Source organism: Ranitomeya imitator, chromosome 5 (genome assembly GCF_032444005.1).
Source record: "Ranitomeya imitator isolate aRanImi1 chromosome 5, aRanImi1.pri, whole genome shotgun sequence".
NCBI classification, from domain to species: Eukaryota; Metazoa; Chordata; class Amphibia; order Anura; family Dendrobatidae; genus Ranitomeya; species Ranitomeya imitator.
Window position 1 is genome coordinate 564,016,526 of NC_091286.1, and position 144,179 is coordinate 564,160,704.

Genomic DNA, 144,179 nt, shown 5'->3' on the forward strand with positions numbered 1-144,179 from the left:
ATTCTAACTTTGTGTTTCCCAAACTCCAGTCCTCACAGGTCATGCTTTCATGATTTCCATAGTATTGCACAGATGAGAATTGCTGGTGTCTTAATGATACTTCCATCACCTGTGTAATTCTAAGGAAATCATCTGTTGGGCGCCATGAGGACTGGAGTTTGGGAAACACTTCTCTAACTAGACAAGCACGTGAATTCCAAACCTGCCACCTACCACTCAATCAGACTGTCACTCTCCTACCACTTGGAGACAGTGGTCAGGATCACGCACCTGCAGAAAATTTTTCCAAAAGACTTTAAATTCTGATGCACCTCGTCTAAAGTTCAAAGTAAAACTACATATTTGCTGACTCCATGTAGTGACAGCTGCTACCATAGTAGCCAGTGAATCCAGGAGAGAAGACCACACACATTTCAATCTTCACATAAAAGTTTTTGATAACAATCTATATGGACAAAACGCAGCACAGTAGGTGAATAAAACCCTATGTATGAAGACTTACGGTGGTAATGTCTCCATTCCTGGTTTATATATTGCTTGTGGAGCCAAAGATGAGTCTCTCTAAGACTGACTTGGTGATAAAGGTGGACACTTTTCATTCATTCTGGTGATCATCAGATTAGGAATATTTAATGTTATTGGCATAGTTCCAGATACTGAATCTCTCATTTTTTATGTACAATTACAGAATTTAGAGTCAATTCATGTATCACAGATCTGAATAGGGCAGTAATAAGTGGTTACATTACAAAATGCACTGTCACAAGTGGAATACGGTCATGTTTAGAAGAACACGTGTGATCCCAAGATCATGTTCTCTAATACTGGTGTAGTATTTCTGACAGTCTATTTTATACATCCACATGGCATGGTTCAGTCATACCACAAGAATAATGGGTTAATTTTAAAGAGTTGATCTAAAGTACATGCGGAATGTGCCAAATGCTGTCTATACCGAATTAACTCTGAGACGAGAGATTTGGACAAGGTCTGGCATCTCGTTATAAATCAGTAAGAGCCAAACTACTTCTTGTGAACGACAATTCTCCACGATGAGTTGACGGTCGAGCAGCGGTGGGGCCAGGATACAGAAAATGAATGGAAGTAACATCTGGCAGTAAATGACTTGTCACTGAAGCTGCATTAAGTTCAGAACAATGGGCTGTGACAAGAGATTACCGCTCTCGAAGGAGAAAAAATATTACTGCTTTCAAGAAGTGACCCAAGTTGTAGGCGCTGGAGACCAACCAGTGGGATCGTAGACCAGGTTCAGTGGTGACGACACATTTTGTTACATCCGTCTGTAAATTGAAGAAGGAAATAGAAAATTAGAAACCATTCAACTGTAAAAGAAAACCTCTAGAGACACGGCTTAGTCTCTGATACTGGTATGATGGCTTATGTTTCTACAAAATGTGATGGATCTCTTATGCACGGTGGCTCAGTGGTTAGCACTGCAGCCTTGAGGCGCTGGAGTCCTGTGTTCTAATCCCACCTTGGACAAAATCTGAAAGGAGTTTGTATGTTCTCCCTGTATTTGCGTAGGTTTCCTCCGGGTTCTCTGCTTTCCTCCCACATTCTAAAGACATACTGATAGGGAATTTAGATTGTGAGCCCCATCGGGGACAGCGATGATAATGTGTGCAAAACTGTAAAGCGCTGCGGAATATGTTAGCGCTATATTAAAAAAAAAAAAAATCCAATATGATCCATTTACTGGTTCAAGTCCAACCTTTCTACCTCCTATTGACTCTGGGGGAACGCCATGCTACCCTATTCTGACTCCAAATTTGTAATCCCATGGAAAAGGAGCCTTATACTTATCAGCTTGCACCGTCATTCTTAGTTGGCCTTTGTATTTTAGCGGACAAAAACAATAATGATTTCCTGTCTGTGGTAGGCAGGGTGAATCTTATCAAAATGATTCTGATGCCGAAAATATTGTATATTCTTCACAATGCGCCGGTTTGGATACCACGTGGGAAATTTAGACAGATCAACTCTCTGTTTAGGAATCTGATTTGGGGGAGGCAGCATCCGCGTATCAAACTGGAGACACTTCAGCGACCCAAGGATGATGGGGGTCTGGCATTGCCTAACCCTGAGTTGTACTTTCTTGCAGCCCAGAGTCAGCATTTAAGGGGCTGGGCGCATGAAGGGTCATCTGGGGCAGTACAGCGGTTGATGGAGGTGGTGACAAAAAGAAGGCCAGTGGTGCAATGTTTGGAGGATGGATCCTTGGAGAGTTTGGGGAAGCTATATCCGACTTTGCTGTTGATACGCAAGCTGTGGAGTAGATTGAGGCACATACGTGGGATCACGGACTTGACTAGAAACTCGTCGCTATGGCATAATAACAATCTGAATTATGGAAAAAAAAATAAAATATTGAAAGTCCCCCTTACACACTTTCCCTCCCCTTTTCCCTCTCCCTTATAAAACATTTACAAAACCAATAAAAATTATGGAAAAAAAAATAAATAAATAACAATCTGAAAGAATTTGAGGCATTGGGGGTACTGATAGAGTGGTTGGGCAAAGGGATTCAGTATGTGTATCAAATAATTGAACAAGGTGAACTGAAATCATTTTCCCAATTGCAGGCGGAATTTGGTCTTGGGTCTGCAGGGGAGTATCAGTATTTGCAGATGAGGCATGCCTTTGGAGCTCAGAGTAGGAACGGAGGTATTAGGATTCAAAGGGATATAGTACTGGAGTATGTGTGTAATGATGGGACGACTGGAGGAGTCATATCCACGCTGTATAGGGATCTGTTGCACACTTTCCTATTGGGGTTTCCAATAATGGCAAGAGCTAAATGGGAAAGGGATTTGGGCCCAATGGATAATGAGACTTGGGAGTCGGTGTTGGAATGGATCCCAAGACTGTCGCTGAGTGAACCGTATAGACTGTCACAGCTCTATGTGATACACAGAGTTTATAGGTCTCCGATGGTGCTATATAAGGCAGGATTGCGTAATGACTCTGAATGTCCGAGGTGTAAGTCTACGGATGCAGACATTTTCCATATGATGTGGACATGTCCGAGACTGGCTGCCTTCTGGGTGGTAGTTTTGAGACGTATGGAAGGTGCGTATGGGTGCACGGTGCCAAGGGATCCAGTTGTCTGTTTGTTGGGATGCGTGGATGAGATTGGAGTGGATAAACGCCTAAAGATAGCTATAGCCAGATTGTTGTATATGGCTAGGAAGGTGATAGCTAGAAACTGGATTAGGGAAGAGCCGCCGTCAAGAGGAGAGTTCCTCCAGTATGTGAAACAGGGCCTGACACTAGAAAAAGGGATTTATAAGAAGAAAGGGAAAACTGAAACGTTCAATAAAATGTGGTCTCCATGGATTGCTATGGGATAGTAATGTGAAGTGTGGCTTATACGAATGGTTGAGGGATTAGATACTCTATTGTTTTAATGATGGTAGTAATTAACAAGATGAGCTGCTTTGTGGGGTGGGGGTGGGGGGCTTTGGGATCGAAGGGGGCTGTTTGAAGGGGGAGGGGGGGGGGAAATACTCTATATTGAAAATGTAAATGTAACATGTTAATTGCCTTGTTATTCTTAATAAAAATTTATTTGAATAAAAAAATAATGATTTCCTGTTAGAAACTATTAAGAAGTGCATGTTATTGAATGTTTTGACTTTAAAATCCATTAGTTTGAAGGATTCGTTACATTCGACTGGAAGCTATGACTGGAAGGATATAATTCTGGAAGCTATTCGACTGGAAGGATATAATGGAACTAGAGAGAGTACAAAGGAGGGCAACAAAATTAATAAAGGGGATGGGAGAACTACAATACCCAGATAGATTAGCAAAATTAGGATTATTTAGTCTAGAAAAAAGACGACTGAGGGGCGATCTAATAACCATGTATAAGTATATAAGGGGACAATACAAATATCTCGCTGAGGATCTGTTTATACCAAGGAAGGTGACGGGCACAAGGGGGCATTCTTTGCGTCTGGAGGAGAGAAGGTTTTTCCACCAACATAGAAGAGGATTCTTTACTGTTAGGGCAGTGAGAATCTGGAATTGCTTGCCTGAGGAGGTGGTGATGGCGAACTCAGTCGAGGGGTTCAAGAGAGGCCTGGATGTCTTCCTGGAGCAGAACAATATTGTATCATACAATTATTAGGTTCTGTAGAAGGACGTAGATCTGGGTATTTATTTATTATGATGGAATATAGGCTGAACTGGATGGACAAATGTCTTTTTTCGGCCTTACTAACTATGTTACTATGTTACTATGTTACTATGGGAGATCTTAACTAACCATTGCCATCTGATTCAATGCTATTTTACTAGATCATTTGGACTGTTCTTTAAAGGGATTGTCCTCCTAATCAATTTTATTTATTTTTTTAATTAATATTTGCTTTCAGTGGAATAAAAAAAGCCAAACAGAAAAATCAATTCTCAATTCCACCAATTCTTTGTCTTCCCAGTGGATCTCTCAGTGGCTTTTTTTCTTGATCCCATCTTGACAGCCCTTTTAATCAAGTCAATTGAGTTTCATTATAAATTATTTATCTTCGTGTCTTTTACTACCTTTTAAGCATTGCAGCACATAGCAGACTATGAATCCATCAGATACTTCATTCTGACAGCAGAGTTTGTATTATTTTTATCCTGTACTCCTCTCAGTTGATTTATGACCAAAACAAAGTTGAGGTGAACATTGATATGGTCATAAATCAGTTTAGATTAGCTCAGAAAAATAAGACAAGAATTGCAAACCCTGCCATCATAATGAGTTCTGCGGATCTAGGACCCGGACATTGTATACATGCTAAAGAAAAGTGCTGCTAGTCAGTCCTCTAGTCAGTAGCATAGCTACCCAGGGGCAGAGAGGGCAGTTGTATATAGAGTTAGATATAGTTAGGCCCTGCAGTAGCGCAGGGAGACACGATCTACCACTCCGTGTTCTGCAGACCGCAGGTCGCTTGATGCCTTCGATCTACAGAACTGGCGGAGGTGCTGATGCAAGCCCAGGACGGCAGAGTCTTGGTGCCGTGAAGTAATTGCGTCTACCCAAGCTGTGCCAGAGAACTTGTCAAGGATCGTGGATTAGGTGAGTATACAATGTTTTTTTTTATTTTGATCAAAACTTGTGGTGTAACTGGGGGACTACATTATAGGGACTACTGTGGAGGCTCCTCATACAGTGTGGGGACCATTATACAGTGTAGGGGCTACTGTGTATAGGAGATCTGTGGGCCCATCATAGTGTGTATAGGAAATCTGTGGGCCCATCATACCGTGTATAGAGAAGCTGTGAGCCCATCATATTGTGTATAGGGGAGTTGTACATGGAGGGCTCAGGGGACATTATTAAATATTAAGTGGACAGTTAAGAAGTATTATTATCATAGGGGAACTCGGATTATTGTGACCATCAAAGGTGCGAATGGGGCATTATTAATTTAAAGGGGCCATATATGTACAGTGTTTTCTAGGGCACTTGAGCAGGGCATTAATATTTTCTAGTGGCCAATTTTACCATCTAAAGGGCAAAAAGAAGGCATTTTACTTTATAAGGGGCACAGATGTGAACATTATTATGTGGGGGCACAGTCATGGGCATTATATTGTGATTGCTGTTATTTTGCCACAGAGCAGGTGCAGTAAAACGGACCCACATGATAGCAGCAGCCCAGCGTTGGGTTGAGTAGTTTGTGAAGGTTGGATATAGATGGGAATGGTGCTGGAAATGTGAGAAGTCAAATGTGTCTTTGTTCTAATCTTTACAGACAGGTTGTGGCTAGAAGAAAGCCAACCAAGCCCTCATGTATTTCTATTGTCCATATAAGTAATAATAATTTAATTATTTTTTATAATATTTCTATAGTGCCAACATATTCCACAGCACTTTACATTTTAGAGGGGACAAATACAGATAATAAACATTAGTGCAGGGGTGGGGAACTCAGGCCCCAGGGCCATTTACGGCCTTCGATGACCTTTTATCAGGCCCCCGGGCAGATTCTCAGCATTCTTGGGCAGGGAGCTGTATTTTGATTGCCACCAGGTCTTTAATTTCTTCTTGCTCTGTTAGCACACACGCAGTGTTCACTACTGAACACTGAAGGGCATGCAATGAAAGATTACGTCCTGACACCAGTGCCAGGGTCAGGATGTACTTTGTAGGCGGAGTTTGTACGGCCCTCAAAGGGTGGTATAAAATATAACAGGAAAAATAATCCAGCTTCCAAAAAATAGTCCAATTTATTGAGAGTAAAATGCAAAGTCCAAAAACATGGTGAACAAGAGAGTGAGTAGCAGCAGGCTACACGTTTCGAACAGTGTGTTCTTTTTCAAAAATATCCAAATGGCCCTTGGTAGAAAAAAAGATTCCGCACCCCTGACTAAGGCTACGTTCACATTAGCGTTGCGTCGGGCGCAGCCGCGGCGACACATGCGTCATGCACCCCTATATTTAACATGGGAGCGCATGGACATGCGTTGTCTTGCGTTTTGTGATGCATGCGTCATTTTTGGCGCAAGCGTCAGGGCGCAGAGGACGCAGCAAGTTGCATTTTTTTTGCGTCCAAAAGCAAGCCAAAAATGGACGCATGCGTCACAAAACCATGCGTTTTTGCATGCGTTTTGCATGCGTTGTGCGTTGCATCGCCGACGCAACACACAACAACACAAATGTGAACGTAGCCTTAGAGCATAACAATAAGCACATAGATCAACGGATACCAAGAGTAATGAGGCCCACTAAGATGATAGTATATAATTGATTAGCACTAAGTATTTCACCGTAGCCCTTGAGGGTTATTATTGTATACTAGATGGCAGCCCGATTCTAAAGAATCGGGAGTCTAGAATCCATATATACTTTATTTATTCAAATGTAAGAATAATACAATTAATAAATAATAGTAAGAAAGAACAAAAATAATAGGCAGTATATGGAGAAAACACCAAACAAAAGTTCAAAATTGGTGTGAAAATGTCACTGAACCACTTCACAACTAAATATATATAGTTTTGGTAAATGGTATTATCATTTTTTTGACGAAATTCGGCAGGAGCTTGAAGAGCAACGTCACTGGGCCCGCCTCCACGCAGTAGAAACTTGCTGTGAGGTAAAAATTCAAAAATCACACCAAAATGGCAGGCGGAGTGTGTCACAGTACGGCACGTTTCTGATTGGTCGCTCGCAGCAGGCGGCAACCAATCAGACACTGGACACTGTTGACGTCACTTATCTCCGGACATTAGCTCCGGACATTAGCTCCGGACATTAGCTCCGGACAAAGCCACGGAAGTTGGCACAAATTGCAGGAAGTAGTATTCTAGGCAATTATATATTAGATACATACAGTGATTTTGTACATACTCTAACACCATTCAGTATAAATTGTTTCTTAGTAGAATTCAGTTCAGGAATAACTGCTATACAGCACCATGCGGAATAACTGCTATACAGCACCATGCGGTATAACTGCTATACAGCACCATGCGGTATAACTGCTGTACAGCACCATGCGGTATAACTGCTGTACAGCACCATGTGATATAAATGCTATACAGCACCATGTGGTATAATTGCTATACAGCACCATGCGGTATAACTGCTATACAGCACCATGCGGTATAACTGCTATACAGCACCATGTGATATAAATGCTATACAGCACCATGGGGTATAATTGCTATACAGCACCATGTGGTATAACTGCTATACAGCACCATGCGATATAAATGCTATACAGCACCATGTGGTATAATTGCTATACAGCACCATGTGATATAATTTCATGTAGATTTCCCATTTTTATGATGTTATGTATACTAATTGCCCAATAAAGTTTTGTTGTTATTAAAATTTATTGTGTTATGGGTTTTTTCTCCTTTTGATTTTCTATGGCAGGAGAAGTTGTCATGAGTGTTTGGGTCAAATGGAAAAAATGGGAAAGGTGAATGACTCCATCAGAAAGTCACCAGCTATAATTGTACTGTGATCACTTATATGTTCTACCATTATATGGTCACCATTTGATGATAATATCATTGTTGGTATTTGCATAGTGCGTTATTTTCCCCACTACCAACAGTTAGGCTATGTGCACACGTTATTATTAAACACAACCACAGATACACCACAACACTATATACTTATAACTCAGCCATAATGGCAATATATACTTGTGAAATATAAGTGACCAGTGCTCTGTGGAAGAAAAGAATGTGGACTGAAACCACTATTCAAGGACAAGAACACCCACAACCAAGATATAGACTAGTACCAGGTAAAACGCCAGGCAGAGAATAGATATAAAAATGCCTTTATTGTATATGACTGGCAAATGAATATATTTTAACAATACATAATTTGTGCGCACAAAAACAAAGGGAATTATTTATCAATAAAAAACATATAAAACCAATGTATGTATACAATAAAAGATGGAATATTATATCGGACTGACCCAAAAAATAGTCTAATATTGTTTATATAAAGGTAGGAGCAACCACTAAAAATAGCCACTAAGTGCACACGTTGCGGATTTGCCTCTGGATTTTTTTGTGCGGATTCTGCATCTCTTGGTAGAAAACGCAGGTGTGGATTTGATGCGTTTTTCATGAGGATTTTGTGCAGAATTGCTGCAGATTTTGTGCGGATTTCATGCGTTTTTACCAATGCAGATTTCTATGCTGGAATGGGTACAAAAATGATGCAGATCCGCACAAATAAATGACATGCTCCTTCTTTTAATCTGCAGCCTTTCCGTGCAGAATTTTCCGCACCATGAGCACAGCATTTTTTTAATTGATTTACATTGTACTGTAAATCACTTGCGGATCTGCATCATTTCTGCGTGGAAAAAAATGCGGATCCGCAGTAAATCCGCAACGTGTGCACATACCCTCAGGGTGCGTCACCGTAGTTGTAATCAGGCTTACCAGGTTAGCGGCCCACTCAGATGTTTTGCCCCCCACCTTGTGAGCCGTTCCCTCTAGCTACACCTTGTTTTGAATCTTTCTGGAGAGTATTTCATGTGCAGTAATGAGCATTAGTGCATGGTACAGGGAGTATTATAGGGAACCTGAAATTACTTTATCTGGAAAGCAAAAACCAAGTAATCTAAATGGCATCAGGAATGAAACACAGACTGAACTTGGTTTCCCAATGAATTCCTGGTATTTCAACTGCGTCACAGCCCTCTTAATCCAGCTTAAGAGCAATTTGAACTTCAAGTCATTATTAAAATATGGTGTGATACTAATTTCCGTATGCTTTCTTTGGGTTTATTCTTAAGAGAAACTGTACAAAGACGGATATATATGCAGAACAGATTAAAAGCCAGAAACCCCCTATGTAAAGTAACAGGATGTTTAGTTCTGAATTCTAAAATACTGGTTATTATACGTATCCTTGTGGGAAATAGAAGTAATCAGTTTCTAAAGATATGGTGGGAGATTGCATTAAAAAAAAGTCAGAATCCAACTTGTGCTGGAGATGTGGTTCTCATATAGGTAACCTATCTCACATATTTTGGTTCTGTCCTAACATCCAGCCATTCTGGTCTGTAATTATCCGAACATTGCACAATTTATGTCTAATAACATACTCTGGAATACGCAGAAGTCTTATTATCCTAATTCCTGTCCTTCCAAACACTTTAGAGAAAACATGACCTCCTAGCCCTAATGATTGGAGCTGCAAAACACTTAAAGGGAACCTGTCAGCAGGATTGTACACCGTAACTTACAGACAGTGTCAGGTCGGCCCCGTTATACGGATTAAAATGATACCTTGATTGATGAAATCCATCTTGTAGTCATTGTTTAATCCTTATTTTCAGTTTTCAGTTAATGATATGCTCGTGCTTCAGGGCGGCCTGTGGGGGGTCTTCATGTGATTCTCTGATTAGGTATACATCAGTATGGCTTCTGATAGGTCACTGATCCCTCACTGACCTGTCCCCTAGTTTACATAGTGAATATTATATAATTTCCTGAGTACGGCGATACCCCATATGTGGAGGAAAACTACTATTTGGGTGCATGGCAGGGCTCAGGTGGGAAGGAGAGCTATTTGACTTTTGGAGTGCAAAATTGGAATAGATATCGGGCACCATGTCGTGTTTGGACAGCCCCTGATGTGCCTAAACAGTGGAATCCCCCCACAAGTGACCCCATTTTGGAAACTCCACCCCTCAAGCAATATACCTAGAGGTGTGGTGAGCATCTTGAACTTACAGGTGCTTTGTGGGATTTTAAAACATTGACCTGTGAAAATTAAAAATGACTTTTTAGCCCCAAATTTTTAATATTCACAAAGTTAACAGGAGACAGTGGATGCCAAAATTTGTTACACAATCTCTCCTGAGTACGGCAGCGCCCCATATGTGGTCAAAAACTACTTTTTAGGCATAGTGGAAAGCTCAGAAGGGAAGAAGCGAAATATCAGAGTTCAGATTTGCCTGGAATGGTTTGCAAGTGGCATGTCACATTGGCAGAGCTTCTGAGTTTTCAGGACAGCAGTATCCCCAAATATGACCCCATTTTATAAACTACACCTCTTAATGAAATCATCTAGGGGTGCAGTGATCATATTGACACCGCATGTGTTTCACAAAATGTTATACCATTGAGCGATGAAGAAAAAAAATACATTTTTACCACTATAATGTTGCTTTAGCTCCAGATTTTTAATTTTCACAAGAATAAATAGGTAAAAATGACCAAAGATAATTGGGTAAACAATTTCTCATGAATATAGAAATACCCCATATGTGATTGTACAGTACTGTATAGCGAGACTCGGGAGGGAAGGAGCACTATTTGACTCTTGGAGAACAAATTTTAGCAAAATAGTTTGTGGACTCCATATACATAGCCCCTACATGCCAGAAGAGCAGAATCCTCTCCCTCAATTGACCCCAGTTTGGAAATTACACCCCTCATGGAATTTATCTGTGGTTGCAATGATGATTTTGCAAAAAAGGAAATGAAGAGCACTCGCCATCCGTAACAAATCCAGTCTTTTATTGTGACATACAAGTCAATGGCAAGGTAACACGGGAGAACGTGAACTGCAAACTGATGACGGCCGTTTCGCTCTACAGCTACCCGCTTCCACGGGTCCTTTTTTGCTTGGACATATCTTTTTTCTTGAATGAGCACCCGGATTCCGTTGGGGCTATTAGCAACAATTTATCAGCTGTTATATTGTGTGTGTCTGTGGTCCAACTTGTGCAGGAGGTGCGGATTATTTTTTTCTTTGCAGCTACTTTTGTAGTGATGATTTTGACTTAATGGGTGTTTTTCAGAAATGAGCTGAAATAATGTTACTAAGTGAAAATGCAAATATGCCATTTTAGGGCTCAGCCCGTGCTTCTGGAGACACGCACCCCATAAATTAAGTGGGCTCTCCTCGCTAATGTAAGGACAAAGATGTGGACACTAACTGTGGTTTAGGCACACTGTGGGGCTCAGAAGGGAAGGCCATTTTGATTTGGGAGCACAGGTTTCACTGGATTTTTTTGGTGTAAACCACATCACTTTTCCAGGGCCTTAGTGCTACCAGTAATGTGGGAGCTCCCTATATTTCTGTTAATAGATGACAAACTTGAGTGGAGACTTGTTTTTTTGTGGGTTGAGTATAAGCTTTTTTTTTAGTGCCATTCTGGAGTACAGAACATTTTGGACCACATTTATCCTGTCCTCTACACTGAGCATTTTCATCATGGCTTCCATCTAAATCTCCAAGTGACGCGATTCAGATGAAACCCTGAGGGATCCAGTCACTATAATGAGGTAGCAGAGTTACTCTAGACTCCGTCTGGCCTCTGTTAGGCAGTATCCAGCTTTTCAAAGGTTCACAAAACTATGGCGGACTGTGCTTTCATGCACGTCTAAAAAGATGGACACTGCCAGATCATAGACCAGACGGCATCCTCAGAGCCTCCATCTGCCTTATTATAGGGAATCTTCCATAGGGGGTTCCATCTGAATCACGTATTTCAGAGATTTACATGGAAACACCGCTGTAAGCGCTCAGCTTAGAGCGCATGATAAATGTGAACCGAGCTGGCGAAGAATTGGTTTTATTTTTACGCTGTTCCTCATGCAGTATAAGTGATTAGACAACATTATTCTTCGGGTCGGTGTGAGTACAGTGATACCATATTTATATTGTTTTCTCTTTGTTATGTTTGACTGCGGTCACACACTTTCTTTTTGAAAATAAAGATTTTGCATCACCATGTTTTGAGAGCTACAATTTTTCCATATTTCTGCCTCCTGTGTCATGTGACAGCTTGTTTTTTGGTGTAACGAGATGATGTGTTTATTGGTACCATTTTCAGGCACATGACATTTTTTGATTGCTTTCTATTCCGAATTTTTGGGAGGCAGAATGAACAAAAAATTCAGGATATTTTTTTTTATGCCGTTCCACGTGTGGTAAAACTGATAAAGCAACTTTATTCTTCAGGTCAGTATGATTACAGCGATACCCCATTTATATAATTTTTTTATGCCTTGACGCTTCTAAACAATAAAAATAATTTTATAGAAAAAAATACTGGTTTTGCATCACTTCATTCTGAGAGCTATAACTTTTTACATTTTCCACTGATGAAGCTGTATGGCAACTTGTTTTTTGCAGGCAAGATAACATTTTCAGCTATACTATTTTTATTCAAATTGATCTATTTGATCGCGTTTTATTCCACTTTTTTCCAGCGGTATGATGAAAAAACAGATTTTGCCACTTTTTTTCTATGGCGTTCACTGAAGGAAAAACTACACTGCGTGCAAAATTATTAGGCAAGTTATTTTTTGGATCTCATGATACTTTTTATACATGTTGTCCTACTCCAAGCTGTTCAGGCTTGAGAGCCAACTACCAATTAAGTAAATCATGTGATGTGCATCTCTGTAATGAGGAGGGGTGTTGTCTAATTACATCAACACCCTATATAAGGTGTGCTTAATTATTGGGCAACTTCCTTCCCTTTGGCAAAATGGGTCAGAAGAGAGATTTGACGGGCTCTGAAATGTCCAAAATTGTGAGATGTCTTGCAGAGGGATGCAGCAGTGTTGAAATTGCCAAACATTTGAAGCGTGATTACTGAACAATCAAGCGTTTTATGACAAATAGCCAACAGGGTCGCAAGAAGCGTGTTGGGCAAAAAAGGCGCTAAATAACTGCCCATGAATTGAGGAAAATCAAGCGTGAAGCTGCCAAGATGCCATTTGCCACCAGTTTTGCCATATTTCAGAGCTGCAACGTTACTGGAGTATCAAAAAGCACAAGGTGTGCGATACTCAGGGACATGGCCAAGTTAAGGAAGGCTGAAAAATGACCACCTTTGAACAAGAAACATAAGATAAAACGTCAAGACTGGGCCAAGAAATATCTTAAGACTGACTTTTCAAAGGTTTTATGGACTGATGAAATGAGAGTGACTCTTGATGGGCCAGATAGATGGGCCAGAGGCTGGATCAGTAAAGGGCAGAGAGCTCCACTCCGACTCAGATGCCAGCAAGGTGGAGGTGGGGTACTGGTACGGGCTGGGATCATCAAAGATGAACTTGTGGGACCTTTCCAGGTTTAGGATGGAGTGAAGCTCAACTCCCAGACCTACTGCCAGTTTCTGGAGGACAACTTCAAGCAGTGGTAGAGGAAGAAGTCGGTATCATTCAAGAAAAACATGATTTTCATGCAGTACAATGCTCCATCACATGCCTCCAACTACTCCACAGCGTGGCTGGGCAGTAAAGATCTCAAAGAAGAAAACATAATGACATGGCCCCCTTGTTCACCTGATCTGAACCCCATAGAGAACCTGTGGTCCCTCATAAAATGTGAGCTCTACAGGGAGGGAAAACAGTCCACCTCTCGGAGCAGTGTCTGGAGGCTGTGGTGGCTGCTGCACACAATGTTGATCATAAACAGATCAAGCAACTGACAATCTATGGATGGAAGGCTGCTGAGTGTCATCATAAAGAAAGGTGGCTATATTGGTCACTAATTTTTGGGGGTTTTGTTTTTGCATGTCAGAAATGTTTATTTCTAAATTTTGTGCAGTTATATTAGTTTACCTGGTGAAAATAAACAAGTGAGATGAGATTATGTTTGGTTTTTATTAAGTTGCCTAATAATTCTGCACAGTAATAGTTACCTGCACAAACAGATATCCTCCTAAGATAGCCAAATCTAAAAATAACCCACTCCAACTTTCAAAAATATTAGGCTTTGATATTTCTGAGTCTTTTGGGTTGATTGAGAATATACCGTATATACTCGAGTATAAGCCGAGATTTTCAGCCCAAATTTTTGGGCTGAAAGTGCCCCTCTCGGCTTATACTCGAGTCAAGGTGGGTGGCAGGGTCGGCGGGTGAGGGCGCTGAGGCATACTTACCTAGTCCCAGCGATCCTGGCGCTCCCCGCCTGTCCCACGGTCTTCGGTGCTGCAGCTCTTCCCCTCTTCAGCGGTCACGTGGGACCGCTCATTAGAGAAATGAATAAGCGGCTCCATCTCCCATAGGGGTGGAGCCGCCTATTCATTTCTCTAATCAGCGGTGCCGGTGACCGCTGATAGAGGAAGAGGCTGCGGCACCGAAGACAGCTGTGACAGGCAGAGGGAGCCGGACGCCGGGAGCAGGTAAGCATGTAATATTCACCTGTCCGCGTTCCAGCCGCCGGGCGCCGCTCCATCTTCCCGGCGTCTCTCTGTCTTCGCGTCCTCTTGCTCTGACTGTTCAGGTCAGAGGGCGCGATGACGCATATAGTGTGCGCGGCGCCCTCTGCCTGATCAGTCAGTGCGGAGAGACGCCGGGACCGGACGCTGGGAGCTGCAAGCAAGAAAGGTGAGTATGTGTTTTTTTTATTTTTTTTATTGCAGCAGCAGCAATGGCACAGATATATGTGGAGCATCTATGGGGAAATATGAACGGTGCAGAGCACTATATGGGGCACAGCTATGGGGCAATATGAACGGTGCAGAGCACTATGTGGGGCACAGCTATGGGACAATATGAACAGTGCAGAGCACTATATGGGGCACAGCTATGGGACAATATGAACGGTGCAGAGCACTATATGGCACAGATATATGTGGAGCTCTATGGGGAAATATGAACGGTGCAGAGCACTATATGGCAGAGCTATGGGGAAATATGAACGGTGCAGAGCACTATGTGGCAGAGCTATGGGGCAATAATGAACGGAGCAGAGCACTATATGGCAGAGCTATGGGGCAATAATGAACGGTGCAGAGCACTATATGGCACAGCTATGGGGCAATATGAACGTTGCACAGCACTATATGGCACAGCTATGGGGAAATCTGAACGGTGCAGAGCACTATATGGCACAGCTATGGGGCAATAATGAACGGTGCAGAGCACTATATGGCAGCTATGGGGCAATAATGAACGGTGCAGAGCACAATATGGCACAGCTATGGGGCAAAAATGATCTATTTTTATTTTTGAAATTCACCGGTAAATGCTGCATTTCCACCCTAGGCTTATACTCGAATCAATAAGTTTTCCCAGTTTTTTGTGGCAAAATTAGGGGGGTCGGCTTATACTCGGGTTGGCTTATACCCGAGTATATACGGTAGTTGTTAATCAATAATAAAAATAATCCTCTAAAATACAACTTGCCTAATAATTCTGCACGCAGTGTAGTGCGACAGTTTTATAGGTCAGGTCGTTCTGGATGCAATCATACCAAATGTGTGTACTCTCATTGTTTATTTTGCACCAGCATTGCAATGCATGAGACCTGTGTGATTACACAGGCATATCACCTGTTACACCCAGCCTGCAGCTGGATGTAACAGGCCACCGTACATGGCAAACTATGAAGCCAATGTTTGACCTCCAGGTGCCATGACAACCATCGACTCCCCATGATTTCGTCACAGGGGTGCCGAAGGAGGTTAGACAGGAGCCCTCTCACAACCTTCCAAATGTCATGATTACTCTCGATCGCGGCATCTGGAGAGTCATTGAGCCAAGGGATGCACTGGCACCTTTCCTGCCTCTCACTGCAGGGACTCGGTCATTAGCAGTGCCGAGCTCTTGTGGTGATCGTGCTGGAGGTGCTGATATTTCAGCACCTCCTTCATGATTATGATGAGATCAGTCAGTCAGATTGACTGATCGATCACAGCACACTGAATGCAGAGACCGCTGTTATGGGTCCTCAAACCTCTTCCCGTGCCGCTCTGCTGTCAGTGACCGCTGTCGGCATGGAACTGTCACTGCATGTTTACATGCAGTGACAGTTTTAAAGTATGACGGACATAGCATATCATGATCCGGGAACTGATACCCGCTCCTGACGGGCAGTGTATGTCATTGGTCGTAAAGGGGTGAAAGGTTTTTGCAATGTAATCTGAAAACAGCATGATGTAAAGACAGAGACTCTGATTCCAGCAATGTGTCTCATAATTCACTGGGTGCAGCAGTTCTGATAGAATCACAGTTTTCTCTGCTGCAGATCTAACAGTTCTTTGAATGCTGACTGCTGTATAATCCCATCCACACCACTGATTGGAAGATTTCTGCCCTTGTACAGTGTGCACAGAAATCGGCCAATAAGGGCTGGGGGCGGGGTTATACAGAGCTCATGAATATGGAGGACTACATGGCAGCAGGTTTACTAGTCCTCTTGTGATAAACTCCTGCTAATAAAACTGTGATTTTAGCAAAACTGCAACATGCAGCCCAGTAAGTGACACATCGCTGGAATCCGGGTCTTTGTCTCTACAATATGCTGCTCTCAGGTTAGGTGGCAAAAACCTGGTGACAGATTCCCTTTAAATGCAAAGTTCTGATACCAATTCAAGAAAACATGCGTAATGAGACATACCAAACTATTAAGATATTCCATATACTAGGTAGAATGAGGGTGACAACAACAACAAAAAAATGACATTTTTCTTTTCTTTTTAAACAGCTGCATGGAGTAAGCTCAATCTTCTTCTGAAAAATGTGTTTAGTCATTTTGGGCAATGGCCAACTTAATCCCCAGTAGTTTTAGGACAGAATGATTTTGTGACAAATATGTCTACGGATGAAGAAATTAATTAATGAAGTGCTGTTTGTTTGAAAATTATTGTATTAAATGATAGTTTGCAAATTATTAGGATCTATTTTGTGAGTTACACGGTTGCCCATGAACAGATGCAGTGACACATACGTGTGGGAGATGAACAGTAAAAGCGGCCAAACTGGAAATCTTTCAGACTTGTAGGTGGATCTGAATGAGATGACTAGTAAGCCAAACAATCTGGAGCCTAGGATCAGCCTGGATGTGCACTTACAGAAAGGAGCTTCGAAACTTGAAATAGATGGTGCTGATAAAAAATGAGCTTAGGTAGAGTATGCTCTGAATAAAAATATCTCGGTATCGACAAATCCGAGGGATAGAAAAAGCGGAATTAGGAGAATTGAGCTGAGTAGAGTTAAATCCCCATGGTGGTCACAAGTAATAAAATGTGTGTGCCATTGAGGCCACCATCATGGCTACTACCCACCAGTTTCTGCATGAGAGCTACTAAGTAGGACTTTAACAAGGGGCGGACATGGCTTCCCACATTGTGGGATCCACTATAATATGGGCTTGACCGACCTGGGAAAGATAGTAATTTGTCCTCTTACTTAAAAATCAGGGGGTCCGTGTTCTGGAGAAGTAGAACAGTTTGCTCCGCTGCTATGATCACCTGCGGTTATGGGATCCAGATAACATTTTGGCAATCAATGACTACAATGTCCATCACTTATTATGCTCCTTTTTGGAGAATTTCTGGGTAATATATTAGTGCTAATAATGAAAACGATTTGTGTCCACTTACAACATGAACTCTACAGAGAAGAAGTACAAAGACACTGCGGTAAATTCATCAATAATTCTTAGACAGTGCAACTTAGACCAGACAGTCTTATAATGTGCCAGATTTACCATAGTAGTTAGCGCTGTTAGGTAAATCTGGGGCATTTACAATGTAAAGTCTAATTGCCTATAATTTGGTTCACTGTGTGTCAGAAATGTGCACCAAAACATTTGTGCATTTTTTGGAGCACGGAGTTGTATGTTTGGCCACTGCCCTTTCTGCTCAACTTCACCTTTTTTAGCTAAGCTACGCCCTCTGTCAAACAAGGCCCAAAAAGTGTCTATAACACACATAAATGTGGTGCAAGTCATGAAAAGCATGTTGCTGCTGCAAATTCCCCTAAAATTTCAGAGTATTTAGCTTGATAAATGCCCCCTATCATTTGCTTATGATTTAATGCTCATAAATTAGAGTGATTTTTCATCTTGGCTGTAGTATAGAACCCAATTGACTCTGGTGAAAAAAGGTGCAACATTTTAGTGCAACATGAGGTTTTCCAAAAATGTTGCAACTTTTGGGATTTTCACACCATTTCAGTCCAACTCGAACAAAGTGGGTGGGTCGGAGGAGGAATGGTGGACCCCTGTTCGTTAAGTTCATGAGCAGGGACTGGAGTAAGATTTGTAGTGAGGCACCTGATTCGTTAAGGGGTGGGCACCTCTTAATGAATTAGGAGCCTTGCACGCCACCTGGCCCTTTCATCAAGACCTGCATGAAAAACAGTTCATCCTAATGAAGTGCCCCAATTATCTCACATATAGCGTGACCAATAATGAATGATCCCCACTATGGTACTATATAAAACCAATATTTTATTAAACAAAACAATCCATAAAACAATATATACAATTTAATAACTGCATGTAACAATCAAGTGCAAATTCAGCAGACGAGGGACTATGATGCCATAGGTGATCTCTCAAAGAATGCAGGCCAATATATGCATAGGTATAAAATAATCTGACAATATTTAACCAAACCCCAATAAGAATAAAAGTGGTCTCTCAGCAGTATAAGCAAGGGGGAACAGTGCCGATACTACAGCAGGAAAATAAACCTATCTGTATACCCTATTCCCTAGCACTGCCTGGACTAATAATGTTGGTAAGGTATATGAGGTATGCGGCTAAGATGGCAATAGTAAATTACCTGGCAATCGACCCGTGAAGACACCTCGGCGTCCCTCTGCCCCGACGCACGTTTCGCAATGCTTCTTCGGGAGGCGTGTCAGGGCAGGGGGTAAGCCGGGTTAAATAGGGCAAGCCTCTGCAGTGATTGGCTCTGTATAATGGAGGACTATATTCTCTCCCTTTTTATGGGTTTTGGAGGGTTTTTAACTTATTTGTTTTCTCTTTTTTACTGCAGAGTGCATATTGTCTATTATTGAGAGCACCATCTTTTTTTGTGATTGGATGGAAGGATTCGGCTATCGAATGGAGGAAGATTATAGTGTGAGATCAGCACCCATCGGGAACATATCAATGAACTATGGACTCCATTACCCCGTCCATGGGGGATTGTATGGATTGACTGTATTATTATTACTCATATTATATACATATATATATATGTTAGGTGAAAACACCAATGCAAGACCTTGTATAATGGAAATTGTTTTTAAGTAGTTTCAAATTGTTATCTTATATGCACATATTATTCATAAGTAGCATACAATATGGATATACACATTTTTTTACATTTTTTGCATCTCCATGGTGGAAGAGGACACCAATATTAGATTTTGTATAGTAGTGGCTGTTAGTTACCACTTTTAGACTCATTCTCACATGTACAAGAGATTAGCACATAATACGGATTAGTATTCACGGGAATAAGTTATAGTTCACATCATAAATTGAGGATTTTTTACAGATACATTTATTATATATAGTATATAGACATGTCACTAGTTGAAGACTATTTTAGAAAATTGCTGATTGTAGACAAGTTGATTCATTTTACCCATCTATTTAGCACATTGGGTTATTTTTACACACCTTTTAGGTATGCGGATCCATATGTTGGATCCTTGTTAAGAAGCGGACACATAGACACATTCGCACAAATATGCATTATTCATATATATATTATGAGTTATTTAGATACTTACAGTACGGTGTTTCTTCTCCTCCTTTGGGCGGTACGCATGCGCGGATCGCGGATCTGGGGAGAGGGCGGCGAGCGGTCGATAGGGGCGGGGGAAGCCGTGTCACACTTAGGTGGGCCCGGACTCTCCGGCCTCGTGACCGTGATCCGACTCTCCATTTGTTACGGATCTCGGCCGATCTGCGCATGCGCCATTGAGCCTGGGCTGAGATGAATTCCGTACAGCGGCGCCCAGCTTGACTCCACTTCCGGCTACTTCCGGCTTATGTACGGTCCCCGCTGGTCGCACTTTCGGGTGTCATACATCATCACATGCGGGTCTCACCAATGCGTGCGGGATAGGCGTTACGTCTACCAGCTGAATATAGTCCTCCATTATACAGAGCCAATCACTGCAGAGGCTTGCCCTATTTAACCCGGCTTACCCGGCTAAAAGTGGTAACTAACAGGCACTACTATACAAAATCTAATATTGGTGTCCTCTTCCACCATGGAGATGCAAAAAATGTACAAAAAGGTGTATATCCATATTGTATGCTACTTATGAATAATATGTGCATATAAGATAACAATTTGAAACTACTTAAAAACAATTTCCATTATACAAGGTCTTGCATTGGTGTTTTCACCTAACATATATATATACCGTATTTTCCGCTTTGTAAGACGCACTTTATTTCCCCCAAATTTGGGGGGGAAATGTGGGTGCGTCTAACAAAGCGGATATACCGCTTACCATTACAGGCTGGGAGGAGGGGGTGTCCGCCGCCGCTACCGCCTGCCGCCGCTGTCGTCCGCCGCCACTGCCGGGGTTGTCCGCTGCTGCCCCGGGTGATGCTGAAGGCTCCGGTGCTGCGGGGGGCTCTGGCGACATTTTGTGAAAGACCAGAGCCCCCCGGCAGTTCTTCCATGCGTTCCAGTATGACTAATTCCGGGAAAATGGCCGCCGGAATCTCGGGAGATGAGATTTCAGCGCTGAGATCTCATCTCTCGAGATTCCGGCGGCCATTTTCCCGGAGTTAGTTCCAGTATGACTGACTCCGGGAAAATGGCCGCCGGAATCTCGGGAGATGAGATTTCAGCGCTGAGATCTCATCTCTCGAGATTCCGGCGGCCATTTTCCCGGAATTAGTCATACTGAAACGCATGGAAGAACTGTCAGGGGGCTCTGGTCTTTCACAAAATGTCGCCAGAGCCCCCCGCAGCACCGGAGACAGCCCTACAGCACAGGAGCCCCCTGCAGACCCCTCATCCCAGCCTGCAGCAAAGGAGCCCCCTGCAGACCCCTCATCCCAGGCTGCAGCACAGGAACCCCCTGCAGCACAGGAGCCCCCTGCAGACCCCCTCATCCCAGCCTGCAGCAATGCTCCACTCCTGCCTCCGGCAACGAGCCTGGGACCCTGATCCACCACAACCACAACCCCTGGTAAGTAATAAGACGCATGGATTATAAGACGCCCCACCAATTTATTAAAAAATATTTTTTTCCTATTTTTCTCCTCAAAATTTGGGGTGCGTCTTATAATCCGGAGCGTCTTACAAAGCGAAAAATACGGTATATATATATATATATATATATATATATATATAATATGAGTAATAATAATACAGTCAATCAATACAATCCCCCATGGACGGGGTAATGGAGTCCATAGTTCATTGATATGTTCCCGATGGGTGCTAATCTCACACTATAATCTTCCGCCATTCGATAGCTGAATCCTTCCATCCAATCACAAAAAAGATGGTGCTCTCAATAATAGACAATATGCACTCTGCAGTAAAAAAGAGAAAACAAATAAGTTAAAAACCCTCCAAAACCCATAAAAAGGGAGAGAATTATCATGGCCCACCAGATAGGTCAATGACAAACCCCCTACCATTCTACTATCCTCTATGATATCTCTTACAAAAACGCACTGAATCCAAAACTCTCGTTTAATCCCTGTGGTACTAAGGTTCCCAGTCTGTAAATCCATTGGCTTTCCTTTTTCGCCAATCTTTTGCCCATGTCTCCCCCCCTAGGCCCTAAATCCAATATATCGATACCTGTGACTGACAATAGCCTGAAATTGCATTGATGGTAGCGCCTGAAATGTTTGGGGAGGGTTTTGAGCGTGGTCTCATCCATGATGTTTTTGGCCTTATCAATATCTAAACAGTGTTCCCTGACCCTGATTTTCAATTCACGACTCGTCATCCCAATATAGACTTTCCCGCATGGGCACACTGCATGGTATATGATACCCCTAGATGAACATGTAATGTGTGCCCTAATGTCAAACATCCTAGTACCATCATGATTTTGAAAGGTAGTTGTTTTCTTCATATTAGCACACCCCTTGCAGATACCACATGGGAAAAATCCCGGTCCGGCAGTGGATCTCTTATCTCTGGCTACTCTTTTGGGATCATAGGTACTGTGTACCAAAATGTCCCGAAGAGAAGCGGACACATAGACACATTCGCACAAATATGCATTATTCATATATATATTATGAGTTATTTACATACTTACAGTACGGTGTTTCTTCTCCTTTGGGCGGTACGCATGCGCGGATTGCGGATCTGGGGAGAGGGCGGCGAGCGGTCGATAGGGGCGGGGGAAGCCGTGTCACACTTAGGTGGACCCGGACTCTCCGGCCTCGTGACCGCGATCCGACTCTCCATTTGTTACGGATCTCGGCCGATCTGCGCATGCACCATTGAGCCTGGGCTGAGATGAATTCCGTACAGCGGCGCCCAGCTTGACTCCACTTCCGGCTACTTCCGGCTTACGTACGGTCCCCGCTGGTCGCACTTTCGGGTGTCATACATCATCACATGCGGGTCTCACCAATGGGTGCGGGATAGGCGTTACGTCTACCAGCTGAATATAGTCCTCCATTATACAGAGCCAATCACTGCAGAGGCTTGCCCTATTTAACCCGGCTTACCCCCTGCCCTGACACGCCTCCCGAAGAAGCATTGCGAAACGCGCGTCGGGGCAGAGGGACACCGAGGTGTCTTCACGGGCCGATTGCCAGGTAATTTACTATTGCCATCTTAGCCGCATACCTCATATACCTTACCAACATTATTAGTCCAGGCAGTGCTAGGGAATAGGGTATACAGATAGGTTTATTTTCCTGCTGTAGTATCGGCACTGTTCCCCCTTGCTTATACTGCTGAGAGACCACTTTTATTCTTATTGGGGTTTGGTTAAATATTGTCAGATTATTTTATACCTATGCATATATTGGCCTGCATTCTTTGAGAGATCACCTATGGCATCATAGTCCCTCGTATGCTGAATTTGCACTTGATTGTTATATGCAGTTATTAAATTGTATATATTGTTTTATGGATTGTTTTGTTTAATAAAATATTGGTTTTATATAGTACCATAGTGGAGATCATTCATTATTGGTCACGCTATATGTGAGATAATTGTATGGAATGGTACAATACCCAGCATATGGTAGGGGTTAGTATTTATTGAGCAATTGGTTGTGAATACATGAAGTGCCCCAATGTAGTGTGAGCTTGAGGAGGAATAGGGTGGTGGAGAACAAACCAAAACAGACTTGAATAGGACCTAGACGACACTAACCCGTGGACTCTTCCAGAGATAGAGAGCTCATAGAGGAGACATGCTGCTCATATTCTGCAGAAATCAGGTGAACCGTGGACTACTTGACACAGATGTGATCTTTCCCAAAAAAGACTGGTATCCAGAAGGGACTTGTGCGAGCTTGATTATAGATAGAATACTCAAGAGGAAACTAATCCTTTAAAGGGGTTGTCCACTACTAGGACAACCACTACACTCTGACTATTTGGCCTCGATAACATAAAAACACTTATACTCCCCTAACGTATCAGCGCCTTTCCAGTGGTGTCGGCGCTCGTGTTCCCAGGGCTCATGTGAGGTTGTTATGACACCTGAGCCCTGCACCCAATCAGTGCTGGCGTCACTGCTCACGCCTTCAGAGGTATACGTAATCAACTGGAGATGAGATCTGTGGTTGGCCTCTGGCTTTCTCTTGATTTGTTGTACATCCAAAAGCACTCATTGGGCTCAGGGTTCAGAAATCATAACATCCTCATGTCAGTAACGCAAGCTCCGACACCGATGAAATGGCGCCAGCACGGTTTTTTTATTTACCGGCGGCAAACATTCCGAGTGAGAGGAGGTTGTCCTAGTAGTGGACAACCTCTTTAATAGAATTATGGAAATAACTGCAGAAGATTTAACAAAAATTATATATTTACCCATCCTCCTCTCCGCTTCAGCCAAGTGACCAAAGTCTTGCGTACAAATTCCCCTAGACAGTCCACAATGATCAGAACCAGCGCTGGCTGAGACTGTTTCACACAGTCAACTGCAAGTCCAGCTGCCACTGCATACAATGAGACCACTTTACCCCATGTGATTCCTGTAGAAGCAAAAAAATAAATAAAATGGAAATATACATAAAAAAAAACAAACAAAAGTGCCAGCAAAGAGACCATGTGTACAGTCTGATAATGCCCAGTGGGTGATGTAAGTAGGGGAATGACAGGAATCAGACGTAATCATTTCTATGGTTTCATAAAGCTATCTAAGGCTAGTTTCACACTAGCGTTTGGCATGGCTGCGGAGGACTGCGGACTTCCTCTGTGAAGCCCCGCCCACTGCCGCACCTCTTCATTAAGCTCCACCAATGTCTGCATGTGTCCTGCGTAACCTATCTTTAACATTGGGTACGCAGGCCTGGCGTCGTTTTCACGCTGCGCCGACCGCAACAAATTGCAAAATGTTGCGTTGGGCGCAGGTCGGCGCAGCGTGAAAACGACGCTTGTAGAGGCATCCGCATACATCGGCACGGCCTGTGTACCCAATGTTAAAGATAGGGTACGCAGGACATGTGCAGACATAGGTGGAGCTTAATGAAGAGGCGCGGCAGTGGATGGGGCTTCACGGAGGAAGTCCGCAGCCCTCCGCAGCCATGCCAGCCAAACACTAGTGTGAAACTAGCCTAACTAGCCTTTTATACAAAAGAGTTTTTCACCATTTATCACATCATTGTTAATTTTAGATATTGGTAGTCAATGAAAAAGGCCATTTGTAAAATTAAACATCAATTTTTAATTAATGGGAGAGAAAAAATGACTTCTTGGTGCTACCATTTGACACACAGCACTTCGCGAACATGCTCCCCCCAGCCCCCCACTATCTACCCACTGTTGTTGAAGGTGTCAGTAGTTTATAAGGAAAAAAAATAAATTATTAACTTTGGGTGAAATATGTATTTTTTTTATAAGATAATAGACGTCTTTTGACACGATAGAAATGTGTGTCCCGTATTACATTGTGCTGAAATCAACTGTGTTATATATAATTTTTACGCCATGCTCCTCAGTCATATGTGGCTGCTGGGACTGCATTGTAATTGTGCATACATCTAGCTATGATGTTGCCCGCCTTGTTGTGTATACATTGCGATCTGTGCCCTGAGTGTGCCTGTGTGTATGCCTGTTTGCCATGCATGCATGCAGTGAATGTGTGCACGCTGTATTTGTGTGGTATGTACAGTTGAATCTAGAAGTTCTCATACACTCTATAAAAAGTCACATACGCATGTTTATCTCAATATCTGTCATGAAATCAGAATAAACCTTTCCTGTTTTAGATCAATTAGGATTACCACAATTAATATTTGCCAAATGCCAGAATAATGAAAGAGAATGTTTTAAGGTATTTTTATTACTTACTGCAGAGTCAAAAGTTTACATAAAGATTACTATGCTTTTAAATAATTCTGGACTGCCCATATGATGATTTCATGTGTTTGGAAGCATCTGATAGTTGTTTTTTTTGGAACATCTGAGTTAATTAGAGCCACACCTATGGATGTATTTTAATGCACACCTGAAAAACACTGCTGCTTTGCGTAACATCATGGGAAAGTCTAAAGAAATCAGCCAAGATATCAGGAAGAAAATTGTGGATTTGCACAAGTCTGGCTCATCCTTGGATACAACTTCAAGATACCGTTCATCTGTACAAACAATTATACGCAGCTACAAACAAGATGGTAATGTCCAGCCATCATACTGTTCTGGAAGGAGACGGGTTCTGTGTCCCAGAGATGAACGTGCTTTGGTCTGACATGTGCATATCAATCCAAGGACAGAAGCAAAAGACCTTGTGAAGATGATGGTGGAAGCTGGTAAGATTGTGTCAATATCCACAGAGAAACCAGTACTGTATCAACATGGGCTGAAAGGCCACTCTGCCAGAAAGAAGCCATTACTGCAAAAGAAACAAGACTAATGTTTGCAAATGCACACAGGAACAAAGACCTTAATTTTTTGAGACATGTCCTGTGGTCTGATGAATCTAAAATTGATCTTTTTGGGCATTCGGGAGGAAAAAGGGAGACGCCTGGAACCCTAAGAACACCATTCCAACAGTGAAACATGGGGGTGGCAGCATCATGTTGTGAGGTTGTTTTGCTGCAGGAGGGACTGGAGCACTTCACAAAATAGATGGCATCATGAGAAAAGAAGATTATGTGGAAATACTGAAGCAACATCTCAAGACATCAGCCAGGAAGTTAAAGCTTGAGCGGAAATGGGACTTCCAAATGGACAATGACCTGAAGCATACTGCGAAAATGGTAACAAAGTGGTTTCCGGATAACAAAGTCAATGTTTTGGAGTGGCCATCACAAAGCCCTGATCTCAATGCTATTGAAAATTTATGGGCAAAGTTGAAAAGGCAGGTGTGAGCAAGGCGACCTACAAACCTGGATCAGTTACACCAGTTTTGTCAGGAGGAATGGGCCCAAATTCCAACCAACTATTGTGAGAAGCTTGTGAAAGGATATCCCAGACGTTTCACCCAAGTCATTCAGTTTAAGCTGTAAGTAACAAAAATGCCTTAAAACATTCTCTCTCTCATTATTCTGGCATTTGGCAAATATTAATAACTATGGTAATCCTAATTGACCTAAAACGCGAAATGTTTATTCGGATGTCATGTCAGATATTGAGGAAAACACACTATATAAAAAGACACATATGCATATGTAAACTGGTTTAAACTGTATATGTCTGTATGCCATGCATATCTGTAAGTGTGTGCCTGTATGCTGTAAATGTTGCACCCTTTTTTTTTTGCATCAGCCACTGTGAATGTATATAGTAAGTGTACATGCTTGTGTGTGTTTGTGTTGTGAATATACAGTACTAGATGGTGGCCCGATTCTAACGCATCGGGTATTCTAGCATATGTACTGTATGTATGTATATAGCAGCCACATAGTATATAGCACAGGCCACGTAGTATATAGGAGCTATGTAGTATATAGCAATATAACAAAGAGATGCCAGTGCACTACCAATGATACTAAAAAATGTTATAAGGGGTGCAATAAAAGTGGCATATAAGTACAACAAAGAACAGAGGAAAAAGCACTACTTCATATAATTGCACACCACTAATAAATAGTGAATAGAAAGGAAAACTTTATTGATACACTAATAAAATCAATTAAAATGGTATCATACCATAGTCCCCACGCTGGCCCACCAAAATAACATAGATAGGCACAGACACATATATAGAGCAATGCACAGTAACAGTGAAATACATATTATAATGCAAAAGTATGCCACACGTATGTCATAATATGACGCAGCGGCGCAATCAATGCACAAAGTACCCCCGGGGTGCAGAAAGAATGGAAAACGCCTGATAAAAAGAAAAAATATGTACACCTACACAATTGATCAATGTAGGACATGAAGGAGGTGTGCAGAACACCAGGGCCGGCTGCCAATATAAAATGGCAATATGAAATATGGGCAGTGTGAAGACGTCCCTGTGACGGCGATACGCGTTGGGTCTTCTCCCCACGCTGTGCCCTGCCGCTGGCGCCTAGTTTCCCCTGCTGGGCTTCCTTGCCTTCATGCCTGGGGGTTATCTATTTGGCTGGACCTAGGACCTGGCTGCATACCTTCTTATGTGGTAACTATAATACCATATTGGAGCCTGTGGATTGATATTTATCACCACACTGCCCATACTTCATATTGCCATTTTATATTGGCAGCCGGCCCTGGTGTTCTGCACACCTCCTTCATGTCCTACATTGATCAATTGTGTAGGTGTACATATTTTTTCTTTTTATCAGGCGTTTTCCATTCTTTCTGCACCCCGGGGGTACTTTGTGCATTGATTGCGCCACTGCGTCATATTATGACATACGTGTGGCATACTTTTGCATTATAATATGTATTTCACTGTTACTGTGCATTGCTCTATATATGTGTCTGTGCCTATCTATGTTATTTTGGTGGGCCAGCGTGAGGACTATGGTATGATACCATTTTAATTGATTTTATTAGTGTATCAATAAAGTTTTCCTTTCTATTCACTATTTATTAGTGGTGTGCAATTATATGAAGTGGTGCTTTTTCCTCTGTTCTTTGATGTAGTATATAGCAGACACGCAGTCTATAACACAGCCACGTAGTATATAACACAGCCCATGTAATATATAGCACAGCCCGCGCAGTATATAACACAGGCCACGCAATATATAACACTGCCCACGTAGTATATAGCAGCCATGCAGTATATAACACAGCCCACGTAATATATAGCACAGCCCACGCAGTATATACACAGCCCACATAGTACTTAACACAGCCCACGCAGTATATAACACTGGCCACATAGTATATAACAAAGCCCACGTAGTATATAGCAGTGTGGGCACCATATCCCTGTTAAAAAAATAATTAAAATAAAAAATAGTTATATACTCACCCGCCGGTGTCCAGCAAAGCAGTCCCGATGTGCGCGCTGCTGCCGCCAGCTTCCGTTCCCAGCGATGCATTGCGAAATTACCCAGATGACTTAGCGGTCTCACGAGACCGCTAAGTCTTCTGGGTAATTTCGCAATGCATCTCTGGGAACGGAAGCTGGCGGCCACTGCGCGTGCATTGGCGGACGACAGAAGGTGAGAATAGCAGATTTTTTGTTTTTTATTATTTTTAACATTAGATCTTTTTACTATTGATGCTGCATAGACAGCATCAATAGTAAAGAGTTGGTCACACAAGGTTAATAGCAGCGTTAACGGAGTGCGTTACACCGCGGCATAACGCGGTCCGTTAACGCTGCCATTAACCCTGTGTCAGCGCTGACTGGAGGGGAGTATGGAGCAGGCGCCGGTCACTGACTGGACGGAAGTAGGGAGGGACTAATTCTCAGCCGGACTGTGCCCGTCGCTGATTGGTCGCGACCAATCAGCGATGCGGGATTTCCTTTACAGACAGACAGAAAGACAGACAGGCAGACAGACGGAAGTACCCCTTAGACAATTAGATATATAGATGTTGTGAATGTACCTGTATGTTGTCAGTGTGTACATGTTAATGCCTGCATTTAGTAAGGCTGCTATAAATATGTATAGAGAGTGTGTATGTATGTAAAATGTATTTGTGCATGCGTGACTCTATTTCCTTAAATTAGATTTTTCATTTATTAAAAAAAAAAGGAATACACTCGTATGATGCCTCAGTATTCGCTTGAGCTGTGAATACCGCCCTGTATATTGTATACATTCCACTAATCTATTTAAATCCAATATGTTGTACTGTTGAACTCGCTTTTGGAACGTGGCACAATGCCCAGCAATACTTTGTAAATAAAATGAACATCTAACTATAACCCGTTTGGTAGATTGACTTTACAGACTTGCAGAATGTCAAAATCAAGGACTCAGTGCGCACGATGCTGTGTGTGCTTCAGATCGCATACCTAGATAGGGATTTAAGAGGCAATTACATTTTTATGGCTAGCACCAATTACATAAAATAACATAAAACTAATGACATGCACCACGGAGACTGTAGCCACAAGGTTCACATTAATACAGTGCTCTCCGCCAAGCTCAGGGTTGGAGTTTCTGTTGGAATTACCAAAAAACTGTATTCTAATAGGAAATCCGAAAGAGCCATTCACTTGAATGACGCCGACGGATTTAATGTGGACGCTGTCTGGCCTCCATCCTGGTAGTATTCTTCTTTTTCAGATAGGCACATAAAATGTGGCAAACCATGTTTATGCATGTCTGAAAAGGACAAATGCTGCTAGGACAGAAGCCAGTCAGTGTCCACTGTGACTCCACCCGGGCTCAGTCAGTTGTCCCCTTTAGAATACAGGTCAGAATAGTACTGTATTAAATGGAATCTGTCAGCAGATTTTTGCTAAGTAATTTGAGGACAGCATGATGTAGAGACTGAGACTCAGATTTCAGTGATGCGTCACTTATTAGGCTGTTGTTTCCATACAATCCATATTTTATCACCAGAATATTATCACTGCATGGACCACAGTGCACATGAGCCCTTGTCCGACCACACCCTCTGTGATAAGCAGCTCACTGTGAATAGACAATGTACACAGAAAGCTGTGTGGGCGTGGTTAGCTTTCTGAGCTATTCTACATCTACATCTATGCTACACTGATTTTAATTAAACATCAAAACACAGCCCAGTAAGTGTTAAATCACTGGAATAAGGGTCTTTGCCTCTACATCATGCTGCTCTCATTACATAGCAAAAGCCTGCTGACATATTTCCTTTAAAACAGGCACATGCTTTTTCTAAAGAACAGCTGTTCCACCTGTAAAACCCAATTTTAATGGGTGTGTGGTCCTGTGGGTAGTAACGATGTTCTGCAAAAGCATGAGAATGTTTAACAATCAATTTTAAAACCACAGCATGTCTCGGAAGCATTGCGGCAACGTCAGTCCTCCTCCAGCTAGCATTACCTTTGGAACTAACCAATAAAACATGAAGAATTATAACATAAAGTATGGAACATGCATAATGTTTCCGCTTATAAACTTCATTTTCTGAGATCAGAATATTCCTTGAAGTAGTAATGCGGAATACTCTGAGAATAACACATGTACAATTTCCAGCTCTACTACCTGCTGAGAAAATCTCTGCAGCAACTGCCAGGAAAGCATCGGACAAGACAGACTCGGAGGCGAGGGAGATGTTCAGCTGTCGGGCAATGTTCCGGTATACAGCTGGCCTCATATATTCAAGCTCATCCCCTGCAATAATCAATAATGGGAGATTGTTATTACTAAACTTTTGTCTCAAGACAATGTAGCAGGAAAGAAATACTTTTCTCCGATCTACCAGCTATTTCCTATCCTATACAGGTAGGTAATAACTTCCAATATTTTGAATAACCCTTTAAGTATGTGATGGATGATGATGATGATGATGATTTTATTTATATAGCGCCAATATATTCCGCAGCGCTTTACAAATTATAGAGGGGATTTGTACAGACAATAGACATTACAGCATAAAGCCGGTTTCACACGTCCAGATAATTCCGGTACCGGAGAAATCGGTACCGGAGTTGTCCGTGTGCTCACGTGGCACATCAGTGTGGCACACGTGCGGCAGCCGTGTGCCGACTGAGGACCACACGGACCATGCAGGAGACAGCGCTACAGTTAAGCGCTGTCTCCTGCTTTTGGTGCTGAAACCGGCATTCATTCCTTCTCCCCAGCGGCGTTCGCTGGAGAGAAGGAATGAAAAATCAAGGTTTTTTTTGTGTTAAAAATAAAGTTTGTGGGTCCCTTCCCGCCTCCCATCCCATGTGCGTCCGCCCGCTTGCCGAGAAATACTCACCCAGCTCCTGCGATGTATGCTCTCAGCGCCGGCAGCAGGTCCTGTGTGAGCAGTCATGTGGTACCGCTCATTACAGTGATGAATATGCGCATATTGTAAAAAAATCAACTTGATTTTTCATTCCTTCTCTCCAGCGAATGCTGCTGGGGAGAAGGAATGATTGCCGGCTTCAGCACCACACACAGGGGGGGGCAGCGCTTACTGTAGTGCTGTCTCTCCTGCGGGCGGTACGTGCACACGGAGGAGAGTGCACACTGTTCTCCGTGTGCATGTGTGCAGAACGTATTGCGGTACGTGCTGCCGGAGAAAAGCGGACATGTCTCCGTGTTTTGCACACGGACACACGGTCCGTGAACACACGGAGACATGTGCATAGACCCATTCATTTGAATGGGTCTACGTGTGTCAGTGTCTCCGGTATGTGAGAAAACTGTCAGTACACGTAACAGAGACACTGACGTGTGAAAGAGGCCTAGCAATGTGCTATTCAGTACTATGTGATATGCACAAGGGTGAAGGAGACTGGAATTTGTGGTCACTTGTTGTAGTCTGATTTTATTTCCATTTGTATCACGCAGAGTCACTATCCTACTTGTTCCTACATCTCAGATTCTTGGACTTTTCATAAAATAAATGAAGCATGTACATTGGGATTACGGTATCTGTAATTCCCTAAATTGTTATATTGAGTTACAGTTACACTTGGCGATTATAGAGCGCAAACATTGCTGGGAACGCTCGTTCCCTGAAAATCGAGCAGTGAAAACAGACTACCGAATCACACAAAGAACAAGCAAAACACTTCTTCATTGGGTCAAATTTGTCTTAAGCTTTTTTACAAATCATCATTCTCAGCAACACATCGTCCTATGGACACGGGGCTGTAGGATTAGGATTGCCCTATGGCCCTATAAGACTGATGTTTTGTACCCCAGTGTTTTAGAAGAGTGCACTGGAGTAAGATGTGCCAAATTTATAAAGAGGCGTGCATGTACACTTCTTAATGAATTTGATGTAACTTTCAGTTTCACCGCAATAAATGTTTACTCCAATCAGCGAATGGCGTGCATCACTATCACAATTTATGCCACTTTTGTGTTGTAAATTTTGATAAACTTGTAAATGTTGTCCTTGATGGGATTTGAACCCAGGACTCTAGTGCTGCAAGACTGCAGTGCTAACCACTGAGCCACCGTGCTGCCCCAGGTATCACTTTAATCCATATAACAGCGGCAATGTGACAGTGTCTGTTGCTGAGCTAAATCCTGCTGACAGATTCACTTTAAATAAAATGTTCCTGTGCTGAGATAATCTTGTAAATGTGCCGCTACTGTGTAATGGCTGTGTCTGACTGTGCGGGAACATGGTCTGAATGTACACAGCTCCTGGGCAGGTGAGGGAGAAAAAAAAGTATATAGTCATTACAGCATGGAATCACAAGTTGTTCTTTATTTGAAGTAAAACATTGTTTTAAAAAAAGCAGTGAAATATTTTACCTCAGAGAGAGAATCAGCTGTGCTCCTGTGCTGTCCTGTCAGTATACTCTTTTGCTTCCTCCCCTGCCCAGGAGATGTGCTATGATCAGACCATGTTCCTGCAGGGTCAGACATGGCCATTACACAGTACACAGCAGGGGAACATTTATAAGATTATCTCAGCACAGGAACATTTTATTTAAACACATGAAATTGTGGAACTTATTATTACTCCAAGTTCTATTGATTAAAATCAACTTTTTTTTCATGGGAAAACCCCTTTAAGTTTATCACTTGGAAATTGCCCAATGATTGCTCATTGAAGCTTAATGACTTCCATCTGTTTGCCTTTATTCACTTGAGGAAAACATTACGTGATTTGATAAAACCAGAAATTTTACTGTAAGATATTTAAAACTCTCTTTTTCCCCAGTGTAATATGGACGTATTTCAGTGCCTGTACTACGGCTTCTTGTCCCGACCCAACTGTGGGTCTATTAACTGGAACTATGAGGCTGTCAATTAGCGTCTTTAGATGCATCAACGGGTCAGGATTTGTGGATGTTCTGCTCTTGTTTGAAATTGACGTTAGGGCTTGTTCAGACAAACGTATTATACGGATGTGTGCTGTCCGTGTGTCCCATGGATAGCACATGGAGAGAATACGCACCCATTATAGCCAATGTGCCTGTGTACATGGCCAATATTCCATGTGGACCTATGGTCTGAGTGAGAAAAACCACAACTTTGGTCCATGTAAATGGTAGGTAGCTGCTGCACACGGAGCTAGTCACCTCTGCAATTTGTGGATGTGACTTGCCTGAGTTTTCATATGGCCGTCTGAACCCGGCCTTAGTCTGCGTGGGTAGAAAGCTATAAAGTCCGTATATTCATAACGGGGCTGAAATGTTCTCCACATCCACAATACAGTTGTATGTCTATTATGAGAGGCTTGAGGACATGGTTGATACCAAGAAACATTGTTAAGACTAAAGGTTGAATGTATGAACATAAACTTTAATATCCTGTAGAAAATATGCACAAACATGAACTGAATCAACCTCAGACAGGTGTCTGGTTTATGTCCCATTGGATAAGCAAAACATAGTCACGTAGAGAGCCATAAGGAGAAAGAAGGCGCATAAGATGTGAGGTTGGGTGGAGATATGCTGCATTTTCCAAGACAGTCTGCTAATGTTCCTAGATGCCCGTCTTTTAGAATTAGTAGAATTTTTATGAGTGAAAAATTTAAGGAGAACAAAGATCAGGTTGCACAAGACATGGGCCATGTAGTTTTCACCTATTGTATATTCTGTCTGTATTAGGTCTGGATATTCTTTGTCAGTTCATAATAGAGCAGGGGTGTTAAACTGCATTCCTCGAGGGCCTCAAACCATGCGTGTTTTCAAGATTTCCTTAGCATTGCACAAGGTGCTGCAATCATTATGTGTGTAGGTCATTAAATTATCACCTGTGCAGTACAAGGAAATCCTGAAAACATGACCTGTTTGCAGCCCTCGAGGAATGCAGTTTGACACCCCTGTAATAGAGAGAATCAGACTATGTGCACATGGAGGAATTTTGTTTTTATATGGATTGATAGGGAATCGGTAAAAAAAATTATGGCATGTGTAATTGCATACAGAATTTTGAAGATGTAATACAGAGGTACAGGAACTCCTTTTGCCAATGTATAGGCTCATTGGCTACGGTTGTAAAAGTGTGCCTGTTTAGAAAAAAAACTATTGTTCTGGAATAGACTAAGACGATGGTAGAGATATATTAAAAATTGAGCAGAAATAAAAATTGCCTAAAGCAGCTAATCAGATGTCAGCTCAGATTTTTTCATATTTTTTTTTCCTGACTGGCTGCTGTGGGCAACTGCTACTACTTTTCCTAGGCAAGTTTTGGTGAGTCTCCCCTGATATCCAAGCCTTTGTCCATTAAACATAACAGTCATCCCAATATTAAAAAATACCTACCAAGTCTCAGGAAGGTTTCAGATACCTCCACCATACGCCCGCTTGCTGAAGAAGACATGCCATGTTCTGGTTTGCTCCATCCAAGGCCAGCACGCTGAAGTCGGGCCTGTATATAGTCTCTGCATAAAGCTTTTCCCTGTGCTACCAGCTCTTTATCTGTGGGGGACCTGTCGAAAACCTCTAAAACTTCTGCAGCAAACACAGATGAGCGGCGTAGCATCTCCATTTTTAGAGAGCACGAAGGAAGACTTTATGTTCAGCCTCCATTCATATGTTGTCCATGGCTTTGGATCAAGTATCTTATCCAAATGAAACCTATAGAAACAAACAAAAGTGTCTCCATCAGTCTTAGAGATAGAACAGTATTGGGAAATCCACGATGGGGCTGAAATCCGACTGCCACTACAGTTTTCTGATTATTTAACACGTAACCTCTTGGGGGAGCAGATATTTCACCAGCAAAACCACACAGCCAAAATAATCAGCGGCGCGGTTTTGCCAGTAAAAAACTCTTCCCTTGCAAAATCAATTGATTGTTTAATGAACAATTTCAGACACTAATATGTCCACAAGGTAAAATAAAAATTGGTGGAAAATGCAAAAAACTATCCCAAAAATTATATTGAGAAAAGCCTTGTAACTGTTCAGTCACTGTGGTCATCTGCTTTATGTCTCAACTCCTCGGGAAATGTTTGATGTGAGCCATCATGCCTCCTAATGTACGGAGATGACTGGAAACAGCTTACAAATATCTTAAAAATATCAGTATGTTTATCACCGTAACCAATGTGTTAAGTCCACCCAATACAGTATGTATGTAATTAGCATCTCTACTTTTTGTTTGCTGAGAACCAGGCCTCGCCACCACCATGACCAGATTTTACCTCCATTAGGAGCTCTTCTCTCTCAGTACTCGTGGCAGCAGCTAACAAGAGGAACGCGATTCTATCAGATATTTTTGGATTGTCCGTGTTCTGGGAAAGTTAAGTGTTTATGTCAGACTGTCGGCGCTACCTCAGTATTTTTCATCCTGGTCTATAGTTCACTTGACAACTTGCCCTACAAGATACATGAAATGCCTCAACAAGCTTTCATGGTCAGATTTAACTTCTGTCATTCTTACTGCCTACAGCAGTGGTGCACAATCACTTTTGGTCCGATGGCCACATTGTCATATTGAACCAACCCCGTGGGCGGCAATACAACATCATCAACATCACAAAATAAATATCTATTAGGTGCCGATTTCATTTTTAGGACTCTTCGCTATCAGTAGGATAGAGGACCTCTATTCTTCCATTCACAATCCATAAAGGAAGAGGCCATGGATTCACCTTTCTCCATCACAGTTTATGTAAGACAATGGCACAGTCGAGTGTTTCCCTTCTCCTATAAACTACAATTATTATGGCAGCACTCCTGCATGGTTACTTTTGTACTTTTATTCCTTACCACGATGATGACATGATCACAGATCTGCCCACACACAATGCAACATTAATAGTTAAGGGACTGTCCACTACTAGGACAACTCCCCCTAAATCGGAATATTTGGCGGCAATAAAGTAAAAACACAAAAATTCACCTCCCGAGTCGGCACTTACGTTCCCGGGACTGTCGCGCTGTTATGTCACTTGAGCTCTGAGCCCAATCAGCAATGGCGTAACTGTCCCCGCCTATGGATGTATTGAACATCAACAGGAAGCTATGGCTATGGCTACTCTCTGACTTCCTCTTGATGTTCAATTTGTCCGTAAGCGGAGACAGTGATGCCAGCACTGATTGGGTGCAGGGCTCATGTGTCATAACAACCGCACATGAGCCCTGAAAACGCAAATTCTGACATCACTGGAAGGGAGCCGGCATGGGAGATGAGTACTGGTGGGTGTTTTTTATCGTTGCCAAACATTTAGTTAGAGAAGGGGTTGTCCTAGCAGTGGTCAACCCCTTTAACAATCCGTTTGGGGCAACCTAACACTCTCCTACTCTTTAACATGGTAGATACATATGTGCAGCCAAGCAACAGGAATGTCTATGATGGAATAGATGAGCTTTGTACAGAAAGGCATTGATAGATGCTCGTGGCCCCTGGGCCACAGGTTGTGCACTGGCCTATAGTCTTGAAAATGAAACTTTCTATGTTCCTTTAACAGATTAAGCAACACTTTTAAGATTCAAAATGACCACCCATTTTATATGAGCCAAGATGGTCCACAAGCTACAAATAGCTTAAGAACCCATTTACCCTTTCTGTGGGCATCTAACTACACCACCGTTATAAAACTGTAGCAGATGTCCTTTTGTACATGTCATACCATGCAGAGGCGCTAGATAGTCTGCAACATGTGGCCCATGATGGTACTACCTATTTGCCATACTGTCATAGGCAGCAGGTTCCAACTCTGACCTAGTAAAATATAAAAGTGTTCAGGTAAATGAAACTCTGGGGACTTGTAAAGCTTCATAGCTTCGGTTTAAGGGTAAATTTGATATATTTGCCCTAAAATTAACTTTTTTTCCCACAGTTTACACAGTGTCCTTAAAGTGAATCTGTCAGCAGGTTTTTGCTATGTAACCTGAAGACAGCAGGAGATAGAGGCTGAGACACCGAATTCAGGGATGTGTCACTTGTCAAAGTGCAAAATGCTGCTGTTTACAAGCTATGAAGGATTTATCACTAAGAGATTAAAATTGCTGGACTGGTCTCCTAACTAAGCACCTCACTATCTATGAACTTTGTATATACAGAGCCTGGTGTGGGCGGGATTAGCTTTCTCAGCTCTGCTTCATTGCTAAATCTAAAAACTCTGATTGTGTCAAAACAGCTGCACCCAGTAATCTAAGTGATACATCGCTGGATTCAGCTTCTCTTCCTACATCAGGCTGCTCTCAGATGAGGTAGCAAAAACCTACTGATAGGTTCCCTTTAAGATAGTCCATCAGTACCAGATTAGTTTGATCAGCAGTTTGAATGGTCTCCAGCCCTTTTGCCAGAGCTGCTATCTCTTTATTACTTTGCTCCATCTGCCTTCACACTGTCTAACCCCTTTCCGACATTGGGCGTAATAGTACACTGATGTTGGACTCCCTGTTTGGTGCGGGCTTCGGCGCTGAGCCCGCACTTTTCCGGGCACATGTCAGCTTATATATACAGCTGACATGTGCCCGCAACAGCTGCTGGTGGAATCGCGATCCACCCACGGCTGTTAACTAGTTAAATGCCACTGTCAATTTCTGACGGCAGCAGTTAACACGTCACTAATCCCGTCCATCGGTGACCCTGTCACATGATCAGGGGTCACCGATGGGTCGGCATGACAGGTCTCCAGCACACCTCTATGGTTGTCATAGCCGGATTGCTATGAGCGCCACCCGGTGGACGGCGCTCATAAAAAGTGAGCATTTTTGCTACACACAGGCAATTTGATCATCGCGTGTGTGCAGAAGAGGCGATTGTAGTATTATAGCTTCTAGTCTCCCATGCATTGAAGCATACAAAAAGTAAAAAAAGTTTTTAAAAATATAAAAAAATAACAAAAATATAAAAGTTCAAATCACCCCTCTATCGCCTGTTGTGAATTCTGTGGCAGAGCTCCCTCCTGTGGTCACAAGTGGTACTTCGGCTGATTCTCTCTGGGAGCTTCCGTTTGTGGAGGAAACTGGTACTGCTGCTTCTGAGTTTCCTCCCTCAGGTGATCTGGTGAGGTCGTTAGGTGCTTCTCTACTTAACCCCACCTAATGCTTTGATTCATGCTTCCTGTCAATGTTCCAGTGTTGGACTTGTGTTTCTCTGGATCATTCCTGTGGCCTGCTGCTCTGCATAGCTAAGTGCTTCTTTGCTTTTTGTTGCTATTTTTTCTGTCCAGCTTGTCTATTTGTTTTGCTGGAAGCTCTGGGACGCAAAGGGTGTACCTCGGTGCCGTTAGTTCGGTACGGAGGGTCTTTTTGCCCCTTTGCGTGGTTTTCTTTAGGGTTTTGTGTAGACCGCAAAGTTATCTTTCCTATCCTCGTTCTGTCTAGAATATCGGGCCTCACTTTGCTGAATCTATTTCATCCCTACGTTTGTCTTTTCATCTTACTCACAGTCATTATATGTGGGGGGCTGCCTTTTCCTTTGGGGTATTTCTCTGAGGCAAGGTAGGCTTATTTTTTCTATCTTCAGGTTAGTTAGTTTCTCAGGCTGTGCCGAGTTGCATAGGTAGCGTTAGGCACAATCCACGGCTGCCTCTAGTTGTGTTTGGAGAGGATCAGGGATTGCGGTCTGCAGAGTTCCCACGTCTCAGAGCTCGTTCTATTATTTTGGGTTATTGTCAGATCACTGTATGTGCTCTGACCTCCAAGTCCATTGTGATACTGAATTGCCTTTCATAACAGTACAGGAAGCCAAAAGTACTAATGATTCTCAATAGAGGGGAAAAAGAAGTTCTGAGACCATTTTTTTTTCTTGGCTTTGTGTTTTGTCTTTTTTTTCCCCTAGACATTTGGGTGGTTCAGTACACAGGTGTAGCGATGGACATTAGAAGTCTGTCTTCATTTGTGGATCAGCTCTCGGCAAGAGTACAAAAGATTCAAGACACTATTGATCAGAAATCTATGTTAGAACCAAGAATTCCTATTCCTGATTTGTTTTTTGGAGATAGAACTAAGTTTCTGAGTTTCAAAAATAATATGTAAGTTATTTCTGGCCTTGAAACCTCGTTCCTCTGGTGATCCAGTTCAACAGGTTTTGATTATTATTTCTTTTTTGCGCGGCGACCCTCAGGACTGGGCATTTTCTCTTGCGCCAGGAGATCCTGCATTGAGTAATATCAATGCGTTTTTCCTGGCGCTCGGATTGCTGTACGATGAGCCTAATTCAGTGGATCAGGCAGAAAAGAATTTGCTGGCTCTTTGTCAGGGTCAGGATGAGATAGAGGTATATTGCCAGAAATTTAGAAAATGGTCAGTGCTCACTCAATGGAATGAATCTGCGCTGGCAGCTATGTTCAGAAAGGGTCTCTCTGAAGCCCTTAAGGATGTCATGGTGGGATTTCCTATGCCTGCTGGTTTGTATGAGTCTATGTCTTTGGCTATTCAGATCGGTCGACGCTTGCGTGAGCGTAAATCTGTGCACCATTTGGCGGTATTACCTGAGCTTAAACCTGAGCCTATGCAGTGCGATAGGACTTTGACCAGAGTTGAACGGCAAGAACACAGACGTCTGAATGGGCTGTGTTTCTACTGTGGTGATTCCACTCATGCTATCTCTGATTGTCCTAAGCGCACTAAGCGGTTCGCTAGGTCTGCCACCATTGGTACGGTACAGTCAAAATTTCTTCTGTCCGTTACCTTGATCTGCTCTTTGTCATCATATTCTGTCATGGCGTTTGTGGATTCAGGCGCTGCTCTGAATTTGATGGACTTGGAGTATGCTAAGCGTTGTGGGTTTTTCTTGGAGCCCTTGCAGTGTCCTATTCCATTGAGAGGTATTGATGCTACGCCTTTGGCCAAGAATAAGCCTCAATACTGGACCCAGCTGACCATGTGCATGGCTCCTGCACATCAGGAGGATATTCGCTTTCTGGTGTTGCATAATCTGCATGATGTGGTCGTGTTGGGGTTGCCATGGCTACAAGCCCATAATCCAGTATTGGATTGGAAATCCATGTCGGTGTCCAGCTGGGGTTGTCAGGGGGTACTGTCATGATCCCAATGGCAGGGGATCACAAAAGGACAAGCACACAAAAAACAGAACAAGCTCTAGGGTGATGGAAACTGAGCTGACCGCGATCCTGAACCTAATTCACAACACTAGCAGTAGCCGGGGAACGTGCCTACGATGATTCTAGACGTCTCGCGCCAGCCGAAGGACTAGCTTCCCCTATTAGAAGAAACAAAGACCTCTCTTGCCTCCAGAGAAACACCCCACAGAAATAGCAGCCCCCCACATGTAATGACGGTGAAATGAGAGGAAAGCACATACGTAGTAATGAAAACAGATTCAGCAAAATGAGGCCCGCTAAAACTAGATAGCAGAGGATACAAAAGTGAACTGCGCGGTCAGCGAAAAACCCTACAAAAAAACATCCTGAAATTACCTGAACTCATGTGCCAACTCATGGAACATGAGGAGTAATATCAGCCCACTAGAGCAACCAGCAACAAGGAATCACATAACTGCAAGCTGGACTAAAACAAAAATAAAGCAAAACGTGGAACAGGAAAATCAAAAACTTAGCTTGTCCTGATGATTACAGAAGCGGAAAGCAGAGGTAACAAGACACACTGATTACATTGATCGCCGGCGAGGAAATGACAAGAAAGCCAGGTTAAATAGGAAACTCCCATATCCTGATAGAACAGGTGGACACCAGAGACCGCAGAGAACACAAGTCACCCAGTACCATCTGTAACCACCAGAGGGAGCCCAAAAACAGAATCCACAACAGTACCCCCCCCTTGAGGAGGGGTCACCGAACCCTCACGAGAACCACCAGGGCGACCAGGATGAGCCCTATGAAATGCACGGACCAAATCAGCAGCATGAACATCAGAGGCAACCACCCAAGAATTATCCTCCTGACCATAACCCTTCCACTTGACCAAATACTGAAGTTTCCGTCTGGAAACACGAGAATCCAAGATCTTCTCAACAACATACTCCAATTCTCCCTCCACCAGCACCGGAGCAGGAGGCTCAAGCGAAGGAACAACAGGTACCTCATACTTCCGCAACAACAACCGATGGAACACATTATGAATAGCAAACGATGCCGGGAGATCCAAACGAAACGACACAGGGTTAAGAATTTCCAAGATCCTATAGGGACCGATAAACCGAGGCTTGAACTTAGGAGAAGAGACCTTCATAGGAACAAACGAGAAGACAACCACACCAAGTCCCCAACACAAAGTCGAGGACCCACGCGGCGACGGCGATTAGCAAACTGCTGAGCCCTCTCCTGGGACAACTTCAAATTGTCCACCACATGACTCCAAATCTGATGCAACCTATCCACCACCATGTCCACTCCAGGACAATCAGAAGGCTCCACCTGACCAGAGGAAAAACGAGGATGAAACCCCGAATTACAAAAGAAAGGAGAAACCAAGGTAGCAGAACTAGCCCGATTATTAAGGGCAAATTCGGCAAGCGACAAAAAGGTAACCCAGTCATCTTGATCAGCAGAAACAAAACACCTTAAATAAGTTTCCAAGGTCTGATTAGTTCGTTCCGTCTGGCCATTCGTCTGAGGATGGAATGCAGACGAAAAGGACAAATCAATGCCCATCTTAGCACAGAACGTCCGCCAAAATCTAGACACAAACTGGGATCCCCTGTCAGAAACAATGTTCTCCGGAATCCCATGCAAACGAACCACGTTCTGAAAAAACAGAGGGACCAACTCAGAGGAGGAAGGTAGCTTAGGCAAGGGGACCAGATGAACCATCTTAGAAAAGCGGTCACACACAACCCAGATGACGGACATTTTTTGAGAGACAGGGAGATCCGAAATAAAGTCCATGGAAATGTGCGTCCAAGGCCTCTTCGGGATAGGCAAAGGTGACAACAATCCACTGGCCCTAGAACAGCAAGGCTTAGCCCGAGCGCAAACTTCACAAGACTGCACAAAAGAACGCACATCCCTCGACAAGGAAGGCCACCAAAAAGACCTGGCCACCAAGTCTCTAGTACCAAATATTCCAGGATGACCTGCCAACGCAGAAGAATGGACCTCGGAGATGACTCTACTGGTCCAATTATCCGGAACAAACAGTCTTTCAGGCGGACAACGATCAGGTTTATCCGCCTGAAACTCCTGCAAAGCACGTCGCAAGTCTGGGAAGACAGCCGACAAAATCACCCCATCCCTAAGGATACCAGTGGGCTCAGAATTTCCAGGGGAATCAGGCACAAAACTCCTAGAAAGAGCATCCGCCTTCACATTCTTTGAACCTGGCAGATATGAAACCACAAAATCGAAACGGGAGAAAAACAGTGACCAACGAGCCTGTCTAGGATTCAGACGCTTGGCAGACTCAAGGTAAATCAGATTTTTGTGATCAGTCAAGACCACCACACGATGTCTAGCACCCTCAAGCCAATGACGCCACTCCTCAAATGCCCACTTCATGGCCAAAAGCTCCCGATTACCAACATCATAATTCCGCTCAGTGGGCGAAAACTTTCTAGAAAAGAACGCACATGGCTTCATCACCGAGCAATCGGAGCTTCTCTGTGACAAAACCGCCCCCGCTCCAATCTCAGAAGCATCAACCTCAACCTGAAAAGGAAGCGAAACATCTGGCTGACGCAACACAGGAGCAGAAGAAAACCGGCGCTTAAGTTCCTGAAAGGCCTCCACAGCCGCAGGAGACCAATCAGCAACATCAGCACCCTTCTTAGTCAGATCCGTCAAAGGCTTAACAACACTAGAAAAATTAGTTATGAAACGACGATAAAAATTAGCAAAGCCCAAGAACTTCTGTAGACTCTTAAGAGATGTAGGCTGCGTCCAGTCACAAATAGCTTGAACCTTGACGGGATCCATCTCAATAGTAGAAGGGGAAAAAATATACCCCAAAAAAGAAATCTTCTGGACTCCAAAGAGACACTTTGAACCTTTTACAAGCAAAGAATTGGCCCGCAGGACCTGAAACACCTTCCTGACCTGCTGAACATGGGACTCCCAGTCATCAGAAAAAACCAAAACATCATCCAAATACACAATCATAAATTTATCCAGATATTCACGGAAAATATCGTGCATAAAGGACTGGAAGACAGAAGGAGCATTAGAAAGTCCAAAAGGCATCACCAAATACTCAAAATGGCCCTCAGGCGTATTAAATGCGGTTTTTCACTCATCACCCTGCTTAATCCGCACAAGATTATACGCACCCCGAAGATCAATCTTAGTGAACCATTTAGCCCCCTTAATGCGAGCGAACAAATCAGTCAACAATGGCAAAGGATCCTGATATTTGACCGTAATCTTATTCAAAAGACGGTAATCTATACAAGGCCTCAAGGAACCATCTTTTTTGGCCACGAAAAAAAAACCTGCTCCCAAAGGAGATGAAGATGGACGGATATGTCCCTTTTCCAAGGACTCCTTAACATAATCCCGCATAGCAGTATGCTCTGGCACTGACAGATTGAACAAACGACCTTTAGGAAATTTACTGCCAGGAATCAAATCTATAGCACAATCGCAATCCCTGTGAGGAGGAAGCGAATTGAGCTTGGGCTCCTCAAAAACATCCCGATAATCAGACAAAAATACAGGAACCTCAGAAGGAGTAGATGAAGCGATAGAAATCGGAGGTGCATCATCATGAACCCCCTGACATCCCCAGCTTAACACAGACATTGTTTTCCAGTCCAAGACTGGGTTATGAGTTTGTAACCATGGCAGACCAAGCACTAAGACATCATGTAAATTATACAGTACCAGGAAGCGAATCACCTCCTGATGAACGGGAGTCATACGCATGGTCACGTGTGTCCAGTACTGAGGTTTATTCATAGCCAAAGGTGTAGAGTCAATTCCTTTCAAAGGAATAGGGACTTCCAGAGGCTCCAGACTAAACCCACAGCGGTTGGCAAATGACCAATCCATAAGACTCAGGGCAGCACCTGAATCCACATAGGCATCGACGGAAATGGCTGATAATGAACAAATCAGAGTCACAGACAGAATGAACTTGGACTGTAAAGTACTAATGGCAACAGACTTATCAACCTTTTTTGTGCGTTTAGAGCATGCTGATATAACATGAGCTGAATCACCACAATAAAAACACAACCCATTTTTCCGCCTATAGTTTTGCCGTTCACTTCTGGACTGAATTCTATCACATTGCATTGTCTCAGGTGCCTGTTCAGAAGACACCGCCAAATGGTGCACAGGTTTGCGCTCCCGTAAACGCCGATCAATCTGAATAGCCATAGTCATAGACTCATTCAGACCTGTAGGCGCCGGGAACCCCACCATTACATCTTTAATGGCCTCAGAAAGGCCATCTCTGAATCTTGCAGCCAGAGCGCACTCATTCCACTGAGTAAGCACCGACCATTTCCGAAATTTCTGACAATATATTTCTGCTTCATCTTGCCCCTGAGAGAGAGCCAATAAAGCTTTTTCAGCCTGAATCTCTAGGTTAGGTTCCTCATAGAGCAAACCCAATGCCAGAAAAAACGCATCCACATTGAGCAACGCAGGATCCCCTGGTGCCAATGCAAATGCCCAATTCTGAGGGTCACCCCGCAGGAAAGATATTACAATTTTGACTTGCTGAGCAGGGTCTCCAGAGGAGCGAGATTTCAAAGAAAGAAACAACTTGCAATTGTTCCTAAAATTCAGAAAACTAGATCTATCTCCAGAAAAAAACTCTGGGATAGGAATTCTAGGTTCAGACATAGGAGCATGTACAACAAAATCTTGTATATTTTGAACCTTAGCAGCAAGATTATTCAGGCTGGAAGCCAAACACTGGACATCCATGAAAAACAGCTGAGGTCAGAGCCATTCAAGGATTAAGAGGAGGTAAGACGCAGCCAGGCTGCAATTAAGGCTAGGCAGCAAACTCTGAGGGAAGGAAAAAAAAAAAAAAAAACTTCCTCAGACTGCTTTTCCTCCTACTTCAGCCAATACGATTACCACTTTTCGGGCCGGCGATACTGTCATGATCCCAATTGCAGGGAATCACAAAAGGACAAGCACACAAAAAACAGAACAAGCTCTAGGGTGATGGAAACTGAGCTGACCGCGATCCTGAACCTAATTCACAACACTAGCAGTAGCCGGGGAACGTGCCTACGATGATTCTAGACGTCTCGCGCCAGCCGAAAGACTAACTTCCCCTATTAGAAGAAACAAAGACCTCTCTTGCCTCCAGAGAAACACCCCACAGAAATAGCAGCCCCCCACATGTAATGACGGTGAAATGAGAGGAAAGCACATACGTAGTAATGAAAACAGATTCAGCAAAATGAGGCCCGCTAAAACTAGATAGCAGAGGATACAAAAGTGAACTGCGCGGTCAGCGAAAAACCCTACAAAAAAACATCCTGAAATTACCTGAACTCATGTGCCAACTCATGGAACATGAGGAGTAATATCAGCTCACTAGAGCAACCAGCAACAAGGAATCACATAACTGCAAGCTGGACTAAAACAAAAATAAAGCAAAACGTGGAACAGGAAAATCAAAAACTTAGCTTGTCCTGATGATTACAGAAGCGGAAACCAGAGGTAACAAGACACACTGATTACATTGATCGCCGGCGAGGAAATGACAAGAAAGCCAGGTTAAATAGGAAACTCCCATATCCTGATAGAACAGGTGGACACCAGAGACCGCAGAGAACACAAGTCACCCAGTACCATCTGTAACCACCAGAGGGAGCCCAAAAACAGAATCCACAACAGGGTACATGGTGATGTTCCATTTTTGTCAATTTCGTCATCCACCCCTTCTGAGGTTCCAGAGTTCTTGTCTGATTACCGGGATGTATTTGATGAGCCCAAGTCCGATGCCCTACCTCCGCATAGGGATTGTGATTGTGCTATTAATTTGATTCCTGGTGGTAAATTCCCAAAAGGTCGACTGTTTAATTTATCCGTGCCTGAGCACACCGCTATGCGCAGTTATGTGAAGGAATCCCTGGAGAAGGGGCATATTCGCCCGTCATCGTCGCCATTAGGAGCAGGGTTCTTTTTTGTAGCCAAAAAGGATGGTTCGCTGAGACCTTGTATAGATTATCGCCTTCTTAATAAGATCACTGTTAAATTTCAGTACCCCTTGCCTTTGTTATCTGATTTGTTTGCTCGGATTAAGGGGGCTAGTTGGTTCACCAAGATTGATCTTCGTGGTGCGTATAATCTGGTGCGAATCAGGCGAGGCGATGAATGGAAAACTGCATTTAATACGCCCGAGGGTCATTTTGAGTATCTAGTGATGCCATTCGGACTTGCCAATGCTCCATCAGTGTTTCAGTCCTTTATGCATGACATCTTCCGAGAGTACCTGGATAAATTCCTGATTGTGTACTTGGATGACATTTTGATCTTCTCGGATGATTGGGAGTCTCATGTGAAACAGGTCAGAACGGTTTTTCAGGTCCTGCGTGCTAACTCTTTGTTTGTGAAGGGATCAAAGTGTCTCTTTGGTGTGCAGAAGGTTTCATTTTTGGGGTTCATCTTTTCCCCTTCTACTATCGAGATGGATCCTGTTAAGGTCCAAGCCATCCATGATTGGACTCAGCCGACATCTCTGAAAAGTCTGCAAAAGTTCCTGGGCTTTGCTAATTTTTATCGTCGCTTCATCTTCAATTTTTCTAGTATTGCCAAACCATTGACCGATTTGACCAAGAAGGGTGCTGATTTGGTCAATTGGTCTTCTGCTGCTGTGGAAGCTTTTCAAGAGTTGAAGCGTCGTTTTTCTTCTGCCCCTGTGTTGTGTCAACCTGATGTTTCTCTTCCGTTCCAGGTCGAGGTTGATGCTTCTGAGATTGGAGCAGGGGCTGTTTTGTTGCAGAGAGGTTCTGATTGTTCAGTGATGAAACCATGCGCTTTTTTTTCCAGGAAGTTTTCGCCTGCTGAGCGGAATTATGATGTGGGCAACCGAGAGTTGCTGGCCATGAAGTGGGCATTCGAGGAGTGGCGTCATTGGCTTGAAGGAGCTAAGCATCGCGTGGTGGTATTGACTGATCATAAGAACCTGACTTATCTCGAGTCTGCTAAGCGTTTGAATCCTAGACAGGCTCGTTGGTCGCTGTTTTTCTCCTGTTTTGACTTTGTGATTTCGTACCTTCCGGGCTCTAAAAATGTGAAGGCGGATGCTCTGTCTAGGAGTTTTGTGCCCGACTCTCCGGGTTTATCTGAGCCGGCGGGTATCCTCAAGGAAGGAGTAATTGTGTCTGCCATCTCCCCTGATTTGCGGCGGGTGCTGCAAAAATTTCAGGCTAATAAACCTGATCGTTGTCCAGTGGAGAAACTGTTTGTCCCGGATAGATGGACAAATAAAGTGATCTCTGAGGTTCATTGTTCGGTGTTGGCTGGTCATCCTGGAATCTTTGGTACCAGAGAGTTAGTGGCTAGATCCTTTTGGTGGCCGTCTCTGTCGCGGGATGTGCGTTCTTTTGTGCAGTCCTGTGGGATTTGTGCTCGGGCTAAGCCCTGCTGTTCTCGTGCCAGTGGGTTGCTTTTACCCTTGCAGGTCCCTAAGAGACCTTGGACACACATCTCTATGGATTTTATTTCAGATCTTCCCGTCTCTCAAAAGATGTCAGTCATTTGGGTGGTCTGTGATCGCTTTTCTAAGATGGTCCATCTGGTACCCTTGTCCAAGTTGCCTTCCTCCTCTGATTTGGTGCCATTGTTCTTCCAGCATGTGGTTCGTTTGCATGGCATTCCAGAGAATATCGTTTCTGACAGAGGTTCCCAGTTTGTTTCGAGGTTTTGGCGAGCCTTTTGTGGTAGGATGGGCATTGACTTGTCTTTTTCCTCGGCTTTTCATCCTCAGACTAATGGCCAGACCGAACGAACCAATCAGACCTTGGAAACCTATCTGAGATGCTTTGTTTCTGCCGATCAGGATGACTGGGTGTAATAAACTTAGTGCTAAGTGCAGTGGAGATCAGTATCATGGGTCAGAAAAGAGGCCGAGAGTCAATAGGTTAAGAGTTCAAGAATATTTATAATGATATGCAGGTAAACAGCTATGACACAGCAGGTTAGTAGCAGACAGAGCTGGATAGGCAGTAAGCACGTGTACAGACCGTGGAAGTCCAAGTATGTGAGATCCAGAGACCTGGAGACCAGGCTAGGCCTCCTAGCAGGGAGCAGTCCAGCAGCAGAGACGGGTGCAGAACAGATCCAGGGAAACAAGTCTTTGCAATGAAGAGATGTAGAACCGGAGACAGATGGGGTATCCCAAAGTAACGAAGAAACCAGCAAGATAGCAGTTCTTCCAGCTTGATCACAAGTCAGGAACAAGATACTCAAGCAATGAGTATATATTCAGAGCTCCCTTAAATACACCACAGACAGGAACATGGAAAATCTGACAGGAAACAAGATGGCCCCCGTGAGGCCAATGACTCCATCTTAGGTAAGGGCAAAAGTAACTGAACTGAGGGCAAACAGCAACTAGAAACAGATATACAGTCCAAGTCCTTACACTGGGTGTCCTTTTTGCCTTTGGCTGAGTTCGCCCTTAATAATCGGGCCAGCTCGGCTACCTTGGTTTCGCCATTTTTCTGCAATTCTGGGTTCCATCCCCGTTTCTCTTCAGGACAGGTTGAGTCTTCGGACTGTCCTGGTGTGGATGCTGTGGTGGACAGGTTGCAGCAGATTTGGACTCATGTAGTGGACAATTTGACCTTGTCCCAGGAGAAGGCTCAACGTTTCGCTAATCGCAGACGCCGTGTGGGTCCCCGACTTCGTGTTGGGGATCTGGTTTGGTTATCTTCTCGTCATATTCCTATGAAGGTTTCCTCTCCGAAGTTTAAACCTCGTTTCATTGGTCCTTATAGGATTTCTGAGGTTATTAATCCTGTGTCTTTTCGTCTGACCCTCCCAGATTCTTTTTTCATACATAACGTCTTCCATAGGTCATTGTTGCGGAGATACGTGGCACCTATGGTTCCATCTGTTGACCCTCCTGCCCCGGTTTTGGTGGAGGGGGAATTGGAGTATATTGTGGAGAAGATTTTGGATTCTCGTGTTTCAAGACGGAAACTCCAGCATCTGGTTAAATGGAAGGGTTATGCTCAGGAGGATAATTCCTGGGTTTTTGCCTCTGATGTCCATGCTCCCGATCTTGTTCGTGCCTTTCATGTGGCTCATCCTGGTTGGCCTGGGGGCTCTGGTGAGGGTTCGGTGACCCCTCCTCAAGGGGGGGGGTACTGTTGTGAATTCTGTGGCAGAGCTCCCTCCTGTGGTCACAAGTGGTACTTCGGCTTATTCTCTCTGGGAGCTTCCGTTTGTGGAGGAAACTGGTACTGCTGCTTCTGAGTTTCCTCCCTCAGGTGATCTGGTGAGGTCGTTAGGTGCTTCTCTACTTAACCCCACCTAATGCTTTGATTCATGCTTCCTGTCAATGTTCCAGTGTTGGACTTGTGTTTCTCTGGATCATTCCTGTGGCCTGCTGCTCTGCATAGCTAAGTGCTTCTTTGCTTTTTGTTGCTATTTTTTCTGTCCAGCTTGTCTATTTGTTTTGCTGGAAGCTCTGGGACGCAAAGGGTGTACCTCCGTGCCGTTAGTTCGGTACGGAGGGTCTTTTTGCCCCTTTGCGTGGTTTTCTTTAGGGTTTTGTGTAGACCGCAAAGTTATCTTTCCTATCCTCGTTCTGTCTAGAATATCGGGCCTCACTTTGCTGAATCTATTTCATCCCTACGTTTGTCTTTTCATCTTACTCACAGTCATTATATGTGGGGGGCTGCCTTTTCCTTTGGGGTATTTCTCTGAGGCAAGGTAGGCTTATTTTTTCTATCTTCAGGCTAGTTAGTTTCTCAGGCTGTGCCGAGTTGCATAGGTAGCGTTAGGCGCAATCCACGGCTGCCTCTAGTTGTGTTTGGAGAGGATCAGGGATTGCGGTCTGCAGAGTTCCCACGTCTCAGAGCTCGTTCTATTATTTTGGGTTATTGTCAGATCACTGTATGTGCTCTGACCTCCATGTCCATTGTGATACTGAATTGTCTTTCATAACAATCGCCCCATTCTAAATAAAACAATAAAAAAATTCAAATTCACACATTTGGTATTGCCGAGTTCAGAATCGCACGATCTATCAATGTAAAAAAAAAAATTAACCCGATCGCTAAATGGTATAATGACAAAAAATTTCAAAACGTCAGAATTACATTTTTTGGTCACAGCTACATTCCAATAAAATTCAATAACAGGCGATCAAAAGATTGTATGTACATCAAAATTATATCAATAAAAACGTCCCTCTGTGCAAAAAACAAGCCCTCACCAAGCCCCAGATCATGAAAAATGGAGACGCTACAGGTCTTGGAAAATGGCACTATTTTTTTTTTTTTTTTAACCAAACTTTGGCCTTTTTTTAACCACTTAAATAAAAAAAAGAAACTAGACATCTTTGGGGTCTATGAACTTGTGATGACCTGGAGAATCATAATGGCAGGTCAGTTTTAGCATCTAGTGAACATAGTAAAAAAAAAAAAAAACTGTGGAATCGCACTTTTTTTTTGCAATTTCACCGCACTTGGATTTTTTCCCCATTTTTGCAGTACATGATATGTTAAAACCAATGGTGTTGTTCAAAAGTACAACTCGTACCGCAAAAAAACAAGCTCTCACATGACCACATTGACCGAAAATTAAAAAAATTATGGCTCTGGGAGGAAGGGGAGCGAAATACGATAACTCAAAAACAAAAATACCTCTGATTGTGAAGGGGTTACTACTTTTTTTTTAAGTTCAATTAGTTTTGTACAGAATTTGAATGAAAATCTTTTATATAAATTTTTTTAGATGTATCAACTACCCAAATCCAGGATACAAATGTAGGCATTTTGTGTTGTCCTCAGCATGAGACAGGTTTAACAGAGATTTTGATCAAAACAGACATTTAAGAATTCAATACTCAGGTTTTAATAAAAGATACTGCTGGAGCAAGATTTATTTAATTTATGAGGAGCCACGCACCTGCTAATAAATTGTGCCTATCGAATTAGGCGGATCTCCCATGTTACCAGAAAATCAGGTGTGAACAGGTGCAGATTTACATTATAATTTACAACTTTGTTACGGCTGAAAACTGACTTGTGGGAATTTCCCCTTAGTGTTCTATTTCCTAATCATCTTCTACATATTTATTTGCTGACAGTAAATGAGAACACTCTTGATTAAAGCGGATCTGTCATCATTTTTCACTATAAAAACTGCATACATAATTAAATAGACCTGATGAGGCTAATGTACTCACTTTGAAACTCAATGTCAGCATGGCTGTATCATTTTTGTATGAAACTTTACCTTAAACTCCACCCACCTGGCCTGATTGACAGCTCCTCAGTGTCCGTCCTCGCTGTCAGTCAGGCTGGGTGGGTTGAAGGAGAGTAAATACACTTGGATTCATGAGCTCTCTCATTCTATAGCTGGAATCATAAAATGATCATCTTAAATGGAACCTGTCACCATGTAAATGCCGTTCAGTCTGCCAGTACCATATTTTAGAGCAGGGGGAGCAGATCAGATGGATATACAGTTTCAGCAAAGATTCAGTATATATGTGTGTTTTATGCATTTAATCCTCTGCTCTTTCTGGGATTATCAGTCCAGTGGGCGGTCCTGTCAGTGATTGGCAGCTTTCTATGTATAAGTGTTTATGCTGAGATAGCTGTCAGTTACTCATAGGACCGCCCCCTGGACTGATAATCCCAGAAAGAGCAAAGGATTAAATGCATAAAACACAGATTATACTGAATCTTTTCTCCCAAAACTGTATATGATTCTGCTCCCCTGCCCTGTAGCACGGTGCCTGCAGAGTGGATGGCATTTTCATGGTACAGGTTCCCTTTAATGTCAGGAATATACAGCCATTTTCAAATGGATCTTCAAGTAAGTATACCTGCCCCATCAGGGCGAAGATATCTATTTAAAAAAATATATATGACATTTTTATTGTGATTTCTGATGACAGATCTGTTTTGGCTTCTTCATATCCAATTGTAAGATACACTGAAATATCACGATGTATCATGGACAAATGTTGATGCCTTCCCCCAAATCCAGAAACAATACAAGTTTAGTTATCCTGTAGGAGCTGTGGAATTCGCAGGTGCCTAATAAGGAAAGCGTGAAGCTGCTGACGCGTTTCCATGTTGCCGTCTTTCTATTATCTTTATTGTGCAGCATTTTCCTGTATCTCCTTTGAGGTCTTCCTCACTTGCCATTTGTCCCAGTTGATAAGGCCACAAGTGTCAGCAGGGAGGGCATCCTCACAAATGTACTGATTAGCCCAACATAGGCTTCCAATTCTATGGCCTTTATTTCCTTTGGTTTTCGATTTAATTAACCCTAATGGTCAGATTATGCAATAAGAATGTCTGTGTAACTTGGAAATTGTTTTATAATGTCCCTGTTACATTGTCATCTATGTTACAGTATGTCATCCTGAAGGTTACTAATCTTTACAGATAAATGCTCCTTGTGCCAAAAGGTAACATTCAAATTAAAAGCGCAGAAAAACATTATGTAAGTATCCGCTACATAGAATTGTTGTGCCTTACGACAATATGGTGGCTGGCCATGTATCACATGCGACTTACCATACTGTTTATGGGGACCTGCAACCACATATCCTACAGGGTTGTATTCTTTTTTGCAACAGTTGCTTTGCCATGGGTCATGGGTCTCTCATTATTCCAAAGCACGTTGATCTAATACCCAGTCTTTAACTAACACTGAACACAAAAAATTCCCTAAAAATGAAAAAAAAAAAAAATCCCAGCAACTCCTCCAACAAAAAAAGAATACAGCAGCGCTCTATGCACTAAGGTGTATGCAAACATTGATTATAGGAGATTTGGACTGTATTACTGTTTTATAAAATATATTTATAAATATGAATGTACTTAGCGCATCAATTGGCCTATTCATAATCACCACACAAGGCATAGCTTTCTTTGATGAGACCCTAATCTAATATTTATCAAACGTGCCTCTCGTAGACTAATAGCATTTTGTATACTATAGGAGGTTGTGACTGCGCACTGCTCCTGTCAGCTTACATTGTTTTTATCCGATCTGTCATTTAAATGTGTAGGCTTATATCCCTGGAGAGGCATGTTTGATAAATATTTGGTTAGGGTACCATAAAAGAAAGGTATGCCTCATGGTCAATCTGTACACTAATCCAAATAGCAGTAATGCAGTCCAAATTTCATATATCCAATGTTTGTATACATCTTAGTGCTTGCAGAGTGCTGTCTTATGTTTTTGTTTATATATCATGCAGTCATAGCAGCTTGCACCTGTTCACACTTGCATTATTCTGTTCAGAGGTGCTGGTCAGTTTTTGTTTTTTTTCTGTTTATGGTATATTATTGGAGGTTTTGACTGTCTTCTTTTCTGACTAAGCTCTTCCCATCATCCTAAGTGTACGTTCACATTTGCGTTGCGCGATGTTGCGTCGGCGACGCAACACACAACGCAAACAAAAACGCACGCTAAAACGCATAGTTTTGCGACGCATGCGTCCTTTTTTGCCGAATTTTGTACGCAAAAAAAATGCATCTTGCTGCGTCCTCTGCGTCCTAACTCTTGCGGCAAAAAAAACGCATGCATTGCAAAACGCATGCAAACGCATGTCCATGCGCCCCTATGTTAAATATAGGGGCGCATGCGTCGCCGCGGCTGCGCCCGACGCAGCCCGGCAGAACGCAAATGTGAACGTAGCCTTAGGCTGTTGGCACTGGATCCTACCTACACTCCTTAGATAGATATACTGTAGATATGTGTAGATTTATATACATATTTATCTACCTATCTATCTACAGTGGCATGTAAAAGTTTTGGCACCCCCGGTCAAAATTTCTGTTATTGTGAACAGTTAAGCAAGTTGAAGATGAAATGATCTCTAAAACAGCTAAAATTAAAGATAACACATTTCCTTTGTATTTTAGGCAAAAAAAATTGAAAATAAATAAATATATATATATAGTCATTTTTAAGTTTGGGCACTCTTAGAGATTTGTGTGTTCAGATAACTTTGACCAAGGTTTCAGATCTTAATTAGCCTGCTAGGGTTATGGCTTATTCACTATCATAGTTAGCGAAGTCCAGATGATGCAGATTGCAACCAGCTTTACAAAAACCAAGCCTCCTCTAACCTTGTGCCAAAAAAACAGCAGCCATGGGTTCTTCTAAGCAGCTGCTTACCACTCTGAAAATGAAAATAGTGAAGGCCCACAACTCATGAGAAGGCTACAAGAAGATAGCAAAGTGTTTTCAAGTTGCCCTTTCCTCAGTTTGAAATGTAAATTAAGAAATGGCAGTTACCAGGAACAGTGGAGGTCAAGATAAGGTCTGGAAAACCAAGTAAAACTTCAGTGAAAGCTGCTTTTAGCATTGCTAGAGAAGCAAATCAGAACCTCGGCATGACTGCAAAAGAGTCTTTTGAAAAGACCTTCAGAAAGATTTAGCAGACTCTGGAGTTGTGGTACATTGTTATACTGTTCAGAGACACCTGCACAAATATGGTCTTCATGGAAGAGTCATAATTAGAAAACCTCGCGGGTAGAGGGAAGAATGGATTCAGTGAAATTTCAACAAATTCTTGATGCAAACAAAACATCATCAGTAAAATAAGCTGAAGTTGAAAAGAGGATGGCTTCTACAAATGGATAATGAAACCAAACCAAATCCACAATAGACTACCTGAAAAGGTTGAACTTGAAGGTTTTACAATGGCCCTCACAGTCCCCTGATCTGAACATCATTGAAAATCTGTGACTAGACCTCAGAATAGCAGAGGATGCAAGACAACCCAGGAATCTCACAGAACTGGAAGACTTTTCCAAGGAAGAATAAATTAAAATCACTCAAACAAGAATTGAAATGACTCTTGGATGGCTACGAGATGTGTTTACAAGCTGTAATACTTGCAAAAGGACATGCTTCTAGGTACTAACCATGCAGGTTGCTCACATTTTTGCATTGGCCCAACTGTAAAAAATGACAATTTTTTTTTGCCTAAAATGCAAACCAAATATGTCATCTTTAATTTTAGCCATTTTAGAAATCATGTCATTTTCAACTTGCTTAACTGTTCACAATAAAAGCCAAACTTTTACATGTCTGTCTATCTATCTATCTATCTATCTACATATAATTTATATCTAAACATTGAAATCACCCCTTTTCCCATTACAAAAGTGATAATCACTAAGTCTGGTGTATCAATATATAATCTTATTGAACTCATATGGTAAACGCTGTGAAAAAAAACAGAAATTGAAATTAATTCCAGTACCTTTCTTCGGTGTTTCTCCCCCCAAAATGCAATAAAAAGCTATAAAACATTGTATGTATCCCAAGTGAAAACTTACATTTGCCAAACTAAAAAATAAAAACCCAGACACTTCCTTTGCCAAAAAAATGTATAGGTCTCAGAAAATGGTGATACAAACAATTTTTTTTAAAAACTACAAATATACAAATATATACAGTACTGTGCAAAATCTGTAGATCTGTATAGAGGAGTGGGCCAAAATCCCTGCTGCAATGTGTGCAAACTTGGTCAAGAACTACAGGACATGTCTGACCTCCTTTATTTTCATTAAGTTCTGTTTTTCTATTGTATCAAATATTGTATCAAATACTTATTTAATGCAATCAAATGCAAACTAATTATATAAAAAGTAGGAATCCAGCTTCAAGTGTAAAAATAATGAAGTCTTTAGTCATTTTAAGAAACCGGTTTCTCAATAATTTTTTTTCCTCCACACCTGTTATCTCCAACTGCATCGCATTTGATGTTTTACAATAATGCCATTTATTATTTAAAAATGACTAAATAAAGACTTTATTTTTTTTACTCTTAAGCTGGATTCCTACTTTTTCATATCAGTTGTTTTCATGTCTGGCAGAGACTAAATTTGGTGCTTCGCTGATGGATGACAATGTGTGCAAATTGTAAAGCGCTGCAGCATATTGAATTATTATAACCCAATTCAAGTTCCTCCTAAAGGTGAGCTGAAGCCTTTTTCTCTCTATTTTTCCTAATCTTGAGATTATGGTCCCAGCTCTCTTCAGAGAGTGGTACTCAAGGAGTGAAAAAAATCACAGCAAGCATTATTCTGATCTAGTTTACAGACTAGTGTATATAAAAATAGCAGACAGATCCTGCCATCCTTTTCCGTTATATAGATTTGCCATCATGACTGGTTCAAGTTTTACAATGGCCATCTGGTCACCTTAAGCCAAGAGTGGATTTGATCCATTTTTTTTTACCGCCTTCGGCTCGATCTTGAGCCATGTTGACTTGATGGATGAATGATCTTTAGGAAGATCCATCTTGTGCAAGCCTAGATAGGTCCATCAGGATCTTCTCCGCCATTATTGTGACCGTTTCAAGCCATTGAGTAGTTGGTCTTCCTCTTCATCTTGTTCATTCTATTCTTCCGACTAGGATGTCCTTCCTCAGTGATTGCTTCCTTCGTCAGATGTGTCCAAAGTTGACAAGTCATAGATTGATGATGCTTCCTTCAAGTGACATGTCTGGCTGGATTTGTTCCAAAATTGATTTGTTTGTTCTTCTTGTCATCCATGGTATTGATAACATCCTTCTCCAGCACAACATTTCAAAGGCGTAGAGTCTTCTTCAGTCTCCAGTTTGCTTCTGCGGACCTCTCAGTCTGTGATCAGACATAGGACGTTTAGCCATTAACGTGAAAAACACCAATAGAATTCAAACTATGTAAACGGACATCTGAAAGAAGGAAATTGGGATACTATGTCCTATGACACTGGTGGCGAACCTATGGCACGCGTGCCAGACGGGGCACACAGAGGCCTCCATGTTGGCACGTGTCGCTGTTCCGCATAAGTGGATTTGGGCCGTTGGTTGAGGTGCCCGGCGATGCCATTCCCTACTTCAGCTAAACGTGCGTCCGAGGACACACGCTCATCCAGCTGAAGTGTATTGCAGCGCATTATCTTGCTAGGTCCATGCGCCACAAAACACGCTGCTGACCGATCAGAGGCCAGCTGCCAGCTTCGGGAGACTATGTGGCGCAGGACAGGAAGGAAGGTGAGTAGCAATGCTTATTGTGTTTAGTTTTTTTTTCCGTTAAACAGCGGCGCTGGCAGGATGGTGGCATATGCAAGGATGGGGGCATTTACCCTCCATGATGGAGTGTGATGCCATTTTAACAAATGGCTTAACTGTGTGTTTCATGTTCTTTAATAATATATTTTAATACATTTTCAATAAAGATTTAGCTCTTGTACATTTCTTGATATTATGGTCATAATTGCACATTTTTTTATATGATTTCCTAGTAATCTTGGTGCATTACTATATAAACCCAAGTCCTACTGGCTAAGTACTCATAGGGGCATGTGTATCAGGTTGGGGTGCATATACTAGGATGAGGGCATGTATGCCAGGATAGGGTACATATACCAGGATGGGGAGCATATACAAGGATAGTATGAAGGGCATATACAAGGATGAGGGGCATATACCAGGATGGGGGGAGCATATACCAGGATATGAAGCATATTCATTTATATCTGCAGTCTGGTAAGCCTGCTTCTGTCTGCGGCTGCTCTCTGTTGCCTCTGCCTGCTTTTGGGTTGCAGTTAGGGCAATCGGTCACTAAAAGGTTTGCCGTCACTTTTCTATGACATTAGTCCTGCTAATTATATCAAAGACATGGGGCATACAGAGTGCAGAGATTGACTACATGTGGAAAAGTAATAATTTTTTAACAACACAAATTATAAATGCAAAGAATTAATCTAGAAATAATGAAGCTTTAAAGGGAGCCCATCAGCAGGATTTTGCTCAGTAACCTACAGACACTGTCAGGTTGGTGCCATTATACTGAATAAAATGATACCTGGGTTGATGAAATCCGTCTTGTGGTTGTTGTTTAATCTTTATTTGTAGTTTTCAGTTAATGATATCCTTGTGCTCCGGGGCGGCCTGTGGGCGAGGCTGTGGGTGAGACTCTGCCTTCATATTCATCCTTATAGGCTTATGACAGATCACTGATCTCTCAGTGACTAGCCCCCTATTTTGCATACTGCATATACTATAGTGGGGTTATAAAAAAAATTTAGCTGTAGCAAAATTGCACCAGCGGCAGCACTTGCGCATTAGAATCTATCGTAACGCGATAGCTGATACTGCACAGGTGCCACCTCGGGCACCATTTTGATGAAGTTAAAAAAAATGTCTAACCCCACAATATTCTATGCAGTATGTAAAATAGGGGGCAGGTCACTGAGGGATCAATGACCTGTCATAAGCCCATAAGGATGAATATGTAAGAAGAGCACCTCATAAAGCCCCTCCCATAGCCCCGCCCCAGAGCACAAGAATCTCATGAAAACTACAAATACAGATTAAACATCAACCACAAGACGGATTTGATCACCCCAGGCATCATTTTAATCAGTATAACAGCACCAACCTGACACTGTCTGTAGGTTACTGAGCAAAATCCTACTGACAGGTTCCCTTTAACTTTACATTACAAAATCCTGCTGACAGGTTCGCTTTAAGTCATAATGTTTTCAGTTGCCAAGGGAGGATCACCAAGGAATTGGAAAGTCAACTGAGGATTTTGCGAACAGTGATGAAACCAATGATTCTTACACTAAGGTGCAGAGGTAACTCCCAGAGGCGTAGCAGAAAGCATATAAAAAGAGAACAGAACTAGGGCAATCTCGGCTTTACTACAATGCAACGAAATATAAAAACCAGCATTAAAGGTTGTTGTCTTCAAAGCAGAGAGGGGGTGGAGACTGAAAGAAAATAAGTAGGTGTGAGGGTGTACATGAATGATGGGCCCATCATGAAGCCCCGAGTGGCAGACTTCGTGTGAACAGTCATTCTGTGCGGACAGAAACCCTTTAACAGCTGTGGCCATTAAACTACCCAGTATTACAATATTATGCAAAGCACCAATGTATACGTTTTTTTTGGAGGGGGGGGGTTGGCATTTATTTATATTATTTATTATAGTTGGCCATCATATTCCGCAGCACTTTACATACATCACCATCACAATCTAGTTTCCCCATCAGTATGTCTTGGAATGTGGGAGGAAACCGGAGTATCCGGAGGAAACCCACGCAAACACGGGGAGACCAGACAAACTCTTTGCAGATGTTGTCCTTGGTGAGATTTAAACTCAGGTCCCCAGCGCTGCGAGTCTGCAGTGCTAACCACTGAGCCACCATGCTGACAAATCAAGGTATCGTTTGTTTGTTTGCTTAAAAAGTGAAAACTAAGAAAAAAATACTTGATTAAAAAATATCACTTATTATTTAGCAGTGTATGGAAATAATTTTTTCGTGGCATTGGAGTATATGTCGTAATATCATGGGGAATCTGTAACAGAGTAATATTATTATAGATGTCGGCAGATAACAGCGGCAGCATGGCTGCGCTTTAAAGAACTCTTTAAAAATGGCAAGCGAGGGCGTGGGTGAGCTAGTTTGCTTTTTACCAGGGGCACTATTATCCTTGAAACCAGTCATGCATATGCTGCCAGTGGGCCACAGAGGACTATGGAACCGACCTCTAAATAATGAAAGATACCTCGTTCATACCGCAGATATGCATGTCCTATTTTAATTGCTGCAGTATTTAGTGTTACTATATGGTATCACTATACAAAATGCGTTAATGTGAGCGGAGTATTTGTCACTTATATTACATTCAGCTGAGATTAAGCAGAACTGACCAATGCACATTTGCATCATAAGTCACAATTATTTGTGTTTAGGTTTGTCCCTTAATAAGTTTGGTGTGTGGTTATTGCATAATAATAAGACACAGTATCGACGTTTACAACCAACTATTAATGTACCGTAGTTTTAATAGATTAAAATAGGGCAGAGTGACAAGTAGTAAGAATGACTCACGCTGGAAAGCCTTGCCCTACAAACAGTTAGGTGGAGGTATATTGTAATGATATTATTATTTTAGGACGATTGTTGTGTGTTTGGTCAGTGGGATCTTAACATATGGGTCACACAGGGTTCATTCAGACCTCAGTCATTTTTGCATCAAAAATAAATCCGTATTATTGATCCGATTTTCATCAGTTTGGTCGGTGTCAGTTTTAATCATCATCATCAGTCTTAACCATCAGGGTTTGGTTCAAGTGTTATCATTTTTTCTTTTATGTAAAAAATAAAACGATGGAAGTTTCTCATCATTCTCCTATTAAACAGTCAGTGAGAACCGGGCAGCACCAATATGACATCCAAGTGCTGTCTGATATTTTTTTTTTCTCACTCACCCATAGACTGGGGTTGCCAAGTTTGATCCATGTCTCAGCTCAAAATCGGACCTGTCGGACCACTCTGTCTGAAAAAATGCACAGACATGTGAACAGGCCCATAGACCAAAATGAGTTGGTGAAAAGCACGCACAGAACATGTGCTGTATGTGAAGACTTGACGTCTGAGTGAGCGGTAACAGTCTGGCATGGCCTTAGGATGTGTGCCATGTCTGCTCACGTAGGGTACATTACTGATGGGTGGACATCAGGGTTCATTCATTCATTTATTTATTTATTATGCTTTGCTTATATAGCGCTATCTTATTCCGCAGCGCTTTACAGACATTATCATCACTGTCCCCATTGGGGCTCCCAATCTAGATTCCCGGTCTGTATGTCTTTGGAGTGTGGGAGAACCCGGAGGAAACCCGCGCAAACACGGGGAGGACATACAAACTCCGTACAGATGTTGTCCTTGGTGGGATTTGAATCCAGGACCCCAGTGCTGCAGTGCTATAATGTTAACCATTGAGCCACCATGCTGCCTTCCTTCGTTAATGCCTCCCCAATCATCGTACGGGTGGCATACCCTGATGGGGGAGTCATTAACTCAGATGAACTGGGTGCTGAGATCTTGCACCCTCAATGCCACCTAGAACACAGCTAGGCTCCGTAGTTTATTGATTACTCCGTATTATTGGCGTACGCTATTATAAGGGGCTGCGGGGCACTAATCAGTCTCACACTGCCCGGTTTACAGCATATGGGCTCTGTTGCACTCGGTAGTGCTGTTTAGTATTCCGCTGTAGTCATTCTGCTGTTTGATGGTGATGAGCATTAGTGCAGCATTATGGACACAGCACCGCTCCTAGGACATATCATTTGCTCTCCCTAGCTGAGTATTTGTGTTTTTTTTCCTTCTTTGACTCCTTTCTTACATGTGAGATCACTAGTAATGTTGTAACAAGAATCTCTTCTGAGAATGTATTGTTACTGTATGCTTCCGTGCAGGTTTTAGCATTTGGTGCTTTTTCTGCATTGCACATAGCACCCTCGTGTCATCCAACCAATCAAATCAATTACTTGTCGGACAGGTTTTTCAACCGTGACTAAATGGATACTCGTTCCTCTTAGCATTTGATCTGATTATGAAGAAATCTGACTCTGATTTTATCTCATGCACCTATACAATAAGTATAATGATAAATAAATACCGTACTCATAGATCAGACGGAATACAGGACTTTCAGATTTAGAGGGCGTCATCATAAATTATTATTATTATTATTACTGTACATTTTTATAGCGCCATTTATTCCATGGCGCTTTACATGTGAAAAGGGGGCAAATATAGACAAATACAACTAAACATGAGCAAAAAACAAGGCACTCAGGTACGTAAGGAGGGAGAACCCTGCCCACGAGGGCTCACGGTCTGCAGAGGATAAATCAATGTATTGAGCACTTCTTACTTATACGCCATGAAGAACTCTACCTACAACCATACGAGATGGGGACAATAAACCCAAGTAGTATAAAGTCGGTACTCACCCCTTGGCTGGCGTAGAAGTCACTGATGCGTGCGCCTCTCCCCAGGTACCAGTGACTGCAGCACAGATGGCCTGAGTCTCCTGCTCTTGGGTCTCTTTGTTCTGTGGCTCTGGTGTGATGTTCCTCCTACAGTTAGTTCTTACTGAGTGTCTTCTTCTTGATTCCTGGCTCCTGCAGCAGATCTTGTTCTCCAGGACTCTCTATGCCTTAGGACTGGCAGAAGCAAGCATAACCAGAAGCTTTCGACAGAAGGAGGGGTGGGAGGAAAGAGGCAGTGCGCAGGCTTTATCCTTTTAAGGAAGATCGAAAGAATGCAATGGAGGAGGGAATAACACTGCTGCGGGTGCAATGATGCCAATTACAGCCATATGTCCCAACTGGTGTCATTTTAATACCCACTAATTGTATTTTTAATTTTGTGGCTAGGGTATAATCCGGTATAATGAGGACTCGGCGTACCCCCTTTGTTTTTAGACTAAGCTGATTGGCAAAAAAAAATATATAGATAGAATTAGTTTATTGCAATTTTTTTGTTTTCTCAATCATTTGCTAATGGAATATGTATTTGTTTCTAGAGATGTCCTCTTGTTACGGTTTTCAGAAAACAATGGTTATATCGCTGGTTTATGTTAGATGCTGATTGTGACACCTTCGGCGTCAGGACAGGTACCTGGATGTGATGACATGGTAAAAATACTTAGCAGGTAATGGTAAACTGACTGAACAGCGATCCAGTCTGAACTGGTGCATAACCAAAAAACAACTTACATAGCAAATAGATGAATGGCTGCACTCAACTGTACTTACGCAAGGTAATGTGCGATACATGAAATGTGAATAGCATAATGGCTTGTGAAATCTATGAAAAAACACAATGATATTAGCCAGAGGTAAGTGTTCACACTAGGCAGTCAGGTCAGGGCCCCATCCGATTCATGAGATTACCTTGACGTATGCTGGATGGGCTCACATTTTTTGGCCAAATTTTGTGCTAAGCGTCTTGTGTGTTTTTTTATAGATTTCACGAACCATTATACTATTCACATTTCATGTATCACACATTCCCTTGCTTTAGTACAATTGAGCGCAGCCATTCATCTATTTGCTATGGTCAAAATACTGGCGGAAATTAGGATTGAGATAGGATATACGTAATCCATAAAGGGAATCTGCAAAGAACAAGAAGAGAAAGAGCACGCTACATAAAAAGGGATCAAAATAATTTTATGAATGCAAACTACAAACAACAATTAAAAATCAAAACACGTGACTGTACACACAACCACCAAAAATAGGGTGATGGGCCGTGTCAAACAGTTTATGAATATTAAGATGACCTAAATACAATAGTTTGATTTGAGACCCTGGCAAGAAGAAACATGAAAAAAAGAAAAAATGTTCCAGTTTCTGGTAAAAATTTTCAGAGTAATCTTTATTCCATCAAAAAACAATTTAAAAAATATGGTGAACAGGGACAGGAGCAAGTGACGCGTTTCGAGCACGGTTGTTCTTTATCCAGCTTACTTGAAAATGACCAAGTCTTGAATACACAGGTGCAATTAAAGGTGCGTTTAAGACTGTTGTTTGGTCATTTTCAAATAAGCTGGATAAACAACAACCGTGCTCGAAATGCGTCGTTTGCTCCTGTCCCTGTTCACCATATTTTTTTAAATAGTTTTTTGATGGAATAAAGATTACTTTGAAAATTTCACCAGAAGCTGGAACATTTTTTCTTTTTTTTTTTTTTGCAATTGCTACACAAGTGGTCGGCTCGTGGTTCCGGGCACGCTGGACTCCTATAAACTTCAACGGTGAGCTGGCATTATCCTTTTCTGTTTTCTGCAAGAAGAAACATAATACAGGTTCTGATATGATGAACTAAAAAGGTAAGTATACAAGCCTAATCTCATCAACATGCACGAGAGGAGCCCCAATAGGGCAGTAGTCTCAATATTGGCACTGCCCTGAAGCTAGTGACCTAATGTCCCAGCAGATTATAAACCGCACACAAGAGTATGTATCGAGGCACAGGCAGTGATAACAATGGAAGCATAAAGTGCAAAATGTACAAGTGACGAGGTGCTAATAGCGCAATGAAACCGAGATTATAAATGGAGAGGCATAAATACCTACGCCTAGAGGGCAGAGATGCTAATGGTGTTGGTCATAGAACAAGCATGGTGGCCTGGGTCAGGTAAAGGCCAGAGCAAGAGACAGGGCACAATGCCCAACACGTGTCGCCAACCAAGGGTGGATTCCTCAGGGGAAGGAAATTTTTCACCATATTTTTGCTTTGTAATCTGAGAGCACCATGATGTAGGGGTAGAGACCCTGATTTCAGCAATGTGTGACTTACCTACTGTGTTTTGCTGTTTCAATATAATCAGTGTTTTATTAGAAGTAGATTATCGCTACAAGACAAGCTGCCCCTTGCCTCCTGGTACAACCCAGCCCTACCACTAATGAACAGCTTTCTGTCAATATACAGTGTACACAGAGAGCTGCCAATCAGTGGTGTGGGCTGGATTATTCAGGGCTCAGCATTCCGAGGTCTGCAGCCGAGAAAACTGTGATTCTGTCGTCATAACTACTGCACCCAGTAAACTAAGTGATACATCACTGGAATCAGGATCTCTGTCCCTACATCATGTTGCTGTCAGATTACATAGCAAAACATGCTGACAGATTCTTCTTAATGGCTCTATCTCTCAAGAGGCATAGTGGGAGTGCAATTTTAGGAGAAATTACACATTTATTGAGATTAATAGGACGAAGAAAGGACAGCTTACTTGGGACAGAAGTCTTTTGGCAAAAAAGTGGGGACACCATTTCCCTTAGTCACCCTAATTCCCGTGGAAAAATTGTTCCAGGAATTTGTCATTTATATCAGAACAATGATTGGGGCAGAGGTAGGGTGTGTGCACTTGGGTCCTTTCTGCTTCAGACCTTCCATAGTGTAAAATCCTCCTCCAAGCAGCACAACAAGCAGGGCTATCATGAGTGCCACCACTTCAGCATTTCAAGGTCCACCTGACCATTCCTTCAGGTTTTCCTTGGATTTCGTAGTGGAAATGGTTAGGATTTACCATACATTTACTTCTGCATCGCAAAGGGTGTAATCCACTGTGACCATCCGCAACATAAATTTACCCGCATGTACAAGATTTCCTAAAATCCCATTCACAGTGTTGCGTCATATCCTGGCCATTCTCCAAAGAGCAGGATGTGCAAATTTGGCCTTTGGTCAGATTGATGAGCTTGTTTTCCACCTAGTCCTACCCACTCCTTTGATCAAATGTAGAGATTTTTGATGAAGTGATGGACTATTCATTAGGCACCCTATAGCTTCCATGCCTTCCTGTCCAATCTTGGATATTTATGTAATTTTTTGCCCCATAATAGATGCTCACCACTGAATTATAGGGAGCCATAAATGGCTGTCAAACACTTGCTCAGCAGAATGCTATGTTAGCTTTTTGATCACACAATTAGGCCTCATCCAGACACCTGTGTTTGTTCACTTACGAATAAAAAGGGTACGCGACTACCACCATCATCATCATCAGTGTTTTGGATCCGAGTTTCATCAGTGTTTGGTCAGCATGTCAGTTTTTTCCCATCACTGTTTTTCACATGAGAATAAATAAGCGAATAAACAACAATTCATGTTATCCATTAGGCTAGGTTCACATTGCGTTAGTGCAGTCCGTTCAACGCATATGTTAAATGGACTGCGCTAACGCAAGTGCCGACTTTGGCACAGCGCTAGCGCAGATGGAGCATCTGCTAGCTCCATCTGCGCTAGCAGTGACGGACCCGTCATTCAATGATGGCACATCGCTAGCACCCTATTGTGGGCATGCGCTAGCGATGCATCTGACATTGCATTCAATGGCGGCGTTAACGGACTACATTACACCGCGTTATGCCGCGGTGTAATGTAGTCCATTTAACGGAGACACTGAACGCAGTGTGAACCCGGCCTTACAATGGTAATCGTGGCCGGCACACAGATTACAAGTGGATGCCTTCTGTGTATTGTCCGTGATTTTCAATGATCCATAGACTTGTTTTGGCCTTTTTCATTAGTGAAAGTGATAAAAAAATGGACATGATTTCACTGCGTGATTTTTGTATGGACACACAGTCTGTGAAAAAACACAGATATGTGAGCAGCCTTATAGATTATAATGGGTATGTGTTGTATCCATGAAAATCATAGGTAGATCATGCATGTAAAACACAGGGACTCTACACAGAGAGGAATAAGCTGCTGTTAAGCACCTGTACCTTCTATACACATAAGGATGGGTGATTTTGAGATCCAATCTGGCTGATCTTTCTTTCTTCTGATTCCCGTCGGGAGTGAGTTAGGACAGCCCCTATACACTAGATGAAACATAAGATAAACAACATAAGCAAACACCCTGCAGTAAATAAACAAATAAAAAAATAATGCATGAAAAAAACAAAGGGTACTTAGTTAACATAATTTTGAGCAGTAAAAGCCATCCCACCACGTCAAGGTGACCCTATTCAGGACGGTCCTAACGTCTAGTATTAAAACCTTACCATATGTCGAGTGATGTAAATGTGAATATGGGCCGAGTATAATTTTTTTAATCAAAATTACAGCTATGGCAAAAATTAACAAACCACTGCAAAATGTTCAGTTTGTCTGATTTTGTTCTTTATAGGTATATTTTTTTGTAAAATGTAAATTGTTTATTTAGCCTTTAAACTTCTGACATGTCTCCAAATTTCCAAGCAATAAATTTTGCATTTTTTTCTGACAAATAATGCAAAGAAAATGAGTTCATAATCATTTAGAAACAACAATACTAATGTTTTAACTCAAGAAGAGTTCAGAAATCAATATTTTATGTAACAACCATGATTTTTAATCACATCTTTCATGCGTCTTGGCATGCTTTCCACCAGTCTTTCACACTGCTTCTGATGCAAAAATGGAAGCAGTTCTTCTTTGTTTGATGGCTTGTGACTATCCATCTTCCTCTTGATTACATTCCAAAGGTTTACAATGGGGTTCAGGTCTGGACATTGGGCTGCCCATGACAGGGTTTTGATGTGGTGGTCTCTTAATTTTTGCCAGAGCTGTATGTTAACTTTTTAGCCTACGTTATTTTCATGCACTATTGCTATTTATTTATTTACAGTATAGCATTTGCTCATTTTGTTTTTATCTTAGATTTTGTCTGTTTAGTGGCCAATGTGAACATGCGCCTACACGTTGTATGCAGACCAACTTATATTCCAGTTTTTCCTTATATACTAGATAGTTGTCTGATCCTGCCAGATTCCGCCGACAGTCCTCTAATGTTATGGACACAGTGAGTCATGTGACATTGTTGTGTAAAATAACTGCTGCAGCCAATCTGCCGAGATACACTTTGATGGCATACTCAAGGGTTGCATTCAACCAGTGGCCTCTGTTTAGCTGCAGCGGTTCCGTGGCACAAGAAAGTCAAATGACAAATGGAGAATAGCAACGCTGGCTGAATACTGATTTTTATTTTCTATGGGATACTAAAGTGCTATAGCAGGGGTTATCCAGTAGTGGACAACCCTTTTAAATTTCACCAGACCAATGTTCATTATGTTTGAAATCATCCATCTCCATCAGCATTAAGGCCCCGTCACACATAACGACGCTTAAGCGATCCCGACAACGATACGACCTGTCAGGGATCGTTGCTGCGTCGCTATGTGGTCGCTGGTGAGATGTCACACAGTGCGATCTCCCCAACAACGCAGCAGCGATGCGGCGACCTGTAGCGACCTGTACAACGATGCTATTTCATGACGATTCAATGGGACGTCCTGTCAACGAGGTCGTTGGTAAGGTGTCAAACACAGCGATGTGTGCTACCCAGCGGGACCTCAACGATCAAAAAACGGTCCAGGCCATTCCGACACGACCAGCGATCTCACAGCAGGGGCCTGATCGCTGCTACGTGTCACACATAGCGAGATCGCTACTGAGGTCGCTGTTGCGTCACAAAACTTGTGACTCAGCAGCGATCTCGCTAGTGATCTCGCTATGTGTGATGGGGGCTTTAGTCTAGTGGTACAGTATTTAACAATATTTACTACAATTTTACATCAATGTGCAATTTATAACTTGTTCAGAGATTATAATCTAATCTGAGATAAAAACGAAACAAAAGAAACACAAGGATAGGCAGTATCACGACAGGATGTCTAAAAGTGTTTTGGTTGGAAAAAGAATTGCTCGCACATAAATGAGAGGAAGTTAACATGAGGCTTGGTGAGATTTTCTGAATACAGTTACAGTATATTGACCACTGTTATCATTTCACGCAAATCTCGGCTTAATGAAACCTTGTGATTTTCATTCCATTACTAATCATTTTCCAGATTCCCAACACTAAAGTAGGACAATAGTACTGCAGTAGAACAGTCCATCGGGATTCATCAATGCTTCATTAGTAGAGATGAGCAAATCAATTTGATGTGAATGGAATGTGTTGGGTTCCAACCCTTGAGCCTGTGCTTTGTGGTCAGCTTTTCTATCCTCTGAGCTACAGCAGATACACCTTTTCTCCAGGTGTTTAGATTCTGTTATCCTTGCTTCAGTCTTTTTAGAGTTGCAGGTGTTTTCATTTATCCATTTGTCTGCCCTATCACCTTTTGTGTGCAGCTTCATACACTTTCCCCTTGCTGGTATTTCCTGCTGGTGATAGTCGTTTTGATGTTCAGCCATACTGCTGTAGTTTAAGCCAGTCTGTGAAAGACCAACTAGTAGTTATCTCTTTACTATTTATGCTCTTTACTCTGCACCTGTCTTCTGGATCGTTTTAGGAAGTAGGCGGCATATTCTCTAACACTTTGTACTAAATACTTTATTTTGTTTCCATGGTTTGTTTTACTCACTCTGGGATCTGTTTCTATTTCAGCACACTTTACCTTCTGTAGGTAACTTGCACTTTGTTCTACTGTCTGGTTCTTTAGGAGAAATGTGTAGCGCATGACGGCCTTTCAGGCAGCATAGGTTGGAGTTGGCATTGCTTAGTCTGTGATTAGGGCTATCTCTGCTCACATAGGAACCCCTAGGGACTGCGAGTTCAGGATCTATAGCCTTTACAGGAACCGGCAGGGTCAGTTGCAGTTTTAATGTGTTGCCTATTTTCCCGAGTGAGTTGCTACACTTTCATGACATTTATCAACAGCCCACTCTAATTTCTTTGTGGTAAGAAGCCTTCATGGACACTGTGGACACCCTGACAGCACAATTGCGGTTCTTGTCTTTGGAGGTGATGCAGGTTCTACGCCACCCAAAACAGTCTTCTGAGTCTAAGGTAAATTTACCGGATTGTTTCACCGAAAACCGAAGTAAGTTTTACATCTTTCTTTCTTCATGCAAGTTGTATTTTTGTCTCCATCCTGCCTCATCCAAAGGAGAGAGTCAATGTGTTGTTATTTTTCTGTCTTTGCTCCATGGAGATTCTCAGGCTTGGGAATTTTCTATGCCTGTGGATACTCCATTGTTTTCCTCAGTTGATGCTTTTTTCTCTGTTCTAGGGCTCATTAATGACAATTAATTGTTCCGTCTTAGATCTCATTGGCAGTGCTTTTGCTATCGACTGTGGGTACACAGTTTCTGCTCTCGATCGTCCTTTTCAAGTATTCGCAATTGATAATTCTCCCCTTACCCAAAGTCATGTTATGGATCGCCCCCAGACACAGGGCCACAGGTTACTTGGTACCAGTCCTTTCTGTCTCAGTTCTGGGGTTGTCACGGTGGCTGGACCCGGTCCGTGACCCTGCTAAGGGACGTCCAATAAAGGGTGATGGTGCGTAGTGCGAGGAATAACGAGGACACAGGGTTCAGTTTCTTTACCTTTTACTGAAGGTTTCAGGATCCTCAATCCAGGGCACTTTCAACAGGGCTGTCTGAGACCGGCCGGTCCGAAGGCACATCCAGAGTTCCCTTTGCAGGTGGAAATCAGTGTCTACCCACTAGCGCCTGTGTGTTGTAGTGCTTCCCTGCTGAGCATTCAGGATAGTCCTCACAACTTCTGTTCTCGTTCGTTCTAGATCTTTCTCTTCTCCGTCCCCCAGGTATGTTATGGCTAGGACGCACCTTTATGACAGGTAGGCCTGGAGTTATTCTGGAACCCTAGTGTTGTCCCTCTCCCACGATTGCCTCCTATGTCCTTCTTAGGTGTTGTATGGTAGACAGCCAACCTGTAATTAACTGTCCTGCCACTGTTTGAAGTAATGCGTGGAGACTGTTACTTCTTCGGTGCTCCGGCCACCGGCTATGTGCCTCAGTAAGATGTTGCCGTTCTCGGGGCACGACTCCTACTGGATCTCCTTTGTGCTGATCTCATTTCTCACTGTTCCACAATATCCTTCCTTTCTTGTCTCTTTCTTAGGATACCGCCGCAAGGTAGTGCAGGCGCGGTTCCGTAACAATCTGTCCTTTCCCTAGGTACCTGCCAGATTTCCCAGTTCTGACAGGTCCTCCCAGGAGCTCTCCCAGGCTTCGTTCTCCTAACTTCCTGTCCAACCCCTAGTTTTACCAATGTGAGAAGTGGCCCAATAAATAAGCCTTTTGCTCCCCCTAGTGGCCGGAGTGTGAAGTGTAGTGTGTGCTTGATGATACCTGGTCAGTAGAGCTCCTTTAGTGCCATCAGACGTACCATCACTCCCCTCAGTGGCAGAGCGACGTTACTGCAACGACCAGATCTCTGGGGCGCTGCAGTTACTTCTAAGAATCAATTTTATTCATGGTGTTTCATTTCTTACCAGCTAAAGTTGTGTTGGATATGCCCTGGTTGGTGAAACACAATCCTACCATCAATTGGAAGGCTCACAAGGTTACGTCTTGGAGGAATTTTAGTTTTTTTCAGTTATCTAAATCCCTGGCATCTATTAGATCTCTTCTTCTAGATTATATTGAGGAATTTGAGAATGTCTTTACTGAGACTGAATGTGAAGGTCTTCCCCAGTGTAGGTCATATGATTGTACTATAGAATTTATCCCAGGGCAAAATTGCCTAAATCTCATCTGTTTAACTTCTCTTAAGGTACCTTCACACTGAGCAACTTTACAACGAGAACGACAACGATCCGTGACGTTGCAGCGTCCTGGATAGCGATCTCGTTGTGTTTGACACGCAGCAGCGATCAGGATCCCGCTGTGACATCGCTTGTCGTAGCTAGAAGTCCAGAACTTTATTTAGTCGTCAGGTCGGCGTGATTCGTCATGTTTGACAGCAAAAGCAACGACGCCTGCAATGTTTTTTCATGGAGCTAACAACCAGCGAGAACGATAAGTGAGTCGCCATTACGTCACGGGATCGCTCCTGCATCGTTCTGGAGTTGCTGTGTTTGACGTCTCTACAGCGACCTAAACAGCGACGCTGCAGCGATCGGCTCGTTGTCTATATCGCTGCAGTGTCGCTTAATGTGACGGTACCTTTACTGAAAGAGATGCCTTGAAAGAATACATTCAAAAGAGTCTTTCCGAGGGTCAAATAAGGCCTTCCACCTCACCAGTCACTGTGGGATTTTTCTGTAAGAAAAAAGATAGAGGTTTGTATCCTTGTTTGGATTTTAGAGATATTAATAAGATTGCTGTACATAATCCATACCCATTAACTATTATTTCTGATCTGTTTAATCAATTAGCAGTGCCAAGTGGCTTTCTAAACTGGATCTGAGAGAGGCATATAACTTTGTATGTGTTCACCAAGGTGATGAGTGGAAGACTGCCTTCAATACACCCGAGGGTCACTTTTAAAATTTGGTGATGCTATTCAGTTTGAACAATGCTCCAGCAGTGTTTCAGAACTTCAATTATATTTTTTCTTCTTTCTTGGGTAGATTTGTGGTGATGTACTTGGATGATATCTTAATTTACTCTGGTTCTCGTGAGGACCATCAGGAGCATGTTCGACAGGTGCTTCAGGTTCTTTGTGACAATCATTTATTTGCCAAACTAGAGAAATGTCAATTTGAGGTGCGGCAGATTCAGTTTTTGGGTCATTTGGTTTCAGCTAAAAGGTTTTCAGATCCTTAATTTGTTGTGAGTTTACTTGCCACCAGCTCATTAATTTCTGCTTGCTCTGTTACCACACACACGCAGCATTCACTACTGAACACTGAAGGGCATGCAATGAAAGATTACGATCTGAAACCAGTGCCAGAGTCAGGATGTACTGTGTGGGCAAAGTACGCCGATACAGTTACAATCTGCGGCAGAGCAGGGAGAAACGATCTCTCTAAGGGGCTGCGCTGCATTACACTATACAGTCTACCTAAGGGGCTGCGCTGCATTATACTATAGAGTCTACCTAAGGGGCTGCACTGCATTATACTATAGAGTCTACTTAAGGGGCTGCGCTGCATTATACTATAGAGTCTACCTAAGGGGCTGCGCTGCATTATATTACACTCTGCCTATGGGGGGCTGCATTATATTACAGTCTGCCTAAAGGGTGTGTGTAGCACTACAGGAGTTCGGGTACCACAGTAGTGCTGCCTTCCTCTCGGGAGAGGGTAGTGCTATGCCTGGAGACAAGTGACATTCCCTTTGGCAGGTTATCACACACACAACACCTTCCAAATCCAGGCCAGGAGGGGGAGCTCAAACCCCTGTTTTAGGCCAGCTTCCATGGATAAAGATCCTGGTTTGGAGGAGGAGCTAGTTTGGAGGAGGAGCTAGTTTAGTTTGTACAGACAGTCTGTGAGCGAAGACAGACAGGGACGGAGCACAGTGGAGATACAGGACTCCAGGAGGCTACAAGAAGGCCTCCACGGAGTCAGTGCGCAGAATCCGGGTACTTGGAGCAAGAGGCTTTTGTGGAACTATAAGACACTAAGCAGAATCGGAGGGCAGAGGATTACATGGACTTTGCCGATATTCACCTGTGGTACAGCAGCACATTGGAGCCTGGAGTCTCAGTGAAAAGACCCCAGTAAGCACGGCTCAAGATGCCTACCATACAGGTACCTGTCCCAGGACAGGGGAAAGAATTAGGACTTTGCTGGGAACATTTAGTGGCAGCAGGGACCTTAGTTACAGCAAGCGCAGAGTGGAAGGCTTCTACCTGACCTGCCAAAGGTCTACCTGACCTGCCTGGACTCCTAATGTACCTGTTGCTGGTGCCCTGGACTGTGGCCTACCATCTGCAATAAACCAGGTAAAGACTACAACTTGTCTCCTCCATTTATTCACCGGCACATACTATCCACGCCCTACACCATAGGACCCCAGGGGACCCCACTTCACCTGTGGGAAGTGTAACATCTGTGCTGCCGCAACATCCCTCAGGGGACCCCTTTAATGCAGCGTTGTTCCAACTACTGACCGAACTCCACAGGTGGCGTCACGACAAACTTTGAACATTTTCCCCTTTAACATTGAGGCCCAGGGCCACGGACTGGGTCGCAGCCACCGTGACATCCCCCTTGCGACTGGACCCAGTACCGAGTACCTCACTGCCCTGCGGGCGACTCACGTGCATTATATTACATTCTACCTAAGGGGGTGCATTATATTTCAGCCTGCATATGGAGGTGCTGCATTACATTAGACTCGGACTACGGGGGGCTGCATTATACTATATAGAGTCTGCCTATAGGGGGTGAGTTATACTATATAGAGTTTGCCTATGGCGAGTGCATTATACTATATAGAGTTTGCCTATGGGGATTGCATTATACTATATAGTCTGCCTATGTGGAGTGCATTACACTATATAGAGTCTGCCTATGGGGAGTGCAGTATACTATGGAGTCTGCCTAGGGGAGTGTAGTATACTATACAGTAGTGTCTACCTATAGCGGGTGTATTATACTATATAAAGTCTGCCTATGGGGACTGCATTATACTATATAGAGTTTGACTATTTGGGCTGCATCATGCTATAGAGTCTGCCTATGGGGAGTGCGTTATAAGATATGGAGGTCTATGGGTAGTGCATTATACCTTATTGAGGACTATCTGGTGCATTATACTATTCGGAAGCTATCTATGGGGCCATGATACAGTGCACCTGGTATTACTATATTCTAGTGGGTTGCTTTAGAATTTAGAGGGCACACAGAACCACACAGCAGGTGCAGTAATAGGGACACATATGACAGCAGCGGTTCAGCATTGGGATATCAGCAGGATGAGGAGTTTGTGCAGGTTGGGAATAGATGGGGACGGTGCTGAAAATATGAGACGTGAAATGTGTCTTTGCTGTAATCTCTGCAGCTGAGTCCTCCCTGGAAGAAGTTGTCATGTCGGTCTGGGCCAGATGGAAAAGATGTAAAATGTGAACGACTACATCAGAAACAACGTCAGCGGTAGGTCCATCAATTGGGCACACACTTCCTCTATCCCTTCCTTAAAACGTTTTTAGGGTGCTTATACTATTAATACATTGTATTTCATAGATTGTCTTTTACAATGAAGCCCCCTTGGCTTTTTTTGACATACAGAAAGTCTTTTTTGTTGCCCCATGGTCCCATGGTTGTATTGTTGCCCGTCTGTTTTTATAAATGCCATTTTTATATGGATATATTTACACTATAATTTGTCTTGTTTGGTTGACCTTAACCCCTTCACCACAAGAGGTAATTCCGTTTTTACACTTTCGTTTTTTGCTCCTTTTCTTCCCAGAGCCATAACTTTTTTATTTTTCTGTCAATATGTGAGGGCTTGTTTTTGTGGCACAAGTTGTATGTTTGAACAATAGCATTAGTTTTAACATATCGAATACTGTAAAATAGGAAAAAAATTGCTTTTTTTTTTTTTTGCAAAAAAAAAAAGTCCAATTCCACAGTTGTTTTTTTGCCATGTTCACTATATGCGAAAACTGACCTGCTATTATGATTCTCCAGGTTATTACGAGTTCATATAAACATAAGGATGAATGACCTCGGGGAGATCAAAACATCCAACACCGCGGAGACACCATCATGTGTTTCTCAACGCAGTGATCCAGAACACTGCCCCCATCCCTTATGGGAAATATGCAAATGCATGTAGAAAAGCCGCGGAGACACCATCATGTGTTTCTCAACGCAAGCAATAAATAGCCAGGTCTTTCAACGGGAAGGAACAACCACGGGAAGGGTAGCATCCCAAAAGGTAAAACCACCTATGCCAAAACATGGTATCAATCCACAGACAGCTGTTTCGGGGTATTTGCCCCTCATCAGTGTGGAGTAGGAAACTGGCTATTAGGAGCAGTGCCTGGTAAAAGGACTATAAACATAAGGATGAATGACCTCAGGGAGATCAAAACTCCATTACGAGTTCATAGACACCAAACATGTCTAGGTTCTATTTGATCTAAGTGGTGAAAAAAATCCAAAATTTCGTAGCGAAAAAAAAAAAATGGCGCCATTTTCCAAGACCTATAGCATCTCCATTCTTCGTGATCTGGGGTTTGGTAAGAGCTTATTTTTTGTGCACCAAGCTGATGTTTTATTGATACCACTTTGGTGCAGATATGATCTTTTGATTGCCCGTTATTACATTTTATTGCAATGTAGTGGCGACCAAAAAAAAGGAATTCTGGAGTTCTGACCTTTTTTTGTAGTCACGCCACTTAGCGATCAGGTTAAGTCTTTTTTTTTTATATAGATCGGGCTATTCTGTTCACAACAACACCAAATATGTGTTAATTGATTTTTTTTTATTGTTTAATTTTGAGTGGGGCAAGAGGGCAGTGATTTTTACTTTTATTTTTTAAATATTTTAAAAAACTTTTTTTTTGCTTTTTGCATGCTTCAATAGTCTCCATGGGAGACTAGAAGCTGCAGTACTTCAATCGCCTCTGCTGAACTCAGGCGATAATCCGATCGCCTGTGTGTATCAGAAATGCTCACTTGCTGTGACCACCGACCACGGGGTGGCACTCATAGCAATCTGGCAATAACAACCATAGAGGTCTGCCGCAAACCTCTGGTTGTCATGCCGACTCATCGGTGACCCACTTCCAGTAAGCGCGAGTTAAATGCCGCTGTCAGAAATTGACAACAGCATTTAGCTAGTTAACAGCCGTGGGTGGCTCGCGATTCGGCTGTTGCGGGCACATATCAGCTGTATAGATCAGCTGTCATGTGCCCGGAAAGGCGTACTATTATTTCCGATGTTGGAAAGGGGTTAATTAAAATGTGGACTTTTTCGTAAACAAGATTTGGGATCTATTTGAGGCTGCATCCATCTGTCTTATAATAGGGTATTTATGCTCCCAATGTTCTCTATTCATTATCTGTATTATTTGGAGAGTATCCCCTACCAAGAAATATAGTTTTCATGTTATTCCGCAACTCCGGCTATGTATATATGTTACCGTATGTAAACACGCAGTGACGGATCCATGCAGACAACTGTCACTGGCAGCTGAGCAGCACGGGCAGAGGTGTGGGGACCCATGCCATCGGTCACCTCACTCAGGACGCTGTGATTGGTCAGACAGATTAACTGACTGATCATAGCATGATCGCACAGGAGATGCTGAAATATCAGCACTCCGCATGATCACAGTTGTTGGCCGAGCTTCGGCAGTAATAGCTAGGGACAGTGCCAGCACCGCCACTGGCTGATTAACCTCCTAAATGCTGTGATCGAGAGCTATCGCAGCATTTAGAAGGCAGGGAGAGGGAGGGAACTCCCTCTCCCTTCTTATCAGTGCCCCCGTGACATCATCGCAGGGGCCCGATCGTTGCCATGTTGATCCAGGGTCGCCACCCAGCTGTGGAAAGCAGCTTAGACAGTGCTTAAGGTACCGTCACACTTAGCGACGCTGCAGCGATACCGACAACGATCCGGATCGCTGCAGCGTCGCTGTTTGGTCGCTGGAGAGCTGTCACACAGACAGCTCTCCAGCGACCAACGATGCCGGTAACCAGGGTAAACATCGGGTAACTAAGCGCAGGGCCGCGCTTAGTAACCCGATGTTTACCCTGGTTACCATCCTAAAAGTAACAAAAAACAAACACTACATACTTACCTACCGCTGTCTGTCCCCGGCGCTCAGCTTCTCTGCACTCCTCCTGTACTGGCTGTGAGCACGGCGGCCGGAAAGCAGAGCGGTGACGTCACCGCTCTGCTTTCCGGCTGACCGACGCTCACAGCCAGTACAGGAGGAGTGCAGAGAAGCTGAGCGCCGGGGACAGACAGCGGTAGGTAAGTATGTAGTGTTTGTTTTTTTTTACTTTTAGGATGGTAACCAGGGTAAACATCGGGTTACTAAGCGCGGCCCTGCGCTTAGTTACCCGATGTTTACCCTGGTTACCAGTGAAGACATCGCTGAATCGGTGTCACACACGCCGATTCAGCGATGTCTGCGGGGAGTCCAGCGACCAAATAAAGTTCTGGACTTTCTTCCCCGACCAGCGACAGCACAGCAGGGGCCTGATCGCTGCTGCCTGTCACACTGGACGATATCGCTAGCGAGGACGCTGCAACGTCACGGATCGCTAGCGATATCGTCTAGTGTGGCGGTACCTTTAGAGTTGGACTAAGATGCGTCTGTTAGTGCAGCCCTGACAGGTATAAAGCATTAAAATGCTGGTGCATTCCAATGCTTTATAACAGCGATCAAAATAAAAAAAAAAAGTCAAAGCCCGATAGAGAGACTAAATAAAAAGGAAAAAGAATAGTAAAGATAAAAAAATATATACAAAATAGCAAAATATATATCTTATACCAATAAATACACATTTTTATGTAAAAACAAATAAACATAAACAAAAAAGTACATATAATTGGTATCGCCGTATCTGATTTATAAAACTGTCACAGTAGTTAACCCTTACGGTGAACGCTGTAAAATAGTAGCAAACTGTGGTTTTTCATCATACGGCTGGGAAAAAAGTGGAATCAAATGTGATCAAAAAGGCGAATTTAAATAAAAATGCTATGACTGAAAACTTCATCTTGTCCTGCGATAAAAAAACAAGTCCCCATACAGCTCCATCAGTGGAAAAATTAAAAAGTTATGGCTGTCAGAATAAAGTGATGCAAAAATAATTTTTCTCTATAAGTTTTTATTGTGTAAAATTGCAAAAACTTAAGAAAGTTTTTAAATGTGGAATCACTGTAATCGTACTGACCTGAAGAATAAAGCTGCCTTATCAATTTTACAACATGCAGAATGGCAGTAAAAAAAAAAAAATGAAAAAAATTAATGAATTGCTTATTTTTTGCTCATTCTGTCTCCCAATAAAACTGAATAGAAAATGTCATGTGTCCAAAAATGGTACCAATAAGAACATCAACTTTTCCCGCAAAAAAACAAGACCTCACATAACTTTCTTAGCAGAAATATGTAAAAATTTTAGTTCTCAAAATATGGCTATGGAAAAACTAGTTCCATAGCCATAGCCATAGCTTTTAGTGTGTGACCGCAGTCAAACATGAAAAAAATATATAAATCTGGTTCCGCTGTTTCGCTGTAATCTCACTAACCTGAAGAATAAAATTATGTAATCACTTAAACGAGGAACGGCATTAAAAATAAATAAAATCAATTCTTCACCTGCTGTGAGCTCTGTGCTGAGCGGTTACACCAAGGTTTCTGTGTAAATCTCTGAAATACGTGATTCAGATGGAACCCCAGCAGAAGATTCCCTATAATGAGGCAGATGGAGGCACTGTGGATGCCATCTGGCCTGTGATCCGGCGGTGTCTTTTTTTTAGGCGTGAATAAAAGTGCCGTCGGCCACAGTTTTGTGCACTTCTGAAAAGCAGTAAGACTGCTAAACAAAGGCCAGAAGGAGACCAGAGTAACTCTTCTGCATCATTATAGTGAATGGATATCTCAGGATTTCATCTGAATCACGTCACTCAGAGATATAGATGGAAACCCCTATGTAAGTGCTCAGCATAGAGCACAGGATAAATGTGATCTAAAATGTTATGTAAAATTTTCCCAACAAATGCTTCAACAAAGCAGGGGAATCAACGGCTGTCGTCCATTGATTCCCCTGCACCACCTGTACTCCCCCTGCATGTCCTATATACCGCAATAAAAGCCTGTTTTTAGGAAATGGTGAGTGCTGCTTTCTGCTTTTTTTCTCTTGCTTGGCTGAATTGTTAATACTTACCGTAATCGCTTTGCAGCACTGGATTCAATTTTTCTACACCGCATTTGTTCACAGAAGGGTGATTATTTAAAAGCAATGGTTTGGTGCCGTAGACTATCTTATATTTGATTTACATAAACAATAACCACTAAATCAAGTCTCCTGTCTTGCCTGCTCCTTTTATCTTTTGCATGTCAAAAGTAATAATATGAATTTCTGAAATGCTCATGTTTAAACAATGTGTAAATCTGTATAATCCATGTAGGAAAGATTAAAACCCTGCACGACTCTAAGGAGAGTAATTCCATGACAACATAATTCTTTCTAAACAGGTGATTAATAAGTGAAATACCAAAGAACACTTCACCGCCTTTAGGCACATTATATTGCCGCCATTCAAAACTTGTCCCAGGATTTCTGTCTCACTAGACGCGACGAGTAACTCCATGTTTTTAGGTTGGTCTCATCCAGTTTTCTGCTCTAATTGCTAGCTTGAAGCATGTTCTGTCACTCAAACTGGCTTGAACAAGCATTTTCTTACTTCACTATGAGAAAGTCACCAAAGCATAGCATAATAATATTTATTAGGTGTGTTGGCAAATTTTATGGAGAAAGAACAGACATTATACAGGTATATATAGAAGATATTAACCTTCGTCAGGCTGCATAATTTTACAACGTTAACAGGCTGCAGAAGTACAATTGTACCTTCATATATATTTTATTGAAATTTGGCCAATATATTCTGGACCAAAACTGCAGAGATGTCACAAAATTTCAGCCCTCTACGGCTTTTCGAAAAAAAAAGTTATTGCAATTTTAAAATGGAATAGTTACAATTGTACCTACTCAGCCGGACGAAGGTTAAGGAGGTGATTTAAAGGGGTTATTGCTCCATTACAACTCTATTGTGAAAGTTAGATTCTCTAACCCCTAGTGATCAGCTGTGATCAATAGAGGAACCCGCAACTACCCAATCAATTCAATGTCGAAAATGTACCATTACAAAGCCGCCATTCAAATGTATACAAAGCTCATGCAAGGACCAGGTCTGCTGTGACAGGAGGCTCTCTCGTTAAGCATGGACTCAACAAACAGGAAGCAAATTATCTTTTCCATTATACTTTCCTGTTAGATCCTCTCCAAGAATTGCATCGATCCACTAGTCCTGAAAACAGCATGTTTGATTCCAACGTAGCAGAAATGGAGTTAACACCTTATAGGCCCTGGTGAAAAAGTTCTTTTTCTTCCTTCCTCCTGATCCACCATCTATTGCTTAGCCAAAATCTACAGTATGTCAAAAGCCAACATTTTTAACACTGGGGACACTGTTAAAACGTCGGTGGCATCACTACTACAACAACGTCACTACTCAAGACAAAGAGGCAACATCACCTGAAACTGCACTGTTATCCTCATTCTATGAAAGAGATGTGGCTGACATTAGCACAACACAGGCACATTCCCTACCTCCCCTGACCAACGTTCTCTTCCAATTTGGCCACTACACCCTGGAGCATCCTGTTGTTTTATTCTTATATTATAAGTTTATACTGACCTTGGTCTTTGTCTCCTCCTTTTCTCAGTTATCATACCACATTGCTGAGATTTAACCTTCCATTTGCCTGATAATTTTGCTTCTGCCTCCATCTTCCTTGTTCTGACCTCTGCTAACTGGTGACTTTGTCTCTGATGTTGCCTGATATCTGCCCTCTCTGATTTTTTTTTTTTAGAACTGAAATTTTTGTTAAATTTTATAAAATTTATCACAGTCAATATTATCACAAAGAAATACACATATTATGAAGCATAGGTAAAAAAAAAATGCAATGATGATGTAATTCAATGAAGTTTTAATTTGTACCAAAATATATAACATATAATAACTGAGGTATCAATAACTCTTTATATAATAGAATCATAGAATGTTAGAGTTGGAAGGAACCTCCTGGGTCATCTGGTCCAACCCCTGCTCAAAGCAGGATTCACTAAACCATCCCAGACAGGTGTATGTCCAGCCTCTGAAGACTTCCATGGAAGGAGAACTCACCACCTCTCAAGGCAGCCTGTTCCACTCATTGATCACCCTGTCAAAATTTTTTTTCTAATATCTAGTCTGTGCCTCCTCCCATTCAGTTTCATCTCATTTGCACAAGGAAAGACTAGAAGCAATGGGAATAAAGACGATCCTACTACAATGTGACAGCCCTTGAGATATTTGTAGACCACTATTAAGTCTCCTCTAATAGTTGTACCTGGTGTCATAATAGAGCAAATCCCAACCATTTATTTATTTCAGTTCAGATATTTTATATAACCATAGATAAACAAAAGCCAGGACACGCCAATAATAAGGGTTAGGGAAAAGGGGGTCAAAATCCAGAAGGTCCTAATTATTATTGCGAACCCAAAAATAATCCCAGGGGTCCAGATAACATTGAATCTGTCCACTCTCTCAATCATTAAAGCTGTCATATATTTGTGCACTTGCGGACACAGTCTGAAAAGGGCCCCTGTGCAAGAACAATATATTGGCCCTTTGCAGCTCAAGAGCTCATAAAAATGTAAAATTGCACCAGATTAGGAAGTAGAAATGGGCCCCCTTACCTCTTGGGCACCTGTGCGTCTGCACATGTTGCACCAATGATATGTCCGCCCCTGAGTAGGAGGAGTTGATTGTTTCCATTGTAGGGTGATCAAACACCTGGCCGCAGTTAATATATGTAATAGTAATTTAGATTAATTCCTATCCAACCCTCTAGAAGAAACATTTAGCAAACAGATTATAGGATCCAGCCCTACATCCATAAAGAGTACCTTTTGTATTAAGACTTTCACTAATTCTCAGAATCCCGACACCCCAGGGCAGGACCAAAAAATGTGATATTGAGAACCAACTGCTGAATCACAGCACCTACATGTATTTGGGAACTCGGGATTCAATTTATTAAGTATTTCAGGGGTATGATACCAAAACATCAAAATCTTATATTGTTCTCTTTATATAGAGTACACATGGAAGATTTGGCTGTGTTGTCCCAAATACGCTGCCAGCTTTGTGGAGACAGCTCCCTTCCAAGGAGAGACTCCTACTTAATCATATAGGAGTGTTTTCTTGGGGGATCTACCTGAGGGTAATTCAAAATCCCATAAATATCAGATATCAACCCCTTACTTGATGGCCTCTTCCTACACAGCCTCTCAAGCAGGGTTGGTTGGGAGATAGTCATTGAGCCAAATAACGAAAGCAGCAGGTGTTTAGTTTCCATATATTGGAAGAATTCTCGATTAGTTGTGGAGAATTTAGTTTTAATCAAATCAAATGAGAGAATTTCCAAAGTGTCCCCATCAACCAAGTCTGCATATCTGAAAATCCCTCTGAAATCCACGGATGGACCATTGTTGGTTCTGAGCAATTCAGAATCAGAGGTTGATAAATAAAGGATATCACTGGGGAACTGTGAGAGGCCAAGCCAAAACGCTTTGCACATGAAAGCCAAATGTCTCTTGAGCTGCACTCAGGACTCAGTAAAGGAAATGTTATATTAATAGACTCCGTTGTCCAAAAAAGAGAGTTTGGGTGAACAGGGGCCATCCATAACTTTTCTTTTTCAGTCCATCTACTATATAATTGTCTAAGGGTCACTTCCGTCTTTATGTCTGTCCTTCTGTCTGTCCTTCTTTCTGTCACGGATATTCATTGGTCGTGGTCTCTGTCTGTCTTGGAATCCAAGTCGCTGATTGGTCTCACCAGCTGCCTGTCATGGCTGCCGCGACCAATCAGCGACGGCCACAGTCCGATTAGTCCCTCCCTACTCCCCGGCAGTCAGTGCCCGGCGCCCGCTCCATACTCCCCACAGTCACTGCTCACACAGGGTTAATGCCAGCGGTAACGGACCGTGTTATGCCGCGGTGTTAACTCACTCCGTTACCGCCGCTATTAACCCTGTGTGACCAAGTTTTTACTATTGATGCTGCCTATGCAGTGTCAATAGTAAAAGGATCTAATGTTAAAAATAATAAAAAAAATAAAAAATCATGATATACTCACTTTCCGCCGCCTTTCCAGCTCCTCGCGACGCTTCGGTAACCGCTCCATGCAAGTGGCAGATTCCGGTGGCAAGGATGGTATGCGACAAGGACCTGCCATGATGTCACGTGTTGTGAATTCTGTGGCAGAGCTCCCTCCTGTGGTCACAAGTGGTACTTCGGCTGATTCTCTCTGTGAGCTTCCGTTGGTGGAGGAGAGTGGTACTGCGGCTTCTGGGTTTCCTTCCTCAGGTGATGTGGTGAAGTCGTTAGGTGCTGCTCTATTTAACTCCACCTAGTGCTTTGATCCTGGCCTCCAGCCAATGTTCTAGTATTGGACCTGTTTCCTCCTGGATCGTTCCTGTGGCCTGCTGCTCTGCATAGCTAAGTTCTGCTTTTGCTGTTTTTTCCTGTCCAGCTTGCTTATTTGTTTTTTGTTGCTTGCTGGAAGCTCTGGGACGCAGAGGGTGTACCTCCGTGCCGTTAGTTCGGTACGGAGGGTCTTTTTGCCCCCTTTGCGTGGTTGTTTGTAGGGTTTTGTGTTGACCACAAAGTTACCTTTCCTATCCTCGCTCTGTTCAGAAAGTCGGGACTCACTTTGCTAAATCTATTTCATCTCTACGTTTGTCTTTTCATCTTAACTCACAGTCATTATATGTGGGGGCTGCCTTTTCCTTTGGGGTATTTCTCTGAGGCAAGGTAGGCTTATTTTCTATCTTCAGGCTAGCTAGTTTCTCAGGCTGTGCCGAGTTGCATAGGGAGCGTTAGGCGCAATCCACGGCTGCCTCTAGTGTGGTTGGAGAGGATTAGGGATTGCGGTCAGCAGAGTTCCCACGTCTCAGAGCTCGTTCTATGTTTTTGGGTTATTGTCAGGTCACTGTATGTGCTCTGACTTCTATGTCCATTGTGGTACTGAATTACCAGATCATAACAGTCACGGTCATGTGACAACGACCTCATCACAGGTCCTGCGCGCCTGCGCAGGAAGGACCTGCCTTGACATCACGGTCATGTGACCGCAACGTCATCACGGGTCCTGCGCTACCAACCCTGCGACCGGAAGCTGCCGAGTGCACTGCACACACAGGCGACATGACTACAAGGGCTCCCTCGGAAGGTGAGTATATGTTTATTTTTTTATTTTTTAACCTGTAACATACGTGGCTGGGCAATATACTACGTAGCTGGGCAATATACTACGTGACTGGGCAGTATACTACATGGCTGGGCAATATACTACGTGGCTCTGTGCTTTATACTACGTCGCTGTGCAATATACTATGTGACTGGGCAATATACTACGTGGCTGGGCAATATACTACGTGGCTGGGCAATATACTACGTGGCTGGGCAATATACTACGTGACTGGGCAACATACTACGTGGCTGGGCAATATACTACGTGACTGGGCATTATACTACGTTGCTGGGCAATATACTACGTCGCTGGGCAATATACTACGTAGCTGGGCAATATAGTACGTGACTGGGCAATATACTATGTGACAGGGCAATATACTACGTGGCTGGGCAATATACTATGTGGCTGGGCAATATACTACGTGGGCTGTGCAATATACTACGTGGACATGCATATTCTAGAATACCCGATGCGTTAGAATCGGGCCACCATCTAGTGTATTATAAGCCCATAATGAAGCCCACAAAGAAATTCTTCTTAAGTGAGCTTCCCAGTAGTATGGAAAGATACTGATATACTGATAGTAATGATATCCGGAAGTGATAAAACCTCCTGTGATCTATGAGAAGTGAGAACCTGTTAGGCTACTTTCACACTAGCGTTTTTTTTGCAATACGTCGCAATGCGTCGTTTATGGCAAAAAACGCATCCTGCAAAGTTGTTTGCAGGATGCGTTTTTGCCCCATAAATTAACATTAGCGACGCATTGCGATGTTTTGCCACACGTCGCAACCGTCGTGCGACGGAACACGGACCGCCGGGAGCAAAAAACGTTAAATGTAACATTTTTTGCTCCTGACGGACCGCTTTTTCCGACCGCGCATGCGCGGCCGGAACTCCGCCCCCACCTCCCCGCACCTCACAATGAGGCAGCGGATGCGCCGGAGAAATGCATCCGCTGCACCTGTTGTGCAGTGCGTCAAACGCTAGCGTTGGAATCCCTGCCCAACGCATTGCGACGGGGAGATTCCGACGCTAGTGTGAAAGTAGCCTTAGAGATTCTATGTCATCTATAATATGAGATGAATCTCATTATAGTGGCTTGTAGTGACTAAAGTTCACCCAGAGGAACACAGACAGGGAATGTATCAAAATAATAAATTAGCTTGGGGAGGAGAGACATTTTAACCAAAGCTATGCAGCTGATTAGTGAGAGTGAGAGTGGCATCCACTTATTCAGTAGCCTCTTCAATTCTCCAAAGAGAGGGTGAAAGTTGTTGTTATATAGATTACAATAGGATGAAGATAAGTTAACCCCTAAATGTTTAGTATCCTCAGTTTTCCACCTAAACTTAAAGTTTATTATTAATTGCTCTAAAACATTAGGAGAAACATTCAAGGGTAAGGCTTCCATTTTGGAGGTGTTTATTTTATACCCCGATAAGTGTCTATATTCCTTTAGCGTGTCCATGAGGTTAGGAAGTGTTGTGTGAAGTTTAGTGAGGGTTGACAAAACGTCGTCCACAATTAGTGAAATCTTAAATATCTTCTCTTTGACTTCCAGCCCAGAGATTTTAGGGTTCTGATGTACAATTGCTTCCAAAGGCTCAATACACATTACATACAAAAGAGAGGAGAAGGGATACCCCTGTCTGGTATCATTCGAGGTGTTGAAGCTAGGGAAGATGATGATAGAGAGTTTTATTGAGGCCGAAGAGGATCTATACAATGCATTTAAGGCTGTAAGAAAAGTACCTGAAATACCAAACATCCTCACTGTTTCAAACAGAAAAGATCAATTAAGACGATGAAAAGCCTTCTCTGCATCTAGGCTCAGAATGAGGGTTTGTGTTTTACTTTTATTAGACGCATCAATCAAATCTATCGCCCTTCTTGTGTTATCTCCTCCTTGATGAAAGGGCATAAAGCCTACTTGATCCTTATTTATGAGTTGAGGTAGCCAGAAGTTAAGGCTGTTAGCCAACATATGTGTAAATATTTTCAAATCTAAATTTAATAAGGCTATGGTTTGGTAGTAAGAGCAATCATGGGAGTCCCTACCTGATTTAGGAATGAGAATCAAATGTAAGTGTGATAGAGTATTTGGGTGAGTTTTTCACGAAATAATTGAACATCCTTCTCATATAAGGAATTAGCTCTTTAGCAAAAGTCTTGTAATATAGCTACATCAACCCATCAGGCCCTGGAGACTTACCCAGGGGTAAGTCGTTGAAGATGTCTGATATCTGTTCTTGAGTGACTGGTTTAGTAAGGGTACTTGTTGCTTCTGAAGGGAGGATTGGTAAATTAAGATTTGATAAGTAATTTTTCAATAAAGTGACCTAGCGATACAGATTCGAGGGGAGAGTCTCTTGGAGATTGTATAATATTTTATAAAAGTTATAAAATATATTCAAAATTTCAGAGGGGTTATAATGAATTGTACCATCTGCGCCCCTAAGAGCCTGAGGGCTCAAGGACATAACAAGGTCCTTCAATTGTTGGGCCAGTTATTTATGGGCATCATTACCTTTTTCATAATATTTTTGTTAGTGTATAGGAGAAGTTTTTCAAATTTCATATGGATAAGTCTTTCAATTTATCTCTGACCTCCGGAACCTTTTTCAAGGTTTTCATAGAAGGGGATGTGGCCAATTTAAGTTTCACAATTTTAAGTTGGGAGGTTAGTTCATTATATAAAAATGTTGCATCTTTTTTTTTTTTAAATCTAGACCCCTCTTTGATACAGTGACCCCTAATAACTGCCTTAGGTGCTTCCCATGAAACAGAGGGAGAGGACACTGAACCCTCATTAAGTTGAAAAAATTCAGAAAGATGGACAAATAATGTTTTCCTAGGATAGGGGTCCTTAACCAAGAATTCATTCAAACGCCAATAACAATACCTAGTTAGAGAATGGGAGGATTTTAGGTGTAGTAATATTGGTGCATGGTCAGACAAGGTAATTGAGCCCATTTCTACTTTCTCAAGTAACTTAAGGGTTAAAATGTTATAAAAAAAGAAATCTATTCTGGTATGAGTACGTGAGGAGGGGAATGGTAAGAGTAGGCCCTTTCCTTTGGATGATATATTCTCCATAAATCTAATACAGAGTTAGCGCTAATGAGTTTCCTAAACTCCAGCGCTAATCTGAAAAGGTTTGGTGGAGGAATGATCCCTCCCATTGAATGCTTATCAAAGATTTAACCCCTTAGCGACCGCCGATACGCCTTTTAACGGCGGCCGCTAAGGGTACTTAAGCCACAGCGCCGTTAATTAACGGCGCTGTGGAAAAAGTAGATAGCGCCCCCCAGAGGCCGATTTTCTCCGGGGTCTCAGCTGCCGGGGGTAGCCGAGACCCCAGAGAACATGATTCGGGTCGGTTTTCACCGACCCCGCTTTTGCGATCGCCGGTAATTAACCGTTTACCGGCGATCGCAAAAAGAAAAAAAACAAAAAACGCATTAGTATTGTGTTTCTCTCCCCTCTAATGTGATCGGACATTAGAGGGGAGAGAAATAGGGTCCCCCGAGCCCCCCACGGTACCTTATGTACCGGAGAAGGTGCCCCCCCGGTCCCCGACCCTCCTCCTTCCTGTCCGTGCTCCAAAATGGCGGGCGCATGTGCAGATGCGCCCGCCAAAGCCTAGCTTCCCCCAGTGTATTGGGGTCTGTTTTTACAGACCCCCTGGAGCGATCGCAATCCCGGGGGTCTTTACAGACCCCCGGGATTGCGATCGCTGCAAATAGTTTGTAAAAAAAAAAAATGCTTTGCATTTCTCTCCCCTCTGATGTGATCGCACATCAGAGGGGAGAGAAATAGAGCCCCCGAGCCTCCCACCATACCTCCTCCTGATGTCCCCCTGTCCCCGGTCCACAGCCCTTGGTCCCCGGTCCCCAGCCCACTGCTCCTGGCCCCCCATCTTCTTCTCTGCTGGAAGAAAATGGCGGGCGCATGCGCAGTGCGCCTGCCATGATCTGCCAGCAGAGACCCAGCAACCTATGAGAATTTTCTCATTGGCTGCTGGGTTTTGATTACTGTAACATGTCCAATTACAGTGATCAAAACCCCTAATATTTAATAAATATGGCAGCACTTGGGCTGTACCTCTCTCTTCTCTCCTTGTAGTTGTTCTAGGAGAGAAGAGAGAGAGACTACAGTTCAAGTGCTGCCCTGTCAGTTACAAATAACATATCATCTGCCTCCGCCAGCATCCAATTTACCCACCCCCGTTCTCCGTAATCCCTGCATCATCAGCAGAGGATTATAAAAAAAAAAAGAAAAAAAAAATTATAATTTTTTTTTTTAATTTTTTAGGGTTAGGGGTAGGGGTAGGGTTAGGGTTAGGGGAGGAATTAGATAAAATGGCTCGCAGAACTTTTAGCGCGGAGCAAGCTTACAGCCTGCTTTGCTCCGGCAGCTCCGGCAGCGAAACAGATTCTGCCCCTGAAGCTGAGCAGCTTTCAGACAGTGATGACGACTCTTCCTCCACGGGATCCCCCAGCCCGGTGGTAGCGGAGTCGGTCGTCACTGCTGAAGCTTCAGAGGCAGGACCAAGTACCGCAGTCCCCCCACCGCTGTGGTATAATGACACCTCATTTTCCCCTCAAATTCCCCCTTTTTCTGCAGTCCCTGGAATAAAAGTAGATGTCGCCAATTTTACCCCCATTGATTTTTTTGAAATTTTCATTAGCCCCGAAGTCCTGCAATTAATCGTCCACCAAACTAACCTATATGCCTGGCAATATATTTCCCAAAAACCCACTGCCTTTCATTCCCGTTCCTGGATCCCCACAAATGTCCCCGAAATTAAAAAATTCTTAGGCCTCACCCTGAATATGGGTATAGTAAAAAAACCCACTCTCCGCTCTTACTGGGCAACAAAAGCTGTCCACTGCACCCCTGTATTTGCAGCCATCATGTCCCGAGCCCGTTACGAAGCCCTGATGAGATTCCTCCACTTCAGTGACAATTCCCAAGCTCTCCCAAGAACTGACCCCAACTACGATCGGCTAAATAAATTAAGACCCCTAATTTCCCTCCTAAAAACTTCCTTTCTAAATTCCTATACCCCAGAGCAAAATGTGGCAGTCGACGAGTCCTTGATGAGCTACAAGGGCCGTCTGTCATTCCGCCAATTTATTCCCTCCAAGAGAGCCAAATATGGCGTAAAATTATATAAAGCTTGCGAGAGCTCATCAGGGTACACGTCCACCTTCCTAATTTATGAAGGTAGGGACCGCCAAATAAACCCCCCAAACTGCCCCCAGACAATTGGTATCCCAGGCAAAATTGTCTGGGAGCTAATGACGCCCTTTCTCAATCAAGGGTACCACGTGTACACAGATAATTATTACACTAGCATCCCCCTATACAAATCCCTCCATGCTGCAAATACAGGGGCCTGTGGGACAGTGAGGAAAAACAGAGTGGGGTTTCCGTCACAGTTGGTGTCCAGACGTTTGGAGAGGGGGGCGTCATTTTCACTTGCAAGCGACCAACTACTTGCAGTGAAGTGGAAAGACAGGAAGGACGTCTATATGCTTTCCACACTGCATACGGACACCACTGTGACGGTCAGAGAGAGGGGTGCCACCAGGGACAAAGAAAAACCTGTCTGCGTCACAGACTATAACAACCATATGGGTGGCGTAGACCTGTCAGACCAGGTTCTGCAACCATACCTGGTCAAGAGGAAGACCAGGGCGTGGTATAAAAAGGTGGGAATCTATCTAATTCAGACTGCCACCTACAACAGCTTTGTCCTGTTGTAAACAAAAACCAGGGAAAACCAGGGATTCAAGCTTCAGGAGGCTAATTTGCATATTCCAGGTGCCTTCTGGGAGAAGCGAAGTCTCCCTAAGCTAGAAGATCGTTGGGTACAGCCGGGACCAGCTGCTTCGAAAGCATCACCAAACCAGGGATTCAAGCTTCAGGAGGCTAATTTGCATATTCCAGGTGCCTTCTGGGAGAAGCGAAGTCTCCCTAAGCTAGAAGATCGTTGGGTACAGCCGGGACCAGCTGCTTCGAAAGCATCACCAAACCAGGGATTCAAGCTTCAGGAGGCTAATTTGCATATTCCAGGTGCCTTCTGGGAGAAGCGAAGTCTCCCTAAGCTAGAAGATCGTTGGGTACAGCCGGGACCAGCTGCTTCGAAAGCATCACCAAACCGCGCGCCGTAATTTTTGCCTGTAGGACATTATTGCAAGAGAGCTTGGCTGAGTAGATTACACAAGAAGGAAAACACACAGCAAGTCAGCAGGATCTAGGAGCAACATGGCAGATGTGACAACCTACATGGTGAGCTGCAGCATGTGCTACATGTTCACAGATCGACCAGAAGAAGAATCCAATTTCACCTGTCAGAAGTGTAGACTAGTGGCCCTTTTAGAAGAAAAGGTGCGGGGTCTGGAAGAAAGAATAGCAACTTTGAAACTCATCAAAGAGAATGAAGACTTTCTAGACAGAACAGAAGCATCTCTACTGGTCACAGAAGGTGCAAAAAGTGTCAGAGAACCTCCAAAATCAGATGAGTGGAAGCATGTGACCAAAAGAAGCAAGAAGACCATGGAGAAATCACCAACCACACAACTGAAGAACCGATATCAAATCTTTGTAGAGGATGAAGATGGCACACCCAAGAATGAAGCAATACCAGCAAGCAAAAAAGAAAAGGGCACACAGCAACAAGTGACAGCAAAAAGTACAGCCAAGAAGCAACGAAGAGTGGTGGTGGTGGGAGACTCACTACTGAGAGGCACAGAAGCAGCCATCTGCAGACCGGACATAACTGCAAGAGAAGTATGCTGCCTTCCAGGTGCGATGATCAAGGATGTGACCGATAGGATACCAAAGCTCTTCAGCTCCAAGGACGTCCACCCATTTCTTCTGATACATGTTGGCACCAATGACACGGCAAGGAAGGACCTACCGACAATCTGCAAGGACTTTGAAGAGTTGGGGAAGAAAGTAAAGGAACTGGATGCACAGGTAGTTTTTTCTTCTATCCTTCCAGTAGACGGGCATGGCACCAGGAGATGGAACAGGATCCTTGATGCAAACAACTGGCTAAGACGATGGTGCAGACAACAAGGATTCGGATTCCTGGACCACGGTGTGAATTACTTGTACGATGGACTCCTCGCCAGAGACGGACTACACCTCAACAAACCTGGGAAACACACATTCGCCAGAAGACTCGCTACACTCATCAGGAGGGCGTTAAACTAGAAGAAGAGGGGACGGGAAGAAAAACATTAGACTCGAACAAAGACGACCCAGGAAAACATACTCAGAAGGGAGGTAAGAACATTTCTAAAACATTCCACAGTGAGGAGATTGGAACAAAACAAAATCCTCTAAACTGCATGCTCGCAAACGCCAGAAGCCTGACAAACAAGATGGAAGAACTAGAAGCAGAAATATCTACAGGTAACTTTGACATAGTGGGAATAACCGAGACATGGTTAGATGAAAGCTATGACTGGGCAGTTAACTTACAGGGTTACAGTCTGTTTAGAAAGGATCGTAAAAATCGGAGAGGAGGAGGGGTTTGTCTCTATGTAAAGTCTTGTCTAAAGTCCACTTTAAGGGAGGATATTAGCGAAGGGAATGAGGATGTCGAGTCCATATGGGTTGAAATTCATGGAGGGAAAAATGGTAACAAAATTCTCATTGGGGTCTGTTACAAACCCCCAAATATAACAGAAACCATGGAAAGTCTACTTCTAAAGCAGATAGATGAAGCTGCAACCCATAATGAGGTCCTGGTTATGGGGGACTTTAACTACCCGGATATTAACTGGGAAACAGAAACCTGTGAAACCCATAAAGGCAACAGGTTTCTGCTAATAACCAAGAAAAATTATCTTTCACAATTGGTGCAGAATCCAACCAGAGGAGCAGCACTTTTAGACCTAATACTATCTAATAGACCTGACAGAATAACAAATCTGCAGGTGGTTGGGCATTTAGGAAATAGCGACCACAATATTGTGCAGTTTCACCTGTCTTTCACTAGGGGGACTTGTCAGGGAGTCACAAAAACATTGAACTTTAGGAAGGCAAAGTTTGAACAGCTTAGAGATGCCCTTAATCTGGTAGACTGGGACAATATCCTCAGAAATGAGAATACAGATAATAAATGGGAAATGTTTAAGAACATCCTAAATAGGCAGTGTAAGCGGTTTATACCTTGTGGGAATAAAAGGACTAGAAATAGGAAAAACCCAATGTGGCTAAACAAAGAAGTAAGACAGGCAATTAACAGTAAAAAGAAAGCATTTGCACTACTAAAGCAGGATGGCACCATTGAAGCTCTAAAAAACTATAGGGAGAAAAATACTTTATCTAAAAAACTAATTAAAGCTGCCAAAAAGGAAACCGAGAAGCACATTGCTAAGGAGAGTAAAACTAATCCCAAACTGTTCTTCAACTATATCAATAGTAAAAGAATAAAAACTGAAAATGTAGGCCCCTTAAAAAATAGTGAGGAAAGAATGGTTGTAGATGACGAGGAAAAAGCTAACATATTAAACACCTTCTTCTCCACGGTATTCACGGTGGAAAATGAAATGCTAGGTGAAATCCCAAGAAACAATGAAAACCCTATATTAAGGGTCACCAATCTAACCCAAGAAGAGGTGCGAAACCGGCTAAATAAGATTAAAATAGATAAATCTCCGGGTCCGGATGGCATACACCCACGAGTACTAAGAGAACTAAGTAATGTAATAGATAAACCATTATTTCTTATTTTTAGGGACTCTATAGCGACAGGATCTGTTCCGCAGGACTGGCGCATAGCAAATGTGGTGCCAATATTCAAAAAGGGCTCTAAAAGTGAACCTGGAAATTATAGGCCAGTAAGTCTAACCTCTATTGTTGGTAAAATATTTGAAGGGTTTCTGAGGGATGTTATTCTGGATTATCTCAATGAGAATAACTGTTTAACTCCATATCAGCATGGGTTTATGAGAAATCGCTCCTGTCAAACCAATCTAATCAGTTTTTATGAAGAGGTAAGCTATAGGCTGGACCACGGTGAGTCATTGGACGTGGTATATCTCGATTTTTCCAAAGCGTTTGATACCGTGCCGCACAAGAGGTTGGTACACAAAATGAGAATGCTTGGTCTGGGGGAAAATGTGTGTAAATGGGTTAGTAACTGGCTTAGTGATAGAAAGCAGAGGGTGGTTATAAATGGTATAGTCTCTAACTGGGTCGCTGTGACCAGTGGGGTACCGCAGGGGTCAGTATTGGGACCTGTTCTCTTCAACATATTCATTAATGATCTGGTAGAAGGTTTACACAGTAAAATATCGATATTTGCAGATGATACAAAACTATTTAAAGCAGTTAATACAAGAGAAGATAGTATTCTGCTACAGATGGATCTGGATAAGTTGGAAACTTGGGCTGAAAGGTGGCAGATGAGGTTTAACAATGATAAATGTAAGGTTATACACATGGGAAGAGGGAATCAATATCACCATTACACACTGAACGGGAAACCACTGGGTAAATCTGACAGGGAGAAGGACTTGGGGATCCTAGTTAATGATAAACTTACCTGGAGCAGCCAGTGCCAGGCAGCAGCTGCCAAGGCAAACAGGATCATGGGGTGCATTAAAAGAGGTCTGGATACACATGATGAGAGCATTATACTGCCTCTGTACAAATCCCTAGTTAGACCGCACATGGAGTACTGTGTCCAGTTTTGGGCACCGGTGCTCAGGAAGGATATAATGGAACTAGAGAGAGTACAAAGGAGGGCAACAAAATTAATAAAGGGGATGGGAGAACTACAATACCCAGATAGATTAGCGAAATTAGGATTATTTAGTCTAGAAAAAAGACGACTGAGGGGCGATCTAATAACCATGTATAAGTATATAAGGGGACAATACAAATATCTCGCTGAGGATCTGTTTATACCAAGGAAGGTGACGGGCACAAGGGGGCATTCTTTGCGTCTGGAGGAGAGAAGGTTTTTCCACCAACATAGAAGAGGATTCTTTACTGTTAGGGCAGTGAGAATCTGGAATTGCTTGCCTGAGGAGGTGGTGATGGCGAACTCAGTCGAGGGGTTCAAGAGAGGCCTGGATGTCTTCCTGGAGCAGAACAATATTGTATCATACAATTATTAGGTTCTGTAGAAGGACGTAGATCTGGGTATTTATTATAATGGAATATAGGCTGAACTGGATGGACAAATGTCTTTTTTCGGCCTTACTAACTATGTTACTATGTCCTATATAAAAAATCTCAAGGACCGCTAACTTTCCTGCACTTTCAGGAGAAAGTAGTAGAGAGCCTCATATTTGAGTCCATGGCACCGGGGGAAGCCTTCGACTCTGAGGATTCCCGGAGACTGTCAGAACGCCATTTTCCTCACCCTGTCCCTGTCACTCCCACCCAAAGGTAGCCTCAAAAAAGGTGCCGAGTTTGCAGAAAGCATGGCAGGCGGAGTGATTCCCGATTCTATTGCCCCACATGCCCATCCCAACCAGGCCTTTGTATCTCCCCCTGTTTTGAGACCTACCACACCACCTACAATTATTAGTTTGCTTTTTTTCAATAATTTTTATTTTCTGCTTAGTGGCCCCAGTAGTACAATTTGGAACAATTGATAAATAATATTTTAATTAGTAGATCCCATTTTACCCCATTTCACAATTAATTCCAGAACTTGATCAATCCCATACCAAACTACTATCCCAACAAATTCTCATCCACGTACCCACGTCTGTACGCTCTAGAGTGTGGAGCCCACAAATGTTCTTGCAAAGTCAGGTCATCTGAAAATTCTACGACTCGATCAATCCCATACCAAACTACTATCCCAACAAATTCTCATCCACGTACCCACGTCTGTACGCTCTAGAGTGTGGACCCCACAAATGTTCTTGCAAAGTCAGGTCATCTGAAAATTCTACGACTCGATCAATCCCATACCAAACTACTATCCCAACAAATTCTCATCCACGTACCCACGTCTGTACGCTCTAGAGTGTGGACCCCACAAATGTTCTTGCAAAGTCAGGTCATCTGAAAATTCTACGACTCGATCAATCCCATACCAAACTACTATCCCAACAAATTCTCATCCACGTACCCACGTCTGTACGCTCTAGAGTGTGGACCCCACAAATGTTCTTGCAAAGTCAGGTCATCTGAAAATTCTACGACTCGATCAATCCCATACCAAACTACTATCCCAACAAATTCTCATCCACGTACCCACGTCTGTACGCTCTAGAGTGTGGACCCCACAAATGTTCTTGCAAAGTCAGGTCATCTGAAAATTCTACGACTCGATCAATCCCATACCAAACTACTATTCCAACAAATTCTCGTCCACGTACCTATGTCAATAAGCGTTAGAATGTGGACCCCAGAAATGATCATGAAAAGTGAGATTATCTGAAAATGAATTCTATGACTTGATTACTCACAAACATTTTTGACCATTTATCTAACTTTGACTGTTTTTATAACTGTCTTGCTACACAAAACTTTGGCTTCCATTTATATTACTTATATTTATGTTGATGATATGGGCATGATCATTTTATTGTAGGATTTCTAAAAAATGAGGAAGTTCCGTACTTATACACTATGGGCTTTACTTTATGGTTCTTGCCGAACCTCTGGTACCAGACAATACTTTCTATAGAGAACTGGTTGTTTTGTGCATATAGCGGTTCTGACCTTGGCGGGTGGGAGCTTGCTATGGTGTACCACGTCTATTGGCACATTCGTCTCTCATATAGGGATTGATGGAGCTAAAAGTACGTTGTACGACCAGTCTCTGAAAGTGTCTGCCATTCTAGCCCTGATGGTGTTCTTTCATCTTTGGAACAAACTCCGCTTTGCCACATAGTTGGCTGCATTTTCCTACACATTTTGCCCTTCATTCCAGTACAGTTTATTCTTCCTGCTACAATATACGCAAATGCGGGACAACTGTTTTGTTAGCAAGACCAATTTTATAGTCAGCCATTGTGTTTTAGGAGCATGCCTCCCTCTGTGAGTAATAATTCCTGGAAGGATTTTCTTTTTTGCTCAATGTCTCTAGAAGCTTTGAATGGGTCCTGGATCTTCAATTTCAAATAAAGCCAAATTTGTCACATTGTGCCCCTTTCTGTCCAAGCCCTGCCATTTGTCCAAACAGAACTTTTTTACTACATATGGGATATCGCTGCGCTCATAATAAAGTGGGTAACGAATTGTGGGGTCCACTTTTTGATGTTATTTCTGAAAAAGTGAGACATTCAGGTCTAAAACAAGATTCTCGTGGAAAAAAATGAATTTTTTCAATATGACGACCTAATGTTATCAAACTCTGTGTCATACATGTGGGTTCAAATTGCTCAATATACCCCTGATTAAAATCTTTGAGGGGTGTAGTTTCCAAAACGGGGTCAGTTGTGGGGGGTTTCTGCTGTTAGGCACATCTACAAACCCAAAATGGCGTCCGCTCTCACAATTAAGAGATTAAAAAGTCAAACGGCGCGCCTTCCCTTCCAAGCTCCGCAGTGCGCTCAAACAGAGGTTTACCCCCACATACGGGGTATCGACATACTCAGGACAAATTGCACAACAACTTTTGGGGTCCATTTTGTCTTGCTACCCTTAGGAAAATAAAAAAATGGGGGTGAAAAGATCATTTTTGTGAAAAAAAAATGATTTTTAATTTTTTCGGCTCTACGTTATAAACTTGTGTGAAGCACTTGGGGGTTCAAAGTATTGACCACACACCTAGATAAGTTCCTTAGGGGGTCTAGTTTCCAAAATGGTGTCACTTGTGGGGGGTTTCCACTGTTTAGGCACATCAGGGGCTCTCCAAACGCGACATGGTGTCCGATCTCAATTCCAGAGAATTCTATGTTGAAAAAGTCAAACGGCGCTCCTTCCCTTCTGAGCTCTACTGTGCACCCAAACAGAGGTTTACCCCCACATACGGGGTATCGACATACTCAGGACAAATTGCACAACAACTTTTGGGGTCCATTTTGTCTTGCTACCCTTGGGAAAATAAAAAATTGGGGGTGAAAAGATCATTTTTGTGAAAAAAAAATGATTTTTAATTTTTTCGGCTCTACGTTATAAACTTGTGTGAAGCACTTGGGGGTTCAAAGTGTTGACCACACACCTAGATAAGTTCCTTAGGGGGTCTAGTTTCCAAAATGGTGTCACTTGTGGGGGGTTTCCACTGTTTAGGCACATCAGGGGCTCTCCAAACGCGACATGGTGTCCGATCTCAATTCCAGAGAATTCTATGTTGAAAAAGTCAAACGGCGCTCCTTCCCTTCTGAGCTCTACTGTGCACCCAAACAGAGGTTTACCCCCACATACGGGGTATCGACATACTCAGGACAAATTGCACAACAACTTTTGGGGTCCATTTTGTCTTGCTACCCTTGGGAAAATAAAAAATTGGGGGTGAAAAGATCATTTTTGTGAAAAAAAAATGATTTTTAATTTTTTCGACTCTACGTTATAAACTTGTGTGAAGCACTTGGGGGTTCAAAGTGTTGACTACACACCTAGATAAGTTCCTTAGGGGGTCTAGTTTCCAAAATTGTGTCACTTGTGGGGGGTTTCCACTGTTTAGGCACATCAGCGGCTCTCCAAACGCGACATGGTGTCCGATCTCAATTCCAGGGAATTCTATGTTGAAAAAGCCAAATGGCGCTCCTTCCCTCCTGAGCTCTACTGTGCACCCAAACAGTGGTCCCTCCCCACATATGGGGTATCGGCATTCTCCGGACAAATTGCACAACAAATTATGTGGTTCATTTTCTTTTTTTACACATGTGAAAATAAAAAAAATTGGTTCTGAAGTAAAATATTTGTGAAAAAAAGTAAAATGTTCATTATTTCCTTCCACATTGCTTCAGTTCCTGTGCAGCAACTGAAGGGTTAATAAACTTCTTGAATGTGGTTTTGCGTACCTTGAGGGGTGCAGTTTTTAGAATGGTGTCAATTTTGGGCATTTTCTGCTACATAGACCCCTCAAACTGACTTCAAATGTGAGGTGGTCCCTAAAAAAAATGGTTTTGTAAATTTTGCTGTAAAAATAAGAAATTGCTGGTCAAATTTTAACCCTTATAACTCCATAATAATTTTTTTTTTTCCAAAATTGTGCTGATGTAAAGTAGACATATGGGAAATGTTATTTATTGACCATTTTGTGTGACATATCTCTTTGATGTAAGGGAATAAAAATTCAAATTTTGAAAATTGCGAAATTTTCAAAATTTTCGCCATATTTCCATTTTTTTAATAAATAAAAGCAAGTAATATCAAATAAATGTTACCACTAACATGAAGTACAATATGTCACGAAAAAACAATCTCAGAATCAGCGGGATCCGTTGAAGCGTTCCAGAGTTATAACCTCATAAAGTGACAGTGGTCAGAATTGTAAAAATTGGCCTGGTCATTAAGTACCAAATTGGCTCTGTCACTAAGGGGTTAAAAAAGGGGTCCTTAAAGTTGCCTCCTATTAGGAGTGCCACTGAAGGCAATTTCTAGAGAAATGCAAATAACTTTTGCAAAAACCGAATCTGTCCTACATTTGGTTCATAAATATTACATAGGATTATTGGTTTGCCCTTTAGTTGTGCCTCTAAAACAAGTAACCTATCTCCCCAGGTCACTGTATTATTTGATCACCTGTAATGGGCAATTTGATGATATTAAAATCACTACCCCACCGCTCTTGCTGTTATTAAAGGCTGACAAGGCCAAGAGGGTTGATTAACAAACAGGCAATACCCACATGTATTCAAGCTGTCTAACAGCCGCAAATCATGCAGCTGCGTTGACATAAACTAAATCTCCGAGCACGCCAAAATACTCGGAGACAACCAGAGCATACTCGGAGAAATTCGAGTAACGAGCATACTCACTCATCACTAATATGCATGTTTTCCTCAATATTTGACATGAAATCAGAATAAACCTTTCCCATTTTAGATCAATTAGTATTACCATAATTATTAGTATTTGCCAAATGCCAGAATAATGGGAGAAAGAAAATGTTTTAAGGCATTTTTATTACTTACTGTAAAGTCAAAAGTTTACATACATTTAATTATTATTTGATACCATTGCCCTTAAATTGAATGACTTGGGTCAAACTTTGAGATATCTTTCCACAACTTTCTCACAATAGTTGGTTGGAATTTGTGCGCATTCCTCCTGACAAAACTGGCATTACAGATCCAGGTTTGTAGGTCGCCTTGCTCGCACCGGCCTTTTCTGCTTTGCCCATAAATTTGCAATAGGATTGAGATCAGGGCTTTGTGATGCCCACTCCAAAACATTGACTTTGTTATCCTTAAGCAACTTTGTTACCATTTTGGCAGTTTGCTTCAGTTCATTGTCCATTTGTAAGACCCATTTCCGCCCAATCTTTAACTTCTTGGCTGATGTCTTGAGATGTTGCTTTAGTATTGCCACATAATCTTTTTTTTCTCATGATGCCATCTATTTTGTGAAGTGCACCAGTCCCTCCTGCAGCAAAACAACTCCACAACATGATGCTGCCACCCCTATGTTTCACAGTTGGGATGTTGTTCTTAGCCTTTAGCAAGCAAAAGCTAATAATGCCTTACCAGGCAAGAAGTCAGAAAGAGTAAATGATGTAAGGGTAAACCATGATAAGTCCTAGGTAACCATAATTCTCCTTAGCTCACCCCCTCCTTTCTGTAGAGGATGACACCCTATCTTGAACGCAGAATGGCTCCACCGTTCACCGATGACTTCCCCTAGATTCTCCCTGAAAATCCCTGACCATTGACAATTGCCATAAGGAACCCAAATCACGAGATACTACACATGTCCTTTTATGGGTTAAATAACCCCCAAGGAGTAACTAGTACCCAATGAGGAACAAAAGTATTAGGGTACCCCTCCCATTCCCCTAATACTTTTGTTCCTCATTGGGTACTGGTTACTCCTTGGGGGTTATTTAACCCATAAAGATACAAGTGTGGTATCTGGTGATTTGGGTTCCTTATGGCAATTGTCAACGGTCAGGGATTTCCAGAGAGAATCTAGGGGAAGTCATCGGTGAGCGGGAATGCCATTTTTTTCAAGGTAGGGTGCCATCCTCCGCAGTAAGGAAGGGGTGAACTAGGGAGAATTAGGTTTACCTAGGACTCATAGTTTACCCTTACACCACTTACGGTTTTTGACTTTTTGCCTGGTAAGGCGTTATTAGCTTTCGTTTGCTCTGTTTTTATAGTTTAAAATAAAAGGCACATTTTAAAAGGTATTGATACTCAATATTTTTTTGTTTCTCCCATTTTCCTTCAACTGTAACAATAGTCATTATGCCCAAAAAGTTCAATTTTAGTTTCTTAAGACCACAGGACGTCTCCAAAAATTAAGGTCTCTGTTCCTGTGTGCATTTGCAAACATTAATCTGGCTTTTTTTATGTTTCTTATGGAGTAATGGCTTTTTCCTGGCAGAGCGGCCTCTCAGCCCATGTTGATACAGTACATGTTTCACTGTGGATATTGACACAATCTTACCGGCTTCCTCCATCATCTTCACAAGGTCTTTTAATTTTGTCAACTGTACCTATTTTGTCATAGTGCCTCTCCTGTAAGTACATAATGTCCGCTCTCTGAGACTTTATCTTTTGCAAAGTAAGCCTTCTCTTCCTAGGGGCGATTAAGACCTCTTACATTAAGTGATATTATGCAAGCCATGATGACTATTTAAAGGACAGTGTCTGCAGATATCAGTTTGGCTACTCGCTCGCCTGGGATTATTATTATTATTGTTTATTTATATAGCACCATTAATTCCATGGTGCAGTACATATGAAAAGGGGTTACTGTTATGTTTGCTAATGACAGGTGTTATGAAGGCAATCCAGAAACACAGTGTGCTTAGCGATCAGAGCGCACACAGTGATCTGACAAATACCCAAAAATACAAGAACGAGCTCTGAGACGTGGAAACTCTGTAGACTGCACACCTGATCCTATCCTAAACACAACTAAAAGCGGCTGTGGATTGCGCCTAACAACTACCTAGGCAACTCGGCACAGCCTAAGAAACTAGCTAGCCTGAAGATAGAAAAATAGGCCTGACTTGCCCCAGAGAAATTCCCCAAAGGAAAAGGCAGCCCCCCACATATAATGACTGTGAGTAAGATGAAAAGACAAAACGTAGGGATGAAATAGATTCAGCAAAGTGGGGCCCGATATTCTAGGACAGAGCGAGGACAGTAAAGCGAACTTTGCAGTCTACAAAAAACCCTAAAGCAAAACCACGCAAAGGGGGCAAAAAAAACCCACCGTGCCGAACTAACGGCACGGCGGTACACCCTTTGCGTCTCAGAGCTTCCAGCAAAACAAAAGACAAGCTGGACAGAAAAAAAGCAACAAAAAAAAAAAGCAAAAAGCACTTAGCTATACAGAGCAGCAGGTCACAGGAACAATCAGGAGAAGCTCAGATCCAACACTGAAACATTGACAAGGAGCAAGGATAGCAGCATCAGGCGGAGTTAAGTAATGAAGCAGTTAACGAGCTCACCAGAACACCTGAGGGAGGAAGCTCAGAAGCTGCAGTACCACTTGTGACCACAGGAGTGAATTCAGCCACAGAATTCACAACAGTACCCCCCCCTTGAGGAGGGGTCACCGAACCCTCACCAGAGCCCCCAGGCCGACCAGGAAGAGCTGCATGAAAGGCACGAACAAGATCGGAAGCATGAACATCAGAGGCAAAAACCCAGGAATTATCTTCCTGAGCATAACCCTTCCATTTAACCAGATACTGGAGTTTCCGTCTAGAAACACGAGAATCCAAAATCTTCTCCACAATATACTCCAATTCCCCCTCCACCAAAACCGGGGCAGGAGGCTCAACAGATGGAACCATAGGTGCCACGTATCTCCGCAACAACGACCTATGGAATACATTATGTATGGAAAAGGAGTCTGGGAGGGTCAAACGAAAAGACACAGGATTGAGAACCTCAGAAATCCTATACGGACCAATAAAACGAGGTTTAAATTTAGGAGAGGAAACCTTCATAAGAATATGACGAGAAGATAACCAAACCAGATCCCCAACACGAAGTCGGGGACCCACACGGCGTCTGCGATTAGCGAAAAGTTGAGCTTTCTCCTGGGACAAGATCAAATTGTCCACTACCTGAGTCCAGATCTGCTGCAACCTATCCACCACAGAATCCACACCAGGACAGTCCGAAGACTCAACCTGTCCTGAAGAGAAACGAGGATGGAACCCAGAATTGCAAAAAAATGGAGAAACCAAGGTAGCCGAGCTGGCCCGATTATTAAGGGCGAACTCAGCCAACGGCAAAAAGGACACCCAATCATCCTGATCTGCAGAAACAAAACATCTCAGATATGTTTCCAAGGTCTGATTGGTTCGTTCGGTCTGGCCATTAGTCTGAGGATGGAAAGCCGAGGAAAAGGATAGGTCAATGCCCATCCTACCACAAAAGGCTCGCCAAAACCTTGAAACAAACTGGGAACCTCTGTCAGAAACAATATTCTCAGGAATGCCATGCAACCGAACCACATGCTGAAAGAACAAAGGTACCAAATCAGAGGAGGAAGGCAATTTAGCCAAGGGCACCAGATGGACCATTTTAGAAAAGCGATCACAGACCACCCAAATGACTTTTGAGAAACGGGAAGGTCAGAAATGAAATCCATCGAAATATGTGTCCAAGGCCTCTTTGGGACCGGCAAGGGCAAAAGCAACCCACTGGCACGAGAACAGCAGGGCTTAGCCCTAGCACAAATCCCACAGGACTGCACAAAAGTACGTACATCCCGTGACAGAGATGGCCACCAGAAGGATCTAGCCACTAACTCTCTGGTACCAAAGATTCCAGGATGACCAGCCAACACCGAACAATGACGTTCAGAGATAAGTTTATTAGTCCACCTATCAGGGACGAACAGTTTCTCTGCTGGACAACGATCAGGTTTATTCGCCTGAAATTTTTGCAGCACCCGCCGCAAATCAGGGGAGATGGCAGACACAATGACTCCTTCCTTGAGGATACCCGCTGGCTCAGATAAACCCGGAGAGTCGGGCACAAAACTCCTAGACAGAGCATCCGCCTTCACATTTTTAGAGCCCGGAAGGTACGAAATCACAAAGTCGAAGCGGGCAAAAAATAACGACCAACGGGCCTGTCTAGGATTCAAGCGCTTGGCAGACTCGAGATAAGTCAAGTTCTTATGATCAGTCAATACCACCACGCGATGCTTAGCTCCTTCAAGCCAATGACGCCACTCCTCGAATGCCCACTTCATGGCCAGCAACTCTCGATTGCCCACATCATAATTACGCTCAGCGGGCGAAAACTTCCTGGAAAAGAAAGCACATGGTTTCATCACTGAGCAATCAGAACCTCTCTGTGACAAAACCGCCCCTGCTCCAATCTCAGAAGCATCAACCTCGACCTGGAACGGAAGAGAAACATCTGGCTGACACAACACAGGGGCAGAACAAAAACGACGCTTCAACTCCTGAAAAGCTTCCACAGCAGCAGAAGACCAATTAACCAAATCAGCACCCTTCTTGGTCAAATCGGTCAATGGTTTGGCAATGCTAGAAAAATTACAGATGAAGCGACGATAAAAATTAGCAAAGCCCAGGAACTTTTGCAGACTTTTCAGAGATGTCGGCTGAATCCAATCCTGGATGGCTTGGACCTTAACTGGATCCATCTCGATAGTAGAAGGGGTAAAGATGAACCCCAAAAATGAAACTTTCTGCACACCGAAGAGACACTTTGATCCCTTCACAAACAAAGAGTTAGCACGCAGGACCTGAAAAACCATTCTGACCTGCTTCACATGAGACTCCCAATCATCTGAGAAGATCAAAATGTCATCCAAGTAAACAATCAGGAATTTATCCAGATACTCACGGAAGATGTCATGCATAAAAGACTGAAACACAGATGGAGCATTGGCAAGTCCGAACGGCATCACTAGATACTCAAAATGACCCTCGGGCGTATTGAATGCAGTTTTCCATTCATCTCCTTGCCTGATTCTCACCAGATTATACGCACCACGAAGATCTATCTTAGTGAACCAACTAGCCCCCTTAATCCGAGCAAACAAGTCAGTTAACAATGGCAAGGGATACTGAAATTTAACAGTGATCTTATTAAGAAGGCGGTAATCAATACACGGTCTCAGCGAACCATCCTTCTTGGCTACAAAGAAGAACCCTGCTCCCAGTGGTGATGACGATGGGCGAATATGTCCCTTCTCCAGGGACTCCTTCACATAACTGCGCATAGCGGCGTGTTCGGGCACGGATAAATTAAATAATCGACCTTTAGGGAATTTACTACCAGGAATCAAATTGATAGCACAATCACAATCCCTATGCGGAGGTAGAGCATCGGACTTGGGCTCTTCAAATACATCCTGATAATCAGACAAGAACTCTGGGACCTCAGAAGGGGTGGATGACGAAATTGACAAAAATGGAACATCACCATGTACCCCCTGACAACCCCAGCTGGATACCGACATGGAATTCCAATCCAATACTGGATTATGGGTTTGTAGCCATGGCAACCCCAACACGACCACATCATGCAGATTATGCAACACCAGAAAGCGAATAACTTCCTGATGTGCAGGAGCCATGCACATGGTCAGCTGGGCCCAGTATTGAGGTTTATTCTTGGCCAAAGGTGTAGCATCAATTCCTCTCAATGGAATAGGACACCGCAAAGGCTCCAAGAAAAACCCACAACGTTTAGCATAATCCAAATCCATCAGATTCAGGGCAGCGCCCGAATCCACAAACGCCATGACAGAAAACGACGACAAAGAGCATATCAAGGTAATGGACAGAAGGAATTTGGACTGTACAGTACCCATGACGGCAGACCTAGCGGACCGCTTAGTGCGCTTAGGACAATCAGAAATAGCATGAGTGGAATCACTACAGTAGAAACACAGACCATTCAGACGTCTGTATTCCTGCCGTTCAACTCTAGTCATAGTCCTATCGCACTGCATAGGCTCAGGTTTAACCTCAGGCAGTACCGCCAAATGGTGCACACATTTACGCTCGCGCAAGCGTCGACCGATCTGAATGGCCAAAGACAAAGACTCATTCAAACCAGCAGGCATAGGAAATCCCACCATGACATCCTTAAGAGCCTCAGAGAGACCCTTTCTGAACAAAGCTGCCAGCGCAGATTCATTCCACTGAGTGAGTACTGACCATTTCCTAAATTTCTGACAATATACTTCTATATCATCCTGACCCTGGCACAAAGTCAGCAAATTTTTCTCAGCCTGATCCACTGAATTAGGCTCATCGTACAGCAATCCGAGCGCCAGGAAAAACGCATCGACACTACTCAATGCAGGGTCTCCTGGCGCAAGAGAAAATGCCCAGTCTTGAGGGTCGCCGCGCAAAAAAGAAATAATAATCAAAACCTGTTGAATAGGATTACCAGAAGAATGAGGTTTCAAAGCCAGAAATAGCTTACAATTATTTTTGAAACTTAGCAACTTAGTTCTATCTCCAAAAAACAAATCAGGAATAGGAATTCTTGGTTCTAACATAGATTTCTGATCAATAGTATCTTGAATTTTTTGTACATTTATAACGAGATTATCCATTGAAGAGCACAGACCCTGAATATCCATGTCCACACCTGTGTCCAGAATCACCCAAATGTCTAGGGGGAAAAAAAAAAAGTGAACACAGAGCAGAAAAAAAAAAAAAATGATGTCAGAACTTTTTCTTTCCCTCTATTGAGAATCATTAGTTTGGGCTCCTTGTACTGTTATGTTTGCTAATGACAGGTGTTATGAAGGCAATCCAGAAACACAGTGTGCTTAACGATCAGAGCGCACACAGTGATCTGACAAATACCCAAAAATACAAGAACGAGCTCTGAGACGTGGAAACTCTGTAGACTGCACACCTGATCCTATCCTAAACACAACTAAAAGCGGCTGTGGATTGCGCCTAACAACTACCTAGGCAACTCGGCACAGCCTAAGAAACTAGCTAGCCTGAAGATAGAAAAATAGGCCTGACTTGCCCCAGAGAAATTCCCCAAAGGAAAAGGCAGCCCCCCACATATAATGACTGTGAGTAAGATGAAAAGACAAAACGTAGGGATGAAATAGATTCAGCAAAGTGGGGCCCGATATTCTAGGACAGAGCGAGGACAGTAAAGCGAACTTTGCAGTCTACAAAAAACCCTAAAGCAAAACCACGCAAAGGGGGCAAAAAAAAAACCACCGTGCCGAACTAACGGCACGGCGGTACACCCTTTGCGTCTCAGAGCTTCCAGCAAAACAAAAGACAAGCTGGACAGAAAAAAAGCAACAAAAAAAAAAAGCAAAAAGCACTTAGCTATACAGAGCAGCAGGTCACAGGAACAATCAGGAGAAGCTCAGATCCAACACTGAAACATTGACAAGGAGCAAGGATAGCAGCATCAGGCAGAGTTAAGTAATGAAGCAGTTAACGAGCTCACCAGAACACCTGAGGGAGGAAGCTCAGAAGCTGCAGTACCACTTGTGACCACAGGAGTGAATTCAGCCACAGAATTCACAACAGGTTACATACAGGGTTATAGATATCGTTAACAGTAAACAAATTTACACTGACAGACTGGTACAGAGGGGAGAGGACCCTGTCCTTGCGGACTTACATTCTTCAGGATAGTGGGGAAGAGACAGGAGGTTGGTGTGCTGCAGCACTGGTGGTGGTGAGGCGGCAGCTCGGGTGGTCGTGGGAGTAGCTCGGGTGGTCGTGGCGGCAGCTCGGTTGGTCGGTGACATGGTGGCAGCTCGGGTAGTCGGTGACATGGCAGCAGCTCGGGTGGTCGGTGACATGGCGGCAGCTCGGGTGGTCGGTGACATGGCGGCAGCTCGGGTGGTTGATCAGGTGGCAGAATGGTTATTGCAGGCTGTAGGCTTTCCTGAAGAGATGGGTTTTCAGGTTCTGTCTGAAGGATCCGAGGGTGGTGGATAATCGGACGTGTTGAGGCGTGGAATTCCAGAGGATGGGGGATATTCAGGAGAAATCTTGGAGGCGGTTGTGTGAGGAACGAATAAATGTGGAGGAGAGAAGGAGGTCTTGGGAGGATCGAAGATTACGTGAGGGAAGATAGTGGGAGATTAGTTCAGAGATATAGGGAGGGGACAGGTTGTGGATGGCTCTGGGATACTCTGGATCTATCTCCCACCTAGGATCTCTGAATAGATGATGGTTTCCCGTACACTCATGGGATTTCTGAAGCATCAAATGAGGTACCCAGATAAGTTATATCCTTTAAAGACCTGGCTTTTGCCATATTCTTTCCTTTTGGCTTGTAATCATGCAGGCAGCAGAAAATAACACGAGGGTAAACTGAAAAACCTTTAGGCTTCAAGCCTCGATGCTCTCTATCAAACTTAATTGGTGTAGCAGTTGGATCCCCCAGAATAGAGTAGTTAAAAATCATTTGAAGCATTAGTTAAGGATTTTCCTGATCATTTGATTATGGAACAACCTTCACTCTTATGTTACATCTCCTGCCCCTGTTGTCAATATCTTCTAAATGGATGTGCAGATCCTTTACAGTCTTTTGTTGTGATAGCACTAGTTTATGCAGCAGGTTAGCCACATGTGATCTAGTGGTGTCGTGTTCCCTCTCCAGAGTGTCTAAGCGGTCCCACAAGGTGCTGCAGATCTTGTCTTACACAAGCAATTTCTGTCCGACAAACGTCTTTAACCTCTTCTGTTAAGTTTTTAAAGTCCTCCTTAGAAGGGAAATGTGCCATACGTTTCTTCCAAGATGCTTAGGGAGGTTCATGTGATAGCGATTCATCTTCCCCAGAAGAGTCATCAGGAGTTTCATTCCATCCCCCTTAACATTAATCAAATTAGATACTTTAGGTTGTCCCCTTAAAGTAGACACGTGTCCTGTGGCCCAGTCAGTCTGGACCTTCTGTGAGGGAGTTCTCGCCATTCTAGGTGGGAGCTGAGGCACAGGGACTAGATACTGCGATGTGGGGGTAAAGGAGAGACAGTTTCTGATTACTCCAGATGGCCATCTTATGCAAGGTTCTGTATGAGGGGGCCTAATATGTTCGACTCTGCCTCTGCTCGCGGCTGCAGGTACTCATTGACCAACTGCTGGTATACATCTCCCCTTCCCAGCTCACTTTCCCTGCCAGCACAAACCCACGACTCCCCCGAATTAGGTCCTTTCATCTCCCCATCCTCATCTCATGTGACTGCTGCTTCTGCGCTGGAGCAAGATGGCGCCCGAACAGTGGAGCCCGCCGACTCTCTAAGCAGGAAGACGTCTAAAGCTGTCGTGGTGGCGGGGGCTGTTGGACCTGCTTGTGCAGGAGTTTTTTTCCTAGGACCTATCCATTGAGATTAGTTGGCCGGTAAATATGAACTTGAGCCATAAAATAGCAGATGCCTGGCAGGAGCTCTCCTGACTCATGTCTCCTCAGCTCAACATCCCGGACACGCCCCTGCCCTCTCTGATTTTGACACCGTAGTTAACTATCCTCTGCAAGCAAGCTCACTACACCGGCCAGCAGCAATTCAGTTCTTCTTAGCTACTGGGTACTGAAATAATTTAGCTCAAGGACATTGTGGGTGCCCTGAATTGACCAGTATCAGGGAAAAAAGAGAGAACAAAAATATATTTACCTTAGTAACTAGAGCCTGTGTAATCTCACTTGAGGGGTTGTCCCATCTAACATATGCCATAAATGTCTAAAAAAAATGTGGAGTCCATCGCTGAGATTATCATCTATCTCAAGTAATGGAGAGATGGTTACACATACATGACCAATCTTCTTGTAAGGGGTTGACACGCTTAGCTGCTTCGTCAGGTAGACACATGAACCGTTCTGGTAGAGAATCACCTGCTGGTTTATTGGGGATGGCATAAACCTTGGCAGGTTTCAGCAAAATAAACAGAGCCTTGCTGGCATAACAGTAAAACAAACAAAAACACAGTCCTTATGAGTCCCTTCTCTGCAGTGTTCACCTGCAGTTATCCAGCACAGTCTGTTATGAACAGGTAATTCAGAACCACAATGGACCTTGATGTTCAGAGCACACAAAGTGACCTGACAATTACCAAAAACATAGGACGAGCTCTGAGACGTGGGAACTCTGCTGACCGCAATCCCTAATCCTATCCAACCACACTAAAGGTAGCCGTGGAGCGCTCCTGACCAGTCCTATGCGCCTCGAGCACAGCCTGAGAAACTAGCTAGCCCTAAGAAAGAAAAATAAGCCTACCTTGCCTCAGAGAAAAACCCCAAAGGAAAAGGCAGCCCCCCACATATAATGACTGTGAGTTGAGATGAAAATACAAACGCAGAGATGAAATAGATTTAGCAAAGTGAGGCCCAACTTACTGAACAGACCGAAGATAGGAAAGATTGCCTTGCGGTCAACACAAAACCCTACAAACAACCACGCAGAGGGGGCAAAAAGACCCTCCGCACCGACTAACGGTACGGAGGTGCTCCCTCTGCGTCCCAGAGCTTCCAGCAAGCAAGAAAAACCAACATAGCAAGCTGGACAGAAAAAATAGCAAACAAAAAATAACACAAGCAAAACTTAGCTTATGCAGGATAGACAGGCCACAGGAACGATCCAGGAGGAAGCAAGACCAATACTAGAACATTGACTGGAGGCCAGGATCAAAGCACTAGGTGGAGTTAAATAGAGCAGCACCTAACGACTTAACCTCATCACCTGAGGAAGGAAACTCAGAAGCCGCAGTACCACTCTCATCCACCAAAGGAAGCTCAAAGACAGAACCAGCCGAAGTACCACTCACGACGACAGGAGGGAGCTTGGCCACAGAATTCACAACAGTACCCCCCCTTGAGGAGGGGTCACCGAACCCTCACCAGAGCCCCCAGGCCGACCAGGATGAGCCACATGAAAGGCACGAACCAGATCGGCAGCATGGACATCAGAGGCAAAGACCCAGGAATTATCTTCCTGACCATAACCTTTCCACTTAACCAGATACTGGAGTTTCCGTCTCGAAACACGAGAATCCAAAATCTTCTCCACTATATACTCCAACTCCCCTTCAACCATAACCGGAGCAGGAGGATCAATAGATGGAACCACAGGTGCCACGTATCTCGGCAACAATGACCTATGGAATACGTTATGGATGGAAAAAGAAGCTGGAAGAGTCAAACGAAAAGACACAGGATTAAGAACCTCAGAAATCCTATATGGACCAATGAAACGAGGCTTAAACTTAGGAGAGGAAACCTTCATAGGAATATAACGAGATGACAACCAAACCAAATCCCCAACACGAAGTCGGGGACCCACACAGCGCCTGCGGTTAGCAAAACGTTGAGCCTTCTCCTGGGACAAAGTCAAATTGTCCATTACATGAGTCCAAATCTGCTGCAACCTATCCACCACAGTATCCACACCAGGACAGTCCGAAGACTCAACCTGCCCTGAAGAGAAACGAGGGTGGAACCCAGAATTGCAGAAAAACGGCTAAACCAACGTAGCCGAGCTGGCCCGATTATTAAGGGCGAACTCAGCCAAAGGCAAAAAGGACACCCAATCATCCTGATCAGCAGTAACAAAACATCTCAGATATGTTTCCAAGGTCTGATTGGTTCGTTCAGTCTGGCCATTTGTCTGAGGATGGAAAGCCGAGGAAAAAGACAAATCAATGCCCATCCTAGCACAAAAGGCTCGCCAAAACCTCGAAACAAACTGGGAACCTCTGTCAGAAACGATGTTCTCTGGAATGCCATGTAAACGAACCACATGCTGGAAAAACAATGGCACCAAATCAGAGGAGGAAGGCAATTTAGACAAGGGCACCAAATGGACCATCTTAGAGAAGCGATCACAAACCACCCAAATGACCGACATTCTTTGAGAGACGGGGAGATCCGAAATAAAATCCATAGAGATATGTGTCCAAGGCCTCTAACTCCCCAGCTCTAACCGCTCCTCTGCCGTCACTCCAATCTTCCTGCGCTTTCGGCGCCGCCCCCTCAGCGCTGTGTACGTTTTAAAACCGACGCCTGCGCAGTGTACTGCTGTGCTGCGCAGACGCAGTAAGCTCTGGCCGTCTGATGTCCCAGCCAGGCTTGCAGACTGCGCCTGCGCGGGCATTGCGGCCAGCCACCTTTGGAATCCCCGCCCCGCACTGTGCATAATGCATAACGCAGTGCGGGGCGGGGATTCCAAAGGTGGCTGGCCGCAATGCCCGCGCAGGCACAGTCTGCAAGCCTGGCTGGGACGTCAGACGGCCAGAGCTTACTGCGTCTGCGCAGCACAGCAGTACACTGCGCAGGCGCCGGTTTTGAAATGTACACAGCGCTGAGGGGGCGGCGCCGAAAGCGCAGGAAGATTAAGTGACGGCAGAGGAGCGGTTAGAGCTGGGGAGTGAGGACCCGCCTCCCTGGCTAGAGACAGGAATTGTGGCTAAGTATAAAAACGCTTTATTTGGGGTATGCTTGAACCTAAAACTAAAAGAGCCACCTTGTTAGAATGCAGCATTACTGCTGCACAAGGTGGCTCTTTTAGTTTATAACGGCTGGAGGGGGGTGACAGTGGCCCTTTAACACCCATGTGATGGTCACATTACCTTGACCTCACACAGGTCCTGTCAGGCCTCTGCATGTGGAGATACGTTGGACCTCCGCCCATCCACTCTATGGAGGTCCACTAAAACCAGCCCATAACATAGGTGTCTATTAACCCTCTCAGCACTTAGCACGCTGGAGGCAAAAACACTCTGGTTTTACATCACTGACCGCAGTATGCGCAGTGATACGTATCTCCCTTTACATACTATGCCAGTGACTCTGTCCCATCCTCTATTAATTTCTGTGAGAGCTCTAACAATTGTTAAACCACTATGCATGTGTATTCATCTCTCTAATCCTGACAGAATGCAATGAGGTCCTGTTCTCAACCAGATATGATAAACGAGGCTTCATGTTTGTGTTGCAATCACTGTGACAACTATAGCTATGCAACTGACTGCAGACAAAATGCATAAGCTTTGAATTGAGACTGAAAGATGACTGTCAACGTTATGTATTGTATCAAATTCCCATGTTTTAGGGCTTGTGCAGACGGACATATTTTCGGTTTGAGTGTGATCCGACAAAAACATCACAACTCCCAATGTTATTCTATGGGGCTGTGCACATGTCTGATTTCTTCCTTGGACCTAGTCGCACAAGTTGCATCCGTAAATTGGATCCACTTGACCATGTGTGACGCCCAGGAGACCGGGATACCCAGCACCGGACCAATGGGGTCTGTCTCTTAAGGAGGATGTCACGGGTGGCTTGACCCGGTGCTGTAGCCTCAGGCAATGCACAGTGTAAGGGGTATCGTGAGGGAGCAGGCACTTACTTGATCAGCAGCAGGTTCTCCCAGCGGCGATGATCCCGATCCTGGATATTGGCTGATGTTCGTCCTTCGTTTTCGAAGATGACCATGACTTCAGGGTTAGAAGAGAATTAATAGTTATGGGTCCGGAGGTGGCTGATGAGTCCAATCCGGGCCCTGAAGGTTCGCCCACATACTTGACATACGAAAGCAGATGTGGTCAGTACACCAGATTCTACTTGTGCCTTGCGTACAGCACGCTTTCTTTTTGCGTCACAGATTTTCCTATCTTCAGCTGCACGTGCTCCTGAGGTGATCCTGCCCCGCCAACCTGGACGATCCAGGGCAAGCTCTTCCCATTCATTGGTGTTGACTTCCAGGTTTTTGAGAGACACCTTAAGGCAGTCTTTATAGCGCTTCTTCTGCCCCCCAACTGCTCGCTTTCCTTGGCACAGTTCTCCGTACAGCAGTTGTTTCGGTAGTCGGCTGTCCGGCATTCGGACCACGTGTCCAGCCCACCTGGCTTGGACTTTCAGCAGGAGAGTGTAAATGCTGCAGAGCCCAGTTTGTTCCAGAATTGCTGTGTCCGGGACATTGTCTTGCCACCTGATGTGGAGGAGTCTGCGGAGGCAACTCATGTGGAAATGATTAAGCTGTTTAGCATGCCGGCTGTACACTGTCCAGGTCTCGCTAGCATAGAGAAGTGTGGTGAGTACCACCGCGCAGTAGACCTTCAGCTTGGTGGTAAGGCTGAGTCCCCTTCGTTCCCAGACGTTCTTACGCAGTCTCCCGAAGGCGGCACTGGCTTTGGCGATTCTGTTGTTAACCTCAGCGTCTATGGTTACTTCACAGGAAAGTGTACTGCCTAAATAGGTGAAGTTATTGACTGCTTTGAGGTTTTGCTCCTTCACCGTGATACGTGGCTCCTTGTACAGTTTTCCTGGAGCCGGTTGATACATAACTTCGGTTTTTCTAATGTTGATCTCGAGACCAAAACTGTCGCAGGCTTGCGAAAAACAGTCCATTTCATGCTGCATCTGCTGTTCCGTGCTAGCGTTAAGTGCACAGTCATCAGCAAATAGTAATTCACGGATAACAGTCTCATGCACTTTCGTAACCGCCTTCAGGCGTTTTGGGTTGAATAGCTTGCCATCAGTCCTGTACCTAACCTGGATTCCATCTTCACAGTTGTTAAAGGCATCACTTAACATTGCAGAGAACAGCATACTGAACAGGGTTGGAGCCAGCACACAGCCTTGTTTTACGCCATTTGTTACTGGCAAAGCCTCAGATACGTCTCCATCGTTCAGAACCTTCACCATCATGCCATCATGGAACTGCCGGATGACTGAGATGAACTTGCTCGGGCAGCCAAATTTTGCCATGATCTTCCACAGGCTGTCTCTACTGACTGTGTCAAAAGCCTTGGTCAAATCAACAAAAGTTACATAAAGGTCACGGTGTTGCTCCTGGCACTTTTCCTGAAGTTGACGTGCTGAAAAGACCATATCTACTGTTCCACGTTTAGCACGGAAACCACACTGGCTTTCGGGTAATAGTCCTTGCTCAAGGTGATGTAGAAGGCGGTTGAGCAAGACACGAGCCAAGATATTGGCTATTGTCCAAATGAAAGACTGAGGCACTGAAACGTTTAACCAGTTTACTTTAACATAAAGGGATTTACAACCAGTCCTGTCACCGGAGTCTGTATGGGAACTCTGAGTTACTTTGACCCTGCCGGGGTCTTCGCCTCTTATTGTACGCAGTTTCTGTGTGGCCCTGCTGCTGTATGTGAACTGGCTGCCGGCCCAATCTGTCCCCTCCGGGTCCTGGTTCGACGGGCAACCCGAGTCCTTTTATCGGCTTGCCCCCTCCAGGAGTACCGCTGAACTCTGTGTCTGTTGCTGCGTCCGACCCTAGTGAAGCTGATATCACCTCACGTTTTTCCGGTTGCTGTATTATATATAATGAATACAGCCACGGATCCGGTATCCGTCTTTGCGCCTGTTCTGGGTAGTGATTAATGCTACCCGGTTCTCACAATGTCCTTTTTCTCTGTCCCTTTTCTCCTCAGGCCGGTGATTTGGGCCTGGAAACCGTCATAGGGCTGTTAGAAATTCAGCTGTATGACCTCTCACTTTCAGCTCCTTAGCCCAACTGCCATTTCTTCTCTCAGACCAGAATGGATCAAGGGGAGTCTCTGGAGCTCCCCCTTCTGGCCGGAGGTCGCAGTGCAGTCTTGCTATTTTAGTATTTGTATTTACTGTCAGTAACTATTTTTGTGGCAAATACCCCTAGGGGTGCCACATTCCCCCTTAGTTAAGAACAGTACTCCGGGACTGTGGGACGATAACATTTTGAAATAACAATTAATATGTACAGAGTCTTAAAAATGAAAAGTTACAAAAACCACTCAAGGAAACAAAAATAGAGTTCTGTAAAAAGTCACTTCAAATAGCGTCCATTAATACAGTCCTATCCTTGAAGGTACTAGGAAAGGCACTGCACTTTGTGTCCAGGAATTTAGTTCCATTTTTCCAACGAAGTTGTCAATATAAAGTCTAAAGAAAGTTCAAAAAGAGCAAAAAGCAAAGTTCAAAAAGCAGTCTTTCCGGAGCTTTGATTTAGTGCCTCCGGGCTGATAACACCTCCTGTAGTACGGGGTCAGCCTCTTCCTGTCTTGGGACTTCTGGTATTGGGTTCGGTGTTGGGTAAAAGGCCACCATGGGAACCACTACTGCACCATGGTATGTTAGTAGGGTTTTGGGAAAGTCTCCTATACAGGTGTGATACACTTCCTCTTCTTTTTCCTTTACTGGTTGAACCTGTATGGGTTGAATAACTTCTGATTCTGGCTGGACAACTTCTGGCTCTTTCAATGCTTCCGGACACAATTTAAGATTGTCTCTTGACACTAATACAGATGTTAAGCCTCCGTTTTTGCTAATGAGACACATTTTAGGATTATCCATTCTTGTTGGTAAAACTGTGTAGGGTACGGCTTCCCACTGATTGTCTAGTTTATTGGTTCGACGGTTTCTCTTGAGCACTTGATTACCCGGTCTTAATGGGGTCGCTAGAGCATTCTGGTTGAAAGTTCGCTCTTGTCTTTCTCTAGTTTGCTGAAGGCTTCTTTCCACACTCTCTTGCACTCGGCGATACTGCTTTTGCCGTATGATATCCCAATTGGAGTCTTGAACTTCTGCGTCTGGTTTCAGAATTCCCATTTCTAGATCGATTGGTAATTGGCCGGGTCTTGCACGCATAAGGTAAGCTGGGGTGCAGTTGGTGGAGCTCACCGGGACATGATTATACAGATCCACCAAGTCAGGCAATTTCTCTGGCCATTGATTCCTTTCTGTCTCAGGTAAAGTCTTTAGTAGGTCTATTACAATATGGTTCATCTTCTCGCATAAGCCGTTTGTTTGTGGATGATAGGCCATCATCCGGATCTTTTTCAACCATACATATTACAGAATTCTCTGAAGATCTCTGATTCAAAGGCTGTACCTTGGTCGGTGAGAACCTGTTCCGGATATCCATGGGGTCTACAAAAGTACGTTTGGAACGCTTTGGCTGCTGTTTTTGCTGTCAGATCTTTTACGGGTACTACTACCAAGAAGCGTGAATAATGGTCCACGATGGTCAAGGCTAGGGTTGAGCGAAACGGATCGTTCATTTTCAAAAGTCGCCGACTTTTGGCAAAGTCGGGTTTCATGAAACCCGACCCGATCCCTGTGTGGGGTCGGCCATGCGGTACGCGACTTTCGCGCCAAAGTCGCGTTTCGTATGACGCGCTTGGCGCCATTTTTTTCAGCCAATGAAGGGGCGTGGGCAGAGTGATGACATAGGTCTTAGGGGCGTGGACGCCTATCGCCATGTTGTCGCTTGTGCGCTGTAGCGATTTGCACTGTGTAACACCAGCTTTTCAGGAGAGAGAGAGAGAGAGAGAGAGAGGAAAAAAAAAATAAATAAATAAAAAAAAATCCCATTGCCTTTGCATTGGGTTTCGTGTTTCAGTCGATCCTCGACTTTTCGCCATAATCGGCCGATTTCACTCGACTCGACTTTTGAGATAGTCAGGTTTCGCGAAACCCGGCTCGACCCTAAAAAAGTCAAGGTCGCTCAACCCTAGTCAAGGCATAGACATAGCCGGACCGGCTTGGTATTAACTTCACATGGTCTATGGCTACAAGTTCAAGTGGTTGTTTGGTGATTATGGGCTGCAGTGGTGCTCTTTGGTTCTTTTGATCGTTTCTTCTGAGGTTGCACGGGCCACAATTTCTGCACCACTGTTCGATTGATTTTCTCATCCCGACCCAATAAAATCTTTCTCTTAGAAGTACTTCTAACTTTTTCCAACCGAAGTGACCAGCACCATTATGGTAAGCTTCGAGGACCATCTTCACATCTTGTTTAGGCACGATAATCTGCCAAACCAATTCATGTGTTTTCGGATTGGTGTACCTTCTACAGAGCTTCCCTTGATACAGGAACATTTTGCCTCTCTCTTTCCAGAGTTGATGCGTCTTTTCTGGGGCATCCTCATCGGGATATGCACTTTGCTCAGTTAACAGTTCCTTCACCAACTTCACAGCCGGATTGCTGTCTTGGGTGTCAGCCCATCTATGGTGTGCTAACGGATTAAAATTCACCTCTTGTTGTTTCTGATAGGTACTTGACTGATGATGTTTCGCCTTGGGATGATGGAAGGCTGGTAGTTCAATTTCTTCAAGCTCCCCCGTTTCTTCTTCTACATCTCTCAAGTGTGGCATCCGGGATAGGGCATCGGCATTTCCATTCTTGCGACCTGCTCGATACTTGATTATGAAGTTGTAATTAGATAACCGGGCTATCCATCGTTTTTCTAACGCACCTAATTTGGCTGTGTCCAGGTGGGTCAACGGATTGTTGTCAGTATAGACAATAAATTCTGCAGCGGCCAGATAGTGTTTGAAACGTTCAGTCACAGCCCAAACTACTGCCAGTAGTTCCAATTTGAAGGAGCTGTAATTTTCTGAATTTCTTTCAGTAGGCCGGAGCTTTCTACTTGCAAAGGCGATGACTTTCTCCCGACCTTCTTGCTTTTGTGACAGCACCGCTCCTAGTCCCACATTACTGGCATCGGTGTAGAGGATGAAAGGTTGATGGTAATCTGGGTATGCCAGAACCTCTTCTCCGGTTAGTGCCTTCTTTAGTTGTTCAAAGGAGTATTCCCTTTCGTCGTTCCACTGAAAAAGAGGGTTTCGGTTTGAAGGTTTCTTCGTCTGCCCTACCAAGGCGTCTTGCAAGGGTGCTGCCAACTTGGTAAATCCTTTTATAAATCTGCGATAGTAACCCACCAATCCCAGGAATTGCCTCACTTCTTTTGCGTTGGTAGGTCTTGGCCAATCCCTTATGGCGCTTATTTTCTCGGGATCCGGTGCTACTCCCTCCGAACTCACGATGTGTCCCAGGTACTGTACCTTTGGCTTGAGAAGGTGACATTTGGATGGCTTGACTTTCATGCCATACCTGGATAAGGCTTCGAACACTTCTGCCAGGTCTATTAAGTGTTGTTCGTAAGTCTTTGAGTAGACGATCACATCATCTAGGTACAGGAGGACGGTCTCGAAGTTCTTGTGTCCGAGGCAGCATTCCATCAGCCGCTGGAAGGTACCGGATGCGTTGCAGAGTCCGAACGGCATGCGATTAAATTCACATAGACCCATTGGTGTGGTGAATACTGTCTTTTCCTTATCTCTCTCAGCCACAGGGACTTGCCAATACCCGCTTGTTAAGTCTAAGGTGGAAAAATAATTAGCAGATTTCAAAGCAGTTAAGGACTCTTCTATCCTAGGCAAGGGGTAGGCGTCTTTATGGGTGATGTTATTAATCTTCCGGTAGTCTACGCACATTCTCATGGTTCCGTCCTTTTTTTTGACAATCACTAGAGGGGCCGCCCAGGGGCTACAGCTGTCTCTTATTACCCCGGCCTGTTTCATCTCCCTCAGCATATCTTTTGCACACTGATAGTGAGCGGGCGGTATGGGTCTATATCTTTCTTTTATTGGGGGATGGTCACCGGTGGGGATTGTGTGTTCTACCCCTTCTATCCGTCCGAAGTCCAATGGGTGTTTACTGAAGACTTGTTCATATTCCGCCACTAGCCTATACACCCCTTGTTTTTGATGGGTAGGTGTTGAATTTATGCCCACGTGTAGCTGTTGGCACCAATCCTCCAATTCTCCGTCTGAGCCGTTGCCTTCCACCTGACAGGTTGGTTCTAAGGGCTCAATGGTTGTGATGGCATTGTTGTCAACAGTATATAGCTTTGCCACTGTAGCATACCTTGGCAAAGTGACCTCTTCCTCTCCACAGTTCAAAAGTCGTACCGGCACTCGTCCCCGGTGTACCTCGACTACCCCTCATGCTGTGAGTATAGTGGGCCTGCTGTCGGTGTACACTGGTTCTATTAAGGCTTGATAATCTCGTCCCTTAGTACCAATGGCTGTTCTACACCATACCAGCATTTCTGTTTTTGGTGGGATTACAATAGATGTTGGATCACTTACCCTCACACTGCCAATTTCTCCACCTGCAACTTCTACCTGTTGCCTTAACATCAATACTTTTATTTCCCTTCGGAGAACTCTCTGCTGGCAGGATTGGGCAGTTTCAGCAATTTGCTGTAAGACAGAAATAACTTCGGAAAAGCAGTTCTCTAACACATTCATTCCTATCAATACAGTGGGTTCACAGTTCCGCCGGTCAACATCAACAACAATTATACCCTGTTTCTTCAATTCTACTTTACCAATCTTTATGGTCATCTCCCTGAAACCTAGTTTCGGTACCAACTTACCATTACTGGCCCATATATCTAGTTCAACATCAGAGGGCCCTTTATCAATTTCTGCATCAGCCCAGTACCTCTTATAAAGGATATACGGTATAGATGAAATCTGGGAACCTGTGTCCAGCAAAGCGTTGAGGGGAATTCCGTCCAGCACGATAGGGATAATGGGTCGTCCTCCGATGTACCTGTCGTGCCAGGGTGTTGGGCCTTGAAAGTTCATTCCTGCGAAGCGGCCCGCATTCCCAGGGGATTCCCGTTTAAATCACAATCTCGTGCAAAGTGGCCTGGCTGCTGGCAACGGCGGCAAATGGGCTGTCCATCCGGTTGGTAGCGGTCGCGGGGTCGTCCTCTCCATGTCGGGTATCTCCGGGGTCTCATCCATGGAACATCTTCTCTACGGTTTGCCAACTCCATCTTGGGTCCTCTCATCTCCTGCATGGTTTTAGCCATTGAAGCAACAACATCAGTTAAAGAGTCAAGCTTTTGTTGAAGAGCCTCATTAGTACTGGGCCCCAGGGGCTTAGCAATGGCCCCGGACATAGCTGATGTCACTGGCACTCCCTGTTGTTGAGGAGCCTCTGCCATGGGTTGCGCAGGCTCCTGATCCCGAGGTGCCTCTGCCAGCTGGAGACGTATAGCGCTCTCCTTTAATTGGGCAAATGTCAATTCAGGGTTCTTAAAAACAAGCATGCTCACATGCCCCCGGTGAGAAGGGGCGTAGAGTCCCTCAATAAATTGATCTCTTAGCAGTTTATCCGCTCCGGTGTTAAAAATGGGTTCAGCCAGTGTAAGTGATTTAAGGGCTTCCTGCAGGTTTAAGGCAAAGTCTCTCACACCCTCATTAACTTTTTGTTTGCAATTAAAGAATCGTACTTTAGCTTTGCTGCTGTCAGTGGTTTCAAATGTAGCTTTTAATCCAGCAAATATGCGTTCAACAGTGCCTTTCAGATCAGCTGCCCATGCTGTGACTTCTCACTCAGCATGGCCACTTAACTGCATCATCAGGAGACTAACACGCTGAACTTCACCCACGGGGAACATGTCAAAATGGGCCAGCATCTTTTCTCTGAAATCGTCAAGGGTATTAGGCTCACCTTCATACATTGGAAGCCACGGGCCACCCGGGGTATATGGCATCAGCACCGGCATGATGGGCACCACTCCTTGCACCGCTGCGCTACCGGACTCTCTATCAACACTCTGTCTTTCAGCTGCATTAGCGTCGCCGGGTGCTGCGGCGTCTCCGTGCTGCGACATACTGTGCCCCCTTAGTTAATCCGGACCCTTCCGGTCCTCCGCTTCCGTCGGGATAGTGTAGATTCGTTCCGCTGTGCAGCAGGATCGGTTTTCCCCTTGCTCTGACGTCAGAGCGCTCAGCTTGGTGCCGCCCACAATGACACGCACCCTGCTGCTCCCGCCTGCCGCGCGCTCTGTAATGGCGGATTCTGAAGTTTTTCAGTCAGACTGGGGTTCAGGTGATGGCGTAACTCAATTAACAGTCTCGTGCCTAACGGTTATGAGGTGATTACCTCAGGGGTTGGCGGCCATCTTTACTCCATTATAACCAATGGGGAAAAGTCACTTTCAATAGTTTTCAATGGGGAATGGATTTTTCTTTAATAAAGTCAATTTTCAAGATTTTTCATCCAAGTTTTCACAGTTTTGGGCTCCAATCACGGCACACAATACCCGGTATACGGGCTGGCTAGATCCTGTTCGTGACGCCAATTGTGACGCCCAGGAGACCGGGATACCCAGCACCGGACCAATGGGGTCTGTCTCTTAAGGGGGATGTCACGGGTGGCTTGACCCGGTGCTGTAGCCTCAGGCAATGCACAGTGTAATGGGTATCGTGAGGGAGCAGGCACTTACTTGATCAGCAGCAGGTTCTCCCAGCGGCGATGATCCCGATCCTGGATATTGGCTATTGTCCAAATGAAAGACTGAGGCACTGAAACGTTTAACCAGTTTACTTTAACATAAAGGGATTTACAACCAGTCCTGTCACCGGAGTCTGTATGGGAACTCTGAGTTACTTTGACCCTGCCGGGGTCTTCGCCTCTTATTGTACGCAGTTTCTGTGTGGCCCTGCTGCTGTATGTGAACTGGCTGCCGGCCCAATCTGTCCCCTCCGGGTCCTGGTTCGACGGGCAACCCGAGTCCTTTTATCAGCTTGCCCCCTCCAGGAGTACCGCTGAACTCTGTGTCTGTTGCTGCGTCCGGCCCTAGTGAAGCTGATATCACCTCACGTTTTTCCGGTTGCTGTATTATATATAATGAATACAGCCACGGATCCGGTATCCGTCTTTGCGCCTGTTCTGGGTAGTGATTAATGCTACCCGGTTCTCACAATGTCCTTTTTCTCTGTCCCTTTTCTCCTCAAGCCGGTGATTTGGGCCTGGAAACCGTCATAGGGCTGTTAGAAATTCAGCTGTATGACCTCTCACTTTCAGCTCCTTAGCCCAACTGCCATTTCTTCTCTCAGACCAGAATGGATCAAGGGGAGTCTCTGGAGCTCCCCCTTCTGGCCGGAGGTGGTAGTGCAGTCTTGCTATTTTAGTATTTGTATTTACTGTCAGTAACTATTTTTGTGGCAAATACCCCTAGGGGTGCCACACATGCAAGTCAATTGGTCGATCAAAAAAATCTGACCACACTTGGATGACATCCGAGTGTGGTCCGATTTTCACAAACTGACAGAATGGAAAAGAGGAAGAATTTTTTTTCTCATCTTCTCCATATTCAAGAAAATTGGATCACACTGATCAAGCTCTGATCAGGGTGTGATTAGCATAATTGGCCCGCTTCTCTTGGATGAGAGGAAATATGGTTGTGTGACCCCGGCCTTAGAAGGTTTAGGTGTGTCCAGAGTTTCAGCCTTTAGCTGAAAACAAAGCTATTTCCATTATCTGACAGCAAATATAGATCTTTAAAATGGTAAGAAACACAAGAGCCTTGAACCATCATTGGCATTTTATGGGCCTTAGACTTTTGACTATTTTTTTTTCGGCTTTTACCAAGGATCAAAGACTACAATGACAGCCAAAGTTTATTAGACAGCACGGTGGCTCAGTGGTTAGCACTGCAGCGCTGGAGTCTTGGGTTCTAATCCCACTTTGGACAACATCTGCAAGGAGTTTGTATGTTCTCTCCATGTTTGCGTGGGTTTCCTCCGGGTACTCCGGTTTCCTCCCACATTTCAAAGACATACTGATAGGGAATTTAGATTGTGAGCCCCAATGGGGACAGCGATGGTAATGTGTGCAAACTGTAAAGCGCTGCGGAATATGTTAGCGCTGTATAAAAATAAAGATTATTATTATTTATTATTAGAAAGTTACATTACTTTTTATTATTCACTAAATAATTGAATGACCAAAGGGGACTTACTTGATCAGCCATACATCCAATGTACGGGTGTGTGCCATTACATTAAAACACTGGCAAACACAATCAGAAGAGGGCCCCAGGGAAAACACAATATATGGGCCCTTTGCAGCACAAGAGCTCATGATAATGTACAATTCCACCTGCTTTGGACGTGGAAATGTGCCCTCTGACCTCTTGGGCTCCCGTGGGGCCGCACAAGTTGTGCCACTGATATGTCTGCCCCTGCATTAATCATTGCATATAATAAACTCAATGTGATATTAAAAATTGACGATTTATACACACATACATTGTTACCCGCCTTGCCAGCTTAGTGTATCAGATACACACGCATACTATGTTTACTGTCTACGCAGAAGCACAAGGTGAAGTTCTTGTACCCCAATGTAACTGAGCCCCCAACTATTTGCCATTGATAATGGTGTGTTCCTATGTTGCAGAGGGTCTTGGTCACCAGTAGACACCAGAGCCAGGGTGTGTCTGCTAATTAAGTACCCCCTAAAGTTAGACCCCTGTGCGTACATAATTTCTATGCTTTGTAGCAAGTGCTTTGAAAAGCAGCCAGCTTCACTTGGAAGCCATTTAGAGATGTAATAAGAGAGCCATGCTGGCTTTCCAGCTTTGTAAATCAGATTAGAGCATTGTTCTTTGTTGTGAATCCACAGTGTTTATTTCTCTTTCTGCAATAAGTTTATGAAATCACAAAACTTTACATGTCCACACGGAATCTTAAGCTTCAGTCATTTTGAATCACCTGCAAAGTAAGAGTACAACATTAGATAGAGCTATATATTAATGCTTCTTAGATATTTATGTACATATTATAATGATTATATTATGTAACTTATATTCTTCTGGACATGAGTGGTCATAGATAGAAGAGGGCCCCTGAGCAAGAACAGTTTATGGGCCCTTTGCAGTCCAATAGCTCATCATAATGCACAATGCCACCTGCTTTCTAGGTGGTAGTGGACCTGATCACCTTTTGGGCCCCCGTGCATTGGCTGCTCAGGTTTGGGTATGTCTGCCCCTGCTTCTGAACATAAGCTTAGAGAGAGCGCAGATGTGGTTTGGTGCAGAGCAGTAGCGTAGTTAAATGGGAGGTGGGGACAGAGGGTGTGGTTGCCCCAGGGCCCTGTTTTGAGGGGCCCACATGGAGCTATGCTACCCTTCTATGTTGACGTGTGCAGCACACCAATGTAGTTTAGACCTGCAGTAGATTAGGAAAACATGGTCTCTCTGTACTACCGCTCTCCTTTCTGAAGACTGCAGTTCGCTTTAAGTCTGTGGTCTACCGAACGGCAGGATGATGCAGTGCCTGAAGCGACAGTGCATGTGCAGGATGTCACGGGCCCAGCGCGGTGACATCATTGCACTGCCCTGGGCCCCTGACATCCTGCGCGTGCTCTTTGCAGGAGGAATCGGCAGGATAATGGATTTGTGTTATGGATCATCATGGATATGATGTTTTTTCTTTTGACTAAAACTTGTGATGTGATGTGACATCATACTGTGGGGGAGAGGGGCCCTCACATTTTAGGGGCTACTGTAGGGGTTCCTCAAAGTTTGGGGACCATCATACTGTTCAGGTACTACTATGGGGACAATTATATAGTGCTGCAGCTAATGTTGTGGCCATTATTTAGTGCTGTAGCTAATGTGAGGGCCATTATGTAGTGTGGCATCTAATGAGGATACCATTATATAGTGCTGCAGCTAATGTGGGCACCATTATATAGTGTTGCAGATAATGTGGGCACCATTATATAGTGTGGCAGATAATGTGGGCACCATTATATAGTGTGGCTGCTAATGTGAACACCATTATATAGTGTGGCAGCTAATGTAAGAACCATTATATAGTGTGGCAGCTAATGTAAGGGCCATTATATAGTGTGGCAGCTAATTTGGGCACCATTATATAGTGTGGCAGCTAATGTGGGCACCATTATATAGTGCTGTAGCTAATGTGGGCACCATTATATAGTGCTGCAGCTAATGTGGGGGCAATTATACCATGCTGCAGCTAATGTGGGCGCCATTACATTATATAGTGTGGCACCTAATGTAAGGGCCATTATATAGTGTGCCAGTTAATGTGGTAACCATTATTGTCTCCTTCCCCATAATCCTGTAGAATGTAAGCCCGCAAGGGCAGGGTCCTCGCCCCTCTGTATCAGTCCGTCATTGTTAGTTTGTTTACTGTATGTGATATTTGTAACTTGTATGTAACCCCTTCTCATGTACAGCACCATGGAATCAATGGTGCTATATAAATAAATAATAATAATAATAATATAGCATTGTAGCTAATGTGGGGCCAATTGTATAGTATGGAAGCTAGTGTGGAGGCTATTGTATAGTGCGGCCGCTAATGTGGGGGCCAATATATAGTGTGGCAGCTAATGTGCGGGCCATTATACAGTATACTACTATATGGGTCATTATAGTGTGTTTTGATAGAGCAGTGAGGACATCATATTGTGTATAAGGAAGCTGTGGGCCCTATACTGTGTATAGGGGAGCTGTGAGCCCATTTTACAGTGTGAGGACTACTGTGGACCCATCATATTGTGTATCTGTGAGCTGTGGGCCCACCATACTGTGCATAAGGGAGCTGTGGGCCCACCATACTGTGTATAGGGGAGCTGTGGGCCCAGCATACTGTATATAGGGGAGCTTTGGGCCCACCATATTGTGTATAAGGGAGCTGTGGGTGCATCATACTGTGTATAGAGGAGCTGTAGGTCCACCATACTGTGTATAGGGGAGCTGTGTGCCCAGTATACTGTGTATAGTGAAGCTGTGGGCCCACCATACTGTGTATATGGGAGCCATGGGGGCATTATACTGAGTATAAGGGATCTGTGTGCCAATTATACTGTGTATAGGGGAGCTGTGGGCCCAGCATACTGTATATAGGGGAGCTTTGGGCCCACCATACTGTGTATAAGGGAGCTGTGGGTGCATCATACTGTGTATAGAGGAGCTGTAGGTCCACCATACTGTGTATAGGGGAGCCGCAACACATGCAGCTGCGGCGCCGATCAGCTGATTATCGGAGCACTCCAGGTAACCGGGTTCCCAATGCAGCTTCTTCGGTAAGCGCTATAGCTATTCGGATAAGGAGGGAGCCGACGATGTTCGCTCATCTCTATATGTGATAAGTCAAATGAGTCTTTGTTGTAATCTCTGCAGCCAAGTCCCGGCTGGTAGGAGTTGTCATGTCGTTGTCAGTTGCCAGTTGGAAAAGACGGAAAAGTGAACAATTCCATCAGAAAGAGCGTGAGCTGTAAGTCACTATCTGTAACTGTACTGTAATACTCTGTATGGTCTGCAGGACTGGTACGTACCATTATATAGCAGTAACTAGCTGAAGAGCCCGGCGTTGCCTGGGCATAGTAAATATCTGTGGTTAGTTATAGCACGTCACTTCTCTTATTTTCCCATCACGCCTCTCATTTTCACAATCACATCTTTAATTTTCCCCCTCACATCTCTCATTTTCTCCCTCACACCTCTCATTTTCTCCCTCACTCCTCTCATTCCCGCCTAACACTTGTCTTTTTGACCTCACATCTGTCATTTTCCGATCACTACACTATTTTCCCTCACTCCTCTCATTTTGCACTCACACCTTTTCATTTTCACCTCACACCTCTCATTTTCACCTCAGTATATACATATTTGTCATCTCCCTTATATATAGTATACACCTGTATGTCATCTCCTGTATATAGTATATACCTGTATGTCATCTCCCCTGTATATAGTATATACCTGCTGTGTGTCATCTCCCCTGTATATAGTATATACCTGTATGTCATCTCCTCCTATATATAGTATATACCTGTATGTCATCTCCTATATATAGTATATACCTGTGTCATCTCCTGTATATAGTATATACCTGTATGTCATCTTCTATATATAGCATATACCTGTATGTCATCTCCTCCTGTATATAGTATATACCTGTAGGTAATCTGCTCCTGTATATAGTATATACTTGTGTGTCATCTCCTCCTGTATATAGTATATACCTGTATGTCATCTCCTCCTGTATATAGTATGTACCTGTATGTCATCTCCTCCTTTATATAGAATATACCTGTGTGTCATCTCTCCTGTATATAGTATATATCTGTGTGTCATCTCCCCTGTATATAGTATATACCTGTGTGATCTCCTGTATTAGACCTCGTTAACACGTTATTTGCTCAGTATTTTTACCTCAGTATTTGTAAGCTAAATTGGCAGCCTGATAAATCCCCAGCCAACAGGAAGCCCTCCCCCTGGCAGTATATATTAGCTCACACATACACATAATAGACAGGTCATGTGACTGATAGCTGCCGTATTTCCTATATGGTACATTTGTTGCTCTTGTAGTTTGTCTGCTTATTAATCAAATTTTTATTTTTGAAGGCTAATACCAGACTTGTGTGTGTTTTAGGGCAAGTTTCGTTTGTCAAGTTGTGTGTGTTGAGTTGTGTGTGGCGACATGCATGTAGCGACTTTTGTGAGATGAGTTTTGTGTGGCAACATGCGTGTAGCAACTTTTTGTGTGTCGAGTTGCATGTAACAGGTTAGTGTAGCAAGTTGTGCAGCAAGTTTTGCGCATGGCGAGTTTTGCGCGTGGTGAGTTTTATGTCTGGTGCCTTTTGAGTATGTGCAAGTTTTGTGCGAGGCAACTTTTGCATGTGTTGCAAATTTTGTGCATGCGGCAATTTTTCCGCATGTGCAAGTTTTGCGTGTGGCGAGTTTTCCATGAGGTGAGTTTTGCACTTGTGGCGAGTTTTGCGTGAGCCTATTTTTTGCATGTGGCGAGTTTTGCGCGTGGTGAGTTTTGAGCGGCGACTTTTGTGTTTCGACTTTTATGTGGCGAGGTTGGTGTATGTGTGGTGAAATGTGTGCTGAGGGTGGTATATGTGTTCAAGCACATGGTAGTGTGTGGCGCATTTTGTGTGTGTGTGCATATCCCCGTGTGTGGTGAGTATCCCATGTCGGGGTCCCACCTTAGCAACTGTACGGTATATACTCTTTGGCGCCATCGCTCTCACTCTTTAAGTCCCCCTTGTTCACATCTGGCAGCTGTCAATTTGCCTCCAACACTTTTCCTTTCACTTTTCCCCATTATGTAGATAGGGGAAAAATAGTTTGGTGAATTGGAAAGCGCGGAGTTAAAATTTCACCTCACAACATAGCCTATGACGCTCTCAGGGTCCAGACGTGTGACTGTGCAAAATTTTGTGGCTGTAGCTGCGACGCCTCCAACACTTTTCATTTCACTTTTTCCCCATTATGTAGATAGGGGCAAAATTGTTTGGTGAATTGGAAAGCGCGGGGTTAAAATTTCACCTCACAACGTAGCCTCTCAGGGTCCAGACGTGTGACTGTGCAAAATTTTGTGGCTGTAGCTGCGACGGTGCAGATGCCAATCCCGGACATACACACACACACACACATACACACACATACACACATTCAGCTTTATATAGTAGATATCCGTTCTGATCTTTGAATAGAGATATATTGTCAGTGTCATGTGCTGAGTTTGCCCCATGCACACATTAGGGTGCGCCACTGTAGTTCTACCCAGGTTAAACTCAAAGCTGAACCCCTAGCTACACCTCTAGTGCAAAGGGAATATTTTGTTACTTCTATAGATTTTAGCATGAAAATGAAACATCTTTTTTTCTGTTGAGTATGTGCTAATCCAGTTATCAAAAGCACGCCTAAAAATTGTATGTTCCAACTTTCATCACTTTCCAAACAACATGTGCAGTTGCACCTTCATTGTTGATACAAAAGACAAAATTAACAAATAAGCACTTCTATGGTGCATCACATCCTCTAGAACATATATTATCTGCAAATATAAAAATATAGACACATCCTATTTTGCAGGAATGGTTGCCAGGAGCATCACGTGGATTTACACGTTATAATGAGCTTTGCCATATAACAACTTGAACAAACAGTCTGGATTTCCTGTAATTTTGTCTGCCTTCCTTGCTGGAGAATTGCTTTGTTCTTAAAGAAACACCAAAGCTACAGTTTACCGCATCCATATTTGCTGCTTAGATTAATACAATCTGTTGTACCCCATATGCAATTTGGGTAAAGACTGTTTGTAGTATTCTTAGTAGAATTAGTAGTAGGATGTTTACACAAATGTCTGCTCCAAGTGATGACCACTGTAACAAATACTGTATCTCTAATGCCAAGAACCTTCCATACCGATTATATACAGATTCAGGTGCTTCTAAATTAGAATATCAAAACGTTAATTTACTTCAGTTCTTCAATACAAAAAGAGAAACTTATATTTTATATAGAGTAATTACGAACAGAGTGATCTATTTCAAGTGTTTATTTCTGTTAATGTTGATGATTATGGCTTACAGCCAATGAAAACCCGAAAGTCATTAGATCAGTAAATTAGAATAATTAATAAAAAAAAATCTGCAAAGGCTTCCAAAGCGTTTGAAAAGGTTCCTTAGTCCAATTAAGTCGGCTCCACAATCATGGGGAAGACTGTTGACTTGACTGATGTCCAGAAGGAAGTCACTGACACACTCCACAAGGAGGGTAAGCCACAAAAGGTCATTGCTAAAGAAGCTGGCTGTTCACAGAGTGCTGTATCCAAGTATATTAATGGAAAGTTGAGTGGAAGTAAAAAGTGTGGTAGAAAAAGGTGCACAAGCAAGCGGGATAACTGTAGCCTTGAAAGGATTGTTAAGAAAAGGCCATTCAAAAATTGGGGGGAGATTCACAAGGAGTGGACTGCTGCTGGAGTAATTGCTTAAAGAGCCACCACACACAGACATATCCAGGACATGGGTTACAAGTGTCGCACTCCTTGTGTCAGGCCGCTCATGACCAATAGACATTGACAGAACCGTCTTACCTGGGCCAAGGAGAAAAAGAACTGGACTGTTGCTCAGTGGTCCAAGGTGTTGTTTTCAGATGAAAGTAAATTTTGCATTTCATTTAGAAATCAAGTTCTGGAGGAAGAGTGGTGAGGCTACAATCCAAGCTGCTTGAGGTCTAGTGTGAAGTTTTCACAATCAGTGATGGTTTGGGGAGCCATGTCATCTGCTGGTGTAGGTCCACTGTGTTTTATCAAGACTAAAGTCAGCACAGCCATCTACCAGGACATTTTAGAGCACTTCATGCTTCCCTCTGCCGACAAGCTTTTTGGAGATGGAAATTTTATTGCCCAGCAGGACTTGCAACCTGTCCACACTGCCAAAGGTACCAATACCTGGTTTAAAAACAACAGTATTGCTGTTATTGATTGGCCAGCAACTTCGCCTGACCTGAACTCCATAGATTGTCAAGAGGAAGATGAGAGAAACGAGACCCAACAATGCAGACGAGCTGAAGGCTGCTATCAAAGCAACCTGGGCTTCCATAACACCTCAGCAGTGCCACAGGCTGATCATCTCCATGCCACACCGCATTGATGCAGTAATTAATGCAAAAGGAGCCCCAACCAAGTATTGAGTGCATTTACTGAACATACATTTCAGTAGGCCAACATTTCGGGTTTTAAAATCATTTTTCAAGTTATAAAGTATTCTAATTTATGAAGATAATGACTATTGGGTTTTAATTGGCTGTAAGCCATAATCATCAACATTAACAGAAATAAACACTTGAAATGCTTTACCTCACAAATAGAATCAGGTGTTATCCCGTGCTGCAATGTCTGTATCCTTTCTTTTGCTTCCTCTCCTGCCCAGGAGATGTGGTATGATCAGATCATGTTCCTGCACGGTCAGACACAGCCATTACACAGTACACAGCAGGGGCACATTTTATAAGATTTTCTCAGCACAGGAACATTTTTTTTAAATACATGCAATTGCAGAAATTATTATTATTCCAAGATCTATTGATTAAAATCAACTTTAAATTAACTTTGTTTGTTGGAAAACTCCTTTAAAGATTGTCAAATAATCTGCAGGTGAAATTTGTCTGTTTTCATTCAACAGGATAACAATCAGGTATGGGTGGGCAACCTGTTTTATTTAAACAAAAGACATCTATCAAATTGTGATCTTCACAACACACATTTGTGGAAGTATATCACTGAATGAACAAAGGAGATTTTTGAGGACCTCAGATGATGATGCTTACAGGCTGGAAAAGGTAAACAAAATCTCTAAAGAAGTTTAAACATATAATGCACATAAAGGTTATTTACCTGGTTGTTCATGGCTATCAGTCCATGTAAAGAAGCAACGAACAATCAAAACACAGGAAAATAATAATTAGAAGTACAGCTCCCCATTTAAAAATAGTAGGGTCATTGTCCTGTTGCAGAATAAATTTGGAGCCAATCAGATGCGTCCCTGATAATTAATGTTGGATAAGAATCTACTACATTTTTTTTCCTATATGAGAAAAACTGACCAAGTTTCGTCAGTGTTTTCATTCAGGGTTTCAGTCGTTTTTTTAAGAGTTTTATCAATTTTTCATATACGTGAAAAAAAAAGAATTTTCTCCATCATTTTCTATCTAAAGTTTATGAAAATAATAAAAAACCAATGTCTCAATGAGTAGATTTTTTTTTTACACCTACTAAATAGTACCCTAAAATTGTTCTATTTCTCCCTTTTCAATTTCTCAATCCATCACCGACTATTGAACATCTGGAATTTCCATATAGATGAATTGTATCAGGGATAGAAGAAAAACAGGAATCATCTGGCAGGTATTTCCCTAGCATTCTACAGTGGCCTTCAGCCTGGGTCTTACAGGCAATCAAGTAACATCAGAAAGTGAAATAAACAAATTTGTGAATTTTAAGTCCCGGCTGAACCATTCCTTCCTTTATTTAACAACCTAATGAGCTACATGACACATCGTCCAGAGAACCCTGCCAATGTTCCTTGTGTTTGTTCTAACCACATATTACAATTACCTTCTTGAGAGTCAAAAGTCAGGAGACATTTTTTTTTTTAAATCATGTGTTAACCAGTTAGTGATATTATTTCTCAAGTTACATGTTCTCTTTTATCTATTCAATCTTTTCATTATTATTGTCATATTTCCTATTGTATTTATCTTAGAAAATAAATATCTATAATTATTCCCAAAATTCACTGCTTTGACCACATTCAGTAGAATTGTAAGAAAGCTAGGTTAGGTTTATTATGTATGAAGCACCTTATGTTTGTTATGTTAGTCAGGGATACTAAACTTAGAGGTTTTCTGAAAACGGAAAACCTGTTTGTATTGCCAGGCGCAGTTTGATTTGTTTTTTGTTCATGGATGCCATCGTAGGCATAGCGGGTCACATTGGCAGATAATAGTGGTCTTACATTCAGTTTTCCACAGCAATATTAACATGTCTTTAGCACAAAAAATTCACCTTATAGTTGTCATTATGCGTTAGCAAAGTTCAATGGATAGGACTTTAAACTGAATGTAGCAGCAAAGATTGTCCTATTGCTTTCCTCTTGCGTTGTGGAATGGCAGCTATAGTGAATTGCCGCACAGCCTATATGTATTAACTTAACACAACGTATACCTTGTAATTGGTTTCCTATTTTTCTAGCATCTTTCTATTTTAATTTATTTGAATAATTATGCTAATAAAAAATATTTTTTTAATAACAAATAAATGTACTTCATCTTTTTACCTTTGTGATACCCACCATTAGGTAATATGTGTGATTAAAACCTTATATCTGCATTTTTGCACTTACCGATTGTTTCCTATGGGTGAAAAAGCACTGCAAATACACTGAAAAACACGCTGAAAGAAGTGACACGCTTCTGTTTCAAAAACGCAGCAGTTTTCCACATTAGTCAAGAAAATAAAGCAATGTGTGCGCATAAGTTTTCTGAAATCTCATAGCTGTTACTGTAAAATGCAGCTTAAAATTTGCATTAAAAAAACGCAATGTGTGAACATAGCCTGCAATTTAAACCCCTTAATCCCATATGACGTACTATCCCGTCGAGGTGACCTGAGACTTAATTCCCAGTGACGGGATAGTACGTCATATGCGATCGGCCGCGCTCTCGGGGGGAGCGCGGCTGATCGCGGCCGGGTGTCAGCTGACTATCGGAGCTGACATCCGGCACTATGTGCCAGGAGCAGTCACGGACCGCCTCTGGCACATTAACCCCCGACACACTGCGATTAAACATGATCGCAGTGTTCCGGAAGCATAGGGAAGCATCGCGCAGGGAGGGGGCTCCCCGCAGGCTTCCCTGAGACCCTCGGAGCAACGCAATGTGATCGCGTTGCTCCGAGGGTCTCCTACCTTCTTCTCCCTGCAGGCCCCGGATCCAAAATGGCTGCGGGGCTGCATCCGTGTCCTGCAGGGAGGTGGCTTACCAGCGCCTGCTCAGAGCAAGCGCTGGTAAGCCTGCAGCAGCACTGCATGTCAGATCGCTGAGCTGACACAGTGCTCTGCAAAGTGTCAAATCAGTGATCTGACCCTATAACATGATGCCACACCCCCCTTCCCCCCCCCCCCCCCCGGGGACAATGTTGTAAAGTAAAAAATATATATATTCACATGTGTAAAAAAAAAAGTAATAATAATTCCTAAATAAGGAAAAAATATATATTATTCCCATAAATACATTTCTTTATCTAAATAATAAAAAACAATAAAAGTACACATATTTAGTATCGCTGCGTCCGTAACGACCCCATCTATAAAAATGTCCCGCTAGTTAACCCCTTCAGTGAACGCAGTAAAAAAAACAAAAAACAGGCAAAAACCAACGCTTTATTATCATACCGCCGGACAAAAAGTGGAATAACACGCGATCAAAAAGACGGATATAAATAATCATGGTACTGCTGAAAACGTCATCTTGTCCCGCAAAAAACGAGCCACCATACAGCATCATCAGCAAAAAAATAAAAAAGTTATAGTCCTGAGAATAAAGTGATGCCAAAATAATTATTTTTTTTCTATAAAATAGTTTTTATCGTATAAAAGCGCCAAAACATAAAAAAAATATAAATGAGGTATCGCTGTAATCGTACTGACCCAAACAATAAATCTGCTTTATCAATTTTACCAAACGTGGAAGGGTATAAACGCCCCCCAAAAAGAAATTAATGAATAGCTGGTTTTTGGTCATTCTGCCTCACAAAAATCGGAATAAAAAGCGATCAAAAAATGCCACGTGCCCGAAAATGTTACCAATAAAAACGTCAACTCGTCCCGCAAAAAACAAGACCTCTCATGACTCTGTGGATCAAAATATGGAAAAATTATAGCTCTCAAAATGTGGAAACGCAAAAAGTATTTTTTGCAATAAAAAGCGTCTTTTAGTCTGTGACGGCTGTCAATCATAAAAATCCGCTAAAAAAAGCTATAAAAGTAAATCAAACCCCCCTTAATCACCCCCTTAGTTAGGGAAAAATAATAAAATTAAAACAATGTATTTATTTCCATTTTCCCATTAGGGTTAGGGCTAGGACTAGGGTTAGGGTTAGGGCTAGAGTTAGGCTATGTTCACACTATGCGGTTTTTACCGTGGAACCGCCGCGATTTTGCCGCTGCGGGTCTGCAGCAGTTTTCCATGCAGGGTACAGTACAATGTTACCCTATGGAAAACAAAAACCGCTGTGCCCACATTGCGGAAAATCACGGAAAAAAACGTGCGGAATTGCTGCGGAAAAAAAGAAGGAGCATGTCACTTCTTTGTGCAGAATCGCAGCGATTCTGCACCCATAGAAATGCATTGATCCGCTTACTTCCCGCATGGGGCTGTGCACACCATGCGGGAAGTAAGCGGATAATGTGTGGGTGGTACCCGGGGGGGAGGAGAGGAGACTCTCCTCCAGGCCCCGGGAACCATATTTGAGTAAAAAAAAAAAGAATTAAAATAAAAAATAATGCTATACTCACCTCTGAAGTCTCAGCGCTGCACGCAGCCGTCCGGTCTCAGGTTTGCTATGTGGCCAGGACCTGTGGTGACGTCGCAGTCACATGACCGTGACGTCACGAAGGTCCTGGTCGCACAGCATCTTTGGAACCAGACCGCCGCCTGCAGCGCCGAGGAGATCGGGACGTCAGAGGGTAAGTATATAATTATTTTATTATTTTTAACATTACTATTGATGCTGCATATTGCTGCATATGCAGCATCAATAGTAGGGGTAAAATCCCGCAGCGGAACCCGCAGGACAAACCGCGATAAATCTGCAGGGATAACCGCAGCGGGTTTGCCCTGCAGACTTATCAAATCCGCTGCGGGAAAACCCGCAGGGACAGGACGCAACGTCTGAATGTGGCCTTAGGGTTGGGGCTAGGGTTAGGGCTACAGTTAGGGTTGGGGCTAAAGTTAGGGTTAGGGTTTGGATTACATTTACAGTTGGGAATAGGGTTGGGATTAGGGTTAGGGGCAGGGCCGTATTTAGAGTTTCTGCTGCCTTAGGCACTTTTAGTGCTGCCTCCCCCTTTGGTGAGTATAACACTATCGGCAGTGACTTTGGCAAAAATCGCTGATGTGAAAGTCGCCTTTTGCAGCAGATCCGACAGTTTTTCCGCATCTGCCGCGTAATGGATCACTTAGGGCAACACTGCATTCGGCCTCATTCATTCCCTATGGGACTTACAGACATGTGCGGCACTTGCGGTTTTGCCGCCATCCGGCAAATGCGGTACTTGCAGCAATGAGAAAAAACACTACTAGCAGTGTTTTATGTATCATCGTAAGTGCAAAACCGCAATTGCCGCACATGTTCGCAAGTAGCCATCACTACCTGTCCCTGCACCTTGCTAGCTCATCCCTATCCAACCCTCCCTGACCTATAACTACACTATAAAGCTTCAGAAAAGCAATTTATTAACTGACATATTCCTATGATAATGAGGGCTCTAGGCTACGGCGTAGACTGGGACGGGCAGTGTCCGGGTCTCCATCCTCTCTGTGCACACCCTCAGTCCCTGCCTCACTGCCTGTGCACAGACCTCCCTCCACCGGACCCGGTAATCGCCGCTCGCAGTAGGATACCGGCAGAGGTGTATCTAGGGTTTCTGGCACCCGGGGAAAGAATTCATTTTGGTGCCCCCCCTCCGCCAAGGACATATGTGATTTGCACACTCAGTCATGTGCCCACGAGCTCCTCTCCCTAATGCTCTCAATGTTCAGTGAAAAACTAAGAGAAGCAGAAGAGAAGCTCGTTGTCACAGGACCATAAGAGTATGTGTCCACGTTCAGGATTGCATCAGGATTTGGTCAGGATTTTTCATCAGTATTTGTAAGCCAAAACCAGGAGTGGAACAATTAGGGTCTGTTTCCACGTGCAGGAAACGCTGCGTGTCTGACGCTGCATAGAGCCGCAACGTCAAACACGCAGCGTCCAGATGTTACAGCATAGTGGAGGGGATTTAATGAAATCCCGTCTCCACTATGCGTGGTAACACGCACGCGGTGGCCCTGCGACTCCGGACATGCTGCGCGTCTTTTCAGATCGCAGCATGTCCGTATATCTTGCGGCGACGCTGCGTCGCCGCAAGATATAGCACAGGGCGCTATGGTGGGGTGCGATGATGCCGGATGTGTGCTGTGAACACATCCGGCATCATCGCGTCCCAGAAAGGGGGCGGGGCTTACCGCAGAGCGGCTAAGCCGCTCCGGCGATACCGCCGGCCATCCTGAAAGTGGACACATAGCCTTAGAGGAAAACTATAATAGAAACATATGCACCACTTCTGTATTTATCACCCACTCCTGGTTTTGGCTACAAATACTGATGTAAAATACTGACCAAATCCTGATGCAATCCTGAACGTGGACACATACTCTAAGTCTGAAAATCGCATATGAGTGACGTGTCCATGTGACGACTACTGGAACTTGCAGAGCTGAATCCTGACATCGCAGCTTCTGAATTCTCACAACGCATGCACTGCACACTTTTAGGATTCTCCCTTGCCGGTGGACAGTCATGTCAGCACAAGTATGTGATTTGTATACTTCTGACCACATTCCGACTAGATGTGCCCGGCCTCGCTCAGTTCATTTTCATTGACGGAGGTCACGCATGTCTAGTCAGCACATGATCGCATTAATGTAAATCCCCAGCATGAGAGAATCCTGACAGCGTGCAGTGTGCACTGTGAGAATTCAGAAGTCTGCAGTCACAAAGAATGACTGCAGACTCATCACAAGCCTGGACATCCCCTTTAAAAGGGACTCTGTCACCTGAATTTGGAGGGAACAATTTTCAGCCATAGGGGCGGGGTTTTCGGGTGTTTGATTCACCCTTTCCTTACCCGCTGGCTGCATGCTGGCTGCAATATTGGATTGAAGCTCATTCTCTGTCCTCCATAGTACACGCCTGCACAAGGCAAGATTGCAGATTGTGCAGGTACAGTATGTACTACGGAGGACAGAGAATGAGCTTCAATCCAATATTGCAGCCAGCATGCAGCCAGCGGGTATGGAAAGGGTGAATCAAACACCCGAAAACCCCACCCCTATGGCTGAAAATTTTTCCCTCCAAATTCAGGTGACAGTGTCCCTTTAAATCTCCTAGCATATATAAAAACATGAGAGTTAGCATCACAAATAACATTTACATCCAGGTACCTGATAGATGACGTCGCCTCTGGAGCCGTTCTCCTTTTCTTCATCTTGTCCAGATCCCATGATGAGTTTTTTCTCATCCACAGCCGTCTCTGCAGACTTCCATCTTCGCCGCTCTTTTGCAGAAAGTCTCCACATGACGCCCTTAAAGATACAAGTGTCATTATAATGCTCCCAAATAAAAAATTGCCCCTCACTATATTGTCTGCACAAAGTATGACCCCCACACTGTCCCTCTTATGGTACATGCTCTTCACACTGACCTCTCCTTTCTATACCGGTCCCCTCTTCACACTGTCCTCTCACACTGTGTCCCCCTTATAGGGCCCAGTATTTATACTCCATATTTATACTCCATCCTCCCACACTGCGTTCATGCCTCCCCCATCCTCCCACCCTGCGTTCATGGCTCCCCCATCCTTCTCCCCTGCAAGCATGGCTCCCCCATCCTCCCACTCTGCGTTCATGGCTCCCCATCCTTCTCCCCTGCGTTCATGGCTCCCCCATCCTTCTCCCATGCGTTCATGGCTCCCCCATCCTCCCACTCTGCGTTCATGGCTCCCCATCCTTCTCCCCTGCGTTCATGGCTCCCCCATCCTTCTCCCCTGCGTTCATGGCTCCCCCATCCTCCCATCCTGCGTTCATGGCTCCCCCATCCTCCCACCCTGCGTTCATGGCTCCCCATCCTTCTCCCCTGCGTTCATGGCTCCCCCATCCTTCTCCCCTGCGTTCATGGCTCCCCCATCCTCCCACTCTGCGTTCATGGCTCCCCCATCCTCCCACTCTGCGTTCATGGCTCCCCATCCTCCCCTGCGTTCATGGCTCCCCCATCCTTCTCCCCTGCGTTCATGGCTCCCCCATCCTCCCACCCTGCGTTCATGGCTCCCCCATCCTTCTCCCCTGCGTTCACGGCTCCCCCATCCTTCTCCCCTGCGTTCACGGCTCCCCATCCTTCTCCCCTGCGTGCACGGCTCCCCATCCTTCTCCCCTGTATGCACGGCTCCCCATCCTTCTCCCCTGCGTTCACTGCTCCCCATCCTTCTCCCCTGCGTGCACGGCTCCCCATCCTTCTCCCCTGCGTGCACGGCTCCCCATCCTTCTCCCCTGCGTGCACGGCTCCCCATCCTTCTCCCCTGTGTGCACGGCTCCCCATCCTTCTCCCCTGTGTGCACGGCTCCCCATCCTTCTCCCCTGTGTGCACGGCTCCCCATCCTTCTCCCCTGTATGCACGGCTCCCCATCCTTCTCCCCTGTATGCACGGCTCCCCATCCTTCTCCCCTGTATGCACGGCTCCCCATCCTTCTCCCCTGTATGCACGGCTCCCCATCCTTCTCCCCTGTGTGCACGGCTCCCCATCCTTCTCCCCTGTGTGCACGGCTCCCCATCCTTCTCCCCTGTGTGCACGGTTCCCATCCTTCTCCCCTGTATGCACGGCTCCCCATCCTTCTCCCCTGTGTGCACGGCTCCCCATCCTTCTCCCCTGTATGCACGGCTCCCCATCCTTCTCCCCTGTATGCACGGCTCCCCATCCTTCTCCCCTGTATGCACGGCTCCCCATCCTTCCCCCCTGTGTGCACGGCACCCCACTTTTTTTCCCTGTCATACTTACCTCTCACCGGCGCGCAGCACAGAACTTCCTGGCATCTCAGCGTCTTCCTTCCTGTCTTCAGCGGTCACATGGTAGCGCTAATTAAGGGTGATGAATATGCGCATATTCATCACCCTTAATGATCGGTACCATGTGACCGCTGAAGACAGGACGCGCTGCAGGCGCTGAGACGCAGTTGCAGCCACCGCTGGAGGAAGGTGAGTATTACGTCTTCAGGGAGGGAGGGAGGGGGGCGGGAAGGAGGGAGGAGGGGGGGGCGGGAAGGAGGGAGGGAGGAGGGGGGGCGGAAACTTGACCCCGGAGTTTTATAAAAATAAAAAATAAAAAAAAAGAAAAAACCTAGCTCAAGGGCGCCCCCCCGCATCCCGCCGCCCTAGGCACGTGCCCTCAAGTGCCTAGTGGCAAATACGGCCCTGGTTAGGGGTGTGTCAGGGTTAGAGGTGTGGTTAGGGTTACCGTTGGGATTAGGGTTAGGGGTGTGTTTGCATTAGGGTTTCAGTTATAATTGGGGGGTTTCCACTGTTTAGGCACATCAGGGGCTCTCCAAACGTGACATGGCGTCCGATCTCAATTCCAGCCAATTCTGCATTGAAAAAGTAAAACAGCGCTCCTTCCCTTCCGAGCTCTCCCGTGCGCCTAAACAGGGGTTTACCCCAACATATGGGGTATCAGCGTACTCAGGACAAATTGGAAAACAAGTTTTGGGGTCCAATTTCTCTTGTTACCCTTGGGAAAATACAAATTTGGGGGGCTAAAAAAACATTTTTGTGGGAAAAAAATATATTTTTTTTCACGGCTCTGCGTTATTAACTGTAGTGAAACACTTGGGGGTTCAAAGCTCTCACAACACATCTAGATAAGTTCCTTAGGGGGTCTAATTTCCAAAATAGTGTCACTTGTGGGAGGTTTCAATGTTTAGGCACATCAGTGTCTCTCCAAACGCATCATGGCGTCCCATCTCAATTCCAGTCAATTTTGCATTGAAAAGTGAAATAGCGCTCCTTCTCCTGGGGTATTGGCGTACTCAGGACAAATTGGACAACAACTTTTGGGGTCCATTTTCTCCTGTTACCCTTGGTAAAATAAAACAAATTGGAGCTGAAGTAAATTTTGTGTGAAAAAAAGTTAAATGTTCATTTTTATTTAAACATTCTAAAAATTCCTGTGAAACACCGGAAGGGTTAATAAATTTCTTGAATGTGGTTTTGAGCACCTTGGTGCAGTTTTTAGAATGGTGTCACACTTGGGTATTTTCTATCATATAGACCCCTAAAAATTACTTCAAATGAGATGTTGTCACTAAAAAAAATGGTGTTGTAAAAATGAGAAATTGCTGGTCAACTTTTAACCCTTATAACTCCCTAACAAAAAAAATTTTGGTTCCAAAATTGTGCTGATGTAAAGTAGACATGTGGGAAATGTTACTTATTAAGTATTTTTGTGTGACATATCTCTGTAATTTAAGGGCATAAAAATTCAAAGTTGGAAAATTGTGAAATTTTCGCCAAATTTCCATTTTTTCACAAATAAACGACCTAAAGTCTTATCGAAGAAATGTTACCACTATCATGAAGTACAATATGTCACGAGAAAACAATGTCAGAATCATCAGGATCCGTTGAAGCGTTCCAGAGTTATAACCTCATAAAGGGACAGTGGTCAGAATTGTAAAAATTGGACCGGTCATTAACGTGCAAACCACCCTTGGGGTTTAAGGGGTTAAAACAGAGACTATATGAGTTTTATCTACTGGCTAAAAGTGCATAAGCTGTAACTTTATTAATAGAAATATGAAGAACTCTCCCACGTGAGTATAAACCAGTAGATATAAAATATCCAATATTAGTGTTGAGCGATACCTTCCGATATCGGAAAGTATCGGTATCGGATTGGATCGGCCGATATTAAAAAAATATCGGATATCGCCGATACCGATACCCGATCCCAATGCAAGTCAATGGGACCAAAATATCGGAATTAAAATAAACCCTTTCTTTCCTTGTAGGTTCATTCTACATCAAGGAAAACAACTAAGAATAATGTAGGATGTATTTGGTGAGGTGGCGGAGACATTAAAGGCATAGAGGTTTAGCCCAATCAAATAGAATAGCATGATTTTTTTTTTCTAAAGACGTTCGGAGTGACAAAGATATTGACTATGTATATTTTTTTTTATTTTGTCCGATATTGATGTTTCACTATTCCACGCCCTTCCCCTTCTTTTTTTTTACTTTTCCCACACTTTCATCTTCATCATCATCAGCATCTTTGACATCAACTTCTTCTTCACCTTATTCATCTTCTTCTTCATCTTCTACCTATTATTTTTTTGGATTACATTCTTCATATTAATTTTATTCAACTATTATTATTCTTCCTATTCTACTTCTTCATCATATCCTCATTTGTGACAGGCATTGCCGTAGTTGTTATCTATAAAAGTTTCAAGATTACACCTTCCGTTCTGCCTGTCACAAAAGTTACATTTGTCCGCGTTCAGTTTGGCCTGCAGCATCAGGCTTTATCCAGGGGCACCACGAGGAGGAATGGACTCACCCCCATACACTGCTTAGTCTTCTTCTGCATATAATTTAGATAATATCTTTTGCTCTGATATTAAGTGTTATGCTTAATGTTCTTCTGCTCTTTGTTCTGCAGCCTTTTGTTCTTCTGCTTCTCGGTCTTCCATGTCGTCGTCTCCAGGGTCGTCATCTCCATGGTCGTCGTCTCCGCCGTCGTCGTCGTCATCTTAGGGGTGGTCTTCTGGGTCGTCGTCTTTAGGATCTTGAACTTGGAAATGTAGCAGAAGGTACAAGAAGGCTGAGAAAATGCCGAGAACCAGCTGATGGAACTGGAACTCGGATGGCTACCCGAAGGTCAAAGAGCCAATGGAACTACCGAGGACTAGCTGACGTTACTGGAACCCGGTTACTAAGCAGGAGGTACCCGTGCTAAAAAGCACTACCAAGTACTGCCTGACGTTGGCGGAACTCAGATACCCAGAAGGAGGCACCTAAGCCAAAGGCTCTGCCCGGAACCAGCTAACGTTACTGGAACCAGGATGGGGAGCAGAAGGTACAAGAGCAAAAGACACTGCCGCGAACCAGCTGACGGTACTGGAACCCGGATGGGTAGCCGAAGGTCCAAGAGCCAATGGAACTACCGAGGACCAGCTGACGTTACTGGAACCCGGTTACTAAGCAGGAGGTACCAGTGCTAAAAAGCACAACCAAGGACCACCTAACGTTGGTGGAACTCGGATACCCAGAAGGAGGCACCTAAGCCAAAGGCTCTGCCCGGAACCAGCTAACGTTACTGGAACCAGGATGGGGAGCAGAAGGTACAAGAGCAAAAAACACTGCCGCGAACCAGCTGACGGTACTGGAACCCGGATGGGTAGCCGAAGGTCCAAGAGCCAATGGAACTACCGAGGACCAGCTGACGTTACTGGAACCCGGTTACTAAGCAGGAGGTACCCGTGCTAAAAAGCACTACCAAGTACCGCCTGACGTTGGCGGAACTCAGATACCCAGAAGGAGGCACCTAAGCCAAAGGCTCTGCCCGGAACCAGCTAACGTTACTGGAACCAGGATGGGGAGCAGAAGGTACAAGAGCAAAAGACACTGCCGCGAACCAGCTGACGGTACTGGAACCCGGATGGGTAGCCGAAGGTCCAAGAGCCAATGGAACTACCGAGGACCAGCTGACGTTACTGGAACCCGGTTACTAAGCAGGAGGTACCAGTGCTAAAAAGCACAACCAAGGACCACCTAACGTTGGTGGAACTCGGATACCCAGAAGGAGGCACCTAAGCCAAAGGCTCTGCCCGGAACCAGCTGACGGTACTGGAACCAGGATGGGGAGCAGAAGGTACAAGAGCAAAAGACACTGCCGAGAACCAGCTGACGGTACTGGAACCCGGATGCGTTGGCCAACTGTGCAAGAGCCAATGGCACGACCGAGGACCAGCTGACGGTGCTGGAACCCGGTTACTAAGCTGTAGGTGCCCGCGCTTAAAAGCACTACCAAGGACCGCCTTGCGTTGGCGGAACTCGGATACCCAGCAGGAGGCACCTAAGCCAAAGGCTCTGCCCGGAACCAGCTGACGGTGCTGGAACGAGGATGTGGACCAGAAGGCCCACAGGAGAGGAGAGAACAGCTAGGCCGTGAGGCAGCCGCAGTTACCGAACACCAATAGTCCTACAGGGGGAGCTTGGCCTACTGGCACTACAGAACCAGCCTTGACTACCAATTCACGCAGCCCACATAGGAAGCTCCTAAACTGGAGGCACCCTGGAGTTGGCTAACCCGACCGCAACATGACGGGGCAAGCATAGGCGTCTCAGTGAGCTTGACACTACCCGGAAACAGCTGACGGTGCTGGGACCAGGCTGGGCACGAGGGAGTACCCGTGAC

The 144,179-nt window shown here is 43.7% G+C and overlaps 1 protein-coding gene across 1 annotated transcript; it reads right to left on the reverse strand.

Moving 5' to 3' along the window:
* Positions 1-411: 411 nt before the first annotated feature.
* On the reverse strand, positions 412-62,945 carry BOK (BCL2 family apoptosis regulator BOK). The gene is made up of 5 exons (XM_069727712.1): positions 62,681-62,945; positions 35,149-35,463; positions 30,971-31,099; positions 24,252-24,415; positions 412-1,301 (listed from the first exon to the last, which is right to left on the reverse strand). Exons 2-5 carry the CDS (start codon positions 35,372-35,374, stop codon positions 1,176-1,178), a joined length of 645 nt encoding a protein of 214 aa, XP_069583813.1. The 5' UTR covers positions 35,375-35,463; positions 62,681-62,945; the 3' UTR covers positions 412-1,175.
* Positions 62,946-144,179: the final 81,234 nt, after the last annotated feature.

Coding starts and splice junctions, on each gene's coding strand:
- BOK (XM_069727712.1), bottom strand. CDS start 35,374: ATGGAGATGCTACGCCGCTCATCTGTGTTTGCTGCAGAAGTTTTAGAG. Junction 31,100..35,148: donor TGAAACCTTCCTGAGACTTG/GTAGGTATTTTT, acceptor TGATTATTGCAG/GGGATGAGCTTGAATATATG. Junction 24,416..30,970: donor TGCAGAGATTTTCTCAGCAG/GTAGTAGAGCTG, acceptor TTGCTTCTACAG/GAATCACATGGGGTAAAGTG.